General features: G+C 38.2%; 12 protein-coding genes across 15 annotated transcripts; 9 read left to right on the top strand and 3 right to left on the bottom strand.

The window, feature by feature from the left end:
* The first annotated feature begins 27,168 nt into the window (after positions 1–27,168).
* Rsph3 (Radial spoke head protein 3) lies at positions 27,169–50,490 on the top strand. Of its 3 annotated transcripts, XM_065485206.1 has the most exons (11): positions 27,169–27,768; positions 33,322–33,412; positions 35,977–36,039; positions 37,644–37,790; positions 37,853–37,981; positions 38,965–39,168; positions 39,232–39,394; positions 41,132–41,224; positions 42,200–42,328; positions 48,551–48,566; positions 48,614–50,490. In XM_065485206.1, the coding sequence occupies exons 1-9, from the start codon at positions 27,182–27,184 to the stop codon at positions 42,322–42,324; spliced, it is 1,602 nt and encodes a 533-aa protein (XP_065341278.1). In that variant the 5' UTR covers positions 27,169–27,181; the 3' UTR covers positions 42,325–42,328; positions 48,551–48,566; positions 48,614–50,490. The 3 variants fall into 3 exon arrangements, with proteins under 3 accessions (XP_065341278.1, XP_065341277.1, XP_065341279.1); XM_065485205.1 differs by having other exon boundaries at positions 48,551–50,490; XM_065485207.1 differs by lacking the exon at positions 35,977–36,039 and having other exon boundaries at positions 48,551–50,490.
* A 1,421-nt stretch (positions 50,491–51,911) lies between these two features.
* On the top strand, positions 51,912–61,556 carry Prdm13 (PR/SET domain 13). Its single transcript, XM_065484471.1, has 4 exons — positions 51,912–52,443; positions 59,952–60,201; positions 60,685–61,048; positions 61,322–61,556. Exons 1-4 carry the CDS (start codon positions 52,312–52,314, stop codon positions 61,554–61,556), a joined length of 981 nt encoding a protein of 326 aa, XP_065340543.1. The 5' UTR covers positions 51,912–52,311.
* A 540-nt stretch (positions 61,557–62,096) lies between these two features.
* LOC135940727 (phenoloxidase-activating factor 3-like) lies at positions 62,097–65,153 on the top strand. Its single transcript, XM_065485749.1, has 6 exons — positions 62,097–62,205; positions 62,885–63,361; positions 63,550–63,652; positions 63,899–64,236; positions 64,538–64,704; positions 64,761–65,153. Exons 1-6 carry the CDS (start codon positions 62,124–62,126, stop codon positions 64,896–64,898), a joined length of 1,305 nt encoding a protein of 434 aa, XP_065341821.1. The 5' UTR covers positions 62,097–62,123; the 3' UTR covers positions 64,899–65,153.
* Positions 65,154–73,850: 8,697 nt separating this feature from the next.
* On the top strand, positions 73,851–79,855 carry LOC135941049 (serine protease easter-like). The gene is made up of 4 exons (XM_065486272.1): positions 73,851–73,941; positions 78,846–79,178; positions 79,488–79,627; positions 79,718–79,855. Exons 1-4 carry the CDS (start codon positions 73,851–73,853, stop codon positions 79,853–79,855), a joined length of 702 nt encoding a protein of 233 aa, XP_065342344.1.
* Positions 79,856–83,967: 4,112 nt separating this feature from the next.
* Positions 83,968–89,285, top strand: LOC135941048 (CLIP domain-containing serine protease B4-like). The gene is made up of 5 exons (XM_065486271.1): positions 83,968–84,058; positions 88,296–88,486; positions 88,537–88,633; positions 88,932–89,098; positions 89,172–89,285. Exons 1-5 carry the CDS (start codon positions 83,968–83,970, stop codon positions 89,283–89,285), a joined length of 660 nt encoding a protein of 219 aa, XP_065342343.1.
* Positions 89,286–90,883: 1,598 nt separating this feature from the next.
* Positions 90,884–94,360, bottom strand: LOC135938994 (poly(ADP-ribose) glycohydrolase-like). Of its 2 annotated transcripts, none has more exons than XM_065483102.1 (9): positions 93,974–94,360; positions 93,611–93,806; positions 93,393–93,551; positions 92,487–92,719; positions 92,332–92,435; positions 92,116–92,272; positions 91,786–92,065; positions 91,377–91,520; positions 90,884–91,323 (listed from the first exon to the last, which is right to left on the bottom strand). In XM_065483102.1, the coding sequence occupies exons 2-9, from the start codon at positions 93,803–93,805 to the stop codon at positions 91,117–91,119; spliced, it is 1,479 nt and encodes a 492-aa protein (XP_065339174.1). In that variant the 5' UTR covers position 93,806; positions 93,974–94,360; the 3' UTR covers positions 90,884–91,116. The 2 variants fall into 2 exon arrangements, with proteins under 2 accessions (XP_065339174.1, XP_065339173.1); XM_065483101.1 differs by having other exon boundaries at positions 90,885–91,323; positions 91,777–92,065; positions 93,974–94,355.
* A 254-nt stretch (positions 94,361–94,614) lies between these two features.
* On the bottom strand, positions 94,615–99,858 carry LOC135938993 (poly(ADP-ribose) glycohydrolase-like). Its single transcript, XM_065483100.1, has 10 exons — positions 99,703–99,858; positions 97,893–97,993; positions 97,633–97,837; positions 97,413–97,571; positions 97,124–97,356; positions 96,966–97,063; positions 96,753–96,909; positions 96,417–96,699; positions 95,446–95,595; positions 94,615–95,389 (listed from the first exon to the last, which is right to left on the bottom strand). The coding sequence occupies exons 3-10, from the start codon at positions 97,834–97,836 to the stop codon at positions 95,180–95,182; spliced, it is 1,494 nt and encodes a 497-aa protein (XP_065339172.1). The 5' UTR covers position 97,837; positions 97,893–97,993; positions 99,703–99,858; the 3' UTR covers positions 94,615–95,179.
* Positions 99,859–99,942: 84 nt separating this feature from the next.
* LOC135938996 (hydroxyacyl-coenzyme A dehydrogenase, mitochondrial-like) lies at positions 99,943–101,932 on the top strand. The gene is made up of 3 exons (XM_065483105.1): positions 99,943–100,522; positions 101,015–101,351; positions 101,675–101,932. Exons 1-3 carry the CDS (start codon positions 100,043–100,045, stop codon positions 101,794–101,796), a joined length of 939 nt encoding a protein of 312 aa, XP_065339177.1. The 5' UTR covers positions 99,943–100,042; the 3' UTR covers positions 101,797–101,932.
* A 67-nt stretch (positions 101,933–101,999) lies between these two features.
* Positions 102,000–103,491, top strand: LOC135938995 (hydroxyacyl-coenzyme A dehydrogenase, mitochondrial-like). Its single transcript, XM_065483103.1, has 3 exons — positions 102,000–102,555; positions 102,790–103,126; positions 103,184–103,491. The coding sequence occupies exons 1-3, from the start codon at positions 102,076–102,078 to the stop codon at positions 103,306–103,308; spliced, it is 942 nt and encodes a 313-aa protein (XP_065339175.1). The 5' UTR covers positions 102,000–102,075; the 3' UTR covers positions 103,309–103,491.
* A 73-nt stretch (positions 103,492–103,564) lies between these two features.
* On the top strand, positions 103,565–106,012 carry LOC135938997 (uncharacterized). The gene is made up of 3 exons (XM_065483106.1): positions 103,565–103,869; positions 104,046–104,501; positions 104,828–106,012. Exons 1-3 carry the CDS (start codon positions 103,837–103,839, stop codon positions 105,041–105,043), a joined length of 705 nt encoding a protein of 234 aa, XP_065339178.1. The 5' UTR covers positions 103,565–103,836; the 3' UTR covers positions 105,044–106,012.
* LOC135938998 (uncharacterized) lies at positions 105,608–108,344 on the bottom strand. The gene is made up of 3 exons (XM_065483107.1): positions 108,107–108,344; positions 106,997–107,381; positions 105,608–105,785 (listed from the first exon to the last, which is right to left on the bottom strand). The coding sequence occupies exons 1-3, from the start codon at positions 108,260–108,262 to the stop codon at positions 105,760–105,762; spliced, it is 567 nt and encodes a 188-aa protein (XP_065339179.1). The 5' UTR covers positions 108,263–108,344; the 3' UTR covers positions 105,608–105,759.
* Positions 108,345–109,362: 1,018 nt separating this feature from the next.
* LOC135940568 (uncharacterized) lies at positions 109,363–116,659 on the top strand. Its single transcript, XM_065485501.1, has 12 exons — positions 109,363–109,485; positions 109,571–109,860; positions 110,603–110,889; positions 111,911–112,128; positions 112,215–112,425; positions 112,636–112,922; positions 113,950–114,079; positions 114,129–114,352; positions 114,410–114,569; positions 115,515–115,733; positions 115,795–116,013; positions 116,068–116,659. The coding sequence occupies exons 1-12, from the start codon at positions 109,420–109,422 to the stop codon at positions 116,196–116,198; spliced, it is 2,442 nt and encodes an 813-aa protein (XP_065341573.1). The 5' UTR covers positions 109,363–109,419; the 3' UTR covers positions 116,199–116,659.
* The last annotated feature ends 13,291 nt before the right edge of the window (positions 116,660–129,950 follow it).

Genomic DNA, 129,950 nt, shown 5'->3' with positions numbered 1-129,950 from the left:
AAAACATCACTAGAATTTTTAATAATATGCAGTTCAAGTTTATCACAGTTTAAAAGTTTTTTTCACTCGAGAGAAATTTTACTTCCAGCATGACTGTTGCAAAACTCGCTGCAAAATTTACAATTACAGCAATTATTGTGTGTTTCAGTGGGGGCCAGATTCGTGTGACGCGCAGATATGGCGTCCGGTGGAGTATGGTGCGAATAAACACTTACTTGAAAATCCACGAAAAGAAGCAAGTTTTGGTCAATATTGTGACATGATTTGCATTACTTGAACTAATTGTGCCTTTTGGATCGTAAAAACAAACTCTTTACACTCTTACGGCAATCCAAAGAGAGCTTTTTGTTTCACACATTCAGACGCCATCTTGGATCTGCGCAGTGCAAACCAATTTTACCACAAATCTGGACCCTGATGTTTTTTGTAAATTGAATTTGAGCTTGGCTTGAAACTTAAGGCTCTTTTGCCAATTTAAATTAAGACATTCTCAAATAATAAAATTTTATGCGGTGCTGTTTTTTTGTGCAATTTCGGCCATTTTTTCTAAGCAGCCTTTAACTGTCACGTAAATTTGTGAAATTACGCAATTTTTGGAAAATAAAAAACGCCGCGTATAATATCTGTCTTAAATTAATTTCCGAGGCTAATGAAAGTTTTCTAAAATCTATTTAATCTGCAGAAAATATTTTACATTTCTTTGGAACTTGCTAACAAATAATATTTTTTTTCTGCCCACAAAAAAGCTAAACTGTTTCCATAGTATAAACCATAATTTCATTAGAAGGACTTTTAAATTAAAATTAAACCTTAAATTTCAATACAAACTACAGAAGAGTTTTTAATCGAGATGGGCGACCTCCTGATGGCTAACAACTCGCGAAAACTCTGGCCTGACTGGCAAACGAATTACATTGGTGCACGGGGCAAATTGGAGAAAAAGACCAGCTCGTGTTACTGCCCCTGCACCGATGCCTAATATTGAAACGCTTTAGACATTCGTCCTGTGAAACTAATTCGCACATACTGGAAAGTGCACATACCAGCAAGCGGTGAGCTAGCGAGTTAGAAAAATTTCGCAGTCCTCCCAAATCCAAATCAAATTGATAATGCTAAAAACAAAATTTTCTTTTATAAAATCTAAAAAAATTTTAATTAAACTAATCGGAAAGTTAAATTAAAAATTTAACATTTTATAAAAATATATTATTATTTAATTATTTATTTTAATTAGTATGCATTAAACTGCGGTTATTAATTAATTTAGCATTTTTTCATGTGGCTGAATTTTGGGTCTTTTTATTTTCTTAATGCGATTTAAATAAATCTGCTCTAGTAATTAAATTTACTATTTCGAAATACTTTATTTAATGAGTTGTAATAAGTGGTTAGGTGTAAAATGTTGATCAATTCTAAATTAATTTCACTAATCGCGAGTTGTGTGCTGCTTAACAAATTCACAAATAAGACCATCAAAGGGATGAATTATTACAACCCCTCCTGATATTCCCACGAAATAATATTCAAAAATGCGTGTACTTCTTCTTGTGATTGCCCATTTGAAACAAATTCAGCGTGTCTGACGATGCGATATTGCTGTTCACGGGAGCTAGCGGAGCAGCGAGTGTGATAAAGCCGAGATAAGTGCATAGCGGCGAATACGCGGCCGCAGGATAAGAATCACGATTCTGTCTCCGAGGTCACGGCTATTTATTTATTTTTTCGAAAGGGCTGCTGCTTTTGTGGCTCGCCGCGCGCGCGATTCTCAGTGGAAAGCCGCCGCCGCCGCCGCCATGCTATATCGCTCGGTAAAGAGTGTGTGTGTGTGTGTGTATGAGGCATGATCATCTTATTTTTCCAAAGCAGCAGCAGCAGCAGCAGCGCCCATTGTTTCCAGCACGACAGGCGGAAATATTATCCTGTGGCACACACACGAACACACTCAGCTCCTTTATATTTATTTGTATGAATTGAATATGTTTTATTCCGCGTCCGCAAAAGCAAGAGTTGCTGTGAAGTCGCCGCCGCCACCGCCGCACAGATCGAGAAACAGAGGCAACATGAAAACGGCACAGATGCACCATCTCCAAGGGTTGTCGATTTTAGATTCTCTAATCGCTTCTGTGATTTGAATAAGCTTTAAAATTAAACAATTTGCACCATTCAGCCCTATTCGAATCTCTTTCTAGCCCAAATTTTGACTCAAAGTATTTAACTTGTTGCCGAAAAAAGTGATGATTTTGAGATCTTATGTATTGAATTTAACTAAGTATTGTTTTTTGATAATTTAAGACATTTAAATACCCCATAGAAAATACATAGGAATATTCTTAGAATTGAATTGCACTGCACGAGTGGGATTCTTCTTTTAAATATATATAAAATTTTGGTAATCTCTGTAATTTGAATCATAATTAATAAATTTGTTTAAAAAATAAATAAAATAGATACAATTTTATTTAAATTTTAAATAGAAAAATCAAAAACATTTTAAATTTAAAATAAATATATGATATATTGTTGCAATTTTTTTAAAATGAACTATAAAATTAAGTGAAGTAAGTTATTTTGTTTTTTTACAAGTTTAAAACATTATTAAAGCAATTAGGGTTTAGAAAAATCTAAAATAAATCGGATCTGAAACCAAATTTCCGCACTGAACCAATAAAATTATTTAAAATCTGTATGAAATTAAACAGGAGAAGACCGACTCGAAATCCGCGACCCGAGGATCTCCCTCGCTGAGAGCTAGCCAGGAGAGACTGTTCTCACGCTGTTCCATGCGGCCTTTCGCTATATATATACACACAGTACACACACACATTTGCATCCACCTTGCTCTCTGTGACAAAGTGCTCACTGTGCTACTCTGCTTGTGTGTGTCTTTTATTTTCTTGTTCCGTGTTCGCCTCTCTGCGAACACCTGCTGCAGCCGCGATACTTTCAGTTTTGCTTCAGTAAGAAAGCGAAGAAGAAAATTTAATAGTGGAAAATGGGGTAGGCTGCTGCAAAAAAATAAGTAATTATTAATGGTATGAGGATAATAACCGACCATCGATTTGATTTCATGAGGCAGTTTTGCTGGATTATTTTTAATCAATTATTCCCTGTTTCCATGCCGAGTTGTTTTATATAGAGCTTTTTATTTTTGTGATGCAAATAAAAAAAAAACAGAAATTCATTCAACGGTATGTAATTTAAAATAATCCTCAGCTTATATTTTATTTTGTTTATAAAAATGAGATAAGTGAAGGGAGAGAGTTGTTTTGCAAGATAAGATTTGTTACAGTTGCAACCCTGCCTCTCCACAAATGATTATTATTATTTAACCCCGGGGGCCGGATTCACTTGACGCGCAGATAGAGTGCGGTGGGAAAGTCACAAACGTTAAATAAAATTGGCTTGGAAGATTTATCATGAAAATACCGTCAGCAAAATTAATATTTTTGTTGTTTTTTCCTTAATATCAGCTAATTAGCCCGGTAATTGGTGAATCAACCGTTAGATGGCACATCAGGCCAATGGAAATGTAACAAAATACGCGGGAATGAAATTATTAGGTTGGTACGCCTCTTTTTTGACGCTTCTAATTGGCCGCTGGGCTGTCTCCTGATTGGCCTCCATTATTTCGACGCCATATTGAATTCTGACCCGCGGGAACCAACACAGATCGCAACCTAGCCCCCGCGGTTATTTAATAATAAGGTCAGGAAAATTGTGCTCAAGAAATTTTAGAAATTTTCCGATTAAAAATTGTTACACTTTTAGTTTTGATACAGTGATGCATTTTTTTTTAGCAAAATTGGCGAACTCTTCCTTGATCGATGACCGCAAATTTAGTTTTAATTCGAATTGCCTTCACGAGAGAAATTAAATTGATTTACTCCATGAATTTCTTGCGGACAAACTGATTTTTCCTCTTCAAAAAATCCACTTAAACAAAAAGCAGGTACTTGTAGACGTGCCTGCCGCATTTCGAGCTGAAAAGCGGTGCGGCGGCGGTCACTCGGCGGATAAAGGTAAAGCACAATCACGGAGGCAAGCAAGAAAGCCGCGCGCGGGCAAACAGTAGCTTATTGTTTTTGTGGTCTACAAGGAGAGAGTATCAAATAACAATACACGCTTGTTCCTATCTCATTGTTCGGTGGACGAAAGAGGAAGAAAAGGAGCTGCAGCATCTGGCCGAGTGTATTTGTTGTAACCCTTTTCGAGCCCATCTATCTGTCTTCTAGCCCTCGCCGCCGCGTAGCCGCAGAGCAGAATAAAAAATTAACGTGAATAAATATTTTCGGCGTGGCGTGCAGTCATTTTTCAGGGTGCCCGCAGCCAGAGCCAGAGAAGAAGAAGAAGAAGAAGAAAGGAGAAGGCATTGTTTGTTTGTCTGCGTTTGGCGGCGCATTGTGTTGCGCGAAGGGCATACATCACCGGACAGACCTCGAATTCATCACCCATCCGCCGCCACCGCCGCCGTCACCTGCGACCAGCTCGCCGAATTTGGATAAACGCACAATGCCTGCCTCCGCGCGCGCGTTTCATTCACTTTTATTTACGGATGCTGAAAAAGGACTGCGCGGCCATACGCTGAACCGTCCACCGCGATGAATAATTGCTGCATTGAAAAGGAAACCTTGCAAAAAACGGTTCGTTGCGGAAGTTGACAGATGGCATTCCACTGCAAATTTGGAATTAAATGAAAGAAGAAAAACTTTAATTGAAAATTTGACGGTCTGATCTTCTAATTGAGATCTTTCCAGTGATGTGTGATTAATTTTTAGTGAATCTTTAAACGAATGAGTAAGAATATCTTATATTTTCAATGCATGAAAATCTTTTTGAGTCCTGTATAGGCTTCATTGTGGCGAGTGGTTGAATTTGTAGCAAAAATTTGGTGCTGTTTTGCATCATTACTTTCAGGGAGTTGATCGCTAATGCTACTAAATTTATCCCTAATCTGAATATGACATTTATTATTCTGATTTTAATTTAAAATTAATTAAAAAATACATAAAGTAAGCTTCATTTCGTTCCAAATACCATTTTCATAATTATTTTATTAATACAAGGTTGTAATGCCTAGAAATATTTATAATCTGTCTATATTAACAATTGGAAGAGATAACGAGAAATCAAAACAATGTTGCATCCTCTTGAATGACTGTCTGCAAATTTCACAGCCCTGAGCGTTCATTACACACATCTTCCATTTAAATTGACTTGAATGACCATGCTTGAATGGCTTTCCTCTCGAGTTACTGTTGCTCATTGTCAGTTGGGAATTTTCTTAATTGATTCAAGAAAGTCCTGAAGTACCATTTTTTCCATCATATATTTTATGCTCTACAGTCTACATCGAGTGCTCGACCGCTTAATAGTAGGTAAACTTTGGAGCCGATTTTCTCAGAAATTCAAACAGAAATTTACCTTGGCATAGTTTAGCACTTTCACCTTTTCAGAACATATCGAAAGTAAAGTTTAAAATTATTTCTTTCCGAATTTCTTGTACTGATTCACTTTTAATAAAACTGTACTTCTTAAACTCTCAAAGATCTCATCAATGTTATTTGAAACGACAAAAAATATTTATCAGTGGCGTATTCGACAGTATATTGAAAAACAAGCGCTTTGCACTTCTTGAGGTTTGGTTAAAAGAGATTAAAAGTTGGCCGATGTGGGAAAAGGGACGGCGGCGTTGGAAAAATTGCAAAAAGTGGCTGCGGGACCGATCTCAGGGTGGAGTACCCTGAAAAAGGTCATCCGGGTAAGTCAGGGGGAAGGGCTAACCGAGACGATTCGTTTCAGATCTTTTGACTTGAAATCCATCAACCTGTCGAATTATTAGAAAATTAAAACCGTGTCGCACCCTCTGAGCATAAATCGCAGAATGCGCCTTGGGCGTGTCAAAATGTAGTTGCAATTGAAAAATTGCGATGAGTTGCCAAAAAGAAGCGACGGCACCGGCAAAACCACGTAAAAGGAGCCCTGAGGAAGGTCATTAATAGGCAAGAGTGAAAAATCGTTGTGGCGCCTTCTCGCCACTAATAACTGCCTTTCATTTAACCTGTATCGCCAGGTGGCAGTACAAAGGTGTGCGACAAGCAGTGCACCCTTACTGCACCTTATCCCCCACTGCACAATCAGACTCGCACCAAAGCAGTCGCAACACAATAATTTCTCTCTCCGGCTAGGATGAGATTTGGTGCGAGCAAAGTCCATAAAAACTATTTCCTATTAGACCCGAACTACGGGGTAAGTGTCATAATTGTAATGTTGTGTTTTTATTGTTATAATTGTTTGTTGCATTTGTGATTTTTGATTATTAATGTAATTTCACAGTCTTGATCTTGGTCCTGATCTCGGTCCTGATCTTGATCTTAATTACCAAACCACGAGACATGAATAAAGACGTTCACTACCAAAAGACGCATTTCTGTCACGGCTTCCACGTACCCCACATCGTCGAAGATAAGTACCGTCAAATGTGACCGAAAATTCTAAAAAAGCGTTTTTTTTTAAACATTCGTGGACAGGATCTCAGATTGGGGTACCCTGAAAAAAGGTCATTTGCGTATGTCAGGTAAAAGTCGGAAAAACACCATTCCGATGAGGGTTCAAATTTTAACTCAGAATAAAAACCATTTTAACGTGTGCAATTTAAGTGTGGCAAAATTGGAAAATTTGTAAAAATTCAAATTTAATTTTTTTTAAGGAGCGAAGAAAGTCAAAATTGGTTTCTAGACCAAAAATGGACCTACGCATTTTGAACGTAACAGGTAAAAACGCATTTTGTGTCCATTTGCGGAAAAAATGACGATTTATCAGTGGCGTATTCGACAGTGTTTAAAAAATGTATGTATTTAAAAAATCAAGGAAATAAAAATCTTGTCTTTTTGGAGCACATTTCTTCTCCTGCCGATTTGTGATATTTTTAGATTTCACGCTGCGGTTGCGGCTGGAAGGCTGGCTGGCTGGCGGGCCGGGCCGGCTGGTGGACGCGGACGTTTGGGCGGGTGGAGCGACATTAGTGGTGTCCCCACGTAGTTTATGTGCGTCCAGCAACCCTAATATACACCCCCGAGCACGGCTAATGGAATTGAATTACCCTCCAGAGTGGGGCGAAAGACAAATAGCCGACTGCGGCGCGCACGTTGTATTTATAAATAAATAGGCTGCGCGTACGGCGTGGAACGCCGACCGCAAATACACTCGCTAAACTGAGTGCGCGCTCGCTTGCTCGCTCGGTGCTGCCTGCGTGCGTCTGATACACGGCCGCAAAAAGTCATGCCTCACTGAAATAGCCAATAAAGCGGCCGCGCACCGAAACCGCAAAACCACTGCCTCCGCGCTCTCTCTACATAGCAAACAACGAAAGCGCAAAACAACACCCAACAACTACCCCCAATAAATGTTAATGCTTTTTGACGCTCCCTTGATATACTAGCCAAAATGTTTTTGATGATATTTTACTTAGTTAAAGTGGAATGATACAGGGCAACAATTGATAATTATTTGAATTGTTGGATGCCATACACAGTTGATCGATAAACAATTTGTTCAACAATTTGCAACAATTTGCAACAATAAAAATTCAAATTTTGCCAATTTTCTCCAAAATTTAGAGTGCTTGAACATATTTTCTTGGCATATTCCGATTCCTCTCGTCGAGATCTGTCCAATTGTGTTTGCCACTTATTGGGGAAACTCTTGCTTTTGAAATTAAATCTGATTTCAAGTAAGGAGACAGTCCTCACCATTTGAAAAGTACGCTAACTTTCCAGCCAATTTTCTCAAAAAATTACAGTGCTTCTTAGGTCAATTTAGGCTTTAACTGAATCCTAAGGGATGAGTTTTTGCATTGGCAACAAGCATTTTCCAGGCTTTTCTAGTATCATTCCTCTTTAAAAATTGAAATTGGAATTTATTTCAATTCAAGTGAGTTGATATTGATACAGGGCGACGATTGAAAATTATTGTAATTGTTTGATGCAATAAGCAGTTCATTGATAAACAATTTGAAAAAATAAAAAAGGACAAAATTCAATTTTTTGACCACATTTTCTTGGCAGATTCCGATTTTCCTCTCGTCGAGATCTGTCCAACAGCGTATTAAACCTTTTAGGGAAACTCTTTGTTGTGAAATTAAATAGGATTTCAAGTAAGTTAAACAGAGACAGTCCTCACCATTTATAAAGCTTTGCAGCCACTTTTCTCAATAATCTACGCTGCTACTTTTAGCTACTTTTTGCTCATTTTAGCTTCAAATGAATCCTGAGGGATGAGTTCATGCATTAGTGACAAGGATTTTCCGGGCTTTTGCCTCTTTAATTTAATAACATGCCTTTCAAATGGTTCTTCAAACGAATCACAAAGCCTTTGAATTCCTGATAAATTAGATAAATCACGCTTTTTTGGCAGACAATATTTATGTGAATAAATGGGACAGGGAACCCACATTTAATTTTTAGAACTGATCACACCTACATATCTTTGAATATCTACTACACACTTGTATTCAAGACACACTCTTTTTCTCAGAGATTAATCAACTACGTATTACGGGGTCGCATAATATATTTATAAATTATTTAAAAATTACTACTACTTTTATATATAAAAATATCAGCTTTTTCATATTTTTTTCTAGGTTTGATAAAAACATAAAGCTAAATTATAGTTTGATACAAAAATTATACATAAATTTAAATAGTATATTTATGCACCGTAATATAATTTAAATTAAAATATTTATCAAATCTTTGCATTTTTATAAAATTAAACTAATAACATTCAAAAAAATAATCAACAAAGCCAACATGCCAAGTTTCTCCAAACACTAGCGCTTGACCATATTTGCTTGGCAGATTTTAATTAGAAAGACATAGTCTTGAAGAATTTCAGCTACTTTCCTACAAAATTTACCCTGCTGCCAAGCTTAATTTTATTTTTAACTAATTCCTTGAGAGGGATTAGTTTTTTTTTTCATTGACAACAAGGATTTTCCAGGGGTTTTTGCAGTATCAATCTGTAATTTAGTTACTCTAAAAAACAGGATTTTATTGTAGCAATAGCAACCACGATTCACGGTCAAGTTGGCCATGATTTTCCAGAAATTATGAGCGTAGTATTAAAAAAAAAAGAAAATATCTATGTCAACGGACCGGCGCAAGTAAAGGTTTGACGACAGATTTAAATAAATAAAAAATCTTAAATGATCTTGAGATTAGGTTTGCCCCACTCTTTGAATTCTTAACGTGCATAGTTTTAATAAATTGAGAAGAAATGAAAGAAATCTTCAACTATAATTTTCCCTTTAAAAAAATTAATAAAAAAGTTGGGAGAAATTATAATCATTAGGTGAACATGAAGGAGTTATTAATTTATTTAAATTATCTGTTTAATTAACGACTAAACTTCGTCTTATTGTCAGGAACTATCAACTGAAGCAATTTTAGAGCTCTTATGAAATTAAACCTAATTTCAAGATCAAATCAGGCTTGCATTAAAATTTATTTAAAAATTCAATCTATATCATTTACTATGATTTTTGGGAATATTTCACTCAATGATAAATTCGTATCTGAAAAAAATGCGGACCCTGCAAGCCGATTTGTTTTTTTTTTATGTTCAAGCAAAAACGCTTGGGAGGCGATTCGAAATACATAGTGCTCCAGTTTGAAACCGGACTGGGCAAAAGCGAAGGCACTTTGCAGAGTCATAAATCTGCGCGAGCGGCGAAAACAAGTCGACAGAGTGCAGAGAAAATTTTCCGCTTCCGGCCCGCTTCGGGGGCTGCAGGGGGACGGGGATGGAGTGTGTTTGCCAAATGAGCCAGCAGAAATAATACACGCACATATCTTCGGGGAGGAAGAGTTTTTTGCCATCGCGAGCGCTTTCCTGTTACTAAATCATCGCCCGGCTATTTAGACATCAAAAAACGGCGGGCGCGCACGCTTTATTTTCACTTTTCGCATGCTCGATGACCCCATTGTTGGGCCCGCGTAATGTATCACTCGCTCTGGCTTTTTACGACGCTGCCGGCGGATCAAAACTTTTTGTCGGCAGGAAGACGCACACACACGCACACGCACACCAAAAAATAATAATAATAACGCACGTGCTGACGCTCGCCGAGAGGGTGAATCGAGATGTGCGCGGTTTAATGACCCTTGATGCGATGTGTTCCTCTCTTCAAAACTTTCTAACCATTCCTCCGTTTGCTGAATTTGTTTTGTTTGTCCTGTTGTTCGCCCTCTTTACAGAAAGGGATATTAGAAGCTGTTTTGATAAAAATCGTTGGCATGTAACGGAAAAATGTTTTGAGAAATTATCGCAATTTGTTGAGTAGATTATTTATTCGATCATTTGTAGCCCGTTTTATATCAATCTAGAGCACAATTTTGATCAGAAAGTAATGTGAAGAATTTTTATATGTAAAAAATGATACCGTTAGATTTGTCCACTTAAAATGTGCAAAAATGTTTTACCAAAATGTTCATTTTTATTTAAAACAATTATAATCATGAGAATAATATTTTAACTTAAATGAAAATAACTTAACATACATATATTCAAAATGTATGTGTTAATTTTTATATTAATAAAATTCTGTTCATTATTTTTATTAAGCTTGAAAAAAAAATAAAAAGAGATAATATTTTCTATATATATGCAATTATTAGTTTTAATTATTTATTAATATATTTTCTGACCCCGTCTTGAGAAAGTAACCTCTATAAAAATAGATTCCAGAATTGGTTGCCAGACTAGATATTCAAAGATACGTTTGAGATTAAAACCTAAAACCATTCAATAAACTGTTCTTCTAGTGGATCAAAATTTTCTTTGATAATATAATGGCTGATTAACACTATCAACAGGTTTGATTCCAAACTCAAAATTAATTCAAGACAACTTCCAGCTTACTGAAACGGAACATTTTGGCCATCATCAAGAACCGAGTTAATCACTAAAATGCATATAATTCAATTTGCTTTTGAAAAAAGTATATCAATAATAGGAATTTAAACCGTAAACTGGAAGATCCGGATTTTTCTTGATAATACAAAATGATTGTAAAATACTACTGGCACAGGACAGGAGTTTTTTAAGAGCTTGAAATTTTTTTTTTGAGGATTTCAATTGATATATTCAAGATAAACTGCAATTGGTGGTGACCAGAATTATTTTTACCAGTTGCAAAATCAGCACATTTTAAAGTAAATATTCAAATTAATAAGAGACTAGAACATTTTCAACGAAATCGGACAAAAAGAAATCCCGAATTTCAAATTTCATGCTTTTCTGGAAAATATTCCAGAATCAAACAGGCCAGCAATACGGCCTATGCTTATCAAGCTTCAAAATTTTACACTTTCGAAAATTATGACCGTTTTAACATGTTTTTCCGGCCCCCTTTTTATTTTGTTAACCTCCGAAATCGCACAAAAAACTTACTTAAATTTTTGCAGAAAATTTGTAAGCACGTAAGCTCAATTTTATGTTTCAAGGAATATAAAATGGACCAAAAATCATAGAAATCACCCATTTTAATCTTTGAATGCAATAACTCTTAACTGACAAAAATCGACTAGCCAAAAATTAAATAAAAACTTATTTTTTCCTGGTTTTGTGAGTTTTTGCGAGTAATGTATAAATTTTTATTTTAAGATTTTATTAGAATATTTATGGCATTGAGCATGGGCGGATATTCAAGCATGGAAACTTCTTGTATGTATTTATTAAAAAAAAGGAACATGCACAGTTTAAAGATAACTTTGAAACCATAAACACTTTTGTTTTTACAATTTAAACCAATTCAAACGCTTAACGAGACAAAAAAATGCTTCAAATATGTCTATTAATTTTGAAGATTCGTTTATTTTGCATGTTTTTCAATATTTATAAACATTTTTTGACTACATATCTATTATTTATAGAAAAAATAAAGTAAGATGTTTGGACCTTCAAAGTCAACCTTGTGAGATTTAAATAAATTCAATTACCAATTTATATCCCGCCCTGAATAATTTTGACAAGTGTTTGGATTGTTGTAATTTTTAAAACACCTGAAACCAGTGCAAAATCTGTCTGTTGATGGCTTTGCCCGCAGCCGGCTCGACTCGACAGTCGAGCAGGTTGCATACGCCGAGTTGTTCGAACAATTCCTCGTGAAATTTGTCTTTCCAAAGACAACAAAAAACAGGCATCAATGTCGAATGGAAGATAACTGTTTGTGTTGGATTGTTTGTTGACGGCGGCAATTCACGAATGGACACGAAATTAATGAGGTGACATTCGCGTCCGAGTGCGCGCGCGAGAGAGCTGATGCTGGCTGAATTTGAATTTGATATGGGCACGAGGCAATATCAATTTCAAATTTGTTGTCAACAACCAACCAACCAGCGAACGCGTGCATTACAAATTCTGATCAGGTGGCTGCTTATGCGGCAGACGCTCGAATTACGCCGGTCAATTTTTGAATATGAAATTAATAGCAAAAGTGAAAATAATAATGCGATGCCCAGCGTCCACGTTCACGTCCCCTCGGCCGCAGATTGATTATTGAAATTGGAGAAATTTGTATTTGGTCACGTTTTCACCTCGAATGTGCTTCCCCGTGACGTCTGACACAAGACATTTAATTCATTAACATAATATAGATGCTTCGGCAGGAAGTTGCTCTAGAATTAAATTATCATGCAGGCAAGATTTGAAGGACATAAGTCCGCTATTGTAATTTTGCTAATATTTGTTTCTTTTGGAAGTCGTAAACAGAGTGGATTCATTTAAAATCATGGCTCCTATTTTGCAACGAATTAAAAATTAATATAGTGGTTATTTTAAGGATTTTTCTGGTATTTTCAAATTTGTTTTTTTAATTAAAAAGGGACTGTTTTTTTAAGTAGGAAATATGAGAGTGAATTCAAACGAAATAATACCTTTAATATCGGTAGTTAATTTTCTTACCATATTTTTTGACCTTGCAATAAAATAATAATTTTATTTTAATATTTGATCTCTCTATATAATAAAATAGTTGGATAATTATTACATAAAGTATTTTTTCAATTCCTTTCTTTATCATATACTGTCATCTTTTGCCTGACTAAAGATTTAAATTGTAAAAAAATAATTTTACTTAGAGATCTTAAAGCGTTGGTCATACATTTTTTAAAGATCATCTTTGACGAAGTTTCTGAGCACACCAATCGATTCTTGAGGGTCGAATTAGGTATAATATATTTTTCCGATTAAAAAGTGCAGCGCGACGTGCGTAGCACAAGTAGAACTTTTTTCCCCGCCAAAACAATATGATTGCGATAATTGCGCATGCGTCAGAGCTGGCACACGCCAACCGAACCGCCAGCTGCTAGTGGTTGACGTGACGCCTCTCCTCACTCAGCCACACCAGCTCTGACGCATGCGCAGTTCTCGCATTCTTATTTTTTGGCGGGAAAAAGTTTTACTTGAACTACGCACGTCGCGCTGGACTTTTTGGTCGGAAAAAATATCCACTTTACATAATTCGACCCTCAAGAGTCTACTTGTGTGCTCAGAAACTTCGTCAAAGACGGTCTTTACGGAAAGATAATGGGATATTGTGCTAAGACAAAATTATTTAATTTGCAAAATAATTAATTTTTACTAAAAATCATAATATTCCCCTAGAGTGCACAGTAATGAACTATGATTTATGTTATTTAATTGTACACGTTTCTTCATAACAATCATTTCATAAATAACAGGGCATTATGTTTGACCAAAAAATGATATTTAAATTCTTCATTCCTATTTAATTTACCGCATCAGTTATTTAAATAATCATAAATCTTTACATGAAATTTCTTCCTCAGTTAAAATATATTTTACCAGTAAAAATACATATAAAGAGGCTTAAAATTCAATTGAAAATAATACAAAAAAATTATTTAATTAATTTTATTAATAAAAACATTTAACAACAGATTAAATAAAAATTAATACTTTTTGGTTGGCAAATAAATATCCACTTTATTTAATTCTGCTCTCAAGAATCGGTTGGTGTGCTCAGAAACTTCGTCTAAACGGTCTTTAAATGGAATGAAATTCAAAAGAACTCTATCACTTTTATAATAAACAAAACAAAACGAGGGTTAAATTAGCTTCAATTTTTTGCTGGTCTGAATGATTAGTTGATATGGATCTCGGAAAAGGATTAATTTTCATTGTATACATTGTCCGGGAGCAAGCAGACGGCAATTACGGTCCACGCCTCCTTCATATTCAGGAGCCGGAGATAATGTTTTTTCTCTTTCATTTTCGATCAGCAGCAAAAGCAATTATCAGATTCCATCGGCGAGGAGGAAGAATCACGGAGCGGTCAGTGCATGGCTACTGGTTATCAATAACTCATTTTCGAGAAGCGCGGCCGCCGCTTATTTATTTACGGCGCCCGGATTTTAATCTCCAGGGACGCACCCCCGACTGCGAGGATTATTGGAATGCCACTCTCCTTACTAATTGCTCGTTAGGCAAACGCGAAAATTTGGCCACGGGCGCGCATTTGATAAGCGAAAAAAACAAACGCCCGCTGTTGCGCCCCGTGTTCGACCATTCGTTACAAGAAGCGGATAAGATAGCAGACCTTTGCTTGACGTGTTCATCAAATTATTATTTTGTGTCAAATCATTTCCGCGCTCCTGGCCGGCTCCCTCGCGGCGTTTTCGTTCACCTTCATTAATCATTTTCTCATTAACCTGCTGCGCTTGCCTCCGACGCAGGAAAGAGAGAGATGAGAAAAAATATACTACTAAACAAGCGCTGAGCAAACAAAGCATCGTTAAGCAAAGCACACGCTTTGATTGACGCGTGTAACAAAAGGATTGAATATATAAATTGTATTTATTTTAGCTGCAATACATTATCAAGAAGACTTGTACTGTTTACAGAATAAAAATTAACCAAGGTATAATAGTTTTTAATAATTTGGTTAATTTTTTATTTGAAAATTAATATTAATATGAGATATTTTTATTAAATTTTTAAAATTTACTTACTTTTATCAAGGTTACAACTGAAACAGACCATAAAAAATAAATTACTCACTGAATTATCATATTTTTATTTGGTTCTGAAGAATACTACAGTCGCACTTGCTAAGTATTGTGTTGTAACCTGAAATTAATTAAATCAATAAATTTATCTATTTAAAATTACTCAATGTAAATCTTTGCTCCCTGTGTTTGATCCAAAGAATTATCATACCAAAGGCCATTCAGGATTAAACTGAAAATGAAAATTTGTGGACGTCTCTTTTTGATTTTTATTGAAAACATATTTCGCTAAACTTAAAATATATCAGTCGCTCTTTACCGCTATCTTGGGCTACCGTGCAAATTCAAATCGTAAAATCATTTTTACAGGTAAAATAATGTTGTTGATCACGCCTTAAAGACCAAAACAGTTGAGGTCTGTGCAAAAAAACAGTGAGAATTATTAAGCTCTCGGTGAGACGTCCAACCTGGTATCAAACTAACGCAAATTCAAGCCATTTAATTTTTAAAGTGGAATGATACTGGGCAACAATTGAAAATTATTTAAATTGTTGGATGCCTTAAACAATTGACCGATAAACAATTTGTTCAACAATTTGCAATAATAAAAAGAATCTTCCTACAGTAAAAATTCAAATTTTGCCAATTTTCTCCAAAATGTACAGTGCTCGAACATATTTTCTTTGCATATTCCAATTCCTCTGGTCGAGATCTGTCCAACGGTGTATGCCACTTATTGGGGAAACTCTTGGTTTTGAAATTAAATCGGATTTTAAGTAAGGAGACGGCCATTACCATTTGAAAAGCACGCTAACTTTCCAGCCAATTTTCTCAAAAAATTACAGTGCTTCTCAGGTCAATTTAGGCTTTAACAGAATCCTAAGGGATGAGTTTTTGCATTGGCAACAAGCATTTTCCAGGCTTTTCCAGTATCATTCCTCTTTAAGTTTAATTTAATCTTATTAATTGTATTTATAAATATTGTTTGATTAAACAATTATTCTCTAGCGAAAGATTTTTAATTATTTTATCCAATAGTAGGAGTGTCGAAAGTTATTTATATTGTTTTAATCTTAAATTTTATTTTCTAGCAATGTGGAGCGTACCAACAATCAGAATAATTTTAACTAACGTAGAGTTCGGACGATTAATTAATTTCAAACAACAATTTTCTTGATATGATTATTATCATTTCTCTCTTTTTTAAATAATTGGTTACAAAAAATGTTCGTTTTAATAAAAATCCAATTCAATTTACATAAACAATTTAATTATTTAAATCCAAAAGAAGAATTATTGGATTTTCTGAATTTGCGAAATTTGAAATTTGTAAGTGTGAAAGTTATTCCAGTTCCAAATAAGTCAAGGAAAAGCAATCCTTAAAATTGAATGTCTCACTAAGCGATACATTTTTTTTAGACGGGTTAATTGCGTAGTTTTCGTCTTAAGAGTTGATAAAAAATATATTACTTAAATTCGTCAGAAGATTTAACCGTCTTCTTGAAAACAGCACATAATTAATTTTGTCTTTATGCAAAAAATGTATTTTTTATCCTCCTGAATTTGTCTTTCGCATTTCAATAATCAATTTAAAAAAAACTATCCCCCGTTTTGTGGTAGAGCGAGTGCCGTAGCACCCCTACGGGTGGCAGCACACACCCCGTCGGCACCCCTGCGGCCACCCCTGTCCACCCCCTCTGGCGGCCACCCCTGCAAGCAAGCGCGAAAAGGCGGTAACCATAGCTGCCAGGCCCATTGTTTGCGTTTAATCTTGGGGCAAAAATCTGAATTGTTGTGGACGCGGGCAGGATGATTCGGCCCCTCGCATTGTTTTTCGTTTCTGGTGTCGATTGTTGGCCGGCGATGAGCATTGTTTGATGGAAGAGCGGCATTGTTGTGCGGCGGCGAGTGTTGGTGAGCGGACGAGCGGTGAAATTCGCGGCACTGGAGCGAAACAAAATCATGCAGATCGGCGTGGGCCTGGGCCCGAAGCCAGGGCCCCCTTACCACCTCGATGGACTCTACTCCTTCTCCAGCCAGCCCAAGGCCTTCCTCGCGCACCGCAGAAAGAACCAGTACCTGAACAGGCCCTCCCTCATCCCAGTTAGCAGGTACGTGATGTGATATATTCTTTCAAATATCGTGGTTTTGACCTTTTCAAATATATTCGAGTTTCTCTTCACCTTTTTTAGCTTGATTAAACTGTTAAAAATTTATTTTTTTTAATTCTAAATGTTCCGTTAGAGAATGTGGGAACCAGTTTATCTAGTTGAAATCAAACAGTTATATTGTTTAAAGAGGAATGATACTGGAAAAGCCAGGAAAATGCTTGTTGCCAATGCATAAAATCGTCCCTTAGGATTCAGTTAAAGCCTAAATTGACCTAAGAAGCGCTGTAATTTTTTGAGAAAATTGGCTGGAAAGTTAGCGTGCTTTTCAAATGGTAATGGTTGTCTCCTTACTTTAAATCCGATTTAATTTCAAAACCAAGAGTTTCCCCAAAAAGTGGCACACACCGTTGGACAGATCTCGACGAGAGCAATCGGAATATGCCACGAAAATATGTTCAAGCACTGTACATTTTGGAGAAAATTGGCACAATTTGAATTTTTACTATAGGAAGGTCCTTTTTATTATTGAAAATTGTTGAACAAATTGTTTATCGATCAATTGCTTACGGAATTTAACAATTTAAATCATTTTCAATTGTTGTCCAGTATCATTCCACTTTAATAATTGAAATACATTACATATACCGATTTATATTCACTTTTTTAACTGGTGACCATCAATTTAACCGAAAAATAGCTAAATCTGGAAGAAATTACTACACATATACTCCCGCAATATTTTAATTAGTGAAAAATGTCACGTTGGTCATTTAATTTCTTTCAATGTGTTTGAGGGTCTACTAGCATAAACGCATGAATCGAATATTAATTTGGACTTCATTGCCTAATAATTCAATTAACATCAAAATGCTTTTGATTGACTTTATTAATGAAATATAGTAATAACAGTTTTTTAACTAAAACATTTTTAATAAATTTCACACTTTTATTTGTATACATAGAAATAATTTTAATTTAAAAGGATTTTTTTGTTTTTATATATATATTTATATTAAATTTTAAATATTATTCTTGGTTAATTTTAGTTTTAACTTGTTGGTTTCATTTATCATTTAGACTTATTTTATTTATATATAACACTAAATAATATAAATTTTTACGTCTCCCGCTAATATATTATTATTCTTCGCTAAAGAAATATGTTTTGCTTATCTATTGAATGTCAAAGTATTATAACTATGAAGGAAACCACAACATATCGAAATGAAAAGCGCAATAAACGGAATTGAGGTGACATTCAAATCACGAAAATGCTCAATAATACAATTCATCAGTAAATTCTGATGTATTCATTCAAAACAGAATATGAAAAAAAAACAATAAAAATAATTGCTGCGAGCCAATAAATTATTACTTTTTTACAGATGATACCAACATTTAGATAATATGTAAATATTAGAACGTACGCTAAATCCAAGTTCGCAGTTTTCCTCTTAAACTCAAATCAATTTTTTCCTGAAAGTGATGAAATGTTAATAATATTTTATAACGTGGCAACGAATATTATTTAAAGACTTGGAAAGTAAAGTATACACATGCATTGTTTGCAATATTTTTCTTTTTAAAATAATAAAATAACAAAAAAAACATCTAAAACATTTTTAAGAACGGTTAAAAATACGAAAAACTGATAAGAGGTTAAAAAATAGAGATTTAAACAGTCTATAAATAATATAAATATTGTTTACAAAGCGAGACTACTGGCTCGAGAGTGATAATACTATCTCAGCGGGGGCCAGATGTGCGATAAAATTGGTTTGCACTGCGCAGATCCAAGATGGCGTCTGAATGGGTGAAACAAAAAGCTCTCTTTGGATTCCCATACGAGTGTCAAGAGTTTGTGTTTACGATCCAAAAGACACAATTAGTTAAGAGTAATGCAAATTATACGTCAAAATATTAACGAAAACTTGCTTCTTTTCGCGCATTTTCACGTGACCGTTTTTTCGCGCCATACACCACGCCATATCATCCCCCGCTCATAACATCTTTTATATTTGTCTGCATTTTTGTGATTTAATTTATTTTTGTTTTTGGCAAAAAAAAGCATTTCTAAAATTTAATTTAATTTCACACATTCAGTGTTTGTTAAAACAAAAACGTTTAAATAAACATGTTCCCGAATCTACCTGATATTGAAATAATCAAAATATTTCATTTTTTATTCTTCAATCCACTCTGAAAAATCAATCCAACAAGTTTTGGTGAGGAATCAATGGTCAGATCCAAGTGCGAATGGAAATTTCTTTCTGTTTCATATAAGGGACAAACCAATGTTAATTTATTGAAATAAAATCAGCGGCGAGCGCATCACGACGTCCGTCATAAATATTGTGATTTGTGGCTCCGATTAAGGAGGCAGATGGCCCCTCATTTCCAGTCACCCGGCAGCAGCTAAAAAAAAGAGAAACAATAAAACACGCAGTGTATCACGTCTGGCAGCACGCGTCGACCCTTTTCTCATTGGCGCATTTTTTATTCAAATCGACCGCTATTTGTGTTTCACGCGGCTGGACAAACTGCTCCCCGTCTTGAATCGTATATATAATCATTCAATTATTAAACAATATTTCGAAAATTACTTACGCAGACAAACAAACAATCGGGTTTCAGCTGGGGAAATTTGTATTTCTGCCCCGGTGACATTTAATATAATTTATTTCCACACTGCCGAGCCTGGCACAAAAATACGCACACATTTCGCAGAGGTTATCTATCCTATTTTCGTGCCAACTTGCTATCGGAATTGCGTGCACGGTAAAATATATTCACGAATTTAGGCCTATTTCTGAAGGTCCGTGAGAAATTTGAAAATCAATGATTTTTTCATCCTGCTTAAAGGTTGTTTCTTCAGACTTGATCGAAATATATTTTAATTTTTTCGGGGCGTTTTGAAAGTCAAAGCGTCAGACAATAAATGTGCCCGTCGTGTCAACAGATTCATAATTGAGCGTCATGCAAATCGATCGCTTCGATATCAGGTCACTCACACACACCCTGTGACGTCACTAAAAAAGGCCACGTACTTGCCAATTAGCATGTCTTTCAGATCGGAAAATTTCAGTGTAAATTTAAATCTTTTGACTGTGAAAATTTGAGCAAAAAGAGGCAGCAATAGAAGCTGAAAACATCTTTAGGATTGTTAAAAAAAAATATCTCACATTAAAATGACAAGTCGGGAGAAAAACTGGTGGATTAATATCTTATATATGTTGAGCTGAAATGCCTTCGACTTTTATTTTAAACTAAATTAATAAATTAAATTAAATAAATTAAAATTATACACCCTGCTATGATTGTAAGCTCTTTTGATAACATTTTTAAATCCAGTCACCTTTTTTAACCTGGGGAATTTTATTAAAAATAAGCTTTTTTTAAACACACATGCCTTACGAATTTAAAATACTGCAAACTGCACGCATGCAATTTAATTTTTGGACTGTCTATCTTTGATGTAATTTCATTATTTAGCAATAAAATCGTGTTCAGAAAAGATTGTTTAACCATTTTAATTTATATTTTAATTTGCAACAATAATTATTATTACTTTTAATTAGTTTATGAAATTAGAGCTGAGAGTTTAGGTTTTTAATGCGGTAAATGTGGATATATTTTTTTAAATAATAGAATGTAGTGAGTTTAAACTATATAATATGTAATTGGTATAACTTCAGTGAAACTAAACAGCCTTATAGTAGTTAAAAATTAGTAATAAGCACATACGATACTTCAATATATAATTAATATCAACATTATTATCTGTTAATTGCTGACTTGTGGGAATTTTTCATGAGTGGTGTGTGTGTGCCATCTACCCCGAGAACGGCGGCACTAAGCACCCTCCGTCCACCGACAGGGGTTGGATCGTGACGCCCCCTGGGCCGCCACGAAACTACAATATTCTCGCGCCAGTCGATTAATTCATAATAACCCCTTGGCTCACGTTTTACGAATTCAGTCGTGCGCCAATTGATTCTAGCCGATTCGTGCAGCAGCAATGAAGGCATTAGCGGCCACTTTTTTATTACTTTGCGTGCGGACTAAAGTTTTTGCCCTCGCCACAACACCACCGCCAACATCGGTCAGCCGCGCAATTTGCACAGCGTTAAGCTCAGTCAGAGAACTGTGCGGTGTGCCATAATTTTTCAATTTAAAATTGGATCAAAATTTTGAAAATTTATTCTCAGGACGTTGATTTTACCGATATCATTTAGAACTCTGAGCTAATTATTAACAATAAGGAAAAAATGAATTTAAAATAAGCTGTTCAAATTGCTACATTTTTTTCTTGAAACAAAAATCATCTAAGATTTATCAATCTGCAATATTAATAAAAAAAATACCTGCGAATATTGCAGCTTTCAAGATGATTTAAACCTTTAACTAAAATAAAATAAAGATTCTATCGATTAACCTCACTGGTTGGAAAACCAACCTGAATAAGAGTTAATTTTAATTATATTTGTTAATGTATGAGAAAAATTGATTTTAAGTGTTAGTATGAGAATTTAAATCTAAATTAAAATCGCCTTATTGAATTAACCAATATTTATTACGAAATCTTCCCGATTAAAGCCTGATGGGGTGGAGGAAGAAATTGCATGTCGTGGAGTAAGGAATAATTCAAGTGTCCAGCACATGTCTTATTGATTTGCGATGGAAAACTAGTCGTGGCGCCAGTACTTATTCCAATAAAACGACGTCTGCTTTCCTAAAAACCTCATTTGAGATTCAATCGATTTTCTTTCTCGTCGAATAATATCATATATTCTAATCAGGAAAGTAGCACGTCGCCCAATTTCTGGCCGCCTACGAAATCGATAGTAAATGAATATAAATCTTCAAGTGGTCGTCTACATCTAGAATTTGGAAGACGGAGAAAGATGACACTCTAACCTCGTTACACACTTGCATACACTCCCCGCGCGTGTGGGTACAAATTGGCCGACATCACGCATCCAGTCCAATTATTGCTTTGTTAGATGAGTTAGAGGAGATAATTTCATCCTGTCGTTAGCAGTGAAAATAGAGGGTTTGCTACTTAAGGAACTAGATTATTCTTTTGTAAGATTTTTTATGAAATAAATTAAATTTTACGAATAATAATTTATTAAACTTGAGAATGAAATTTTATTTTTTAACGTCATGTTTTTTAAATTTTATTTTTACAATTTACTTTATATTTATTTTTTAACTGGGTTTAGAAATTTCCCTCAAAATAATGGAATAAAAAAGAAGATAAAATAACAACAGTTAATTATTTAAAAAAGGACACCGTGCAACAGATAGAGGAAATTTCTTGGTTAAATAAACCAATTGCAATAATTGCGTTGAGGTTTTGTAGCAATTTCGAGACTATAATATCTAATTATCAATAACCAAATCTAAATTAAGAAAGAATTTGAAGTACCATTTGATGCGCTTGTAAATCCTTCATGAACATAAAGTATTGGTTTAAATTATAATTGGTCCTCCATAACCATATTTTTATTTTATTTATATTTCCTCAAAAAAGGAAAACACGTTGGCAACTGATTTCAGCTTTCCTCTGAAGCTCTAATTAATTAAATATAAAAACAAGACAAAAATTATACGCTCAATTTACAGTTTCCCAACAACGATTTTATAATTTGGGGAGGATTTTGCTAACGAAAAATATATATTTCAAATTTGAAAATTTATCTAAATCAGGGCACTAACTAGCTTGTTGGCAGTTATGAAGTTTTAAAATTGAAACTCATATCTGTAGGAAGAAAATCGGACAACGTGGATCCATCTTGACTTCTTAATTGTTTAAAAATTCTAAATTATTTGTTGACAATTTTACATTTATTTTTTTCTTTTTCATTAGAAACGGTCAAGCAGAGTGGTTTCGTTATTTAAAATTGCAACGAGCTAATATAAATATACAATATTATTTGTGTTGCTTTCTTTAAAATATCCTCTCATGCATTTATTTGCATATTTTCTAGATTTTATCTAAAATATCCAACTAGAAAAGCTAACCGCATGCCTCAATTTAAATCTGCTGCTAATTTAATCAAATTAACAGCATTAAAAATTAAAGAAAAAATAGAGAGTTATGCAACCGGCGTAGCAGCAGCGTAAAACACTTTGCAAACACTTCAGGTCATTTCGTGCGTCCGCTCGACACGCTCGTTAAAAGTTCGTCCCGCTTGTGCAAATAATTCCACTCGAGGAAGAAAATTCCTCACAACTCGAGCGTGTGTGCCAGAGGAAAATTATATTGTTTTCTTCCGAAGCTGATTACGTCACTTGGAGCCAAGTTTGTGGTAGATAATATGGAAAAGCGGCCGTTGGAAATTATGGGAAAAGGAACATGGAAGGTCAAGAAGCAAGTTCAGAGATGATAAACCACGTATTAGAATAATGACCGTCTTGCCACTCATGAATACAGCTCGATCATTTTTATGCCCCTCACGAATGCAACCAACCAACCAGCCAACCGGCCAACCGGCCACGCTCAGGCTAATCTCAAAATCCCTTTGAAGATTGAGACGCTTATTAACTTGTGAGATTGAGAATAATATATGATGTTGCTCGAAATTGACTTTACAGGGGAATAAAATCATTTTTAAATTATTTAAAAACACGCAGAAAAAACTATTTTTAGCAAGAATGTCACGTTTATCTTGGAGGGTTTCCTGCCTAACGTTTACGTTGTGGTCAAACGAGGGTTGGTGGCTTTCAGACAATTTCTGGGGGGAAATAGTCACTTTAATTATGTTCCTTAGTTGATTTCGACGATTTTACAATCTTAAAGTGGATCGTTAGAGGGGTGACAATTAAAAATTATTAGAATTTTGGATGCAATAAGAAACTCTACAGTTTGCAATAATCAAAAAATGACCTTTTGCTACAGTAAAAACTCAAATTTTCTCCAAAATTTTCAACGCTTAACCAATTTTTCTTGGCAGATTTCAATTTCTCTCGTCGAGATCTGTCCAACAGCGTATGAAACCTCTTTATTGTGAAATTAAATTAGATTTCAAGTAAGGAGACAGTCCTGACCATTTGAAAAGCTTTTGCTAACTTTGCAGCTACTTTTCTCAAAAAATGACACTGCTACTTAGTTCAATTTTGGCTTCAAATTAATCCTAAAAGGGACGAGTTCAGGTATTAGCAACAGGGGTTTCCCAGGATTTTTCAGTATCAATCCTCTTTTGATGAGTTCGAAGATTTTACAATATTTAAGTGCAAGATATGTACAAAATTGAAACATTACTATCGTACATTGTTTCTCGCATTTTTGGAACAGCTTTCATTTTCAACTATGAATAAATTCCGTTTCAGTTTGTATCGTTTTTATAAGGGAAAATGTAAATTCATCAATACAGATGTTAATTTAAAAATATTCTATTTAATAATGTTTTTAAAAAAATCACAAATTTCGCAAATTTGCAGTTATATTTTATTTTAAATTAAAAAAGGTGAAATAATAATTCCTCAATTGAATGTGATCATCATAGCAAATTGGATTTAAAAAAGAAATGGATTAAAATGTAGTCTCAAGAAGCATTTTTTCGATCACAAATAAAAGACGCACAAAATATAAAAAAAAAATTATAGCAAAAATTAAAGCACTTTAACCATCAAATCAGACGAAGTTTCAGTAATTCCTTTATAGCACATAAATTAATTAGTATAGGTCCACAAATTTGCAAACATTTGAAATTCACGTGCCTGTAAATTTATCAGTAATATTTAATTTTCAATAACCACTGCACGTGCTAAAATTCAAGAGCACTTCTATGTTCAGCTTCTAAAATAGTCCTATTTTAATTCATGAGGCTCAAGAGTAAGTTTCAAGGAATAAAATATTTTGCCCTTGTCGTAGATTAAGCAGTTTTTGCATGCACGAAAAATTTTAATTAGGCTTATCAGTCTGCTGTAGTCTTAAAGCACTCGTTGCTCACTCTCTTATTCGACGCGATAGCATCTCTGCGGGCGGTCATTTCATTTCATTTTTTCTTTTCCACCCGTCAGCCCAGAGCTGCATTGTACGCCGTGTCGAGCGAGGCGAGGGTGCCGGGTTCGTGCCTGGCCGGCGAGAAAACGCTCGCGACCGGGGGTCACCTTCAGCCATTTGAAATATGCATACACGCTCAATAATTTCGCTGACCGGCACTTTGGGTGACGTCACGATGTCTTCTCCAGACGCAAATACACAAAATAAATTTCCATCGATCACACTACCACCGACGGCGCCGGCTAAATTATTCCTAGACTCGATTTTTCGCACCTGTCGCCACGAACTCTATACGCCCTTGCGCGAATGTTGCTTCCGGTCACTCGTCACTCGTGACTTTCACTTTTGTATATAATTCTCTTTGTTGCTATTTTATTTTATCAAAGGTATCGGTCGTTTGAAATGAATTTGGGACTCGAGTGAGCGTGCTCTGGTGATTATATTTAATTGACGGAGAAAAAATTTATGCCAAATCAATTTTAATTTTTTTCTCGAGTGGAAAATTGCAAACTTTAATAATTTTCTTTTGTTAAATTGATTTGATTCTGTTTTAAAACTTGTAAAACAGGTTTATTATTCCTCAAAATCGATTTTTTCTAATACGATGATAAAGTTCTAAATTTAAACGATGGGGAATTTATGGTACAAATACTATACCAGTAACTTTAAGTGGAATGATAGTGAATTTCCCAGAAAAATCCATTAACATACATACAGGTTAAGTCCTAAGGATCATTTAAAGTTAAAAAATACCTAGGCAGCGCTGTAAATTTGTCGAGAAAATCGGCCTCAAATTTAGCATTGCTTTAAAAATGGAAAATTCTCAAAGGAATTTTGCAATTGCGATTTTCACCTAATTTCCGCATTTACCCAAAGAGAGGCTCACACTGTCACATAGATCTCGATGAGAGGAATCTAAATCATGGGAGAAAGCGCTGAAAATTTCGGAGAAAACTGTCAAAAACCATTTGATTGGTCAGCGTCCAGCGCTGCTTGCCAACAGAGGGAGGCGTTTCACGAATTTTAATGTTACAGAAGGTGGCCTAATTTCACACAATTATAAATTTAATTATCTTTTCACTATCAGAAAAATTTGAACTTCAAGCACGTGTGGTAAGCAATGAATCTATCATTGGAAAGCAATAAAAAATTCATTTGTGATGTGTAGAGTCTCTTATAGTTGTTCCTGATTTAACAAAATGTAATGAGTGAACAGTGAAGCAATGGAATATAATTGATTTTAATTTGTATTTTGATCATTACAATCCACAGCATGGTTTAATAAAAATAATTAAATAAATTTTATGCGTTAATTTTAAATATAGAGTATAAAATTATACCACATGCAAAATTGTATTTAATGCATAAAAATTAAAATAATAAAAATAAAATTATAATTGTTAATATTTATTTAATAATTATAATACAAATAACAAACTAAATTAAACATGTTTTAAATTATATTTAAACAATTTTTTTGCAGAATTTGATATTTTAAAACAAAGTTCTAAGTTTCCCTCTGAAAATAAAAAATATTTAAAATGAAAAGTCAATTGAAAGAGTCAAATTTAAAAGAACCGCATTTATAGACTTAGAAGGAATATTTATTCCAGCCCTTTACAAACTGCAGTTATTTTTTAGTTCTAATAAGGCAGTTACCCCTTTCATAATTTCAAAAGTACCGATCTATATATATTCCCTGATAAAAAGCGAATATTGTGGAATTTCCCGATAAAAATGCGTATGTGGCGATCTAATTTTTCCGAAATGCACATTCCAAAGTGGCCGTCGGCACGCGAATCGTTATACAAGCATTGTGCAAACCAAAAAATCCCGACAGGATTATTAATGGTGCAAGGTCAACAGTCGGCTAAATGCAAATGCCGTTCGTTTTGCTCGTTTTATCTGCGGGCATGAGGCAGCCGATCGGCACCCTGAGATAAAAAGGGCGCACGCGTGGGCCGCGGTGAACGGGCGTCGTGGTCTCGGGTCGCCGCTGCAGCGGTCAGTCTGCGGCGGCGGACGGCGCCATGTACGTGACGGAGCAGCACGGTCAGCAGGAGCAGCTGACCGTGCAGATCGACATCAGCATGCCGCACCTGGCGCACAACGACCTCTACTCGGGCCACAAGCGTTTCAGCAAGCGCAGCAACCTGCACACGGAGCAGCAGCAGAACACCAACAACAACAACAATTTGAACTCGAAGAAGCAGAGCGTCTACCACAAGCGCTGCACCCTGGAGGAGCTGCTCGAGCCTGCCCTGTCGCCAGCCAACAGCCAGGGCTCAGGGTCGGCGTCGGGCCAGGGTCAGGGTAAGAAGCCGTTCATCACGGTGGTGAAGAGCGGCAAGTTCCTCGACCCGCCACCCGACAACAAGGTGAGCTGCTACCTGAGGAACAACCAGTCGCTCCACGGCTCGCAGCTGCTCGTCTACTCGTACTGCAGCAGGCCCAGGGTGATGCAGCCGGCGCCCAAGGTCCGGCCCAAGGAGAACAACAACAACAACACCCTCAACAATTTTAACTACTACCAGCAGGCCAACAAACAGGCCCTGCTGCACGCCAGTGAGAACACCCTCCGCGCCAAGCGGGCCGTCAACAACAACGAACCAAACCAGTGAGTGTCTGTACCCTGTAGAATATGCTAATTTTTATTTTCACTTAAAGCATCGACATTTTTCTTGAATCCAAATTACATACAAAAATTGCAAGAACTATTTTTTTATAATTTTGTTAGTGTTTTTGAAGGAAATTTAAATTGGATTAATTTATTTCAGAGATTTCCAAATGTGGTGTTCTATATTTGCTGTGTCACTTTGAGGTTTATGACGGTTTATATCCCTTCTTAAAAGGTTCCTTAAATGATCTGCACTGTGGACATGCCCAAATAAGGACTCGTCAATTTTTAAATAAGCAAACATTCACCAATTTTCGTTTTTTCACATTTTTTTGCGTTTTTATGATTTGTTCTCCAAATAGGTTATATTTTGCACCAAGCCAGGCAGAGAGTATGCGAAATTATATTCTCTAAAAATCCTGCAAGCCTATTTAATTATTATCTATTTTAGATAAGTAACAGCAGTTTAAGAAAATTGTAGGTTACCAACCGCTTTTTTTGTCCGAGTGTTGATTTTCAAAACTAAGATATGGAAATTTCAATAGTTTTTCCAGCTCTTCCTTAGTGTATAATAATGCATCCTCCAAATTTAGGACGTGTGTTTATATGCGACATATTTCTGTCACTACAAATTGGCTTAATCATCTAATTAAATTTAGTTTCTTTAGTGAAAGAAAAATTATTTTAAAACTTTAAAACAAATAATGTACTTTTGGACTCAGTATTTATCTTTTTCTGGCGGGTAAAGAACAATCACCCAAAAAATGGATTTACTGTAAAATATTCCAAATAAAATGTCACTCAGTTAAAATTAAAACAAAAAAATAAATAAAAAATAGAAACAGTTAATTAAAAAAAAATAGGTGAGGTGATGAGAGACAATTTGCAGAAACATCAGATAGTTTTTAAAATGTTGCTGTGAAAAATAATAAATAAATTAAGAGACAACCATAATTTCCAAAATAATCTTACTGGTTAAGATTAAATTGTATGTCATTGTCGTACATAAACAAAAATTTAAGTAAAATTCACTAGTTTTTTCGAAAGCCCTTTACTTATTATTAGAAATCGATGCTGCCAACGCGCCTTCCAGTGTGATTTTTGACCCAATTCCGCTGCTGTGCATTCTACTCTTATAATAATTTATGTTGGTTTCCAACTTCCAACACTTAAAAAAATAAACATTTAAATGGCTTAATGCACAGCAGAAGGAGTGAGTCTAAAGTCTGAACGGAAGCGTCTTCAGGTGGAATATATTAGTTTGTTCTATTTATTGGTAAATTGATGAATTACAATCTCTTTAATATTAAAATTAAACATTTTAAATTAAATTATTTATTAAATTTAAAACTGTGTACATATTAGTCATTTAATACAAAAATATATTTAATCTTTGTGGTTTAAAATTTTAAATTTATGTAGATTAACAACTTTTACTTTACATTAATTAAAACAATGTTTGATTATTCTCTCATTTTTAAGTTTATTTTTAAATTCTGAGGAAGTAATATTTAGAAAGTTTATTAATTCAAACAAATTTCAAAAGAGGCTTCACAAATTGAAACAGTCAATCTTCACATATCTTTTACCGACTTTAATAACTAACAGCATCACAATCCTAAAGCTTCCAATTTTCATCTTCATGCGGTGTTGAATTTTCTTTCAAAATATGTTTTTTATTGTAGATGGATTTCATGCAAATTCTAATTTTTAAACATTCAACAGCCGTATAAATTTGTAGAAATTGTAAAATAACAAAAAAAAATAACAATAATATAACGCAGATAATTGTATCGTTCAATCTTGTAAACGTAATCAATAAAAAGTTAATCGTTTTTAATGAACTTCGGGTTCAAGGTGAATGATGAGTTAGCCTGATCTTAATAAATAATAGGACTTTTTGCCGCGAAATCTTGACCCAGTTGGTCTAATGTTGAGAAAGAAAGCGCTAGAAAGAGATGCGGAGCGGTGGACGAGTGGTCAGTATCGTGCCGCAAGGCCTCGCCGCCCCAGTTGCATAAAATTTCCCCCGCATCGCCGCGTAGAAGCAAACGGCGCCTCGCAAGTCTAATTGCGCCAGGGGACGTGTGTGTTTTCCGTGTCACGACTTTGGTCGTATCGCTTGTTTCGCTTCCAAGAGGAAGCTATGAGAATTTTATGCGCATTCTCAAATCGGCTTTTTTGGCGACGCAGAGCCAAGGGCTAACTTTAATGATGTTTGTTTCCGCCGTTTCCGCATTTCATGCGCAGCATGTGCCTCGTATAATTTTAATATATATGTATTCTCGCGATAAGAATAGTTAAAGTTGATAATTTATGGCGAAAGGACACGTGTGTGGCAGCAGGAAGTAATAATGTTTGTGGCGAATAACATATAATTTTTTTCACAGTATAAATTATACAAAAAACTGGCTAATTGAGTAAATTGGGGGAGTAAAAATATACGCACTTTTGCGAATTGGGAAATTTACCAATTTTCCAATCTTTTGATGAGCTGAAAACCATAGTCAGTTCAGCCATTCGTATAGTAGAAAGGACAGCAAATATTTTTCATCTTGAAATTTTTAAATGGTTCGATATCACAATAGAATAAACTACAATGTTAGTTTTCAGCAAATTACAAGCACATATCAAATTTAAAAATTCGTTGAAAGCCTTATCCCTGCAGTTTTTAGTTTCAAAATAAACTTTTTATGATTCAGCAGTTGAAATTATTTTCCTTTTTTTAAATATATTTTCTATGAGAATTTTAGAAAGAATTGTAATTTAATAAGTATGTAGCCCTTGAATATTTTATATTTAATCCGCGGGGGCCAGATTCGTACGACGCGCAGATGTGGCGTCCGGTGAAGTATGGCGCGAAAAAACGGTCACGTGAAACTGCGCGAAAAGAACCAAGTTTTCGTCAAAATTTTGACTTAATTTGCATTACTCTTAACTAATTGTTGTGTCTTTTGGATCGTAAAAAATAACTGTTGACACTCGTACGGCAATCCAAAGAGAGCTTTTTGTTTCCCACATTCAGACGCCATCTTGGATCTGCGCAATGCGAACCAATTTTATCGCACATCTGGCTCCCGCTGTATTTAATCTAGTTATAAATCAAAATTTCCTTCAATAGAAACACTATTTGATATTCTTTTCATTCAAGCTACATTAATTCCTCTACTCAATTCCCGTAGAGACCTTTGAATATTAGATTCGACCGCTGCGATGTATCGATTTTAGATTATTGGTTTTCTCAGAATAGACTTGTCCAGCTCTTTGTCGGCGCGTTCAATTTGCTAAAACAAACAGCAGCTCGCCGCTCTCAATATACGAGCTGGAATATTGACCAGTGTAGAGGTGAACGTCCCAAATACATAAATAAATTTATTCCGGCTTCTTTTTTCCCGTCTTAACACGCGCCGCTCGACAACAACAGACTAATTTTTAAGCACTTCACGTGGACCTAGATTATTACAAGCGAAAAATTAGAGCTTTGGCGCCTGACGAATTCTGTTTAGGCAACCTGCGTGACACCTCTGTGAAGACAATTGCCTGAATTTTATAAATATGGAAATTAAAAGTTTTTTTTATTAAAACACAGCAAATGATAGTAAGGTTTTTTAAGACATTTAAAAATTTCAAATTGTTTCTCAAATCGTAAACTTGGAATGAATACTTTCTTTTGGTTTTAAACTATGAAAATTAAAAGAGCAACGATTAAAGCAGCTTAAAATTGTAAATAAAAATTATTGGCAGTTGTTTGTCTACCAAATTTAATTAAATTCACATTCAAAAAAATAAATAAATTTACTCCATACAGATATTTGATTTGATATATGAAGACGTCTCAATAGTGGATCAATATTGTGAATCAATCAAAAATTGAGTTGTACTTTTAACTGGTACACGGTGTGATAATGTAACGTTCAATTGTTTTGAGTATTCATTTGTCGAAAACTCTGATTCCTTGTTTTCAACATATAAATAATAGTTTTGTTAAATACAATGACTAAAGGGAAGAATGTGTATCATACGTAATTTAATTTTTTAGTTATTTTTAAGGCTCACCATGTAACCGTAGTATAATTTAAAAGATTATTTAATAGATTTTGTGCTTCAAGTTTAAATCTAATTTGAAATTACCAGAATGCTAAATTTTATTTTATGCAACAATGTTTTTAATTTTATAAAAAAAGGAAATGTTAATTTCTAATTGCAATTATTTATTACATAATTCTGTTTAATTATTAGCATATAAAATATATTTTTAAATTTAATTGATGATTTCTAATGTTTATCTCGTTTTATACTAAAAACTAACAACTAGGAATTTCATAAGTCCAATATGTAGCGCTTTAATTTAATTTATTCAAAAAATTTATTATCACATTGTATGGAATTTACCTTGCTATGAGGTAACTGCTTGATAAAAAATCCCTTTTAATTTTATTATTATTGTTGTTTATTATCACAGTGTGTCAATACATTCATGTTAAGGCATTTCGATTTTTAAATTATTTTAAATTGTTACAAATAATGCAAAGTTTTTGTTCTGCGCGTCTATATAGCTCCTGCTCATCATTGATGGCCAATGACTGCAAAAAGTGGATTTGCATGCGTACTGAAAAATTGAGAAAGATATCTCTTTCCTAAAATATTCTATAAACCTGGAAGGAACTGTAAAATTCTTAGTTATAGCCGTATGAAAAAACTTTTAGAATTCCAATTTCATTTTTTCATTTTAATCTCTTTTTTCCTTGTCAAATTATTAATTAATTTCGCTAGAAAATAAATTTAACTCATTATTCACACGCCGTTAAATAGATCAAGACGAGAAAAATCGAATTAAAGAGAAAATATATGTATAAAATTTGTTACATATTTCAAGAAATTAGTCAAAATCTAAAATTTAGCAGTTGCTCTGAAACCTCTTTGGTTATTTCATATTAAAGAGATGAATTGTTGCTGTATTCCCCAAAGATTAAATTTTATGGACCACTTGTCAGAGTTAAAAAATGCAAAATATTGATCATTGTTGCTAGGTAAATACGAAATAAGCATTCCACCACCAAAATCTCTCATTTCGATCAAGACCATTTTATCTGACTCCTCAAGTCACAGTTCCTCAAGGATGAGCTTTTAATATATTCCCTATTCACCTCTATGTATGTTTGTTGAAAGTGTCTGATTTATTTATTCATCTTTCGGCCGAGTGTCACGTCAGCAAGTCCGTGCGCGGCGGCTGGCTAGCTGCTACTCGTGCTGCGGCGAACGGCCCAGAAATAGGCGCAGACAATTGACCGCGGCACGACTTTGATCATTAGCGTGTGTTTTTGGGCGGGTGGCACGCGATTTGAATTATTGCCGGCCTGGGCGGCTCGAAAATTTCCCTGCTCCTGCTTATCTCGGCTCTTTGAATCGTAAAATAGCGGCTGGAGCACACTCGCGCGGAGGAAGAGCGTGCGGACCTTGGAATTATGAAAATCGCTCGCTCCTCCCACTCTCTTTTCCAACTATCGCAATTAAACAGACCTGCGCGAGTGACCTGTGACCTTGGTGTTGCAGGCAGGACGGCGGGCCCAACCCCTACGGCAACATCATGTACGACAAGAGGGTCGTCAGAGGCTCCAACTTCACGCAGCACCCCGCACAGACGGTGAGTTTTCTCATTCTCGTTTCACTCTCACTTTCATCAAGTTCACTTGATTTTGGAAATTGATCATCAGAGCTTTCTTGCATGTTGATCTTAAAGTTTACTAGAATTGGGTGGAAATATTGGCTTTTGCGGTGTGTGATTCGAATCAATAACGGTGGCACATTGGATTCTCTGGCACAAGATGGATTTTTGTTTGACGAATGCCAAATTGATGTTGGTTCTTGAAGATTAAAATTGATTGATACAGAGCAACAATCATTGAATATAATTGAAATTATTGGCTACATGAAGGAATCGATTTAGTCAGTTAATTGAATAATTGAAATCTGCATAAGAAATAGGACTTTACAAAATACACAATTCACACGTTGCCAATTTTCTCCAAAAATTACAGCGCTTATGACCATATTTTATCAGCAGATTTCTACTCCTTTCCTCAAAATCTGTTCAACGGTGTGAGATACTTTTGGGGGAACTCTTTTTTGTGAAATAAAATGGGATTTCAAGTAGAAAAACAGCCAATATTCTCAAAAGTGCTACCTAGGCCAATTTAGGCTGAATCCGATAGGGATAAAGTTTATGTATTGCCAACGAGAATATTGCAAAGTTTTCTCTTTACCAACATCAAAATGATTTGAACTTTTAAACCTAATCATTTTAAAAAAGTCCCATTCTTTTCTGTTTGCAAAGCTTGGCAAATTATAGGTTTGGTAATCACAAACAGATATTACAAAATCTCTTAGATGGGTTTCGATTTTTTTTAGATTTAGATTTCATATTTGAAATGAAATTAATTTTTATCATATAGATCATGATTTCCATAGGCACACAATATGCCCTCAACATGTGGAGAAATCAACAAAAATCAATATTCAGCCATTAATTTATCGATTCAGATAACATTAATTCCTGCAGGAAAAAATTGACGGGGTCATTTTGTTGCTATAATCGCTTACTTTAAGCTGTGGCATACTTAAATTTTATTCCCGTTTTTTTAGTTGTTAACTCTTTGTATAATTTCGTGCAATTGCACAAGTGGCAAATTTTCTGCTTTAAAAACAATTTTTTGGGGCGATCAAAGATCTATTTTTTGTCGCTGCAGCAGCTCTCAACCCCGCCTTACGATTGCTAAAAACCAACTAAATTTCCTGTTTTTTATTGTTAATAATTAGATTTAATCAGAATTATTTATTCAATCTGGTTTCATTAAAACGAGACAATATGAATAGAAATTTGCATGGTGCCTTTTATTGGCTGAGAAGCAGAGTTTTTTTAAAATTTCTTTTGGCATGGAGTGTTTCACCTACAATGGAACAAAAAGCCCATTCTTGATCCTACTCAATCCTACTTGCCGTGACATTAATGAAAGACAACAAAATTTTCTTTGCTCCTGATTGGCTCTCGGTCATTTTATGTTATCAGATTATTATTATCCTACGAAAGACACTACTTGCAAACAGTTGAACAAAAACTTCACGTGATGAAACTGCCTTTAGATATCTTAAGATTCAATCTAATAAACCAGCTGTATAGCACCTTAGTGTTCGAAGCGGCCAACAGATGGCGCCACCGTATTCTTTCGTAATAAATTTAATTTTAAGGACAGCTGCGATTTCAGATTCAATCCTGCCAATGGGCATTCTTCACTTATTATGCGTTCTTTTGACATACTGAAAACCAAAATCAGTTCAGCCATTCGCAGTAGAAACGTTGGAGAAAATTTTATATTTAAAAACAAAGCTTTTCACGATTCTATCATGGTGATTGGCATAACCAATTTTGGGTTTCAGAACGTTAAAAGAGAGCATATTAAGTGGAGAATGCACAGTGACAGGATTGAGTCTGAAATCGCAGCGGAAAGGCCTTAAAATTAAATTTATTACGAAATTACACGGTGGCGCCACCTGTTGGTAGCTTCAAACACTAAAAACTGAAACAATCTTGCAGGCTATTTCTTAGTGTGGGACATGATTTGCCAGAGAATCCAATATTTAGTGTTATATGGGAAATAAAATACAATAGAAAGATTCTATTGAATTTTTTCCTTATTCTAACCAGATAAATTTTACGCTTAATATTTTTAAAATTATTTTTTTTTTCTTTTCAAGTCTGTCGTGACGTTATTTGAAGCGAATTACATACAGTCACTGAATCCACCCTTGCGGTCGGGCCGTGCATACATAAAGACGGCCGATCATGCAAATAAGCTATTAAAATAAAAAGTAAATAAGCGAGTAAAGAGTAGTTGTAGCATAGACGCCCGGCCGGTCGGTCGGTCAGTTCGTCGACCTTTTCCGCGGCCAGACTGACCAGCCGGCCTGTAGATTTGTAGATAGGCAATTACTATCATGTCCGTCCATGTCCATGACGGCGGAGGATCAATATTCTCGTCGCTGTTGTAATTGTGTGACTGCGTCGATTTTGTTCGCCAGATAAGTTAGATATTTGGTTGTAATTCTCGCGCTTTAATGGGCGAGGATAATGATCCTCCCCGGAATGTGCGTGGATTTAAATAAGGGAAAGAACGATGGTCAAAAGCAAACCCGGTCATTTCTTTCATGCAGCAGCAGCAAGAGCGCAAATGGAACCCGTATTTCGGGTACGCCAAATTGTTGTCGCAGCCGCAGGTAAAATAAAAAGCATTAAAAATTGCATGAGCCTCACTTTTCCTGCACCCGCTGGTTTTCTTCTTCTTCATTTGCACTTGCATTTTTTCTATATATGACTAGAGAGGGGGCTTCAGAATCGAAATTTTTAGTGTCGTGAATGGAACAAACTGATTTTTACATTTTATTGTAAAAATTTGTAAAGTTATAAATAAATGTTAATATAGCAAGAAAACCTTGGTTTTGTTTTGCTCTGAAATGCAATTTTTAGCTTACACATTTCAAGCATTTTTTATTGTCACGCAAAAACAAAATATTCAAAAATTATTTTAAAATCCGTTTTTTTTTTCAACAAAAGAAATATTTTAATATTAATTTTTTAACATTTAATTTTTATAATTAATTTAAGTTATTACTTCTATATTTATAAATTTATATAGTATACATATTATGTTTTATGTTATACATAATTCAAAATAAATAAATACGCAATTTGAGGTCTTCAGTAATATAAGTTCAATTATGTGAAATTCAAATCAACTTTTCAAATATTGTATAATATTAAAACAGAAGGGTGAAACGTATTAATCTAAATTATTTATCCACCCCACATAGAGCAAAAATCGGAAAATATCATGATGTAGAAAATACAAAGCACCGATCGATCCCTCGCACCAAGGAGAGCTGAGAGTTTGTCTAGGTGACACACTTCATCATGCATAATCCGATAAAGTTACCCCATTTTTCGTGGTAATTGATTTAAGATATGCCACAATTTCTTTCTAATGACACGTCTGATATGAAAATTTTCATTTTAGATCGCCAGATTCCAAGGATTTCTTATTTTGAGCAAATGTTTTGCAAAATCCATTCGATCTTTCTTTAAAAATAGAGTAAATTTGCTTTTGCGAAAGGTAGAATTGATTTTTGACGTATAGGGTTTATTTTTTAAAGAGAATAACAAATTTAAAATTCAATCAATTGACCAGTTGCATAAGCCCTTAGTTATTGAAGCCGCCAACAGATGGCGCAACCACAGACTTTCTTAAAAAATTTTGTTTTAATCGGTTTTAAGGCATTTTCGCTGCGATTTCAGACTCAATCTAGCTGTTTTGCTTTTTTTAATTAATTTGCTATTTTTTGACGTGCTGAAAACCAAAATCGGTTCAGCCATTCGCCGTAGAAACGTTGGAAAAGATTTTTTTATTTCAAAAAATAGTTTTTCACGATTCTACGGCGATTGGCTGAACCGATTTTGGTTTTCAGCACGTCAAAAATTAGCAAATTAATTGAAGAATGCACAGTAGCTAGATTGAGTCTGAAATCGCAGCGGAAGTGCCTTAAAATCGAAAGTCTACGGTGGCGCCATCTGTTTGCGGCTTCAATAACTAAGAGTTTATGCAACTGGTCAATTCACAACATATATTGTGCAACTCTTCAATAGGAATTTTTTTGGTAAATCTCGATGAAATTCGATGAATTCCCCATCTCTAGCTAAAATCCTCCATTTATAAACAAAAATTAGAAATTTACTAAAGAATAGATTTTATATATACATAAATTCCGCTTTGCTTGGATAAGTGGAGTAATGCCAGCATCTGCAATTGTGTGTTTAATTTCCGCAGCCTGCTGAGCGGCTGGAGGAGTCCCGACGGCGCGCGGCGGCCCGGAGAAGGGTGCGGCCCTCGAAGGCCTTCCGCAAGTTGGGCACGCCGCCCCCCGTTGACGGCAGACACCACACCAACGTACAGACTGACATTAACTTAGAAGAGGTGACTTTATCCCCTTCATTTTAATAAACTGGTTAAAAAAAACTGGATTGAATATGCTGCAGATTACCGAGAGGCCGAGGGAGCTCGAGGCTTCTTGCCAAACGGACGCGGGCTGGGAGAGACCCCGGTCGCCGCCCTGCGTGCCAATCAAGCACGGCACCGACCAGCACACGCAAGTTTGGCCCGGCGAGGTGAGTTGAAAGTGATATAACAGCGAAAATGGCTTCGAAAATCATCAAAATTAAGGATCCATTAATCTATTATAATTTTTTAATTGATACACGCAGTTGAAATTTTTTTAAAAAGTTGATTGGTCGCATGATTAGTGCCTTAGTGAGTCACCGAATTAAAGCGTCTTACAAATTAATGAAAGAGTGCAGGCCTTTTCACTAATACGTCACGCTCAGGTGACTCGAGCACATTCCAGACCAAACAACAGTCCAAATTTGTATTAGACTGGTATGCAACTAGGATAGATTAACGCACCTTCCACGCAGTGCTCGTATTTGGGACGGAATCTCCTTTTAAAAATATTAACAGCCTGGAATTACGGATTTTATCCAATCTTGATTTTTTGACATGTTTCAATTTTTTTCCTGGTTGTGAAATTATAAAAATTATTCAGTAGACCGAATTTAATTTAATTTAAGGATAAACAAAATTCCAATGCGATATTAAAGGAACCCGTGTCTGAAAAATAAAAAAATATATTTTAGTGTAATTTAAGCTTTTAACATCACCTGCATCCATTGATGCACCAACATTGTAATTGCAGCAGTTAAAATGGCTCAAGTGTGTGTTTTTAGAGTCTAAAAAGTAATTTAAACATTTTTATAGGTCTTGAAGAAGAAATAATATTAAAAGACACATATTTTATTTAATTTTCAAACAACTTTTATTCCATTTGTTTCATGTGTACATGTATCTAATTCCAAATAAGCAAAAGAGTTGGTCCGCTTATGCCATTAAGACCGTCTAAAATATATTGAAACGTCGCATCTTCCAGTGAGGGGTAGTGGGCCAACAGTGGTCAATTTCTCAGATAAATTTTTGTATATGAATTTTAAAATAAACCAATTTTTCTTTAAAAAAAACACATTTCAGCCCAATTAAAACATATATTGCTTCAAGATTATTTTTAAATATTTATTTTCAAAATTTCGATTTCTACCAGCTGTTTGACTTCGAGAACGACAGCCAGCCCGTGGTGGGCGGCGTGGTGGGTCGGGCGCTGGAGCAGGCGCTGTCCGAGGTGCTGCAGGAGGAGGAGGTGGCGGCGCTCAGGGCGCAGCAGCGCCGCCTCCACGAACTGCGGCTGGCCGAGTGGGCCGAGGCGCGCCGCGTGCAGGAGCGCGAGTTCCGCCTGCAGAAAGAAAAGGTACGTGACGCTGCAATTTTAAAATTCGGAACGGTGAATTAATTGGCGGTCGGGACGGGGCAGGAGGTGCGGACGCGCGAGCAGGAGGCCGCCTACCAGGAGCAGAAGAGGGCCGAGGAGCGCGCCGCCGCCCTCGCCCTCAGCCAGGCCATGCTCGAGGAGCTGCTGCCCTCCGTGCTCGAGGGACTCGCCAAGGCTGGACAAATCCCTGCACCCGTGCAGAAAGGTGACGAAAATTCTGTTTATTTATGCATTTTAAAAGGATGAATCGTTGTTTACAAATTTGATATGGATTTCAATCGGGGTTGCATTTTCATAATATGGAAAAATTAAATTTTCCAAGATCATCTACCCCAGCGGGGACCAGATTCGTGCGACGCGCAGATATGGCGTCCGGTGGAGTATGGTGCGAAGAAACGGTCACGTGAAAATGCGCGAAAAGAACCAAGTTTTGGTCAATATTGTGACATTATTTGCTTTACTCTTATCTAATTGTGTCTTTTGGATCGTAAAAACAAACTCTTGACTCTCGTAAGGAATACAAAGAGCTTTTCGTTTCCCACATTCAGACGCCATCTTGGATATGCGCAGTGCGAACCAATATTATCGCACACCTGGACCCCGTTGATCTTTGAAAAATATAAATGGACGCTAGAATCCTAAAATTTTATTAAAGCAGTCAGGAAATTGATTTCTATGAAATTTTTAATTTGACTCGAAACGCTTTGGTTTGTAATGGAGTGGTAAAATTTAAAAAAGTCTCTGTAAAATATTCTAATTAAATTTCGCGTTTCTATGAACGGGTGTGTATGTAGAAGTACATGCCAATACTTAGTATGATTTATACGAAACTGTATTAATTTATTTTTTTAAATTTATTTTAATATATCACGTTTTTTCAAGTAATTTTTTTATATTATAACTTTCTACCCAGAATCATGTTTCAAAAATATTTTACATAATTTTGAAAGCCTACCTTCAATGCGTTAGTTTGATGTTAAACATTTGAGATAAATAATCAAGGATCGTTGCAAACAAGAGTTTTCTAAATTTAATATATCAAAATTAATAATAACAGCCCAATCATGGTTTCTTTTTACCAAAGAATATTGATTTTGACACGTAGTTTCACACAAAAAAATTTCATTGATAAAAGGGAAATTAAATTTGGACGATCACTCAATCAGCCTTATTTTCTTATCATCCAATCGTCTTGGATTGGATCATAAAAAGCACTAATCGTGCGATTGTAATTAACTTTGACCCAATTTAAACCGTTTGAGAGCAATCGAATTTATTTGGGCTGTGAACGTTGAGTAAAAACCATAATTCGCCATATAGTTTTGCAATACGTAAAAATGCTCCACTGGAGTTTAGGTTTTCAATATTTTCCTTTGTTTTTCAAAATTAAAAAGTTCCAAAAGATTTAATTTTTGCACCAAATAATACAGAAAGTCTGTTAAATTCCATTGAATGCTAAAATATCCAATAATTTGTTTCAATTAATTATTATTTTTAAATATAATTTATATCATCCAAATTTAATTATTTTATAATATTATTGGGTTAAATTCACGGTTTTTCAATATTAGGATATTTGAGATATCCAATTCTTCAAGATTTTGTTGGAAAAAAACGGGTTTTGCGATCCCTTAACTAAACTTCATTTAGAAGTTATATTAAGAAAGCCTCTGGAAATTTTGAACAGATCATTTTTCATTTAATTAGAAAAGTGATTGGCAATAAATTTTACTTCATCATCGCTTTAAATCCTTCCTTAGCCAACAATTTCTCAAAGAAAGTGAAAATGTTAAAAAAAAAACTTCGTCTTTCGGGAGAGAATTGGGGAATTTCTATTTTATTTTTACTCTTTCTCATATTTATGAAATTTAAAAAATATTGTCTGGTATAATTATTACTCTGTTTTTAAAAAATTTAAAACAAATAACTAAATTTTTTGCAGAAGTTGAGACTGGAACCGGTGTGATGCCGTGGCTGATCGAGGAGGTGGCTCAGGAAATGAAGACGATGATCACCAGCCGGCACGTGATTTCAGGTGAGTCTCGTCTGCAATGAATAAGTAAACCACATATAGGCTTCCTGCATTTTTCAAAACCATGCGTCGTCATTCGGAAATCAATGAAGCGTGAGCGCGCAGTGATTTGTTTTGGAACGGGGCGCGCGTGGCTGCGGCACGCGTCCGCCCTCGACCAAAGTCAAGCGCACGGACACGTGCGTGCAGCACACACGCACACGACCCCCATCCCCATACATATTCGGCCTGTTTGCGGCTTATCAGCTGATCACTATCATAAAAAGGGCACGTGTTTTTAAGAACAAACATGTAATCTTAAAAAAATAACTGTAAAATTGGTGCAAACGGGGGCAAGTTCAAAAAATGTTTTCTATTGGTTAAACAGCCAGATAGGGAGATAATTTCTAAAATTTCAAATTTTAGATTTTAGGGGAATATTCTCAATTAAAACCAACAGTTTTTTCCTTAAACATTTTTAGTTTTTTAGAGAGTTTTGCAATAAATTTCTTATTTTTTATATTTATTAATTTATATTCAGCAGTTTAATCTGCCGATCGTGTAAAATCCTATATTCATATCATTTTTATGCTGTTTTCCTTTAAACAAGATCTCACGGTAAACTTTGTTAAACTTAAAGAATAATTAAAGTATAAGAGCTAGAAATTTTTAACTTTATGTGCATATTCTTTGAACAATTTACTGTTGGGTTTTTTAATTAAATAATTTAAGTTCTATACAAAGAAACGCCTATCAACATTTTCAGTTTTTGCGTAGCTTTAATTTTAATGGATTAATTATTTTTGAATTTCTTAATAAATTCAATTAAAAATTTCTTTAGTTCATTAAATAACTAAATTTACCCTGCTCACCCCATGGTAACAACGATTGTTAACCTTGTGTAAACAAAATTAATACTCTTGTTCTTTGTTAGCACAAAATAAGTAAAATACGTGTAAAATACGTGTAAAATAAAGTGTTTAATTAAAATCCTTGCAGACATCGTGCGGGAGGTGCTAGAAACGAGAGCAGAGCTGCGCCAGGCTTGCGGCGAAGATGAAATTGAAGAGGAGAACGAAGATCAGCAAAAGTCCGCAGAGGACGAGCCAGAGCAAAACAGCTAGAAAAGTAAGCAAGAATAAAAATTGAAGCAATGAAAAATGATGAAAATCCCTTTGTGACAAATTTACGAATTTTACAAGCTGGAAATTTTTAAAATATTTTAATTTAAGAATTTATACTAAAAATATATTCAGGATAAAATTTTTAAACACGATATTATATTAAGAAAGAGATTGAGAGTCAAAGATTTGTCCAAAACAAATATAAATTGCAATTTTTTTCAATAAATCTTTTTGTTAAAAAAATCCTCTGACTGATCTTCTTAATAAACTGTGGCAAATTCTGAAAAGTAAAATCAATTGCGACGAGCGTATTCGTTTTCAATTATGCACGCACATTGGTGAGGGGCGCGACACAATGCGGTGGAGCGCTGGCTTTGCTTGCGGCTCAGATTTAATTTTCAACAGCTGCCAATTCACCAATTCAGGGGGTGGCAGCAAATATGTAAGCAAAGGAGGATGAGCCGCAGCAGGCTCGCAAACAGGTGCTGCCCGGATGAAATAATGAGAAAAGGCGCACCCGCCCCCTGAGAATCGTAGCACGTGATGCTAATGGACCGAAAACCGGCGCGCAGCCAGTGCAAATGCGTGACACGCTTCTTGCCCGCCACTCCATTGAACGAATATAATAACACCACAGAAGAACAAATTTATTGATATTTTCAGGATAGGCAATTTAAAAAAAAAAATCACATCGCAAACGCTTTCATTTGAATTTTTAATGTTTTGGTAGACCATTTCTGTCAAATTAGCTTCAAATCCCGATTTCCGCGTTCTTTGAGAGCTTTTTTAACTTTAATTGCTATCAGAGTAGAGCCAGAAATCGTCTAACCCTATTGTAAAAAGTTCGATGAATTATAAACTTTTATTAGTAAGAATAAAGGAAGCGTGGTTTGAAAAATATATGATAAAAATGACTCTCCAGAATTAAGAATCGCACGTTTCTTCAATCAAAAATATTAGATCATAATTTCTTAGGACCTCATTTATATTCAATGCGGAAAATAATCTTAATTCAAAATTCAAGTTTATTCTTACTTATCAACAATTGGTTAGTTATTTTATCAAAATGATTCGTATTTAAAACATAATTTAATTCTAAATATATTTAAAAATTTTAAGTTAAATTAAATATTCACAACTTGCTTTCATCTCACCAAATGTATGGGGAAGTATTATAATTAATTGTTAATTGTAGATTTAAAAAAGATAATAATATCGTTCTTTGAAATTTAATTTTATTTATGCTGATAAAATAATTTTAATGACAAAACTCACAAATACGGTTGTACAAGCGAAAAGCCGCTGAAAGTCAACAAATCGAAAGATAGTTGGATCGCTGTCAAAAAGATTTAAGGTTTATAAATTGCTCCAGATAGAGGATGAAAACAGAGTCAATCGGTAGGGGGTGTGAAATGAGCCACGTTGGCTGGAATCTTCATGCCCAGTTTCTTAATTTCTCTCTCTTACTGTCAGTGTTCGCCAATTTTGCAATATACTAAAATGCTGTTAAAAAAATAGAAAAAACAGCTGGAAAACCCCACCAGTTTTGGAATTTTTTTATTTACCCCAAAAAGGCCATAAAAGGTCATAGTCCTAAATTTTGGAAAATTACGATTGCTGTTAGAATTTTTGGTCTTTTGGGGAAACCCGTAGCATTTTTCTTGATCCCTATTTTTGTTCATCCATCATGAGATTTTTTTGTCATGCATGCGTTTCTAAAAAAAATGCGCAAATTAGCGGAAAATACAGTTTTTTGCAATGCAGTGAGTTTCTTCCGGAAAAATGCTGGTTTTTGCGAACCCTGCTCACTGTACAAGCAAACAGAAAATTTCGTCTTCCAAATTATAAAATTTTCCAATTTTTAATAAACTTTTCATTCAAATTTCTATTTCAATTTTGTTTGGTAATAAAACCATATTCGAATCATAGAATTTTAATTAAAGGCATCAACAGGCAGATGTTGTAATTCATGCCGAATGATGCGCGCGCTTGGTCCTCGTGGGTGAAGTGAGGCGTGATCTGCAATGACAAAGCTATCACTCTCTCGATTGCCTCATCTCGACGGACGGACTGCTCTCGTATCGCATCCAGCATTGAAATCTCGCGGCGGCGGCGGCGGCTGCAACAAAGGCCGAATTACGCACTCGAGTGTCCTTTCATCTCGGGCCGTTTGATTATAATTTGCGTGTTGTGTTGTGTGGATAGCTCAAACACCTGATTATGCGATCATCGCGGCCCGCAAAACCACCGGTCTGGGGGTGCGCGGCGTTCGCGGAGGGGAGGGCGTGCCGCGTGTGTTTTGCTTTGCAATGAGCGATTAAAAGAGCCATTCAAGGGTTATTTGAGCCACGAGGGTGCAGGCTCGTCCCCCTGGAGTGGAGTGAGTGGGGACCACTTTTTCGGCAAGCTCGACCATGCACTCGCTGTCATTCGGACGGAAAAATCCTTTGTTCATTCATTCAATGAATTGAAAAGAGCATATTGAAGTTGCTTCGATTTCAAAATAATTTAAATTTAATATTCAGTATGTATATATTCAAACTCGTGCTTTTAATTTTTAAATCGCGTTGGAAATTATCGTGGAGTCTCTTAATTAAAACAAATTTTTTTAACTCCTTCCAAGACCATTCTATGTGTGGATCATTTCAATAAAATGATATATAGAGTCTGTAGAAAATATATCAAGATAAACGACTAATATGACGATTTTTTGGCTTTTTTTCGCAAAAAAGGCAGGATTCGCTTAACTGTAAACCTCTATTGGATTGATACAGGGCAACAATTGAAAATTATTTGAATTGTTTGATGCAATAAGCAGTTCATCGATGATCAATTTGCAACAATCAAAAAGGGAACTTGCTACTGTAAAAATTTAAAATGTTCAAATTTTCTCCAAAATTTCCGCGCTTGACCACATTTTCCTGGCAGATTTCAATCCCTCTCGTCGAGATCTGTCCAACAGCGTTTAAAACCTGAAATAAAATCAGATTTCTAGTAAGGATGGAGACAGTCCTTTCCATTTGAAAAGCATACTAACTTTTCAGCCACTTAATTGCTACCTAGGTTAATTTTGGCTTCAACTGAATCCTTAAGAATGAATTGATGCATTGGCAACATGGATTTTCCAGGATTATGCAGTATTCACGAAATTGAGGCTAAAAAGCTTCTAAATCGCTTCTGAAAACGACTTCATAAATGGTCTACATTGTCAGAAGTTCATTTAATAATAAACTAAAAAATGCTTTTCAGAAAAGATTTGGTTTGGTCGTATCTGGATATTTACAAATAGCGATTTCCTCGTTTTTTGGTCGCGCATAAGTTGTATGTTGATTTCATCTAATAAATTATTGCAATCATTTACAATTGCGATATATTTTCTTAAATTTAAAATTAATCAATTAAATTTAAATATTAAATTATTGATAATCACCGTTATAGCCATTTAATTTGAACCCAAACGCTCTTTTAACTAGAAGAGACCATGGGAAAAAATTAAAACTTTTTAAACTATGACTCAATTGGCCAAAAAAAAACGGTTAAAAGCATTTAACATTTTCATAAAGTCATTTAAAAATTGTCTATTTTTAATATTACCCAAACCCTTCTAGAATTTTAAACAATTTATCAAACGAACTTTAAATTTGAAAACATGAGCTATGCTTAAAGTGCAGGCGTTCATTAAAAAAATAAAGAAACAAAAATTAAACAACTAACCTCGAAGTTTTGACCCTGCAAACATTCAAGATGCTCCAAAATTCTAGTTTGTTATTTAAAGAAATTTTGAAGACTGAAAATCTGATTCATTTTTTAACGAAAATACACTTAGGAAACTGAAGGCCGTAAATGCCGCCCAGTGAAAAAATAATATCATCATTTTTTTCAGTAAACAATAAGCACAATTTAAAACAAAAACAAGCCGTGGAACGATTATTTCTTTTGAAATGTAAAATGAATTCAAATTACTCTAATTAATTCTAATTTACCCTTCTGCGCTGAGCTGGCAATTTATCATCATGTTGGCTGTCATAGCCTCGCATCAAGATTGTCGACGAGAGGGATAATTTCAGAGAACAATTTATTTAATCATTTTCATTGACCTTTCTAACAATATTTTTTAAATCTGAGGAAAAGAAAAAAAATCGTGTGCGGGAGCACTAGCTACAAATATTGTAGAAACAAATTTAAAAAATAAAATATGTAAATTGCAATGAAAAGGTTTGGGTGGTCGTATGTATGAAGTGAGCCAGGAGCGAGTGCGCGCGAGATTAAAATTTGTCGGATGATTGACACGAGGAGGGCCGCTCGCTGTTGCGTCCGTGCACTTTTGAAAACCAAATCTAATCGAGTCTGATGGTAAGCCGGCGTCGAATTATGATTATGATAATTCGCCGTGCTCTCTCTCTCTCTGTCTGTGCCGTTCGCGCGGAGAAACAAAAAGCAAACGCAGCTGCGGCGCATTGCGTACCAAAAGCGAGCGAACGACCCCTGCATGCCTGCCGAACAGTGGGTATGCAACACGACCGACTTTTAATCCCCTGCTTTCGCCGCCAGTGCGCTGATTTCACCTCGAGATTCGTCGCGGTGTGGTGCGGCTCGCGCGCTGACTCACTTTCCTTTCATTGTTATCCTATTGCGGATGAATTGCATTTCGCGCGCGCAAGTGTTGCGGCGCATTGATTTAATGGCTTCGCCACACAGCAGACCCTCGCTCTTTTACGCAGACACTTTGTTGCACTTTTTCCGGTCCCAGAAAATGGTGAAGGAGATTAAAATAAATTCGTGGAAATGTGAGGAAAAACCCGGAAGAATTCAAAAGATTAAGGTGATGGTTCATTTTTATTTTCAATTTTATTATTTCAATTTCTAAAATCATATATGCATATCATGATTTAGGCAATATTAAACATAGTTCAAAAATTATAGACTCATAAGCTAATGGTGTATTAATTTAATGACAATATATTGTTGCCTACATATATTTATACAATAAATAATTTAAAATATTAAACAAGTTAAATTTTAAATTAATATAAAAGATAAGAATTTATTTTTGAAAAATTTGTATAAAAAATTACACATATATTTAAAAACAATTTTTAATTTCAAACACGTTTAAAAAATGGCAATAAATTAAAATATAAATTTAAAAACTTGCATAGTTACTCTGCTGATCCGCAATAAGATCCCTTGGAATATAGGTAATTGTCTCTTATTGAATTTAATTTTTAAATGAAATGAAAGCATTCTTAAATATTTTGACAAAGCATATTAGTTTTAAATACACATTGAATAATTTACGCTGTACATTTTGACAAAACTCTGCTAGGCAACATCAACACAATCTTTTGTTCCGCGCGTCTATGCAGAATTTTGTCATTTTTAATTGATGATATAATTTGACGGTAGTATTTGTAATCGTGATCAATTATATTCATTTACATAAAATTCGATTAATTTTTAACCTCATTTGTTTTAAAATTAAAAGCAATTCCAACATGACCAAATCTGCCCAAATTTGTGCGTTACTTTAAATGTTGTAATATCTCACTGAATTAATTTTTTTATAAAAATATGAGCTTTAATTACCAGAAAGTACTAGAAAAAGGATTGGATGGAAATAGCAGAGCCAAAAAAGGTGGTATCTTCCTCAGATTTCAAAATATATAAATAAATCTGTTAATTTATTCGATACAAATTCTATAAGATCAGGTCGGCTTTGCTGCACTTGATATGAAGGAAACATTTTAAATTTACCAAATCTCACCCCAAAATAGGATAACTTCGTTTAAATTGCTGATAGAGGGCAAAAAAGTCAAATTTTTTAGTAATTCTATATTTTCATTTTATATTAAGATTTTTCAGCTATTTCTATGGAGTAATTTCTTTTAAACTAGTTTTCCTAAAATTAATTTTGTCGAGAATTTATTTTGTGTTTTAAAAATTTAGAACCTGATGATTTGAGCCATCAGACGGAATATATTATGTATGTCAGCCAGTCGTACACTTGAATCAATTTGCGGTGTATATGGGAACGCGTCAGCTGACGACGGGGGGCGGCTCGGCAGTGGCAGTGGTAGGGGTGGCCCACCGGCTGCACTTTCCCTCGGCGCTCCCGTTCATTGATATCCCTGCCTTTTGCTATGAGGGTCACTCGGTCTCAGTTTACCAAACAATGAGTCCCTAATGAGTGCCGATGACTTACTTCTTTTCAATCATTCTGTTTCAGGTGTTCCTTTCATCCGGTGACATCTCTATTAAACTCTCTCTCTCTTTCTCACTTACTGTTTAGACGGACAGCTCAGAGTACAACTTCTCGGACCAAATCTCTTATTCAGAAGCACCATATCTATCTGCAGAATTTTAATTAGCTCCGCAAGTTCAAATAAATCTTACTCTCTCATTCTTCTCTCGATTATTAGATGGAAAAACTGTCTCGATCGTTCTCATTAATATAATACACCGTGTATTTTTATAGATTTTGCAGTGTTTAAATATTTTTTGGCCAATCATATTGTTTAGAAATTAATGGGGTGTCTTTCCTGATTCATTTAAAACAATAAGTAATAGCTGAAATTAATACCAAATTTTAGGGTGAATTTATTTAAGAGTTTAATGATATGTTCATTTTTTGTAATTTAAATAAATTTTTAGGAACACAAGATTGAACTTAGGTTGGTCTGTTTAGCCTATTACAAACCTGCAAAAAAAACAGTTCGTCTATGTCTGGAAATTTTTTAGCATGGGGAATTTGTTTTAAACAGGAATGATACTGCAAAAGCCTGGAAAGCAATGCATAAACTCGTCCCTTAGGATTCAGTTAAAGCCTAAATTTTCCTAAGGAGCGCTGTATTTTTTTGAGAAAATTGGCTGGAAAGTTGCCGTGCTGTTCAAATAGTAATGGCTGTCTCCTTACTTGGAATCCGATTTTATTTCAAAAGCAAGAGTTTCCCCAATAAGTGGCAAACACAATTGGACAGATCTCGACGAGAGGAATCGGAATATGCCAAGAAAATAAGTTCAGGCACCGTAAATTTTGGAGAAAATTGGCAAAATTTGAATTTTTACTGTAGGGAGGTCATTTTTTATTATTGCAAATTGCTGAACAAATTGTTTATCGATCAATTGTTTGTGGCATCCAACAATTCAAATAATGTTCAATTGATGCCCTGTATCATTCCACTTAAAATTGTTGAGAGCCAATCACAAATGGAGATTGCTGCTTAATTGTTTTGTTTATATTATCTACATACAATGATACAGACAAGAATGTAAATTTGTAACACATGTGTTGTGAAATTTCCTATTGTTAATGATATAAGATTTTTGAACTGTCACATTTTTACTTTTGGAATGGATTGATTATTTTGTTAATATCAATTTCACTGTCAATATATTTCCCTTTTTTTTTCTTCAGATTAGATTCAATTATATTCAAATTATTTCCCACAATTTGGTTACTGGGCTACGTTTGACGCAAAGCTTTTAAGATGCCAAAATTAAAATTTGAAGTAGTATTTTTGTAATTGAACTTTAGTTCAATTCCCAAATTGGGCATTGTTTTAATTGATATTAATTGTTATTCTTCAATGAAATCGTTACAATTTGAGGTTTTGAAATGAAAATCGTGCCATATAGTGCGATTAATTTGAGATAATTTAATTAAATATATGAAATTAATTTTATGTTGCAATCAAACCTAAAAATCATTTTCTATTTTGAATATTTTATCGCATTATTTTCTCTGAGGACAAAATTAAACTGAACCCAATTTCACTTGTACAAAAATCAATGCCTAATTTGAAAAACTACAGCTTGAATGAAATTTGACCGACCTAATTACGAATCAGGAAAACCACTCTGTTTAGACTGTTTAGAATCTTCCTGCCTGAAATTTCGTCTCATTCAAACACTGCTTGGAAACATTTGTAACCTTCTAAGTAATTTTGAGCATGAGCACCAACATGTTTAAAAATTATTTTTACTTTCAAATAAATCGAAAATCGTAATCCTACCTAACCTTGCACGGAAAGGAAGCAACCAAAGTGATGTCAACTTGCGAAAGAAAGAAAGAACCATTATTGGCTTTGTACATAAATAAAATATCCTGCGTTTCCGAAATAAATCCGACCATGACGTGATAAGCATATTAAATCTGCGCTGTATTCATCCCGCTTGTTTCATTCATTTCCATTTTGGTACATTAAGCAGGTGACATTCGATACGACTGGGCCGCGGCGTGTCGAATAAATGCGTCTGTGTGACCAATCAGCGCCGAGTCAGCTGCCCTCGACCACGACAACATGGTCTTATGATAATTTTCCTCCGCCGACGAGAGGGGTGCAACGCACTGTTATCGCGATAATAGCTAATGAATCGATCCATCATACTCGCAAAAGACGTGTGTTTGCGGTTTTTATTTATTATTTGTTTCGATCCGATCTCTGCGGCTCGCGCAAATGCAGTAAATAATGCACCTCGCAGCAGGGATAAAAACGCAGTGCACTCACAATCAGCCCGGCGCTCTAATCTGCTCATCAGATTGTTGCAGACGCCCCCCGTGACCTAATCGAATAATGCTATTTAGTTTTTCTTGATTGCAAATTGATTATTGCGTAGAGCACTCCAGTGAAAGCTTACAACAATTATTAATCGAATGAAGGAAATTTTTAGTAATTTTTTAAAATTTAAAACTTAAAGAGGAAAACATCAGAGAGCTTATTATTCGTCAGGCACATCACCCGGAATATTTTAGGTTTTATTCTTATATATTATGTTTTATATACAATAAGCCATTAGTGTTTGAAGCGACCAACAGATGGCGCCACAGTATAATTTCGTAATAAATTTCATTTTAAGACATTTCCGTTGCGATTTCACGCTCAATCCTGCTACGCTGTGCATTCTTCACTTAATATGCTTTCTTTTGACGTGCTGAAAACCAAAATCAGTCCAGTTATTCGCCGTAGAAGCGCTGTAAAAGATTTTATGTTTCAAAAAATAGTGTTTCACGAATCTACGGCGATTGGCTTAGCCGATTTTAGTTTTCAGTGTCTCAAAAGAAAGCATATTAAATGAAGAATGCACAGTGGCTGGATTGAGTCGTAAATTGCAGTGGAAGTGTCATAAAATTAAATTTATTACAAAAATTATACGGTGGCGCCATCTGTTGGAGGCTTCGAACACTAACAAAGGGCTAATACGACTGGTGTAATCGACCTTTTGAAATAGTTTTTAATTTAGAATTTATTTTTCATAGCGATTTTTCACAATAGCAATTTTTATTTTTGCTTTTAACTCCACAACGAACGTAAGAAGAAAATATGTATAGAATAATACGAAGCTATTTTTTCACTCATTTTATCGTACACTCACTGATAAAGTGCCGAAAATGCTGAAGATTGTATTGTTTTAGACGTTTAAATATTTTAGTCAGGTTTAAATGTTGCATTTCATGAAATTAAAAAAAAATCAAATTATTCCCATCCATTCAAATATAATATTCAAGTTATATGATTCAGAGAAACAATTAAAAATTAATTAACAATTAAGAAATACAAGACGCAACCCTCTTGAAACTGCTTGCAAAATTAATAAAGAGAAGATCAGACATGGCATGCAGCTGTAATCAAAAAGGCAGAGTCCCCCCGCTAATAGGAAATTAAGTGCCGCTCGCTCGCCCTCGCATCCCCCTCTCCGCAGTAAAAAACCACCCCCCGAGGACACCTTTCAGTGCGGCTAATAGCGATTCGGCTGCACTTGTCATCCGCACAACACACAATAATAATAATACAAAATAATAAATCGCGCGCGGCGGCCGCGCACTTGCCCCTGCTGCCTCTGCGCCACGTGTGTTTTGGCCACCACCCCCTCGCTGGGTGCAGCCACCCCCTGGGCTGGGTGGAGCCGGGCCGCCGTTTAAAGGGCCGGACAGGGTGGCCGGACGTCGACTTGTCGCTCGCTCATCCAGCCGCCGAGAGCGAAAGAGAGATGAGCGCGTGGAACAGCATCCGCGACATGCAGCAGCACCACGGCCGCCTGCTCGCCCACTCCGCCATCCCCATGGACATCTTCTCCACCGACGTCGACGTCCACGAACTCAAGACACCCCTCGACAAAACCGTGAGTTTATTTTTAGATTTTTTATTTATCGATCGCAGAAAATTAATTTTGAATTGAGGTAGGCACTTTTTTTAATAAAATTTGCAACAAAAAAAAATACTTTTTGTTAGCCTGAATTATATTTATAAAAATTGGGATGTGCATTTTCCTAGGGTGTCGTTTTCTAATTAAGAGAAAATTTCCACCCAAGATTGCAAGATAATCAAACGGTGAAAATTAGGATAATCTGGCTAATAGGGAAATTAAACTCGTTATTTGAACGCCGTTGAATAGATCACGACGAGGGAATCGGAATAAAGTAAAAAATAATCATTTTCCAGAAATTAAGAAAAATCTGAAATTCAACCTTTCATTGCTCTTGATCAGCAAAGATTTATATTCAAACTTTCAAACTAACAACCGTAGAAAATGAATAATAATTGCTTCTCATCCATGAATTGAATTAATATTTGTGATAAGAATTAATAGTACTGTCCACTAGTTCAGTTTTATGTATAACAATTATTTTATCTTTGTGTTCAATAAAAGAGCGAGCAAAAAAAAGTAAAATCACCATAGAAAATACAGATTCTAATAATTTTTTATAAATGGAGTCACATAGATACTTTGCAAATAGTTTAAAATTTTAAACTAGAATTAAATGATAAAAAATTGTTGATTTTGTTAGGTAATCCCATTTTTCCTCTCACACAAACAAATTCTATTGCTTAAGCAAAGAAACATTTTTGTCAATGGAATATTAAACTTGAAATAGTTCGTTTCATGAGTTCAGTGTACACAGAATAATTAAAATTGTGTGAAAATGAATACTAAAAATATTTAAGTAGTTTTTGAATTCTAAATCGCATATAATTCTGTTAAAGACAAAAAATTAGCACTGCTAATTATTATAAAATCAGGTGCTAATAAAATTTAGAAGTGAGAAACGAACCCTGAGCAGGTAAAAATAAACGAGAACTTCAAGTCGGGTGTTCACTGTTGGAGGTTTTCTCAGAGGAAGGCTTAGATTCATTTCTGGCACCTAAATCTCGGATTAATTTTAGTTCAACTGGGACTATCAACAAATATCATACTGTGACATTTAAGTAAAAATTTAGCAGCGTCAAAAAGCCGAGCTTTGTTCCTGTGAAAACAGCGAATTTTTAATAACCACGTGCCATCATTGAAATTAATATGTCATCTATAGAATTATGAACGCTTATTGCAAGTTTTAATTTCCATTTTATTTGTTTCATCAGGGAAAAATTTGCACCGAATTTTGCAAAAACCTTCTCCGCTGTCGATAAGCACAAAAGAGAAACACGAGTGAATGAAAATGTGGCCACACCGGCGCTGGAATTTATCACTTTGATGTATGCAGCAAAAGTGAGGAAAAACAATGCTTCTTGGAATTGCTCAGCATATTACAGATTTTTTAAATTTTCACGCGTAGTGAATTCCAGTTTTCAATTTCTTCGTCTGAGTATTCAACGATTAATTAATAAACGGCGTGGATTTTATTATTTCGTTATAGATAAATAAATAAAATTATGTTACAAGACCTACAGTACAAAGCACCATTTCAATTTTTTAAAGCTGCTGGTGTTCAGAAGGATACGCAAATCCTGAATGTTTTTCTTTGTTGTTTTTTTCGATTTGGCGCAGCAAGGAAAATTTCTATGGTTATACTCAATATCTTGTCCAGCGATTGATAGTTTTCAGACATTCAAAGAACATTCTAGATTTTTATAATTTCATTAATACTAATTTTTTTTAAATCAATTGTGCATGTTAAGCAATACAAGATTTAAGAGGTCTCAATTAATAAATAAAATCACAAATTTTCTATTTTAGCTGTTTTATTCCTACGATTGTAGTCACATCTAAAATTTTACAGCAAGCGACTAATTTCTGTGCGTGTAGTTTTTAGTTGCTACTACGTATAGAAATATTAAAAACTAAAATATCAGCAAAATTTAGATTCGTGCCGGTTAAGAGATTTCATTATGCAGTTTGGTATTACAAAAATATTATGAACCTGAAAGAAAAACCTTTCAGTGGCCGGAATAAAAGTTTTTAGATTATGTAAATCCTTGAATTATACAATAAAATTGCTATCAAGGCTCTCTTCTTGCACACAAACATTCTAGCCGGTTTGTAAACGTGAAAACCTGGCAAAACGGGCAGCAAAACTGCAATGCCAGAGTTATGTTGATGTTTCCTGGTAGGAGGGTGTAAATCCCTCTAATTAAGACTATCATGTACGTGTTATTATGAAAGTGTTTATGTTCCCAATGTGTTTCTAGTCCTTCAAATGTTTCAAACCGATCCTGGCACATCAAACAATAAAATTTACCATGTCCAAACTGTTTGCGTGCTAATTCTGTATTACAGTTATTGTGGGAAAGAAGTCGCCCATTGTAAACATAAAATTTGCATCTCAGACATTCCCTAAATTCACGTACAAGTGAACCTGCAGGTACGAGAGTTTTTTTGATACCTGATCTAATGAATTTAGTCTTGTTTATGTGCAGCTCGGTCTCTCTGTGTTCCTCGATGTTAGGGTATTGTTTCTCACACATCACGCAAAAGCCGGCGAGTTCAGATGCAGATGACCGAATGGATGACCGAAGAGATGACCGAAGAGATGGCTGAAGAGATGACCGAAGAGATGACCGACGAGACTGAATAATTGACAGAACAGATGACAGAATAGATGACCGATCACTCTTCGGAACGTAACCAACGGCACCAATAATTAATAGTTGTGGGATGTGGATCGAGCCTGGTCCTAGGAAGCTTTTAGGAGCGACTGAAAAATAGTTTTCGATTTTGTTTCAAACCGTTCCAAACTTTTTGAAAGGGAATCACATACTTGTGGGAACCTCGTCCGCATGTTTTGCTTCACCTTCTTCTTTCAACTCCACATTTCGTTGTTTCTCTGACCGAATTTCGCTCTGTCCTTCACAACCTGATTCTTGTGATTCAATTGATAGGCTTTCTATCTCCTCAATGGGATTCGCTGACAACTCAACAGTAGAACTGTGAACAGCAAATAATGATTATGACTCTTTTTGTTTCGAAATTTTTTCAGTATAAATTATTTACCTGGGACAATCTATGTTGGAGCACAAAAGACTTCTAGGGCCCATAAAGGAACAACCACATGTATCACACCGTCGCATCGTGGAATTTTTTCGTTGACTGAAAATTGAAAGGTATTAGAAGAATAATGGATTTTAAAATACCTTAAACTCAAGTATAATATTGTACAGTGAATTTTAGAACACGAAAATTACCTGCTACTGCTATTGAAGTTTTCTCAGGAGAGTGATGAGCTATACCCTTCTTTTGCTCTGTCTGGAGTTTATCTGGCAGCTTGGCTGTAGAAAAGCTCGGCTGTTAAATTTTTTGGGGAATTCCTTGTATTAAAGCCACTCGCAACTTCTTAAATATCTCTTGAATGTTGGATACAATCCGACAAATTCGTGCATGTGCGGATAAAGAAAAATATAGAGCAAAATGCAGACGTGTTTCTCGAGTAATCAGCATTTTTTAAATAATAGAGTACTGCAAAGGAACGTTTTCCAAGGCGCATTTTAGATGCTATAAAGAAAGCAGTTTAGGCGATTTATAAATGCGTGGTTCGTACTCATTAGATGTTGCTGCAACGATATTGGCAATTAAGAAAGAAAAAATTTGACCATCTAATAATATTTTGAGTCTTGAATAAAAAAAAATATATTTTGTGTATGATTTGGATTTTTGTGGGACTATTCAAAACACGATCGACAATGAATCTTAAATTTTGATTCAAATTAATCAATCGTTTTCACCCCGAGACAGATGACTAAAACGCAAAAGCCAATGTGTTTGAAGTCTAATTTTAGAGCATTTTTAAAAATTTCCTGCGTAGTGAGAATTCCACTTCTTAACTTTTACGTCTGAGTATTCAATGATTACCGTGGATATTATGCAAAGAGTGTACTTCTCAGCTGACAGAAATTTCACTGTAGATAAATAAATATTATTCCGTTACAAAACCTACATTACAAAGCACCATTTAAATTTTTTGAAGCTGCTTCCTCGATAACCGTTTAATATTAGACAAAAGAGTGTCATCAGTCATCAGTTTTAAAGCTGCTGGTGTTCAGAAGGATATTTTTTTCATTGTTGTTTTTTTCGATTTTTGGAGCAGCAAGGAAAATGTTTATGGTCATACTCAATACATAACTTGTCCAACGATTAACAGTTTCCAGATATTCCAAGAACATTCTAGATTTGTATATTTTCATTAATACTAAAATTTTTTAAATCAATTGTGCATGTTAAGCAATACAAGATTTAAGAGGTCTCAATCAATAAATCAAATCACAACTTTTCTATTTTTAGTTATTTTATTCCTACGATTTTAGTCACATCTAAAATTTTACAGCTAGCGACTAATTTCTGCACGTGTAGTAAATCCATTAATTATGCAATAAAACTTCATTCAAGGCTCTCTTCTTGAACACAAACATTCTAGCCGGTTTGTAAACGTGAAAACCTGGCAAAACGGGCAGCAAAACTGCAATGCCAGAGTTATGTCGATGTTTCCAGGTATGAGGGTGTAAAGCCCTCTAATTAACACTATGCTGTATGAGTTATTATGAAAGTGGTCATATTTCCAATGTTTTTCTAGCCCTTCAAATGTTTCAAACCGATCCTGGCACATCAAACAATAAAATTCACCATTTCCAAACTGTTTGCATGCTAATTCTGTGTTACAGTTATTGTGGGAAAGAAGTCGCGAAGTGTAAACATAAAATTCGCAGCTACGACATTTCCTAAATTCACATTCAAGTGAACTTGCAGGTACGAGAGTTTTATTGATGCCTGATCTGATGATTTTAGTCTTGTTTATGTGCAGCTCGGTCTCTCTGTGTGTCTCAATGTCAGGGTATAGTTTCTCACACATGACGCAAAAGCCGCTTTTGCTGTCGATTTTAGATGCAGACGGATTAGCCTCTTGAGCATTAGCAACTGGTCTTGGGATTTCTGATCTTTGGAATCTTCCAGGGGCGTCTGAAAAATAGTTTTCGAAATTTTTTCAAGCCGTATTTCAAACTTTTCGAAACTTTTATACCTGAGAATCTCGGAACATCTCCTCCGACCACATGCCTCATTGCTGCACCTCTTTCTTTCAATTCCATATTTCGTTGTTGCTCTGACCCCTCTGACCGAATTTCGCACAGTTCTTCATCACCTGATTCTTGTGATTCAAGCACTAGGTTTCCTGATATCTCCTCAAGAGGATTCGATAGCCACACAGAACTGTGAATAGCAAATGATTATGATTATATTTGTTTCAAAATTTTCAACATGAATCATTTATACTTGATGCAATTTATGTTGGAGCACAAAAAACTTGTTGGGCTAATAAAGGAAGAACCACATACACACCGTCGCATCGTGGAATCTTTTCGTTGACTGAAAATTGAAAGGTATTAAAAGAATAATGGATTTTAAAATAGCTTGAACTTTTGCTCTGTCTGGAGTTTATCTGGCAGCTTGGCTCGCCTGGTAATTTTTTGGGGATTTTTGGTGTTCCAGCCAGTCGGAACTTCTTAAATATCCCAGCAAGAAATTTAGGATATCCAAAAGGTATCAAGAAGATATTAAAAAGGTCAAGATCGCGTAGTTTCTTTAATTACTAGGGTAAAACCATGAAAGAGACTGGTAGACAAGTTACATTATTATTTAAGCTGGTACTTTTGACGATACAGCAAAATTTAAATCGGGTTAATTAATTATTGATTATATTTCCCCTTGATATTGACTCAATTAAGAACACTATTGAAATAACCGAATCACAATCAGGAACTGAATATTAAATGAATTAAACTTTACAAAATTGAAATTGAAAAGAGGAATTAATAAGCCCAGTTAACTATTAGTTTCTCGTCACTCACTCTGCCAATTAAAGAAGAATATCTGCGGACGTCTCCCACACTAGCTCGTTGTAACGCGTGGAAAATTAACTGTTAAGTAACGCGAGTGTCATTTGGTCCACGGTTATATAGCTGGGGTTTCGCCCATTGGGAAACATGGCTGAGTGTTATCGAACAAAAATATCCTCTATTGAAAATATTATTGATTCAAAGGACGTTAAGGACTTACGAGAATAAATTATATGTTTTGTTCCTCAATGAGATAACTTTGTATTTAAAATAATATAATTCTAGAGTGTTTGACAATTTAATTGTAATCACTTGTGGTTCAATTAGGAATCAGTTATTGTTAAGCGAAAAATATAATTGAAAATAAAGTCGTTTTAAATTTCTACTGTTGTTGGTACCATAAGGGATCCACAGAAATCAGTGTGTTAGGTGATTTATAAATGCGTGGTTTTATATACTTAAAATTGCATTATTTGTGCTCATTCGATGTTCCTGCAACGATATTGGCAATTAAGAAAGAAAAAACTAGACCATCTAATAATGTTTTGAGTATTAAATATTTAAAAAAATATATTTTGTATGAATTGGATTTTTATGGGATTATTCAAAACACGATCGATAAAAAATCAGTCTTAAATTTTGATTCAAATTAAGCAATCGTTTTCACCCCGAGAGAGATGACTAAAACGCAGAAGCCAAGAAGGAAAATCTCTTTCGTTCTGCTCGCGTTAGAACCTCTCATTCAATTTTTCGCTTTCAATGGGAGAAATTTCAATCTTCAAACACTTATATCTCGGCTGTTTAAATTTAATATTATGAAAAGTATTAAGTCAATAATTATTATTAATTATCCGCCCTCTAAAACTAAAAACAGTTTGTGTGTTCATTTGACAGTACAGTCTCTAATTTGAAATTATATTTTACTTAAAAACAAGGAGCTTCATTAAAAAGTGACACAATCATACCGTTGATTATATCTCGATAAGAGGAATTTAAATTGAATATCAAAGCGTGGTCAGGCACTGAAAACTACAAAATATTATCATCAAAAACCAAATTTTTCCGCTAGAAAAGGTCCTCAATTGAATTTAGCGCTGCTTATAAATGCATTCGGTTAGTTTTATTGTGGTTAAAATCTCATTAAACTCGGATAGTAGATTTTAATTCCTTGAAGAAAGAGAAAATAATAATATTTATATTAAATTAAGTAAAAAAGATTTGGTTTAAAAAAAAACTCATTTTACTTAGTTTCTCTGTAAAGTGATTTTTTACCTTTAAACCGTTTTTTAATTCATTCAAGTTAATTTCTGATAATTTTTTTCTATTAAAAATTTAGAAATAATAATTACCATTTATACAAAAAACTTCCAAATATAAGAAATCAAATTAAATAGATATAATGTTAATTTTTTCATAGCGAAATATCAGAAGTTATAATGACGGTCTTTTGTTAATAATTATCTTATTTTAGATACAACTCTGTATTATTTTTAATTTGAAGGGAATATATTTAGATAAATTGTAATTTGTAATCTACAGACAACTGAAATAAAATACAAAAATTAACATTCCATAAAATTTGTGTTGCAGATTTTCGTGAAGTTGAGCGGCTCAGGTCGATTCGAGCCTGCGGACGCGACGAAGGGGTGGATCCGAGCGGCGCGGCTCGCCCCCGACTGCCACATGGGAAACGTGCGCATCCAACGGGGCCGGCGCAAGGGCTGCGTCGCGCTCAGGGCCGTGCGGCCCATCTCCGCCGGCGACGAACTGCAGCTCTGGTTTTCAGAGGAGCTGCTCGCCGCCCTCCGCATCCCCTACCTCAATCCGGCAAACATTCAAGGTAACAATACGATAATTATTTTTTTTAAAAATGTTTTTAAACGTATATTTGCGCCATGGAGCAAAAAATAGGATTTATTTAATTAATTTAAATTAGTACATATTATGGAAAAATTATGATATTTTAACATTTTTCTGGGTGTTTCTTTTCAGGGGGAGGTTTTTTCATATTTCTTCACTACACCGAATTTAAGCACATTAAAATTCCATACGCGCATCAGAAAAGTTTGGCTTGAAATTCGAGTGAAAAATATTCTAATTAATTTCATTCCTAAAAAAATAAAAAATAATTAGATTGGCTTTAATTAAAAATAAATTTATACAAATTAATCTTTTCAATTATGTTTTGAAGACCTTTTGACTACTTTGATAGAGCTTCCTGACATTAAAAAAATTTATTTCGATGATAAAAAATTATTTTTGCAAATAATATTTTGCATATTTCCTTTTTAAATCTACAAAAACTTTGAAATCCTCATTTTAGGTGAGTGTCGTTACGTGTGTCACCGGTGTAGCAGTCAATTCGAGGCGCCGAACCCGCTGAAGGTGCACCTGGCGCTGAACTGCGGCGCCGACGGGCGCGAGGAGGCGCTTTGGTCACGATTAGTGGCGTCGCTCTCGTGTCCGGCAGTGGCGACGGACGCGTTTCCGTCGGCCTTCACTCCCTGGCCGCGGCCAGCGGCGCCGCCACCGCCCTCCACCCTGCGACTCGTGCCGGCCGACCTGTCCGCGCACCACGCACGCATGGAGACGCTCGTGTCCAGCCTCGGCAAATCCAAGAAGGGACACGTCTGCCTCTACTGCGGAAAAATCTACTCGAGGAAGTACGGACTCAAAATTCACATTAGGTAAATAAATTTGATAATTTAAAATTATTTATTATTTAGCCTAAAATAAGGAAAAATAATTTTTTATGGATGCCAAAACTTAAAATTAAGGTATCCAATAAAAATACTATTTTCCGTTACACTTTTAAGCATTCAAATAATTTTTCCACTGTCTTTAATTTATAAAATTTCATTTTAAAAAGAAGTTTCGGCCTCGTTTTGACAGAAAAAGTATTCATAAAAATGCTAATTGAACATTTTTTCGTAATGTAAATTATCTTTGATATTTTTTAGGACGCACACGGGGTATAAGCCTTTGAGCTGCAAGTTCTGCCTGCGTCCCTTTGGTGACCCTAGCAACCTGAACAAGCACGTGCGGCTGCACGCGGAGGGCGAGACGCCATACAAATGCGACGAGTGCGGGAAGGTGCTGGTGCGGCGGCGTGACCTGGAGCGCCACCTCAAGGCCAGGCACACTGGCAGCCCCCAGCAGACGCTCTGTGGCGCCGACACAGACGAGTCCTTGTAAAAAAGTCATAACATAGTTCTTAAAAATAGGGAATTTTGTACATACAAGAGTGATCAATAGAAATTAATAAAACTAATATATTCATTTTAAATATTTTGTTTTAATTCATAGGGATGTTAGCCCCATTTTAATATGTTAATAAAAAGAAAACTCGAATTCCTTGTACTCGAACTATTAAAACAGGCATATAAAGGTATGCAACGTGTTTGTCATGTTGGCTGCGCTAGTTGCATACCTATTTATTCTACAAGCTATATTTATTGAATAAAAATAAATATAATTTTTTAGTCACTGTCTACATTTCTTCAAACGGAATTATAAAGAAAATGTGAAACTCAAATTAATATATTATGCGAGTGGGGAAGTCTAGACCCGGTAATCTCACGCATTTAAAAACAAGTTCAATGCTAAGTTGGTTTGCGGTTTCCGCTAGAAAACAAACGATCGAGGCTTTATAACTTAATTTGACTATCTAGCACTTCAGCAGTTTTCCTCAAGCAAGTAGAGTCACACATCATCTGTTTCTTAGTTAGGCTAAAATATTTGAATTCAGTGAAAGGGAAAAACATGAAAGTTGCCGAGATTGCATTTTTGTTTACTGTTTTTGCCGTTCAGCAAGCGTTCACGCAAAAAGTCATTTTGGAATGGAGTAAGTAATATTTAAATATACCTTCTGCTTGAAATTCTTTTGTGACAAAATTAAATTATTTGTTATGAGCTAATTAATTTATTTGGCTCGATTTTTCCAAAGGAGAAATATACAGAAAGCTGTAGTTAAATAACTCTATTAAATTATTTTTTAAGGCAAGACGAAAGACTGTCTAAACTGTCTAAAGGTTTGCAATATTTGCAATTACGAGCCAAAATTCGAGAACAAAGTGCTTTTATTTTGGATTTTGCGGGAGATGTATGTTTCATCTTTATATATCTTTCCAAACATGTACTCAATTTATCTTTTATCCCTCTTTTCTGCCCTAAACAGTATAAATTTTCCTAATTTTAAGGGACGAGACAGTGCACTTCCTCTCATCAACTATTTTTTTTAACAATATTTGGGAAAAACAAAATTTGCTCGTTTGGTTCTTAAAATAATTAGAAATTTAAAAAAACGGTTAGTCATTGCTTAAAAACTGGCTTCTTTCCTCTTCTGATAAGTAACAGTATCGCTCTATTTCATCATGAAAATCGTAATACACATAAATATAAAAACAATAATCCTACAGAATATTATAACCTCACTAAAACACAAATTCCCCATTCCTACTTCAAGAAAATCTGTATCTGACATCAGAATAAATTTTTTATCATAAAAATATTTATTTAAACAGATCAATATGAACCCAAAAGTGTCGAGTGCTCTTCAGGGCTGAGGTGCATGGGTTTCCAGAACTGCCTGCGTTACATCGGCTACGCCGTCCACGGGCAGGCCCAGTCGAAAACGAGCTCGGCGCTGCGCCGGAAGTACAGCATCGGCAATCATTTCTCCCCAGCCACGACGTCCAAGCACCTCCTCCGCCATCCGTGTCGTGGACACAAAAGAGTCTGCTGTCCGGCCTTTTACAAAATTGTAACTTCCTACGTGTGGAAGAATAATAGCACCCACGCCGCCATTACTGACGGCAAAGGAACGGAGAACCGGGTCGGCAATGAAAACGACACGCAGGTCGCAGATGAGAAATCGCGGAGGCAGGCCGTGCGGAAGATGCTCCAGGAAAACTGTGCCCAGCCGCTGACAGTCAGGGCCTCGTTCGGAGAAATCGTCAAGGCTGGAGAACTGCCCTGGCTGGCCATGCTCAGATTTGCTGGTGAGTCTGGATCGAATGTTATTTCAATGAAAATTCCCTAAAAATTAGACAAAGGTTTAAATTATTTTTTTAGATTAATTCTAGAATAAGAATTTCAGACAGTTTTTCTGTTCTAATTTCTAATAAAAAATGGAATTTCCTTACCCCAGACACATTTTTCCTTGGATTAATTTATTTGTATGAGACAGATAATGGAGCTCTGAGGTTCAGCTGCGGCGGCACATTGATATCAGACAGATACGTGCTAACCGCGGCTCATTGTGCCAAACCAAGGAAGAAGAGTATGACACTGTGAGTAATTTACAGAAAACACAACGCTGTAGTCTAAATTTAATATAAATTTTTTTTTTGCTCACGAAATTAAACTTATTTTATATTGAAAATTATAGCCACATTTATTTGTATATATAACTTAAGTTTTTGTGCTAAAAACGCACCTCATAAAAAATTATAAAACAAGCAGATCACGCATTTCAACTAATTTTAATGAAAATAATTTTTATTACCTTAATTATTTATTTTTTTCTTAAATTTCAGGGTGAGTGCGCGTCTAGGCGAGTTGAACCTGTCGAGCAACTGCGACGAGGTGGCTGCGCCAGATGACCTAATAAACATAATTTATGGCCCCCTGAGACCGAAATGCGCCGCCGAACCATTGGATGTGGACGTGGAAGAGGTGATCGTGCACCCTGAGTACAAGTACGACTTCGTGGAAGGGTTTCCCAACGACGTGGCCCTGATCCGGCTGAAGGAGAAGGTGAAATCCTCCATGTTCGTCAGGCCCATCTGCCTGCGCGGACTGCAGAGTCTCGGCGCCGAGCAGGAACAGCAGGGCACCGTCAAGGTGGCCGGATGGGGCATGACAGAAATGGAGCGTAAGGATTTGAAAAAATCTTTTGAATTTAACAGGCGACTTAAAATGTGTTCTATGACTTGATTCAATTATTCAGTTTTGAAGTGAGATTTTTCTCATTCAAATATTCAATAATTTTATTGCATAGATTTAATTTCCAAAAGGAATATTATTTCATTTTAAATTTTTAGTAAATTTGGTTGACGTACCTGTTCAGATAATTTCTTAAAAATCAAAAAATAAAAATTTATTTAAAATAAAATTGAGAAAATGTCACTTTTCAATTGTTAAATTGGTGTAAAATGAAAAAAATGTGATTTCAGAGGGTCCAAAGAGCAACGAGCTGAGGCAGGTGCCAGTAAAACGGGTGCCTCGGCATATTTGCAGAGATGAGCACAGAGTGATGGTGCGGGACACCTGCCAGAAATGCGCCGGATCGAGGAACGGAAGCGCTTGCATGGGTGACAGCGGTGGACCACTTCTCCTGCAGGTCAGATTTAATAAAAACAAAAGAAGATTTTTAACCTTTTGATTTCTAACTGGCAGACGCAATTGAACATGACGTCGCTGGTCGGAGTGGTCAGTTTCGGAGCGGTTGACTGCGGCACCTCGGACGTTCCCAGCGTCTTTTCCGACTTGTCTTGCTACCTCGACTGGATCATCGACACAATTAGACTGGAGTGATTTTGTTCATAAATGAAAATTCGTATGTAATAGCTAAATTATTTTATTAGAATTTTATTTATTCATTCATTCCCAACACCAAAATTATTGTCTAGCTTATTGTTACTATAATAGATTATTTTTATTTATAGTTTGTTACCATTCGCAAAATTTAAATAATTTGGTAATAAAACAAATACAACTGTCGCAATTTTTTAGTTACTACAAAATGTTGTGACTTTGTGGTCTCAAAAACTTGCCTATGCACAAAGCTCAAAGCTGCATTGATAATTGGTGTACTGGCAGGTTAATCAAATTAATTATGCAAAATGTGAATTACAGTAATTATTATATAATCATTTTAAAAAAAATCCGACATCAATTATTGTGAAAATTTTAAATTACGTATGACTAAGCCATGTTTTAAGTACAATAAAATTAATACTAAATCTGCAATATAATCATAAACAATTACGTTATCTTCGTTAAAGCTATGATATAACTAAAATTTATAAGAGTAAAATTTGAAAAGTTAAAATGGCCAAAATTGTATTAGCTGTTGATAATCTTCATGGTCGTCATATCCATGTTCGGCGGAAAAGGCAGCAAAATCTCGCTTGATATCTTCAGATGCAAGAAGCTGGTCCATGAACTTCAATCGTTTTTCTGAATTTCCATGGGCGGGATGTCCGTCTGATCCATCGCAGGATTTTAATAGCTCACAGCTGCATTTTCCTGACTCCCCGGGGTTTAATATTTCTACTTTCCATGAAATATTCTTATTGTTAGAACCAGACACAGATGAGGTGATCCAAGAAATTACTGGTGCTGCTATAGCCCCAGCTGCAATTGCTGCCACTTTGTACATCGGTACAGTGGCCACGATGGCGGTCCCGGCCGATGCTACTTGAGATATGCCATTGATTACTTGATTAAGTGTTCCTGGATTCACTTCCTCTTCCTGCTGTCTCTGGTAAGGGAGGACTGCGCATTTGTAAGTTTGGTACATTCCTCTGGCTTCTCCGCCTACACCTCCCTTCCCAGCATTTCCAGTTTTTCCGTCTCCGTGGAATACAGCAACTTGATTTTTGGCAGATGTGTTTTTAACACACACCTCCACTTCTCCAGCCGCGGCTGACGGTCCAGCATCACCACCCCTCCCGCCATCTGAAGGCTCCACTTCATCAAGTTCGGGGTGATTTTCGAAGCGTATGTCAAAAACTGGAAGATCTTCGCCTACTTTGTACGTCGACTTTGTATTAGAACCTTCAATTTTAACGTCGTGGAAATTCTCCCGGATGTTCCTGAAATATTAATGTAATAAAATTGTGGCAATCGTATGATATCAAAAATATCACAAACTCATAGTTAAGATTGCAAGAGATGGCCATGCCTCAAAAACATTGTGTCATTATTTAATTTATGGAAATACCAACCAGATAAGAATGAATTTAAACACAATATTAAACCGAATAAGATGCATAATGATGAAATTTTAAATCAGTTTTGAACGATTTGAACGTATTATATCAAATTAAATACAAAATGATCAGAACAATTTTAACTATCTATCTTTGATTGCACCACTTAGCGTATTATATCAAATTAAATACAAAATGATCAGAACAATTTTAACTATCTATCTTTGATTGCACCACTTAGCGTATTATATCAAATTAAAAAATTATGTACTTAAAAAATAGGAAAAAAACATGTTTATAATTTTTTATTTATTTATTTAATAATACCTTTGTTTTCAGTGTAAGAATTAAATCGTCCTTTATTCAACACTCAATGTGAACTTCATGTGTTAAAAAAATCGAATCATGAGGAATACTTTCGTAAATTAAAGATTTCAAATTTAGACCGTTTTTAACAATATCACGTCAGGATTAATGGCTACCAAAATTATTTCAAGGACCGGTTTCAGGATTGTCATTCGGCACTTTTGCCGCTATATTAGAGCTTTAAACTGGAGAGAAACCCTGTGAAATACACCAAGTTCAATAAAATCGGAAATTTACGTAATAATTATCTCAGGGTCCCATCTGGAACAGAACCTGAAGGTCAATTATGACCTTCCTAGGTTTTTTTAGTCTTAATATATATGAATTGACTGCATCAACTTGAGCTTGTGTTCCCCTCCTTAAATAAATAAACAGTTTTTTACCCTAAATTGTGCATTTTATTAATCTTACAATTCATACTGTCGATCAAATACTAGTTTGCATTGTATCCGTTAGCTCTGGAATATTTTATATTTTGCTTTGGAATGGATCAACATAACTTTTAATTAGCTATGTATTAATCTTGACATAATATTAGTAATATAACAATGTCACTTGCTTTAAATTTTAAAGAATTTTAATCAGTGCTTCATTCGGAAATTTTTCTCCTTAGTTAGCATTAGCATACCTGAGAAGCTCTCGATATGCTTATCAAACTGTGCTTTTGCCCTTGGTGGTCATCGCACTGCTCTCCAGCGTGTATTCTTGAGGGATTAGTCGTGGTAAGCGAAGTAATAGAGCTCGCGCTCAGCTTCTGAAGCGACCACATGCTGAATATTGGCCCTCAAAAGGGGATCACCCTGCAAGACTAATTTACTAAAAAAATGTTTTTTTTCTCCCCAGTTTGCAGTAGCAATGTGGTGTGACTTTAGCTCAACTCCTGGCATATGCTTGCGAGAAAGAGGGAAAAAATTCTCTAAATTTATGGTTTTGAATCCTCAGGCCGATAGTCCTTATAATTAAACCAAAGCCTTTCTTCTCGCTGTGGGTTCTACGACAGCCAGCTGCAGCAATTCCAGAAATTCCTTAAGCAAACTATTCTTAATAATCTCGATTCCCAAAAAAGTATATAGAAAAATTGAAAGCCGCGTCTTATCAAGACATTTTATTTTATCATCATATTATCGTTCACTAAACAGCACACAAAATGGAAGTATACGCGGATCCCCCGGAATTCCGCCTTCGACGCCTCCAAACCACTTATCACCATCACTCGCTCTTTTCTTTGACGATGAATGGTTTCGAGTACTGCCGGCTGATATATTGTCCTCAGACTGCTGCCAGTATGAAACACAATATATATGATACCAATGTCATTAAAAAAATAAAAAAATAAATTAAAGAGAAGGGTTCATATTTCCGCTATTTTATTTGTATAAATCGATTTTGTGCTGCCCTGAAACGTCTACCGAAGGACTTATGCTATGACTGCCATTCATGCTTTCATTGTTACTTGTTGAAAATTCCTGGATAGGATTCCCGGCTCTTCTGTCCCACCGAGCAGAAGCAGCAGGGCTATGGTAGACTTTGGAAGTCGCAATTGAACATGACGTCGTTGGTCGGAGTGGTTAGTTTTGGAGCGTCCAAATGCGGCACCTCGGACTTCATAAATCCCAGCGTATTTTCCGACTTGTCTTGCTACCTCAACTGGATCATCGACAAGATTAGACTAGTGTGATGTATAGTTGAAAAATGAAAATTTTTATATGCATCAGCTAACAATGAATTATTTTAGTTTAGAATTTCATTTATTCATTTTCAACACAAGAAGTATCAAAAGTTTTTTTTACCATATTTTAGATTAAAATATTAGTATTAATAACTTTGCGGCCTCAAAAACTTTCTCCTTAAGCTGCCTGGACAATTTTGGCAGGTTAATCATATTAATTTTACTAAACATGATTGTACTGTGTATTAATGTAGTATACATATATTAAAGAGCACTAAACAACATTATTTGTGTGTATATCTTTGGTACAACGATGCAGTATCGCCTATCCTACCCAAACACTGGTACAAATACATATATTAAATGGAAGGATCCATATTAAATGAACCACTGTTTGGCAAGTGGTCTTTAGATCTTGATGAAATTCGGTGGAGATGTTGCCCTAAAATATTAGGTTAAAATTCCAAAAATTGCCCATTTTACAGGGGTTCAAAATTTGAGATTTTTGAAAAAGGTGATGTTTTCGGCAATTTGTAACTTGGTTTTTGTTTGTGGTAAACACAAAAATTTGGTATCCAAAATATTCTACGTTTGATGCCAAACAACTTTTCCACGATGACCAACTTCGTAGGTCAAAGGTCAAGGTCACTAAATTGGGGTCAAACTTTAAAAAAAAAATCCCACATACCCAAGTACATAAAATTTGGGAAATTCAAAATAGTCAAAATGTGCCTCATACCCATGGTAACAACATATAAAAAATTGGCGACACGTTTTTTTTCGTTTTCGAGATATTTTGAATTAAGTGTTTGAAATCGATGTTTTCCGGGTCTTCTGATCATAAATAAAAACACGTTTTCCGCTTAATCTCAGCTTCTATGGGTCTGATTTACAAAAGCCGCACACCGACCGTTTGATACGTAATGACCTCCCCTAGGTAATGCAAGTGATCATAAGGGTGCCCACCCCCTTCGAACCCTTAACCACCCCCTTGGAAATCCGTAAAAAATTATTTTTTCATATTTTTAATCTCTATCTCGATAAATTAAGCGTGACACCAATCAAGTATGACCCAAAATAGTTGCAATAATAAATATTATTATTTTCTTTGTAGAGGAAACCTTCAAAAAATAAAATTGCTAATATGAAGATATTAAATAAATAATGTAGGTTTATTTTAAAATAGCATTATATCTGGTTTTAGTTTATTTAAAATAACTTGAATAATATTCATTTATTAATATTTTAAAAATAAATTTAATGTTTTACACTGTTCTTTTATTATTATAAATAAATGCAACAAATTCTAATATTTGAAATTGCACACAATATGCACCATACTGTATAATGATGGTTACACATAAAGTGTAAATATTTTAGGGTTCAACTTAGGTCTCTAGGGCAACATCTCCGCCGAATTTCATCAAGATCTGAAGTCCACTTGCCAAACAGTGGTTCATTTAATATGGATCCTTCCAAATCTAATGTGTAAAACATATATTTCCACATTTATTATTATCTGTAAATGTGGTACCTAGTACCTAGTTATAAAATTTGTTTGAATATACACAAATGATTTAAGCTTTCTTTGAAACTCCACAGAAAAGTAATCATCCTGATATTCATTAATTTTATCATCTAGATAAAAAATACGGTTTACGAAGAGAAACACGTGAGACAAATTATAAAAAATTAAAATTTCCAGAAGTGTATTAGCTGCTGACAATCTTCCTCGTCGTCATGTCCATGTACGGCGGAAAAAACAGCAAAATCTTGCTTAATATCTTCAGAGGTGAGGAGATGGTCCATAAACTTAAGCCGTTGTTCTGAATTTCCAGCGGCGGGATGACCATCTGCCCCATCGTAGGATTTCAATAGCTCACAGCTGTAGTGTCCTGATTCCCCTTTGAATAATATTTTTACTTTCCATGAGATAATCTTAGAACTAGGCACAGATGAGGGAGTCAATGATGATAGAGCCCTTGCTGTAAGTGCTGCCACACCAATAAACGGGTTAATAGCTGATATTGCGACGATGGTCCCCGTCGACGCTATTTCAGATAATAACTTATTTCGCGCTGCTGCTGGATTCACTTCCTCTTCCTGCTGTCTCTGGTTATTGGAGACTGAACATTTGTATATTTGATACGTTCCTCTGGCTTCTCCGCCTACACCTCCCTTCCCAGCATTTCCATTTTTTCCGTCTTGGCGAAATATAGCCACTTGATTTTTGGCTGATCTGTTTTTAACACACACCTCCACATCTCCAGCCGCGGCTGACTGTCCGGCATCACCACCTCTTCCACCTTCTGAGGGCTCCACTTCATCAAGATCAGGGTGATTTTCGAAGCGTATGTCAAAAATTGGAGGTTCTTCACTTGCCTTGTACGTTGACTTTGAAACACCTTCAATTTCAACGTTGTCAAAATTCTCCCGATTATTCCTGTAAGAATGAAAATTTTCTAAAAGAAATACATTTCATTTAAAGTTAAGTGCTATGTAAGATGGCTCTTTATTTATTATTAGTCCATATATGTATGCCATATGTTATGTTTTCTAATATAGCTTACATTTAGAGAATGCAACAATCTCAATGTCTTATAATGATTAGAAAATTTTATCCTTCAATTTAATTTTATAGAAAAACGTAACCCTCATCAAACTGCACTAAATTTGAAATTGTGCTGAGGAGGAAATTTTCAACCTTTAATTTATATTTCTTAATGCACTCAATGCACTCAAAAAATGTACTCAAAATTAAGTAGACCCACCTTAGAAATTCATCCGTCTCAAAGATCTTAGATTTGACTTGGTATCCTTGGAAAACAGGAATAGCGCATGAAATGCTGTTGCCATCACCTCCGTCCTGGCCGTCGCTGCCGTTTCCTCCTTCCGAGTGAATTTCCAGGAGTTGAGGATTGATTATATTCAGAGCAATTATTTTGCAATTTCCAGAACTGAATCCTGGATTTCCATGGAGACCATTTTCTCCTGAAGTGTCGTTTTTGGACGATTTAGCTTTCGTCTCTGCATGCTGAGCACCATTTTCTCCCAAGAGCTTGATCGCCTTTTTTTCGTTGACGATTTCAATCAGTGGTGCTACCAAAACCAGATGAGTACTCTCCAAAGTTAAGTCACAGTCAATGAAGACAACTTGAGTGGCTTCCAACACGATTTGGCGTCTCCGTGAACGATTCTTCTGCAGGAATTCCTGCTGCTGGCTTAGAATGATATATTTACCACGGATGGTGCAGCTGCTGTTTTCTAGGGAGATAGACAAGTTATCATTGAAACTATTTCTCAAATACCATTTCAAATTTTCCAAATGAGCGGAGCTGATCTTCTTCATGTTTAGCACTCGGTTTGCAGTTTTCTCGTTAACGTTAATGGCCCCAGAAATAGTCAAAAGTTCCGTTTGGAAATTGGTTTCACTCATGGAATTGATGCGATCCAGGATTTCGTCTTTTTTCAAAAGAACGTCATACCGACTAGTTTCTTTGACAAAGTCAGTCATCATCTCATAGAATTCCACGATGTTAGCGGTTTCCTCAATCAAGATTTTGCGGTGGTCTATTAATCCCACAATGAATTCTTTTATCTCATTTTCTTCCTTGCCAACCACTCCGTAGGTGAATTTCAGTTTCCTCAAACAAAAATTGAGCTCTTCGGCTTCCTCTGGTTGAGAGTAAGTGCGGCTCAAAGAAATGACGTCTTCTTCAGACTTGATGTTTTCAAGCGTTGCGATGATCTCTCGTCCGTCTAAGATAATGTTTGATATTTTCTCCTTCAGTTTTCCTTGTGCGTTGTGCAGTTTTTCTTTAACCCGTTTCTTCAAACCTTCTATAATGGCATTCATTGACGATTTTAACGCGATATATGATTCATCAATCAGCGACCCGTTTATCCAAAGGCGTGTCGTTGGAGCCACGGTGATATTGAATTTGTCACAAGCATTGTCAGCATACTGTAATTTTTCAAAAATGAGTTTCCTCAGGTCGATGTGGTTTTGTTTCAAATCGTCCAATTCCAACGGGTCATCTGTGACTTCTGATGGCCTCCGAAGGATACCAATGCAACCGTCCTGCAAGTAACTGAGGATTTGCAAAGCTCTCTGGCAGTTGTCGTCCTCAAAGTCGGCATCTTTGCCACACTTTTTGGTGATGAAATTCTTCAGTTCCTCCAAGAATTTTTGAATAAATTCTATTTGTTTTTCATCCGAAAACTTGGAATTCACCTTATTTGCAATGATGCAAATTGAAGATTTTAAGAGTGAGAAATTGAATTTGAGAAGCAGAGAAATTTGCATCAGGTTTTTCACGAACGCGTCCCTGTTCAAGTTCAGGTCGAAATTCACGCCATTCTCGACGATGACGATTTTGATCCTCTTGGCCATCTGCAGATACTCGTTATTCATGAAGGAGGCAATAAAGTCCATTTCGCTGCTCCTAGTATCATTGAAGCCGGCGCAGTCGACGATCGTGCATCCACTTTCTTCATCTTTAACAACGTTGGGCAGAAGAGTTTTCGATTCAAAGCTCTCAGACCCGACGCCACCGATGGTTTTTTGTGAGTCTACATAGATGCATTGTTCTTGAGCGTTTTTTATGATTTTCAGTGATTTATCCTTGGTTAAAAACTTGAGCAGGGTACTTTTTCCGCATCCTGTGTTTCCAATTAGTGCGATTATCTCATTTGCTTCTCTTGAAGCAGCAGGTATCAATTTGTGGCTTTTCTGGAAGGTTAATTTTTATTGTGAATTTGATAAACAATACTTTTTCATCTTACTTTTAAAACCTTATCCAGATCGAGTTTATCGTCTTGCATCTTTGATAGGGCTAATTTTCCATAAAGTATTGCTCAGCTAAAATTTTCCTAGTCAAAAATCTGCAACAAAAACAAAGCATTTTTGGACACTTTTAATGAATTTTGGACGAATTCATGTATGTTTATATTTAAAATTAAATATTTCTTGTACATATTTTTTTAATCTCGAAATTAGATTTACTTAAGCGTCTCATGGAAAAAATCACGTGCACACGTGTGTTGCTTGACACGCGCAAGATTTAGTTGTATGCGAGGAACACCAAATCTTCGAAAATTACTCCACTATTTCAATTATAATAATATTTCTTCCAATAACCATAAAACTTATTTATTATACTGCGTAAGATAATCGCTGAAATTTAAATTTAATTATTACAAATTTCGTGACTGCGTGCATGCGTTGCAAAATTAAATGGCATTTTCATGCCAATATATCAGTCACGAACATACAAAGTACTGAATGCAATTTACCTCGACCAAAGTTAAATTAATCAGTGTCTTCTACTGCGTGTCATTTCGATGAATATTAGGCACGTCTTTTAATCGAACTTAAATGATAAATTCTAAATTTTCTCACATCTCCCCCACTCAAAAAAGGTGGAGAGAAAGAGACCACCCGATTTTTTTTGCATCTACGCAGCGAATATTGATGCCAAAATTATTATCGATAGTATACGTACTATAGCCAACACAATGGCGGTCCAAAATCAGATGCAGCCTCGCAAGAGCGTCCGCTTGTGTGGACTACTCCCGCTGCCTGCGAATCTGAGAACAAACCCAGACCGTGCGTTACAATCAATCACCTCTACAATCTCTACATCGCTTCGACTATTAACGCACCACATGCAAGACCACTTTTCATTTCCTCTCATGCCTTAGTGATAGTGAACAGAGAAATGCCACAGGGATAATTATTATTTCTGTGAACTTACTTCAGCTCTAAATCGAATCAGCTCTAATATCTCATTAAATAAAACTCCGCGGTTTAATTTGGGGAATAATTAGTTAAAAGAATAAACGAAAAAGTTGTTTTTAAAATTTCAAACAAAAATATTTTCAACAGAGCTGGTAACTAGTTTTTCATTAAGATAAAATTTAAAAAATCTCTTTATTTATTTAATATGAACTAGTATATTTTTTCAAGGTTGTTTTTTATTAAAACGTTTGACAATAAAAATAAATCTGTCTGTATTTTGTTGCTAACAATCAGAAAAAAGTCATCCATGATATAGTTGCATCATAAGAGCTCACTCTAATAAGAAAGAGGAAATTTTCATTACGTAATATCGAAACAACCAAGAACACTTAGACTTTTTCGGCTATCAGGGGAAATTAATGTACTTATTATGGCTCCAATTGGAGATTACAGTTTTGCTATTTAAATGATCGGACTATGCATTATTTTAAAAGCTAAATTAAAATGCCTGAGATGCCCCAAGAAATTTCTGAGCCATTGCAAAAGTCATATTTTTTCAGATTTTTAACGAATTTTGGCAAACTATCAAAGATCAAATATCGTTACGAACAATTCGTGTAAATCTGGACTAAAATCTTTTGTTTAAGGTTTCTAAAATAGTACTGATGCAATTCAAACTGGGGCTAGACTTTTGCTCAAGTCTCACGCCTATGTATATTTCAAGATTTTGCTTTCATAATTTTAATCTAACAAAATTTTACAGTGCAGCGCTAGAAAATATTAAGTTAATCAAATATATTGATGATGAGAATCATTTTAATTCATTTCAATTATTATTCTGCCACAGGAAATCACTCGAGAAAATTCTAACATTAGGAAATATTAATGTATACATAATATACAGAGTGAATAAATAATTGAAAAACTGTAATTTGCTTACTCGGATCAAAGTTCAGGTTTTCTTCTCTCCCGTCAGGATTGAAATCAAAATAATATGACCCGCAAGGTGTTCGCGTTGCCTCCGTCTGTTCGTCTCGATCGCGAGTGCTTCCCTCTCCCGCAGGTGTTGAAGTGATACCCACTAATCAGTCCACCGCTTTTTTATAGTACAGCATGACCTTTAGACTTTCTTTCAGAGAAAAAGATTAAAAGTAAAGAGATTCAAATTAGACTTTTTATCACACGCCATTTCTCATTGCATGAAATCGCCCTCTTTTTTCCGCATTGCTCTCTGCTGGCATGGGGCCCGAAAACGAGGTTTATATCTAGGGCTGTGAATTTTAGACGATTGACCATTTTTTCTAAGCTTCGGATCATCGCTAAATGAGCACGAATCATGCAATTTCAAGCTCTTATAACCACACTTTAAACCGTCTGAAACCGTCTAAATATGAAAAGAACGTCTAAAACCGACAAAAACCATCTAAATCGTTATGTTTGGCATGCAAAATTTCCAAAAACAAAATTTGCTTAAGCAATGAGAAATATTCATAGCAAAATTTGAACTCTGGTGGCTCAAAACTCAGTTTAAAAACGACACCAAACTTGAAAAATTTGGATATTTTTCGCAATCTGACCCTCAGGGCCATTTCTAGCCTGTTCTGCTTTGGGCTGCGGGAACTCTCTCGTGGGAGTTCCCGCGATTAAACTGAATTCGGACTCTTTCGGCCGGTCATCGGCACCCAGAGCCGGGCAATCGCCTTGGTCGATCTCGTGGTCGTGATGAGGAACAAGGGCGCGGGCGCTGGAAGGAGAGGCTTGTCAGAGAGAGAGGAGCCGGTATTTTAGAAGGAGGCCTGCGAGAGCGTCGATACTGGGGGGCGAGGGTATAAGGGGGGGCTAACTCTGTATTGCTATAGGGGTGAGAGGAGCTACCCTTATGACCAAGGCGAGTGCCGGAAGGGGTGAAGTACGTGAGATGAGGAGGAGCCAATCTTAGCCGGAAGGGGCCACGGTATAAAAGCCGCGAACAAGGACGGAACGAGGAGAAGCGCAGTCCACGAGTCAGATAAGTAAGATCTCTGGTGCCACGTTAATTCCCTGAACTGATTCTGTGTTTGTGAGGGCAGGCCGGATTCGGACAGCGAGAATAAGACAAGGTAGGAGTCTACTTTTGGAGGGCTCGTGGGCACGCCGAGGACATTCCGTCGCAGGGCCACGCTAGGAGTCTCTAGGTATTTGGTTTGGCAGTTGTCAAAGGGCCAGTCATTTAGGATTTCCTTTCAGGGGATTCCGCGAATTGGTGGTCAGGCTGCTGCCAGTACGTGCCGGAGTTGGGGCGTTGGCGGAGCGGCGCGGTTCCGTGGTATTTTGGCAAGACGTGTAAATTGGTGTGATTTGATTCTTGTGTAATTTTCCCTTGAAGGCGCTTGTTAAGTGTAATAAATTGTTCTTTGGTTAATTGTGGGGTTTGATTTATTTGCCCAGCATTTGATCGAGATCGTCTAAGGAATTTAAGCTCGGACGTTGTTAGGATTTTTCCCTTTGGCAATTCGGAGAACCCACTAGCGAGAGAGGAAGCGGAGCAGGAGCGCCGAGATTTTGGGATTGTTTTCAGATTTCTAGCAGTCCGTAAATTTTTGCTCTTTCCTTTTTCTTGCAACAGTCGACAGGCGGTGTCCTCGAACTCCGTCACTGTCAGACGGACAGTGCTCAAATGCGGATGATTACGTAATAAATGAATTGCTTTAAGCCAAACTTACTATTATTCAGGACGGTCTCAAACAATTATACGACTCCCTTATAATTTGAACACTTGAGCATTCTTTATTATCAGATACGACGACCGCCGCTTGCGACGGCCTAGTTTACAATGACCTCCTCCCCGCTCGCTAGCGCACAGAGGGGTTGCCTTATACAGGTGCTAGTGGGGGGGTAAGGTAGTCGCTACAATTTTGTGATGAAACTGTTTAATTTAACTAAAAACTACCAGTGATTATCTTTTTCAATTAACCATCAATCTACATTTAACTTACAACTTAATCAACCTTTTCAATTTATTCAACTCTTTCATTGACAGCTGAAATAAATGAATTTAAAATTCCATGAATCGTAATTTTTACCCGTTCGATATATGAAGATATGCATTAACAAATTTATTTGTTAAATCTTTTAGTGACTTAGTAATTGTTATTCTTTCAGTTATGATCTTTGATCGAACCAATTTGACGACAGACGAAACCTTATCTCCGACTTATCAAGAAAAAGTCTAACTCGATCTAGCTTTGATTGCAACACTTTGCGTATTACATTATATTTATCAAACATTCTTTTTCTCAACAAATATGAAAAACCTTTATATTGTTAATTTACTAGCACCTTTGTGTCCAATGTAAGAATAAAATCGTTCTTTATTACACTCTCAATCTAAATTTCATGTGCTGAAAAAATCAAAACATAAGGATATTTTCTTAAATTAAAGATTTCAAATTTTGACCGTTTTTTAATATCATGTCATGATTAATGGTCACCAAAATTATTTCAAGACCAACGTGGTTTGTCATTCGGCATTTTTGCCGTTACATTTGAGCTTTGCATTGGCGAGAATCCCTGTGAAAGACACCAAGTTCGATGAAATCGGAAATTTACAAAAATTTTATCTCAGGGTCACGTCAGTGGCAGAACCTGAAGGTCAATTATGACCTTCCTAGATCAACCCTAGGCCCTCTTTTTGTATCTAAGCAAATGCGAAAAAATACATATTGACGAACGGATCGAGTGGCGAACTCGCTGCACAAAGGGAATGCGCGGTCGAGTGGCCACGAGCCGGTTTTTAAATTTCAATTTGAAGGTACGTGATACCTAAACTCGGTCAAGAGTTGCTGTCCACATTTCATTCATAGAATTCGAGGTATTCGGGGATTTTCTGGTTAACGGAAAAATTGGGAACGACAATTATTAATTAGGTTTTTCTAGTGGCTTCAAACCCGAAATTTCACCATCTAATAACGAGTACTTTAAGCAACTATATGAAACATAACCGTCACCTAAAAATTTAAACGCCAAAAAATCCCATCCAAACGACCTGTTAAAATTCGCGTATATCTGCTCACACATTAATACATTTATTATTTATTTAATGTTTGCCACTTTTATACTTTCTCTACGGATTTCCTGTGAATGTGTAACATATCGCGCTCCCAAATTTTATCTCAAAGACAGGAAAAGTGATAATTAAAGTTTTACTGATAATATTGCACCTACACGTGACATTTTCAATCCGCGCGGGCCTTGGAACAAAAGCGTTTTTTGCACACACGTGACGATCAAGCCTGGAAATTCCGTATTTTTACCTTTTTTCATATTTAAGCATCACTGAAATTATTTCAGCCACAATTAGGAAAACTGTTAAGTTGGGAATGTTGTTTATTTCGCATTACGGACTGCCTGGCGCTCATAGAGGTTGCGAAAACCTTCTGAGAAGCAGCCCAAATGTAGCCTCCTCCCGGGCGTCTGGTCATGGCGCCTCTAGGATCAGTAGCGGGCCAAAGATAATATTCTCTTCAATACTTTAAGTAATTACTTTAAAAACTACGAAGTGCTAATTCATTATCTTTATCTTTTAAAAATGTATGCTTATAAAGAATCACATCAGAAATTATGATTAGTTTGCATCCCCCTTTAAAAATTGTTTTGGTTTTACATTATGACACGCGACTGCATAAACTTGATCTTCTTTTTCCCTCATTCAATAAATAAACAGATTTTTAACCAAAATTGCGGATTTTCTTTTTAACACTTTGGATTAAATTTAAGGGTGAGTGCGCGTCTAGGTGAGTTGAACCTGTCGAGCAACTGCGACGAAGTGGCCGCACCAGACGACGAAGATCAGGACATAATAAACTCAATTTATGGCCCCCTGAGACCGAAATGCGCCGCCGAACCATTGGATGTGGACGTGGAAGAGGTGATCGTGCACCCGGAGTACAAGTACGACTTCGTGGAAGGGTTTCCCAACGACGTGGCCCTGATCAGGCTGAAGGAAAAGGTGAAATCCTCCATGTTCGTGAGACCCATCTGCTTGCGCGGACTGCAGAGTCTCGGCACCGAGCAGGAGCAGCAGGGCACCGTCAAGGTGGCCGGATGCGGCATGACAGAAATGGAGCGTAAGGATTTGAAAAAACTTTTGAATTTAACAGGCGACGTAGAATGTGTTACATGACTTGCTTCAATTATTCAGTTTTGAAGTGAGATCATTCAAATATTCAATAATGTTATTGCATAGATTTAATTGCCAAAAGGAATATCATTTCATTGTAAAATTTTTAGTAAATTTGGTTGACGTACCTGTTCAGATAATTTCTCAAAAATCACAAAATAAAAATAATTAGAAATTTAATTTCAAATAAAATCGAGAAAATGTCACTTTTCAATTGTTAAATTGGTGTAAATTGAAAAAAAAATTGTGGTTTCAGAGGGTCCAAAGAGCAACGAGCTGAGGCAGGTGCCAGTGAAACGGGTGCCTCGGCATATTTGCAGAGATGAGCACAGAGTGATGGTGCGGGACACCTGCCAGAAATGCGCCGGATCGAGGAACGGAAGCGCTTGCATGGGGGTGACAGCGGCGGACCACTTCTCCTGCAGGTCTGATTTAATTTAATAATAATAAAATAAGTTTTTTTAATTTTTGATTTCTAACTGGCAGACGCAATTGAACATGACGTCGCTCGTCGGAGTGGTCAGTTTCGGAGCGGTTGAGTGCGGCACCTCGGACGTTCCCAGCGTCTTTTCCGACTTGTCTTGCTACCTCGACTGGATCATCGACACAATTAGACTGGAGTGATTTAGTTTATAAATGAAAATTCGTATGTATCAGCTAAATTATTTTATTAGAATTCCATTTATTCATTCATTCCCATCACCAAAATACTGTCCAGTTTTTTCTATAATAGATTGTTTTTATTCGAAAATTTTAAATACTCTTGTAATAAATCTAATTAAACAGCCGCAAAGTTCAGTTACTGCAAAATGTTGTAACTTTGTGGCCTCAAAAACTTGCCTATGCACAAAGCTCAAAGCTGCATTGATAATAATTGGTATACTGGCAGGTTAATCAAATTAATTTTGCAAAGTAAGAATTACTATTATTATATAGTCGTTTTAAAATATTCAACATTAATTATTGTGAAAATTATAAATTACAACTAAGCCATGTTTAAAGTGCAGTAAAATTAATACTAAATCTACAATATAATCATAAACAATTACGTTATCTTCGTTATAGCTCTGATATAGTTGATATTTAATAAGGGTAAAATTTGAAAATTTAAGAATTCCAGGATTGTATTAGCTGCTGACAATCTTCCTCGTTGTCATTACCATTTTCTGTGGAAAAGGCAGCAAAATCTCGCTTGATATCTTCAGCGTCGAGGAGTCGGTCCATGAACTTGAATCGTTGTTCTGAATTACCAGGGGCGGGATGCCCTTCTGTCCCATCGTAGGAATTGGGTAGCACACAGCTGCATTTTCCTGATTCCCCTTCGTTTAATATTAGTACTTTCCATAAGAAAGTCTTAGACTTAGATAAGGTAAAAAATGAAGAAACTAGAGTCCCTGCTGCAATTGCTGCCAATTTGTACGTCGGTAGAGTTACTGCGAGGGCGGTCCCGGCTACTTGAGATATGGTGTTCAATGCATTATTTACAGCTTCTGGATCCGCTTCCTCTTCCTGCTTTGTCGTCGAGCAAGGGACGATTGTGCATTTAAATAATCGAAACATTCCTCTTGCTTCTCCGCCTACACCTCCCTTCCCAGCATTTCCATTTTTTCCGTCTTGGCGAAATATAGCCACTTGATTTTTGGCTGATGTGTTTTTTACCCACACCTCCACATCTCCAGCCGCGGCTGAAGGTCCAGCATCACCACCTCGTCCGCCATCTGAGGGCTCCTTTTCAAGTTCGGGGTGATTTTCGAGGCGTATGTCAAAAACTGGAAGCTCTTTGCCTGCCTTATACGTTGACTTTGTAGCACCTTCAATTTCAACGTCGTGGTAATCCGCCCGGATTTTCCTGAAATATTAAAGTTAAAAAATTTTTTTGACAATCTGTGTTTAAATTTGCCGCTACGTGGAATTTTTCTTTAAGCTTCCGCCGCTCCTGCCAAAGTTTTTATTAAGGCTTATTTATATATACATTTTCTAAATGAATTATGCATTTAAAATATTGTGCTATATATTAATTGCTGCTTATTTATTTTTAGAATGTAAGTATAGTTTTCAGAAATAAATGGCTCATATTAAAGGGCGTCTATATGTTGAATTCATTCTCACCGTCTGATGATCATTAAATTTTAAACTCCGTTTGAATTTTACAGAATAACTCTATATTTTCAAACTGCACTAGTTTTGAATTTGTGCAATGGAAATTTTTATTTCTTTTTCTAGGGCAATCAAAAATATAGATTTACTTAGTATTAAGTAGACCCACCTAAGATATTCATCCATCTTAAAGGTTTTCGCCTCTACTTGGTATCTTTTCAAAACGGGAATAGCGCTTGAAATGCTATAGCCATCTCCTCCATCCTGGCCGTCACTGCCGTCGCCTCCTTGCGAGAGAATTTCCAGGAGTTCGGGATTGCGTACATCCAGAGCAATCAATTTGAAATTTCCAGAACTGAATCCTGGATTTCCATGGAGACCATTAGCTCCTGGGGTGTCATTTTTTGATGGTCTAGCTTTCATTTCTTCATGCTGAGCGCCGCTTTCTCCTAAGAACTTGATCACCCTTTTCTCTTTGACGATTTCAATCAGTGGTGCTACCAAAATCAGATGTGTATTTTCCAAAGTTAGGTCACAGTCAATAAAGAAAACTTGAGTGGCTTCCATCACGATTTGGCGTGTCTGTTGACGATTCTTCTGCAGGTATTCCTGCTGCTGGCTTAGAATGATATATTTACCACGGATGATGCAACAGCTGTTTTGTAGGGAGATGGAAAAATTATCAATTAAACTGTTTCTCAAATAGCATTTGAAACTATCCAAATGAGCGCGACTGATCTTCTTCATGTTTAGCACTCGGTTTGCAGTTTTCTCGTTTAGGTTAATGGCCCCAGCAGAAAGAGACAAAAGTTCCGTTTGGAAATTGGTTTCACTCATGGAATTGATGCGATCCAGGATTTCGTCTTTTTTCAAAAGAACGTCATACCGACTAGTTTCTTTAACAAAGTCAGTCATCATCTCATAGAATTCCACGATGTTAGCGGTTTCCTCAATCAAGATTTTGCGGTGGTCTATTAATCCCACAATGAATTCTTTTATCTCATTTTCTTCATTGCCAACCACTCCGTAGATGAATTTCAATTTCCTCAAACAAAAATTGAGCTCTTCGGCTTCCTCCGGTTGAGAGTAAGTGCGGCTCAAAGAAATGACGTCTTCTTCAGACTTGATATTTTCAAGCTTTTCGAGGATCTCTCTTCCGACTGATATCACGCTTGATATTTTCTCCTTCAGTTCTCCACTTACGTTGTGCAGTTTTTCATTAACGGTGTTTTTCAAACCTTCGACAATAGGTTTCAGTGACGATTTTAACGCGACATATGAATCATCAATCAGCGACCTGTTTATCCAAATACGCGTCGTTGGAGCCACGGTGATATTGAATTTGTCACAAGCATTGTCAGCATACTGCAATTTTTCAAAAATGAGTTTCCTCAGGTCGATGTGGTTTTGTTTCAAATCGTCCAATTCCAACGGGTCATCTGTGACTTCTGATGGCCTCCGAAGGATACCAATGCAACCGTCCTGCAAGTAACTGAGGATTTGCAAAGCTCTCTGGCAGTTGTCGTCCTCAAAGTCGGCATCTTTGCCACACTTTTTGGTGATGAAATTCTTCAGTTCCTCCAAGAATTTTTGAATAAATTCTATTTGTTTTTCATCCGAAAACTTGGAATCCACCTTATTTGCAATGATGCAAATGGAAGATTTTAAGAGTGAGAAATTGAATTTGAGAAGCAGAGAAATTTGCATCAGGTTTTTCACGAACGCGTCCCTGTTCAAGTTCAGGTCGAAATTCACGCCATTCTCGACGATGACGATTTTGATCCTCTTGGCCATCTTTAGATACTCGTTATTCATGAAGGAGGCAATAAAGTCCATTTCGCTGCTCCTAGTATCATTGAAGCCGGCGCAGTCGACGATCGTGCATCCACTTTCTTCATCTTTAACAACGTTGGGCAGAAGAGTTTTCGATTCAAAGCTCTCAGACCCGACGCCACCGATGGTTTTTTGTGAGTCTACATAGATGCATTGTTCTTGAGCGTTTTTTATGATTTTCAGTGATTTATCCTTGGTTAAAAACTTGAGCAGGGTACTTTTTCCGCATCCTGTGTTTCCAATTAGTGCGATTATCTCATTTGCTTCTCTTGAAGCAGCAGGTATCAATTTGTGGCTTTTCTGGAAGGTTAATTTTTATTGTGAATTTGATAAACAATACTTTTTCATCTTACTTTTAAAACCTTATCCAGATCGAGTTTATCGTCTTGCATGTTTGATAGGGCTAATTTTCCATAAAGTATTGCTCAGCTAAAATTTTCCTAGTCAAAAATCTGCAACAAAAACAAAGCATTTTTGGACACTTTTAATGAATATTGGACGAATTCATGTATGTTCATATTTAAAATTAAATATTTCTTGTATAATATTTTTTTAATCTCGAAATTAGATTTACTTAAGCGTCTCATGGAAAAAATCACGTGCACACGTGTGTTGCTTGCCACGCGCAAGATTTGGTTTTATGCGAGGAGCACCAAATCTTCGCTCATTACTCCACTATTTCAAATATAACAGTATTTCTTCCAATAACCATAAAACTTATTTAATTTTGTTTTTATTTTTTGCATCTACGCAGTGAATATTGATGCAAAAATATTATCGATAGTATACGTACTATAGCCAACACAATGGCGGTCCAAAATCAGATGCAGCCTTGCAAGTGCGTCCGCTTGTGTGGACCTCTCCCGCTGCCTTCGAATCTGAGAACAAACCCAGACCGTGCGTTATAATCAATCACCTCTACAATCTCTACATCTACATCGCAAAAACTATTAACGCACCAGCACATGCAAGGAGACATTTCATTTCCTCTCATGCCTTAGTGATAGTGATAGTGAACAGAGAAATGCCACAGGGATATTTATTATTACTGTGAAGTTACTTATTTTATAAGCGAAATCAGCTCTAATATCTCATTAAATAAAACTCCGCACTTTAATTTGGGGAATAATTAGTTAAAAGAATAAACAAAAAAGTTGTTTTGAAATTTTCAAACAAAAAATATTTTGAACAGAGCTGAAAACTAGTTTTCATTAAGACAAAATAAAAAAAATCCCTTTATTAATTTAATATGATCCAGTATATTTTTTCAACGTTGTTTTTCTTTGACAATAAAAATAAATCTGTCTGTATTTTGTTGCTAACAATCAGAAAAAAGTCATCCAGATATGTTTGCATCATAAGAGCTCACTCTGATAAGAAAGAGGAAATTTTCATTACGTATGTATATATCGAAACAACCAAGAACACTTAAACTTTATCGGCTATCAGGGGAAATGAATGTACTTATTAAGGCTCCAATTCGAGATTACAGTTTCTCTAGTTAAATGATCGGACTATGCATTATTTTAAAAGCTAAATTAAAATGCCTGAGATGCCCCAAGAAATTTCTAAGCCATTGCAAAAGAAATAGTTTTTCAGATTTTTCAAGAATTTTGGCAAACTATCAAAGTTTGTTACGAACAATTCGTGTAAATCTAGACTAAAATCTTTTGTTTAACGTTTCTAAAATAGTACTGATGCAATTCAAACTGGGGCTAGACTTTTGCTCAAGTCTCACGCCTGTATATTTCAAGATTTTGCTTTCATAATTTTAATCTAACAAAATTAGCAATGCTATAAAATATTAAGTCAATCAAATATATTGATAATGAGAATGATTTTAATTCATTTCAATTATTATTCTGTCACAGGAAATCACTCGAGAAAATTCTAACATTAGGAAATATAATAATACATATAAACAGAGTGAATAAATAATTGAAAAACTGTAATTTACTTACACGGATCAAAGTTCAGGTTTTTTCTCTCCCGTCAGGATTGAAATCAAAATAATATGACCCGCAAGGTGTTCGCGTTGCCTCCGTCTGTTCGTCTCGATCGCGAGTGCTTCCCTCTCCCGCAGGTGTTGAAGTGATACCCACTAATCAGTCCACCGCTTTTTTATAGTACAGCATGACCTTTAGACTTTCTTTCAGAGAAAACGATTAAAAAAGGAATGAGATTCAAATTAGACTTTTTATCACATGCCATTACTCATTCCATGAAATCGCCCTCTTTTTTCCGCATTGCTCTCTGCTGACATGGGGCCCGAAAACGAGGTTATTTCTAGGGCTGTGAATTTTAGACGATTGACCATTTTTTCTAAGCTGCAGATCATCGCAGGACTACTAAATGAGCACGAATCATGCAAATTTAAGCTATAACCACACTTTAAATCGTCTAAAACCATATAAATCGTTATGGTTGGCATGCAAAATTTCCAAAAACATATTTTTCCTAAGCCGTGAGAAATATTCAGAGCAAAATTTGAACTCTGGTGGTTCAAAACTCAGTTTAAAAACGACACCAAACTTGAAAATTTTGGACATTTTTCGCAATCTGACCCTCAGGGCCATTTCAGGGTAAGAACCTGAAGGTTGGTTTAGTGGTTCTATTTTGATCGTCACAGTGCGTTGAAGTAAACAGGACACAGAAAACTAGATTTTTTTAAATGACGGGCACATTTTCTAATTAAAGGTCATGCTCGGGAAAACGAATCGAGTATTTTTCTATATTTTTGGAATTATGAACAATATCGTACGCATCCTCTCCTGGGCCTCAAAATCTGGAATTTCATTTCCTAACCAGTACCTAAATAAAATTTATTAAATAAAATCACCTGAAATTTTCAATGCTTAAAATTTCGTCCAAATCGACCATTATTTTGTAATGAAACTGTTCAATTTAACTAAAAACTACCAGTGATTATCTTTTGCAATCAATCAATCATCAATCTACATTTAACTTACAACTTAATCAACCTTTTTAATTTATTCAACTCTTTCATTGACAGCTGAAATAAATTAATTTAAAATCCATGAATCGTGATTTTTACCCGTTCGATATATGAAGATATGCATTAACAAATTTATTTGTTAAATCTTTTAGTGACTTAGTAATTGTTATTCTTTCAGTTATGATCTTTGATCGAACCAATTTGACGACAGACGAAACCTTATCTCCGACTTATCAAGAAAAAGTCTAACTCGATCTAGCTTTGATTGCAACACTTTGCGTATTACATTTATTTATTTAAAATTCTAATACTTAACAAATTTGAAAAACCTTTATATTGTTAATTTAATAGCACCTTTGTGTTCAATGTAAGAATAAAATCGTTCTTTATTACACTCTCAATCTGAATTTCATGTGCTGAAAAAATCAAAACATAAGGATATTTTCTTAAATTAAAGATTTCAAATTTTGACCGTTTTTAATATCATGTCATGATTAATGGTTACCAAAATTATTTCAAGACCAACGTGGTTTGTCATTCGGCAGTTTTGCCGTTACATTTGAGCTTTGCATTGGCGAGAATCCCTGTGAAAGACACCAAGTTCGATGAAATCGGAAATTTAGGAAATTTTATCTCAGGGTCACGTCAGTGGCAGAAACTGAAGGTCAATTATGACCTTCCTAGATCAACCCTAGGCCCTCTTTTTGTATCTAAGCAAATGCGAAAAAATACATATTGACGAACGGATCGAGTGGAGAACTCGCTGCACAAAGGGAATGCGCGGTCGAGTGGCCACGAGCCGGTTTTTAAATTTCAATTTGAAGGTACGTGATACCTAAACTCGGTCAAGAGTTGCTGTCCACATTTCATTCATAGAATTCGAGGTATTCGGGGATTTTCTGGTTAACGGAAAAATTGGGAACGACAATTATTAATTAGGTTTTTCTAGTGGCTTCAAACCCGAAATTTCACTTCTAATAACGAGTACTTTAAGCAACTATATAAAACATAACCGTCACCTAAAAATTTAAACGCCAAAAAATCCCGTCCAAAAGACCTGTTAAAATTCGCGTATATCTGCTCACACATTAATACATTTATTATTTATTTAATGTTTGCCACTTTTATACTTTCTCTACGGTTTCCTGTGAATGTGTAACATCTCGCGCTCCCAAATTTTATCTCAAAGACAGGAAAAGTGATTATTAAAGTCTCACTGATAACATTGCACCTACACGTGACATTTTCAATCCGCGCGGGCCTTGGAAGAAAAGCGTTTTTTGCACACACGTGACGATCAAGCCTGGAAATTCCGTATTTTTACCTTTTTTCATATTTAAGCAGCGTTGAATTTATTTCAGCCACAATTAGGAAAACTATTAAGTTGGGAATGTTGTTGGTTTCGTATTACGGACTGGCTGGCGCGCATAGGGGTTGCTGCTCGACAGAGGTCGGAAAACCTTCTGAGAAGCAGCCCAAATGTAGCCTCCTTCGGGCGTCTGGTCATGGCGCCTGGTTAAGTAATTACTTTGAAAACTACGAAGTGCTAATTCATTATCTTCATCTTTTAAAAACAATACAAAATTTATGCTAACAAATAATCACATCAGAAATTATGATTAGCTTGCATCCCCCTTTAAAAATTGTTTTGGTTTTACATTTATGACACGCGACTGCATAAACGTGATCTTCTTTTTCCCTCATTCAATAAATAAACAGATTTTTAACCAAAATTGCGGATTTTATTAGCCATCTTACAATTAATAATATGGTTGATTAAAGACAAGTTTGAATTAATTAAACGTTAACCTTAGATTATACCATTAGTAGTAATAGGACAATGTCACAATTGCATTAAAGCTATGTCTAGTACTTTTTAGTTTAAAATCAGTGCTTTGATCGGAAATTTTTATAAAAACTAACTAGGAAACTGTGTGCTCAAAACGTCTGTTAGGAAAGAGTCTCATATAGTTAAAATTGCATAAAAAATTTAAAAATGACAAAAAAACTAGCAAAAGATCAGCACAAAAAATGATAAACCAAGCGTATCGCGTACATCAACTGATTTTAATGAGAATGTTGGAATTCTGTTTTGAATAAATTTGTTTGCCAGCCTTCTTTTTTCATCCGCATGTATATACTATTCCTTTCTTTTTAACATTTTGGATTTATTTTAAGGGAGGTTGCGTCTAGGCGAGTTGAACCTGTCGAGCAACTGCGACGAGGTGGCTGCGCCAGATGACCTAATAAACATAATTTATGGCCCCCTGAGACCGAAATGCGCCGCCGAACCATTGGATGTGGACGTGGAAGAGGTGATTGTGCACCCTGAGTACAAGTACGACTTCGTGGAAGGGTTTCCCAACGACGTAGCCCTAATCAGGCTGAAGGAGAAGGTGAAATCCTCCATGTTCGTCAGGCCCATCTGCTTGCGTGGACTGCAGGCAGTCACGGCACCGAGCAGGAACAGCAGGGCACCGTCAAGGTGGCTGGATTGGGCATGACAGAAATGGAGCGTAAGGATTGGAAATAAAAATATTTTGAATTCGTTATAATGCGTCTGATGTGCTAATACAGACTTGATTGAATTATTTAGTTTCGAATTCATAATTTTCTTATTAAAATATTCAATAATATTCCTAAATACTATTTTACAATTGAAAATTTTAAATGAATTTGGAACACCTGGTGTTTACATAATTTCTTAAAAAACGAAATAAATAATTTATTCTATTTATTTAGAATAAAATAGAGAAAATGTTACTAATCAATTGTTATATATTGATTTGAATGATAAATTTGTTGGGATTTCAGAGGGTCCAAAGAGCAACGAGCTGAGGCAGATGCCAGTGAAACGGGTGCCTCGGCATATTTGCAGAGATGAGCACAGAGTGATGGTGCGGGACACCTGCCAGAAATGCGCCGGATCGAGGAACGGAAGCGCTTGCATGGGTGACAGCGGTGGACCACTTCTCCTGCAGGTCTGATTTAATTTAATTTAATAATAATAAAAGACTTTAAATTTTTTTCTAACTGGCAAACGCAATTGAACAGACGTCGCTGGTCGGTGTGGTAGGTTTTGGAGTGTCCAAATGCGGACCCTCAGACGTTCCCAGCGTCTTTTCCCATTTGTCTTGCTATATCTTCATTGGATCACAATCAGACTAGAGTTAAGATATTAAAATTTGAAAAATGCATCTGCCAAAATATTTTAATCGAACTTTATTCATTTTCATTCCCAACACCAGAAGTATTATATAATTTATTTATGACTATATAATGTATTAAATTTTTGTTAATTGACTTTATCATATGTAATGTTTTTACAGTTTGATTAAACTCGTAAAATAAAGATATTTTAATAACAAATCTCATTAAACTGTGGCGAATTTGCTGTTACCAATGTTTACAAAATGTTGTAACATTGCAGTCTCAAAAACTTGCACAATGCTGCATTGATACATGGTATGGACAGGTTAATCAAATTGAGTTTACTAAATGTGAATTACTATAAGTCATCTTAAATTAACGGTAATTATTATTAAAATTAGAAAAAAACGACTAAGTGAGTCCTGTTAAAAGTACGATGAAATAAAAATTACCACAAAAAATCATCAAATAACAATTTAACATCCAGATTAAAATTCAATTCATAGAAAGAAACACGAGATTAAAATTTAAAAATTATAATTTCCAGAATCGCATTAGCTCTTGATAATCTTCCTCATCGTCATATCCATATTCGGCGGAAAAAGCAGTATAATCTTGCTTAATATCTTTATAGGCGAGGAGTTGGTCAGTAAACTTCATTCGTTGATCTGAATTGCCAGGGGCGGGTTGCCCATCATCCCCATCGTAGGATTTGAATAGCTCACAGCTGCATTTCCCTGACTCCCCAATGTTTAATATATCTACTAACCATGGAATTTTCTTAGAACTAAACAGATATGAGGTAGTCAATGAAATTGCTGGTCCTACTACAGCCCCAGCTGCAATTGCTGCCACTTTGAACAACGGTGAAGTGGCTGCGGCGGCAGTCCCGGCCGTTGCTACTTGAGACACGCCATTGATTACTTGATTTACCAGTCCTGGAGTATCTCCCTCCTGTATCTTTTTTTGGCAGATAGCAAATTTGAAAATTTTAATGCCCTCTTTTCGATTATTTTTCGAGCAATATCGCTCGCAGTAAAGTCCAACATTGGAAATATAATGTTCATAGTTATTATTCAACTACCATGCAAATTGAAAAAGTAATTGAAAAACTTATCAACTTACTTTAGAGCAGTTTTATTTTTTTCTCTCTCCTCAGGGTCGAAATCACAATAATGCGACCCATAAGGTGTGCGTGCTTCCTCTCTGACTGTCTCGGTCGTCAGTGCTTCTGATTCTCCCGCAGCTGTCCAAGTGAGACCCACTATTCAGTATAAATATGCTAGTGCCACCAGGCGTGAAAGAGCTAATAGAGCTAGACTTTTGTCAGCCGGGAAACGAAGTCATCTTTGAGTCATGATGGTGGATTATTTGAATTTCTGTATGGTCTGCGTTTACAACGCAGTCAACTTATTCTAAATTAACCGTTATTTCTTTAGTTGATAGCTGCCATAAATTAATTAAATTTACTTACAAAATTTTAACTCCTTTCAAAAATATATTTAGAGTGATAACTAATTTTCAAAATCTTTTTTAACAAAATTAAAAACTTTTAGATCATTTTCTCAGGTATATAAGGTCTGGCCTACTCAGTAGAAACTTGGATAATTTCTGAATCATTTTTATTCCTTAAATAAATAGTTTATTAACCAAAATTGCGAATTTCATTAATCACTTTACAATAAATTAATACAGTCGATGAAAGACTAGTTTGGATTGTATTTGTTAGCTCTGGAACTTTTTGTGTTTTGCTTGTGAATGTATTAACAGAGCTTTATATAAAACTATAACCTTAACCATTAGTAGTATTAGGACAAAGTCACTTGCACTAAAATTTAAATACTTTTAATCAGTGCTTGGATCGGAAACTTTTCTCCTTGGCATAGCTGAGAAGCTCTCGGTATGCTTCTCCAACTGTGCTTTTGCCCCTGGTGGCCAACACACTGCTCTCCAGCATTTTCTTGAGAGAGTAGTCGTGGTAGGGGAAGTAATAGAGATCCCGCTCAGCTTCCGAAGCGGCCACATGCTGAATCATTGCCTTCAAAAGAGGATCACCCTGCAAGAATAATTTATTTAAAAAAAATTAATGATTTTATGATTTTCTGATACCTTGAAACTGCCTCCTCCCCAGTTTCCAGTGGCAATGTGGAAGTTTGGGCTCAACTCCTGACACAAGAAGCCAGCGTATGCTTTGTTCAGCTCCCTGTCGATGGCTGGTTTCGAGTACTGCCGGCTGGTGTTGTCCTCCGACTGCTGCATTAATTAAAGAAATAACAGAGAAGAGATTATTTACAGTATTTTTAATGCAAATTGATTTCTTAACTTAATAATAAAACAAAATGTCGTATTTAAGGTTATAAAATTTAGTTTTCAAATTATTGTCTCTGCTAAGGATGAAAAAATGGGAAATATTTCTGCAAAAAGACCAGACAGAAAATTTAATAACATTTTCTTGATATTCTATTTTTAAAATAACTTTTCTTCGTTAATAACAGCTGTAATCAATTACCATTCTCACCCATCCTCCTGTTTTGGAACCACTCGAGTTGGAAAAGTCAGTCGCGTCGATTGCGACCAGCGTTCTTTTCACGTTGTTCGACCCTGAGAAAGGCCTCAAACATTTGAAGTCATCCTGGTAGCCTGAGTGATCAGCGTATTGCCAAAAGTTGGTGATGACCAGGGCCTCGTTGTCCTTGAGCTGCTCCGTGAAGAGTCGAGCGACGATCAGCTCCGGACACGTGATGAACCGGATTTCTTCCTGCAGGCAGCCACGGCCAATCACTCCTCCACCAATCAACCTATCAAAGTTTAAAAATTGCAGATTGATTTAGGCATTATATTTAATTACTTGTTGGCAAAGTCTACTTGGATTCCTATAGAATCCTCGATTTTCTTGTCCAACGCTTCAACAAAGAAGTTCTTCATCGTTTTCCGCGAATTCTTCCAGTCAGGCCTTACATCCGAAGCCACTTTGGTGAACGACACTATTTCCTCACCTTCCGGACCTGCGAGAATAGTAAAATTTAAAATTAAAATCAACGAGTCAAGTTTGCAGATCAATTACTTTTCTCAAATTCCTTGGCCTTGTGAAAATAGGCGAACAGGCACTTTAGTTTCTCCACTTTGGCACTCTCACGCTTGTCCCTGCCCAGCTGACCACTGAACAACCTGAAATGAACTGTTTAAATCTCATATCGGAATTAAAAATTAGTCATTTACGTGATGAAATTGACAGTTGGCAACTTGGACGCCCTCGAGTCCCGGTTTGGAAAGGTGCAGAGGTAAGCGTTGGCCAACAGACACGCGATTTCCTTTCTCTTCAGCTCAAGACAACGACCAGCTGTGAGGAATACAAGAGGGCGATTGCCGAATTTGTCTGGCAGTTTCTTGGCCATCGATACAATCCCAGGAAAGATGCTGTTGAAGTATTCAGTCCGATAATCACTTTGGAGCTAGAAAAGGATCAAATTTTTTTTTTAGAATGATTTGGTTTGAGATTTTTGATGATTTCCCGACGACGAAAAAGGTTTTCCCTATGAATTTTAATATTTTAACAGTGAGATAAGATTAAGGAAACTTTACATCTCATTAGCAATTTTTCTCTGGCTCTGTTCAATTCTAAAACTCGCTAAAAAAAAGAATGAAATTTTAGTTAAAACACTGCATTTCAAAACAATAGTTGAGATTAAATTAAAAATATTTCAAGCCCGAAAAAATGCCTTTTCCAGTTAAATTACCGATGTGTTTATGGAAATGCACGACCGAAAATAAATTAGAATAAAATTAAATTAGCCTTTAGACAAAATATTTATCCAAAATTTTTGTGTTTAAAATTTACTGGTGCGAATAGACACTAAAAAACTAGTTTAAATACCTAAAAACTCATGAAAATTACTTAGGTGCGATTTTTTTTTCTTCCAAAAAATCATGCTAGAAAATAGAGCAACTTTTGGAACATTTTTGGATTTGAATTGACTTTCATGTCAACTGAGCTGGTTTCAGGAAACTACAAGCCATGTCTCATTGCACAAAATAAAATTGCTTGTAAAAATTTCTCTATAGATTTTTTCCAAAAAATTTTCAAATTTTTCCGATGTAGAATTTTTGTATGATTTAAAAAATTACCTGTCCAAGAGCCACTCGCAGAACGTCGAAATTGAATTTATCATATTCAGGAGTGTGCTTCTTGACAATCAGTTCCAGTTGGGCTGTGTGTTCCTTTCCACTGAACGAATTAAGCTGGTCGAATTTCGCTTTCACCTCAGCAGAGCACTTTGCTTCACGCTGAAAACCAATTAAAATAAACTCATTGTCAAAGACTCGTTTGAATGTTGGAAAATTACATTGTAAGAGCCATCGTGGTTCGTTGGATAGGGCATGGCGACAAATCTTTTGTGCTGCCCTGATTGTGAGGCACCGACCGAAGGACTGCTTGAGCTGTGACTGCTACTGGCGGCTTCATTGTTATTAAAAATTCCTGAAAGGGATTCTTGGTACTGTCCCATTCGTTTTCTGACATGTTTTACCGTCAAGTCCATCCTGTAAAACAATCACTAATAACTTATTATCCTTCATGGTTCGAAAAATTTACAACGTAAAAGTGAGGTAAGTGCAAGTATGTATAATATATCTAAAAATCATGCAGTATGATCTATTTTAAAACAGAAATCTAATTTTACAAATTGAAAGAAAATCTTTGGACCTACACAAACTTTCTATGATGGCACAGGTTGAATTCAGTCTGTTTGTTGACCAACTATTGCGAAGTGTCGTGACACCGTCTTGAAAAGAAGCAGTCGGCAATGTTATGTCTTAGACTTTACACCTGGCAGACTTTGTTGTGACGCACTGGCGGAATAAAAGCGGCACGTGCATGTGGGCGACGCTAACGTCATCTAGCCCTGCACCAATCAACCGTATTTCAGTCCTTTTTCGTCTGACCAATTAGAGTCGACCTTCAATCACAACACACTCAACGATCAGAAAAATTCGGCGCCAAGAAGTTCGGGAAGTTTATTTATGAAAAAGTTGGCATTCAACTCTCCTAAAAATGGATGGATACATATGGCTACAATAATTGAAAATATTTTGAATTGTTGGGTGCAATTATAGCAGTGAAGTTGATCAATAAATAAAATTTCCCCAAAATTTACATTGCTTTTATTGACCACATTTTCTTGGCAGATTTCGACTCCTCTCGTCAAGATCTGCCCAAAAGCGTATGAAACCTTTGGCGACTAATAAAGAGGCTGGAAAGAGAATTTCGGTTTGATAAATGGCAGAGGCTGCCACACGAAGTTAAAATTACGAAAATTACAGGGTGCGACTGAAAATTACAAACGGATACTGCGGTTGCGAGCATGGAGATACATGCTAAATTTATTGTGCGAAGAATTTGAGACCCAATGAAATAAGCGCTAACTACATTTCATCAACCTTTTTGCTTTACAGATATCTAATAATTGCCAAGAGATAAAAAAATAATAACAATAGAACAGATAATTAAAAAATAATATAGTTGAATGGAATTATTTTCTGAGGACATTTTTAGGGGTCGATAAAATAAGGGTTTACAGGCGACTGGTGGTTATTTCAATTTTCTGACGAGGCTTAGGATTAGCCAATATTGCAATATAAACCAGTCTTCCATTTCATTCTTATCGATCTCCTGGCACAATCTTAAAATTCACTTCCAGGCCCTAAAAGCAGATGGACAATTCGCAATTATCGAAAATTGCTGGGTGCTGTTCTATTATTAAAGCAGGCCACAAACTAGTTTTGATTACATTATTTGTAAGCTTTGGAATGGATTAGAAGCACATTTTAATAACATAACCTTACCGTTAGCAGAGTATTAGGACAGAGTCACTCTTGCATTACAAACATTTTAATTCTTTGAGACAATTAATTTTTTAAAAAGCGCTAGGATAGGGATTTTTCTCCTTGGCATAGTTGAGAAGCTCATGATATGCTTCTCCAACTGTTCCTTTGCCCCTGGTGGCCAATGCACTGCCCTCCAGCATTTCCTTGAGGGAAAGGTCGTGGTAGGGGAAGTAATGGAGCTCCCGCTCAGCCTCCGAAGCGGCCACGTGCTGAATCATTGCCTTCAAAAGGGGATCACCCTGCAAAGGAAAATTTATTAATAAAATAAATTAATGATTTTATGATTATTTGGTACATTGAAGTTGCCTCCTCCCCAGTTTCCAGTGGCAATGTGGTGACTTTTGTCCAACTCTTGGCACAGGAAGCCAGTGTAGGCTTTGTTCAGATCCCTGTCGATGACTTGTTTCAAATACTGCCTACTGGTGTGGTCCTCGGAACTCAGCCACTGAAATAATTGATAGGAATTAGGCACTTGAAATAGAGACTTGAAACCGGAATCCGGTCCTTTTTCGGTTTTTCACACGGAACCAGAACAAAGGACAGATTTTCAATATACCAAAAGATTTTTTTCAGGTTGTTCCTTTTTAAAATAATAATATAAAAAGCCCCTCAGATAAAAATAAGGCTGAATATTACTTAAATTTTGTATTTTTTAGATTTTCCACTCCTTAACAGTTGGTCATGGTAGGTCAATGTCGATACGAATCAAACGGTGGGCATTTTTTTTTAAATTCTGATGGTTGCAACCCAAGATTTGGAGGTATAAAAATAACAAATTTTAAAAATTTTCGCTTTTTCCAGTTTTGAAAATAAAAAATATCTTGAAACTACACGAAGTTAATTTCCACAAATTTAAATTGACAATTTTTTAAATCGCTAAATTTTTTGAGCAATTACGATTTTCTAGAAGCATATAAAGCTTCAATAAAAATGGGATTTATTTTCCTGAACTGAAAAAGACAACAAAACGTGATAAAGCTACGTAAATTTTTGAAGAATTAAGCATAATCTAGATTTTCGTTGTTGCATCAATTGCTGTTATTATATTTCCCAAAAATAGTTTCATCGAAAAACCATTTATATCAGCTGGAAATGCTCAAATGACGAAAATTTAATTTCCTTTAACAATTACTACAGTAATTATCACCACATCCTGTTCAAAAATATAAACACTCTAATTTTCAGACAAACAGGACAATTTATGTATTTAAAATAATAATGAATTTCTTCCTCAAATAATTCAACTGCAGCAAAAATCAGTCTTACCAATCCTTCAAGTTTAGAGTCATTCGTGAAGTCGGAAAAGTCGGACGCGTCAATTGCGACCAGCGTTCTTTTCACTTCATTTGACCCTGTGAAAGGCCCCTCGTATTTGAATTCGTCCTGGTAGCCTGAGTGATCAGCGTATTGCCAAAAGTTAGTGATGACCAGGGCCTCGTCATTTCCTAGCTGTTCCGTGAAGAGTCGAGCAGTGATCAGTTCCGGACATGTAATGAACCGGATTTCTTCCTGCAGGCAGCCACGACCAATCACTCCTCCACCGATCAACCTAGCATAAAGATTTATAAATAACGTAATAAATTGAAATTGGTAGGCTATTACTTGTTAGCAAAGTCAACTTGAATTCCCTCAAAATCCTCAATTTTCCCATGCAACTCTTCAACGTTGAAGTTTTTCATTGGCTTGTGTGAATTCTCCCAGTCAGGCTTTACACTCAAAGCCACTTTGGAGAAAGACACCTTTTCTTCACCCTCAGGACCTGCCAGAATAATAAGATGTAAGTTTTTAGATCATCATAAACAAAATTTCTTCTACCAAACTCCATCGCCTTGCTAAAATAGGCAAACAGGCACTTCAGTTTCTCCACTTTAGCACTCTCACGCTTGTCCTTGCCAGGCTGGCCACTGAACAACCTGAAATAAACAATTAATTGCTTGATTTTAATGTTTAAAAAAGCAAAATTAATTCATTACGTGATGAAATTGACAGTCGGCAACGTCGACGTGAACAAATCCCTGTATGGAAAGGTGCAGAGGTACGCGTTGGCCAACAGACACGCGATTTCGTCTCTCCTCAGCTCGAGGGTAACGCCAGGTGTGAGGAATACGAGAGGACGATGGCTTAATTTTCCAGGCAGATCCTTGGCCAAGGACACGATCCCAGGAAAGATTCTGTCGAAGTATTGACTCCGAGAAGCATCTGGGAGCTAAAAATTTTAAATTGCACCAAATATTTTGTGAACAAGTTTTTAAAAAAATTTACATGTCCGAGAGCATTACGCAGAACGTTGAAATTGAATTTTTCGTATACAGGGGTGTGCTGCTTGACAATCCGCTCCAGTTGGGTTGTGTGTTCCTTTCCACTAAACGAATTGAGTTGATCAAATTTCGCTTTCACCTCAGCAGGGCACCTTGCTTCAAACTGAAAACAAATAATAAAAGATAAGTCTTGGGGACTCATCTGGGAAATTTGTTGAAGTTACATCGTATATGCCGTTCTGGTAGGTCGGAAAAGGCATGGTGACAATTCTTTTGTGCCGCTCCGAGGCGCCAACCAAAGGGCGTGACGGATTTTTGCTCCATCTGTCGCCTGCATCATCATTGCTTTCGTCGAACATGCCTTCCAGGGAGGGTTTCTGCGTTGGTCCTCTTCTTCGGCCTTTATTGCCATTGTAAGGCGATGACATCCTGCAAAAGCAATGCTCAAGGTTGAAGTGAGAATCGAAAGAGTTTGTATATTTACTTGAATCTGAAGAATCTAGTAGCGCGGTTTCCAGCAAGTCTTAACTGCTAGTCGTTACAAATCGTTTTGGTACAGCCTTTAGTAATTAGTCTTCTTGTCAGCTGGAAAAACGATTGTTTGAATAATGGTTTGTGTTTGAGCTAACAATGAGCAAGAAAAGAGGACCAAAGGCTGGAAAACTGGATTTTTTTATGCAAAGAAGAGAGAATATAATAATAAATAGTTCTAAACCTGGGAATATGTACAGAAAAAATATCCAGACGAAATATCACGGGCAAAAAACACATGGTTTGTGTCATAAATATTTTTGAAAATAAAAACGTTCATTTTCTACGGTTTTCACGAAAGAATTTTGGAAAAACTCAGTATTTCATCTATCCGTGGCGCTTTTAAATTAAGGTGTGTTTCTTGGATTCCTCTCGCCAAGCCCAACCGAACTAAGGTGAAGGCCAAAAGTCACTTCCGCTTTTGGTTTCTGTGTGCGATCCAGTGGCCAGCACAAATTTTAATTAATTTTTTTTTGTACGCCACCATTTATATTGATAAAAATGCGTTTATAGAAATGTCTCCAAACCCTTCGGTACTTAAAATGATTAAAATAAATATTTCAAAGGGAATAATAACAGACGAAAAAACTACCAAATTCGGAGATTTGGTATCGAGCGCATCAATTTCAGGACTTCCTCTCCGAACATCGCACCGATTTTCTTGAAATCGAAAAATAACTTCTTTCGAAAATCTTGAACTGAATTCTTTGAATGAATGTAACAAAAAGTTAATATCTCCGGAAATACACCACATTTTGGTTTGCAATTTTGGCAACAAAAAACTCATCTAACGCTCTTCAACATGTATGTATGAAATTCAAAATTGGGGGTCCTCGGGGGTCCTATACAATTGTTTCTGAAGTACCAAATTACCCTAAGTTTAAACGTACCATGCCCAGGCAAAAATCTAGTTTGTATCATTCTCGCTCCAATTTTTGCTATTTTTAGCAGTGTTACTGTGTAAAGCGATTTTAGCAAATTTTATTGCTAGTAGTTGCTAACACTCCACCTACTGACCTTCTTCATCTTGGAACGCGATCGATCATGTCGCATAATATTCGCTCCCCGCCTAACGAGAGAATAAAGTAAAATCTAGAAGATGTATTCCAACGATATGAAATTATAATACCAGGACTACACACGGAAAAGCTACTTATTCAGATATTTTTTTAATCGATTCTCTCGCTGATAATTTGCGAATTTAATTTTTAATTGATGAAAAATCTGTTTTTTTGTGTGTCTATACATAAATATGAACAGCAACTATTATGCCACGCTCCAATCACGAGAAACTACCAATCAAAAGGAATTAGAATTATAGATCGAATAGATGGTTGAATGTGTCCATCCAATTTCATGGCTTCTCGGAAGCACGATATTATCTGTTGGCCATCCAGATTTCATTGGATAAAAAAAATTGTCTCTGGAAAAACAACTGGATCGATGCAATGCCATATAAGGTATCGAGTATCATTTAGCACAATAATTATCTCTCATAAAAGGAATAAAATCGTCAACAACAACACCCTGGTGTGGGAAAACGGACAAATTAATTCACGTTTTACCCAAATTGGTTAATCTAATCAACGAAATCATTGCAGTGCCTTTATGCAACAAGGATAAAATTGAGTTTGTTATGCTAATGCTATTGAGTGCAATTTTACCGTTGCCAAGAAACATGGTATCTAAATGTGCATGGATTAAATTAACTTCCTCTAATTAATTGACATAGAAAACAGGTTAAAATGTGGAATAACACAAACCTGGACAATCTTGCAACATATTATTTTCCAGCAAGCGAATTCCGTGACAAAGCCTCCGAAGAAATTATCTACAACCCACTTAACACAACACACAACCTAATAAAGGCAGTGCAGTATCCAGGCAGAGTCTCAAGCGATGAAGCGTCAAGCGACAGCAGCTGTTCATACAAACGCCGCACTCCTGGCGCAAGGTGGGGGAGTGGTCGTTTAAAAAATGGGGCGTGCCTCCTTACTTAGTGCCTCCGATCAGCCGTGAACGTCTTGTTTACATCCGGTGCGTCGAGCCGTCGAGAACTTTGGCCTTTGCCTTTTTTCATTCTCATCCTCGCGACTCGAAACCATGGCCACGTCCTTGCTGAAGGTCTGCGTTCGCGGCTTTTCGTCGTCGGCGGCCGCCTCGGCGGCCATCAAGAACGTGACGGTGATCGGCGGCGGCCTGATGGGCTCCGGAGTGGCCCAGGTGGCGGCGCAGGCCGGCCAGAAGGTGACCCTGGTGGACGTGAACGAGAAGGTGCTGGGCAAAGCCAAGGACAGCATCGCCGCCAACCTGGGCCGCGTGGCCAAGAAGAAGTTCAAGGACGCGCCCGCCGACGGCGAGAAGTTCGTGGCCGGCGCCCTGGCCAACCTGAGCACCAACACGGACGCGTGCGAGGCGGCCAAGTCTGCTGACCTGGTGCTCGAGGCCATCGTCGAGGACCTCAAGGTCAAGCACAAGCTGTTCAGCAGCCTGGACGCCGTCGCCCCCGCTCATGCCATTTTCGCTTCCAACACCTCGTCCCTGTCCATCGAGGAGATTTCTAAGGCTGCCCCCAAGAGAAAGGTTTAAAAAATCGTTTTCTATTTTTGGACATAAATGGAAAACATGTTCTAATGGTTTTCAGACGGAATTGATTGGAAACAGTCATTCTAAAAAGCCCTCTAAAATTTCCACAATTTTTTGTAATGAAAATTATGAAATTATTTGTTTCTAAAATTGTTTTCAATTTAATTTTCAAGATAAAAATTTGTTTAAATTAAAGGATGAATTTAAAATGAATTTTTTGTTGACAGAGAGATAAATTTTCCTCCTATTTGGTAGAAAAATCCAAAAAGTTCTAAAAATATTCATCGTTTTCGACCTAATTTTTTTCTAAAAAAATATTCCAGTGTTTAAAATGAACCTAATAGGCTGAAAATTATCATCTAATTGAAAATAAGATCATAAAATATCCAATATTTTCATTAAATCTGCGTTTTCCTACCTTCAATTTAAAAATCCAACAAAATCCCTAAAAATTACAGTTTTAACCAAAATTTTGTATATTTTTCTCAGGAAAATTTCGGTGGCCTCCACTTCTTCAACCCCGTGCCTGTGATGAAGCTTCTGGAGGTGATCAGGACGCCATTCACCTCGGACGAGACCTACAAGGCGATGATGGAATGGGGCAAGGCCCTGGGAAAGGTGCCCATCACCTGCCGGGACACTCCCGGATTCGTGGTCAACCGCCTTTTGGTTCCCTATTTGGCCGAGGCCGTGCGGCTGGTCGAGCGAGGAGACGCCTCCGCCAGGGACGTGGACATTGCCATGAAACTGGGCGCCGGTTATCCGATGGGACCCTTTGAACTTGCGGACTATGTCGGACTTGACACTACCAAGTTCATTCTCGATGGTTAGTAAATAGTTAAAAATAATTATTGGTTTTTGGTTAATTTTTAAAATGAACTTGAATAGAAAAATTTGGCTTTAACTCTCTTTGCACAATTTTTTAAATATTAAAATGATTTAGAAATTTCAATTTTATCCTGGAATGAGTTCCAGTATTTTAAAATTTCATTTTGCTATTTTAAATCTCAGTAAGGACGTTTTAAATTTATAATCTCTTTTCTAATCTTTATCTTAAAAGTTCCCTTATAGATCAACCTTATTGGACTTTCATTTTTAATTTGCTTTGAGAGTGAGAGGAATTCATTAACAAAAATAAAAATATTCCAGGTTGGGCAAAGAAATTCCCTGACCAGCCGCTTTTCAAGCCGATCAAGATGCTGAACGAGAAGGTCGCTCAGGGCAAGTTTGGAGTTAAGACTGGCGAAGGTTTTTACAACTACAAGAAGTAAACAAATAATATATATCGCAATCTCTAATCGAATCTGAAAATATACAGTTATTTTCATATGATATTAATTTACCTTGCCTCTGTTGTTAATTATTTTGTTGATCTGTCGGAAATAAATTTTTAAAGACTGCTGAAAATTGTTTGAATGCGAGGGAAAAGTTCAAGAAGGGCCAAAGTCGATTTCTAATCCAAATATTGATTCAAAGATAGCTAACATTTTATCAGATAAGCGGCGTCATTTGAAGTTCAAGCTCCAAAGGTGTAGAATTACTCAATCGAAATGCTGCCTCTCGCGAACACCTTGGCCAGGAGAAGTTTCTCCACTTCCTTGGCGTCTTCCGCCGTCATAAAAAATGTCACGGTCATCGGCGGCGGCCTGATGGGCTCCGGCATCGCTCAGGTGGCCGCGCAGACCGGACACAAAGTGATCCTGGTTGACCTGGACGAGACGGTTCTGTCCAAGGCTAAGAACAGCATCACCGCCAACCTGGGCCGTGTGGCCAAGAAGAAGTTCAAGGACGCACCTGCCGAGGGTGAGAAGTTCGTGGCCGGCGCCCTGGCCAACCTGAGCACCAACACGGACGCGTGCGAGGCGGCTAAATCGGCCGACCTGGTGCTCGAGGCCATCGTCGAAGACCTGAAGGTCAAGCACAAGCTCTTCAGCAGCCTCGACCCTGTCGCCCCTGCCCACACGATTTTTGCTTCTAATACTTCTTCCCTTTCGGTTGAGGATATTTCCCAGGCAGCCCCAAGCAGAAAGGTATTTTTTTAAAAATTTTAGCTTGATTTTTAATACGAATTTTATAATTGCAAATATTTAATTTTCTTTCAATACAGAAAAATTCCCATTTTCAGAAAAGTATCAAAACTTTCCAATAAAGATCAGCTCAACAATTTTTTTTTAATTATAAAAGCATGCATTTTATTCTGCTCGGTTTCAGAAAAGACCGAATTTATCTGCGAATGTTTAATTTTCAATGAAATATTTTATCAGGAAAAATTCGGTGGTCTCCATTTTTTCAACCCTGTGCCTGTGATGAAGCTTCTGGAGGTGATCAGGACACCGTACACCTCGGACGAGACCTACCAAGCGATGATGGAGTGGGGCAAGGCCCTGGGAAAGGTGGCCATCACCTGCCGGGACACTCCCGGATTCGTGGTCAACCGCCTTTTGGTTCCCTATTTGGCCGAGGCCGCCCGACTGGTCGAGCGAGGGGACGCTACCACCAGGGACGTGGATATTGCCATGAAACTGGGCGCAGGTTATCCGATGGGACCTTTCGAACTTCTGGATTATGTTGGGCTCGACACTAATAAATTTGTTCTAGATGGTAGGTTGTTACGAATTTAAAAATTTGAAATAATTTCATTTTTACTGATTATTTTAGGCTGGGCAAAGAAGTTCCCAGATGAACCTCTTTTTAAGCCAGTCCCGTTGGTCAATGAGAAGGTCGCTCAAGGAAAATTAGGAATTAAGTCTGGTGAAGGATTTTACAATTATAAGAAGCAATAAAAATTGAATTTTAAAATTGAGAAAAATTAGGTTAATTTATGGGAAAAAATTCACGTCTTTTAGCGCAAATCTGGCGAGATATTCTTTTATGGGTTTAATCGTGTCATTATTTTTTTAAATTATTTTCATAATGGTGTCCCGGTTACGGAAAAGTCTGAAAATAAATTAAACTGCTTTTATTGATTTACATCACTTTTATTTTAATATAAGTTTATCGCCTTAAAAATCCAATGAACACTGCGAGTCAGTGTAAAAATAAATGAATACAAACAAAGAGGAAATCAACTTGCGATCAGTTGTTGCAACAAAAGTGAAAAGAAAATAAATCGTATTTCCTGTCCTGTAAAAGCGATCCTGTGTTCCTGATTACCATCACAATTGGTGCGCCACTTTTTTTACTACTACACGCTAGTGTGTCTCCCAAGTAGCCGTGCAGTACACACTCTTCGGTTTTCCATTTCACTGTCGCCCGCATCGGACAAAAAGTGTTAAAAGGCTCCGTTCTGCCCGCTCTCTCCAACATTCGCGATGAGAGGCTCGTCGTGCTTACTTCTCCTCCTGGTAAGCTCTAGGATTGTTTTTGTTTTGGCAATATCTTTCAATTCAATCGGACAATAACGAAGTCCAAGGTTCAACATTTTTAGATAAAGAAAATTCTGTCTTTTAATTACATTACATTTTGTCGAATTTAATTTTTCTTGTGAAGGAATTTTCAAATAAATTATCCAAATTTTAAGGCGTCATTCGGGACGGTGGTGATGGCTGTGCCGCCGAACCACTCACCCTACTACCGCTCCTCAAACCGCAACTTCCGCCCGTCGCCGCAGTACGACCCTGAGACGCAGGGCAGCACCTTCCTGCCGCCTCCAACCCCTAGTGCACACTCCACTCCTCGAGTGACCCTTCCGCAGCAACCCTTCGTGGTCTCTGCCCCTCAGATCCCTAAGTTGGCTCGACCACCCCCAGCCAACGTCGACCTGACGCCCACGGACGCGAAGCCCACCCCTCTAAAGAAAAGCGGAAACGCGGCAGTGGACCAGTTGCGGAAGCTGCTGGACGTCGACCGGATGGCGCAGGGCTCGCAGGTGCACGAGGACAAGGTGGAGGCGGCCGCCGCGGGTCACATCCCCCTTGTGCACGCCCTGCCCCAGCTGACTTTGCTCCTGCAGCTCCTGTTACACCTTCTACAACAGGTTAGAAATATTTTTTGGGGGAACAATTTTATAAAAAATATTGCCTTCTTTTTAAAAGGGACAATTAAATGATATAAAAATTTGTTTCTAGATATTTTTGTCTGAGGTATTTACAGGGTATGGAAAAATTAGGGGAAGAACCTTGGCGAGGCATGTTAATAATCTCAAAATTTATTTCTTAAATTAATTAGGCGCGTAGATTATTTAAAAACTCAAAGTCTAAAGAAAAAATATGAAATTTAACGTCCGAAAAATCACTTTTAACAATAAACGCAATAAATCAATAATTAAAAAAATTAATATCCAACAAAATCAATTATTTTCAGGTGGTGCCCGGGGCGCACCATTACCACCACTCAGGGGCGTTGCTGCACCCCCACATAGGCCACGGGGGCCATCTCGGCCACAGCGGTCACCTCAACCACGGTGGTCACCACAAGGGCCCCTTCCACGGGCCCGGCCTCTACGGCGTCAGCGCCTCGAACGTGCTTGGACGAGGACCCTTCCCCGCTTACAAGTACGAGGACAATGCCAAAAAGTGAAAAAAATTAATCAAGCCAGTGAGACTTCAGACAGCTGCGCCATTCTTAATAATTTGGAGATTGAAATGGGATTTTTTTATAATTTTTTTTCTTCGCCAAGTAAATCCATATTTCGTTGCCAAATTGGATTAATGTCAGTGGGCCAGCAATTTTTATTTTAATAATGCGGGAGGAAGAAAGCAGAAATGAGTGAAATTCACGCACCCGCATTTCGAAAAATCAGCACAATTCTGAACCGAGTGCAAAGAAAGTGACTGGGAATGCAGGCGAAAAGTGGAAGAACGGATAAGCGCCTGCACTCTCTCGCCTGACACCATTCGTCAACATCAAGAGAGCAAATAATACGGGTGATGAATGGAACGTCCTTGTTTAAATTTGACACACAAACGGATTCCTCCTGGAATTTTTCTTTCCTCTCAGTTACGAGGCTTGAATAAATTAAAAAATGAGACTCTGATATAATTTTAATTTTAAAACGTTCCCTCTTTTGAATTCAAGCTGTTTCAAATGTAAAGACGGAGTTTCCAGTGTGCCAATGACTTTAAAATATTATACTCACTGCTGTTTAATTTGTAACTTATAATTAGGTCTTTATTTGTATCCACGTCTCCACGTCCAAATCCGTTATTTTAGACTTTAGACAATTAAAATCGGTACATACATTATAACATATTGTGTGGAAATGCGGAATTTGCAAGCGTACTTTTGCTTTGGAACTAGTCCTCCTCGTTCACGTCAACAGCTGAAACAAATTAAATAAATTAATTAGCATTTTTATTTGTACGAAAAGGACGGACAGTTGGAAATTAACAACCACGTCTTATTTTCTTTAAACACAAACCACGCAATTTTAAAGATTTTTATGGAAATCTGGATGAAATAAAAATTTTCTTGATGTTTGTTGTGTTTGTTTTTCATCAAAAACAGAGGGTTAGGCTCAGATTCATAAAATAAAATGATTTTACATCCTACTGAGCTTTTGATTTACATCAAATGAGATTAAAAAAGGTTTAGAGTTCAATAAAAATCCAAATTGCGTTCATTTTTGTTAAAAATATCTTCGCAAAACTTCTTAATTTATTTATTAGAAGTGAACAAATGGGTTAAAACTGTCTAAATTGGCTTCAAAAATCCATCTAATTTTTTTGGTCAAAAATTTCAAACCCTTTTCATTGCATAATGATACTTAAAGCGGAATGATTTTTAAATTTAAAAAATTATATTACATGAAATGTTGACCCTTAACCAATTTTGTTCATATGCTTCTGACCAATAAAGTGCCCCAAATTTTCAAATTTTACCGGTTAAGCTCTCCATTTTGAGCAAAGAAAATTAATTGCTTCCCGGGTTAGAAAAATTATGAAAATTAAATAGAGAGAAGATAAAAAAAATAGTACCTTTGAGTCTGGAAAGGGTTTTTCTTATATTTTCAGAAATTGCAGATTTTCGATAGGGGTCGGTGTTTGGCCTCATTAAAATTCACCAATTGATAGTAGCGTCAAAAAAGCCAATATTCGGAAAGCTGATTAAATTCCCAGTTTTTTTCCTATTGAGCAAAATTTTATCACACGTTTATTATTTATGCACAAAATTCGTCTGCAAAATTTCAACTAGCCGTTTGAGAACCTTTAAATATTTCTGAGAAAAATCAATATACCCAAAATTAAGTTAATTTATTCCAGAATCATCTAAAAAAATAATGTTTTGCATTTAAATAAATTCTATTATTGCTATAAGATCACAGGCAGCAAGAGAAACCTTCTTAATTTATTAATTAGAAGTGAAACCCAAAGGCTGAATGCAATCTGGCAAGAAACTTTGTGTAAAAAATGGGTGAAAACTATCGAAGTTGGTTTTAAGGTAAAAATTCCAACCTTTTTCATTGCTTAAAAAAATCCAATCCAAAACACATGTCAATGACAACAATTTCAAAATAAAAAATTGCAAACTCACGTTCAGCCTTGATGAATATGGTCGAGACCTCTTCCGTTGGCACGTCGTCTCTGTCAATGGAAAAGACCTGGGCGACCCTGGGGTTTCCGCTGCCGGCACCCCCGCCAATGGGGTCCTTGCGCTGCAGCACGTGCGGCAGGTCCTCGAGATCGATTTCGTCCTCTTCGGACATAGGTTCGGCTTTGATCAGCACCTCTTCGACAGCTACCGTCTCATCATTCCCGAAAAAGACTGGACCGGACACCCGCCGCCTCGGATCGTTGGTCAGCACGTTGATGAACTGGTGGTGCGAGCGCATGCACGACTCGACGAACACAGCCACCATGTCTAGCCGGTTGATGCAGTCAATGCACACCATCCGAGGCATCCCGTCGTCTTCTTGCACCTGAACAGGACACAAAATGTTATTTTTAAATATATATTTACTTTTTTGTGAAAGGGAAGGTTTGAATTTATCAGAGTGCCGTTGGATAAGCGCCTTTTTACATAAATTATGCCGAAAAAACTGCTCAGGGTAGCAAAAATTATGAAAGGTCAATTTTTAAGGTTCCTTCTTACTTTTCCAAGCTATTCTTAGTTAAAAATTAGGCAAGGAACAAAAATTCGAGCAACGAAAGAGGCGTGTCCTGATATTTACAGAAATTATAAAACAAAATTTTGCATTAATAGGTCGGAAAATGTCCGGGGGAAATTTCTGTTTGTGGAATTTTCCAATAATTAAATTCTAAAATGAGTGAAAATCTGATCAGGACCAAAAGTAGCAGTTTAATTTGAGATTTTGCCCAATTTCTAGAATTTTTTCAGTGATTTCTCCCTTGATTTCAACTCCTCTTGTCACAATCTTTCCAACGCTGAGGTAAATTAATTTCCAGTCTGGAAAATTAATCGTGAATTTCAATTAGAAGACAAAATGCAGCCAATTCCAAATTCCTGAACATTCTCCAATGAATTGGTGTGGCATTAGAAGGGTAAAATTACAGTTCTCGACCACGATTTACACTTTACACTACTCGGCACAGGGGAGCGTACCAGCTGGCAATATTTGAAAAAGGTTTCCGGGCATGAAATCTCAGAGACATGACGAAAATTCCTCAGGAAATGTGCACTTACGACGATAGGCAAGCACTTTCTGATTTTTAAGTCCAGGTTGTGTTTCGTTCCTTCGCGTCCAAAAATGTCAATGAGGTATTTGGTGCGTTCGTACTCGGCACACAGCCGGCACTGGATCTTCTCGTTGCCATCCGCTGCCTCCGATGCGCCCGACATTCTGCAGGATTTGATTAAAACTTTCCCTTCGTCCTGTGATTCTGCGACTGTTTGTAAACAAAGTCCGAAACAGTCGACGAAAGATGCCGGGAAAGCGTCTGGCGGCCGGCAACGCCCCTTGCGACTGCCCGCTGAAACACTGTCACGACGCAGAATCGTGGAATTGGAATTGGCGCGTTGACCCGCCAAACGTGAGCAACAGATGGGCGCCAGCAAAAAAATGCATTATTAATGAGAAATATTATTAGTTTTTAATTAAAAGGAGGGTTGAAGTCGTTTAGAAGTGAATGCTTTTAACTACAATATGCTTGCTATTATGTAATCATTGAAAATATGCAAGGCCATCTCGCTGCAATAAAAATTGTCAGACTGCATTATCGCCAAGAAATACGAATTAACGGAATTAACCCGTTAATTACTGACGCAGAGACAGCAAGCGCACGTAGCACACAACATAATGCGAGATGCAGCCTAATAAAAGCCGTCAAAGATAAAGCATAATTCGATTTGGAACAACCCAAGATTAACTTGGTTCAAAAAAGTGCTGACTGAGGTACTTGTTAACCCTGTTAAACCAAGGGCAAAGAATTTAGCGGTTGAAAATTACGTAATGTCAACAAACGATCAAACTCAATAATTTGCTAAAATTCTGTCTTACATTTTTTTATAAACAAATTGAGTTATTATTTATTATTTAGCAAAATAAATTAATTGATTAACGAGATAACTTTTGTTTTCAAGCGTTTTTGCATTTTTCTGCTAGCATTTGTTTGCGCATTCTTACCATGTCTTAATTTGATGAATTTAAATTTTGTAACTATGACAGAAGGAATAAACAAATAATAAAAAAATTAATTTTTACTCCTTATTTTAGATAATATCATGGTCTAGACAGTAGCTTTTTCAGCTGTTTCTTTATTAAATAATAAATATAATCATTTTGTGTGCATAACAATCCGAAATGAACAGCTTGAAATTGCAGTGTCATTCGCTAATATCGCGAGCATGTTGAACACGTGCGGCGCGGGCAATAAAATTACCGATAATTATGGGAATTATCTCTGCTCTGTCGCATTATATAATGAGATCGAGGGGATATATAAGCATCAAAGGGATGACAAAACAAGACACGAAATTCAACACGTTCGGCAGTAACGATGAAGCTTAAAACGTCGGCGGGTCTTCTGCTCTTCTGCTGCTTCGCCTTTTTCTCCGCAAAATCGGTATAATTTTTGGATTTATATTTGAAAAAGCTGATTTTAATTCTGTTATTTTCTTATAAAAATCAAAATTTGAATAATTTAAAAGGAATTAATCGGTGCTGAGGAATTGGAGTCAGTGTTGTACGAAGAACTGGGCGATGGCACCGTGGCCGTCGACAGGTTCAAGTCGACAATCGACTGGCGGTCCCTGGACCCGATTTTCGGCGACTTCAACCCAAGCCCTCGTCTCGACTCGTGCTCAAATCTCGGTGTCGGCCGCTTCCCTGTCTTGGGGGACTGCGGCAAGTTCCTCGAGTGCCACGCCGAGACCAACAACACAGTAGAAGTGACGTACACCAGAAGGATCGTCCAGTGCCTCCATGACTTTTGGTTTAGGTAAAATTTGAAATTAAAAAACAACTGATTTTTTACTTATTTTTATTTGAATTTAAGTTAATTTTCACAAGCTAGTCTTCCAGCCTGGTTTTTAATCGATATTTCTGTTTTTATTAATTTGAGCTGTGCGTGGGTGTAGATTTTTCCACTATTTTATTAGCACAATTTACGATCGTGGGCAGGAATTTCACGCAATTTAAATCCCAAATGCGCATGTTCATCGGATATTCTTACATTTGTGGGGTTAATTTTATGGAAATTCTAAATGATATTAATTCCTTGTTATAAAGGGTTTGAAATAAATATATCAAAAATTAATTTCGATCAGTAGAGGTAAAACAGGCTCTGCGCAATAAATATGAGTTTAATTAAGAGAGTATTTAATGAAAAAACGAGAATAGTCCCTCTGTTTTACCAATGATCAATGACATTTAATTTAATCCTGTCAAACTAAAATAAATTAAAGTAAATTTCTAAAATATTCTAAAATGAAGAGAAATTATTTTCAAGGAAAGTGTTTCTTAAGAGCTTCGGGAGTTTGGGAAAAGTCTTTAATTCATCAACCTTGAAAAATAATATTAAATAAAGGTATACCATGCAAAACTTATTAATTTTTAACTCAATCATTTTCTTATTGAACACAAAAAATCGTAAAATAAATTTTTACAGCTAATAATTCATTTTTATCTGCTGCAAAAGTCATTCAGAAAAACCCACTTCAATATTAATTCATTGTTTCTAGCGAGAAGAGTGGTGAATGCGGTGTCAAAGGTGATGTTTGTCCTTACGGACGCCTCGTTCCCGCTTCTCCGGCGATACGGCTGGCGCAACGCACCCTGAAACCGACCTCCTTGAGCTGCACGCGCGAGGGTTGGTTCCCACAGCCGGGCTGCACAGGCTTTCACGTTTGCCGTAGCACCAAGTACGGCCTCAAGAGGGATGAGTACACGTGCGGCGCAGGCAACCTTTACGACGAGACTACCCAAAAATGCGTCTCAGCCGCGCTAAAATTTAAATGCTCCGTTCCTCGTGAGTTTTAATTTATTTTTGCTGTTTTTAAAGAGGTTAAAGCTTGGAAAACGCTTGTTGCCAATGCATAAACTCGTCCCTTAGGATTCATGCAGTTAAAGCCTAAATTGACCTAAAGGAGCGCTGTAATTTTTTTAGAAAATTGGCTGGAAAGTTATCGTGCTTTTCAAATGGTAATGGCTGTCTCCTTACTTGAAATCCGATTTAATTTCAAAACCAAGAGTTTCCCCAATAGGTGGCATACACCGTTGGACAGATCTCGACGAGAGGAATCGGAATATGCGAAGAAAATATGTTCGAGCATTGCAAATTTTGGAGAAAATTGGCAGAATTTGAATTTTTACTGTGGGATGGTCCTTTTTTATTATTGCAAATTGTTTATCGATCAATTACTTATGGCATCCAACAATTCAAACAATTTTCAATTGTTGCCCTGTATCATTCCACTTTAATAGAGGATATTAAGAAGTAAAATAATAAAATCAACAACTGATTATTTATTTGAATTTTTTTAAGTGGAATGATGCAGAGCCACAATTAAAAATTAGTTGAATTGTTAGATGCCATAAACAATTGATCGATAAACAATTTGTTTAACAATTTGCAATAATAAAAAGGACCTTCCTACAGTAAAAATTCAAAATTTGCCAATTTTCTCCAAAATTTATAGTGCTTGAACATATTTTCTTGGCATATTCCGATTGCTTTCGTCGAGATCTGTCCAATTGTGTATGCCAATTATTGGGGAAACTCTTGCTTTTGAAATTAAATCGGATTTCAAGTAAGGAGACAGCCATTACCATTTTAAAAGCACGCTAACTTTCCAGCCAATTTTCTTGAATAAATATAGTGCTTCCTAGGTCAGCTTTAACTGAATCCTGAGGGACGAGTTTATGCATTGGCAACAAGCATTTTGCAGGCTTTTTCCAGTATCATTCCTCTTTAATACGATATTGAGAAGTAAAATAATAAAATCAACAACTGTTAATTTATTTGAATTTTTTAATAATTTTCATTTCAGTTGCTGAGGAGGTGTGTCTGCGTCCATGCATTGAAGGTGACACCAGAGTATGTAGCTACCAATTCATCGTGCAAGAACACGTGAGCATGAGCACCGTCCACTGCGGCGACTGTCCCTACAATTTGGACGACTGCAACCTGCCCGGCTGCATCAGTGCCGGTGGCCTCCAGCGACCCTTGATCTCCATCAACCAACAAATGCCAGGACCAGCCATACAGGTAACAAAATAAAATAAGTCATTTATAAAAAAAACATGCCGATCGATCAGCAAACAAATTGATTGAAATTTTAAATCGATTGTTAGGTGTGCTTCGGTGACACGATTGAAGTGGACGTGGTGAACCTGCTTACGACCTCTGCCGTGACCATTCACTGGCACGGCCTCCTTCAGCGAGCGACGCCCTTCATGGACGGAGTGCCCTATTTGACGCAGTGTCCCATTCCACCTGGCAACTCGTTCCTATACAGAATGATCGCAGACGAGGCAGGAACTCACATTTATCACTCTCACATTGGTAAGAAAATTGCTATTTTTAATACAACTAAATTATTATTAATATTTAGATTATACATTGAATTTCAGTAATTTATGCTCCTAATTTATTTATAAATTTAATCTTACAAACCCTTAAATTAAATAATGAATATGAAATTACTCATACTAAAAAAATTAATTTTTTTCTTCCAAATATAACTAAAATTCAAACAATTAAATCAAAATTCAGGTCACCTTGACGCAGACGGCATTCACGGCGCATTAATTGTGCGCGAGCCGCAAGCAAGTGAGGAAGGCCTGATCGGCAGGTACGACCAGGACCTCCCTGAACACACCATCCTCGTGTGGCACTGGTACCAGAATATGGGTGAGGTGCAGAGTTTGGACTTGAAGCTGCTTAGCCAGCGCAGGGAAGGATTCGGCTTCTTGATCAACGGCAAAGGGGTCGTCGGCCAGCGATTCGCAGCCAACGGCAAACGCAGACAGGAGCCCATCACAAACTACTACGTCAACTCGGTAATTTTATTTAAATATTATATTATTTTTTAATTAGTCTTCATTGGTAAAACTACTATTATTATATGGGCAATCAAATATTTACTATATATTTATTCATAAAATAACCCGTGCTGACTGATGACTGGTGTCAATAATTTATGTTTTTATATAACGTTCATGATATTAATTAGAACACATTCCAATATTGCTTTGAAAAATTTACCTAAATTCTGCTTTAAAAGCATTAAATAAAAAAAACGTTAAAGCATTTTCTACAATTTTTAAAAATTAAATTACAAGAAAAATAAACCCTAAACCGACTTATTAATTGATTCCGGGGTGAAAAAATATGTAAATTTAATAGTGAGAAGATAAAAATAGTACTTTTGAGTCTTGAAAGTAATTTTTTATTTTTTTAAAAAATGCAGATTTTCAAAATTTGACTGTCAAAAACTGCCCTAGATTCAGAAAGCTGAGGAAATATTCAGTATTTTTTCTATTGAGTAAATATTTCTTAAATTTACTTTTTCGCACCATATTCGTCAGAAAATATCAACTGGCTGTTAAAGAACCTTTAAAATTTTTAGTTGAAAAATAAAAATACCCAAAATGGCAAGTGGCCCTTGAGTGGGCTGGGTCCCTGTGCGGCCTGGTGCGCCCATTCAATCCGTTCGCGGTGTTATTGGAACCGCAGGGTTTCAGCATTCATGCTAGTGCAGTGCGCGCCCTTCCCGGTCATTGGACAGAGATAAAAAAAGAGCAAAAAAATTATGTTAATTTTTTCGAGAATCATCTCAGAAATATTTTTTCTTTTTGGTCCCTCTCCGGCACTATTTATTTTTTAACTGTACGTATGATCCTTCTGACCTAATCTGTATTGTGTTTTAATGGATTTTGTGTGAAATTCACTATCATTCCACTTTAAAAAATTGTTATATTTTTCTTCCATGATAATAACTGACGATTTCGTAACGAGTATTTTTTAATTAGATCAGCTAAATTAATAATTTTTACGAATTTTCTTTTTTACAAACCTTGTTGACAGGGAACAAGATACCGTTTCCGCATCATTTTCAACGGTCCTCTGATGTGTCCCATTCAAATTTCGATCGATGGCCACCAACTGGAAATCTTGGCCGTCGACGGAAATGCCGTGCAAAGCAGTGACGGGCTTGGTAATTTCTTCAATTTTTAAGATTCAAATTATTTAAAACGCTATTTTAGTCGAATCTGTCTTTCTAACGGCGGGTGAACGATTGGACGTTGTTCCTTTCGCAACTGTATCAACCTGGGATTCTGCCTTCTACGTCAGGGTGCGTGGATTGGACGACTGCAATGAACTGAAGAATGGTGTTCACCAGTATGCGATTCTGCGCTACGACAATTATGCGGGAGCGGTGCTCAATTACCCTGAGCCGTCGTACAACAGCGCTATCAGGCCAGGAAGGGTAGGAAAACACATGCAAAATTTTAGTAAAATAATTTAATTACATTTTTGTTCAAAGGCTTTCAACCTGGACAGAGATATTTTCAACTCAGTAACGCAAAATAGAATATCAGCGGATTCACTGGTCAACTACAACACTGCCCTGAATCGACCTGATAATCTGGAAGGAACGCCTGACAAACGTTTTTATGTTGACGCCAGCTTTAATGTGTACAGCGGTATGTGCTTAAAAAGTTTTCCTCAATATTTAATTGCGCAAAAATGCACTTCTAAATTTTTTCGCAGGTAAGAGCACAAGATTCAAGTTTTTTTCTGCATTTTTACGAATTTATTCCCTGAAACGATATTTTTTTTATTAAATTCACTCTTTAGGTCACGCAGCAACAATTATCTTTGCTTATGTGATCCGTACTACAAAAGCGGCTAAAGGTTGTTTGCTAAAATAAATAGGAAAAACCCTATTTCCAACGTGAAAAGAAAAATATTAAATATTGCATTTTAAAATATTCGCTACTAGAATTATTATTATTTTTGGCAATCTTCTGCACTTTGATTTTTTTTTGTTGATTTGAATGGTTGAACGGTTGATTGAGGGAACAATTGGAATATCTTTTGACTTGCATCCCTCCCAGTAAAGGATAAATAATACTCCATAATTCAGCTCAATAAGGTCGATGTCAAATCTCGAGTTTTCTTCGTGGTTTTTGAGCATCCCTGTTCGTCAAGAAAATGGCATTTATAAAAACGTTTAAGAACATCGAAAAACGCGAAATTGTAGACGAAAAACGTGCTAATTATGGTAAAATTATGTCTCAAAAACCCTCCAAATCGGATCAGGAACCGTCTATTTTGCACCAAAAAACAGTCTAAAAAAGCTTACTATTTCCAAAAACAAACTGTTTTTATTTTCACACAGTCAGAATAACACAAGATTCGAAATTTTTCTGCATTGTTACGAATTTATCCGCTGAAACAATAATTATTTTTTTATTAAATTCACTGGTCACTCAGCAACAATTATTTTTGCTTGTGATTATCCGTAAAAAAAGCGGATAAAGGTTTGTTACTAAAATAAATAGGTTTTTATTCTGGAAAAAACACGGGTTTCTGGCCTAAATTTTATTTAAAAAAATATTTAGTAAATTTATTTATATTATTTGCAGAGTCTTCTGGTGTTCAATTTGTCTACCCTCAGATGAACAACGTGACGTGGGCGTTTCCTTCGTTCCCTGTCCTCACGCAGTGGCAGCAGATCACCAGCACGACCTTGTGCACGGACCAGTACAACACGCCAACAGGCTGCGAAGGATCGCACTGTGTTTGCCCGAATACACTTCTGGTCCAAACAGGAGATCTCGTCGAAATCGTTCTCTATGATCCACGTAATTATAATAACACTTTAAATAAAAATATAATATGAATTTGTTGATTCATTGAACGCAGGAGGGCCATTCGAAATCGGACATCCGTTCCATCTGCACGGATACGATTTCAAGGTGGTTGGCCATTATTATTTTAGTAGCCAAACGTACTACGAAGAAGTGAAAAATTTGGTAGAAAACACGAATGATATTGTAAAAAATCCGAGTGGGCCGTGGAAAGATACAGTGCTCCTCCCTGGAAAAGCGCTCGTCCTCCTCAGGTTCCGCGCTAACAATCCAGGTTAATAGCTCCCTATTATATTACTTTGGTATCTAAATAATTTTTGATTTCCAGGATATTGGATGTTCCACTGCCACATTGGAGAGCACGCAGCTCTAGGAATGGCACTCACTTTTAAAGTGGGCGAACATTACGAGATGGTCGAGCCGCCGGTGAACTTCCCAACTTGCGGCAATTTTGCCTAATTAATTAATTCAGCGATGGAAGATTCTGAATGAAGAAAAAATTAGAATTCAAATTACTCTATTTGTTAGATATCCCCTTTTTTGAGGTTATTTTTTTAAAAAATTAATTTTTGGTAGTTTCACGATCCCGACTAAAGTTGTGATCACAAATTGTAGAGCTCTCAAAAAACCTGTATTCATACCCATGAAGATTATTTGCGTGTTGATTAATTTATGCTTTCTCCTCGGTGTAGCAATTTTTTAAATTTAGTAGACAGCATCGACAACTGAATATTCAAAACCCTTTGAGCTTATAAATGTTTGAAAAAGGCTTAGTTGTTCAACGATTGTTTTAAACGATCTGAATGCCGTAATAAATTAATAAATCATGATGTCGTTGATTGGGTTTATTTAATTTAAGTTTTTGCAAAGCATTTGGTTTGGAATGAAACAATAAATTACATGAATATAAAACATTTAAATTTTCAGTTTTTCACTTTTCTTTTGAAGTACATTTTATTTATCAAAAGATAAATAAACTAATTACAGATAATTTTTTCCATAATATTAACACGAATAATAAATAATATAATTGCTTACAGCCGTGGAATTGAAGTCGATGAAATGGTTAAACTGCACTTATAATAAAATTATCTCATTATATATGTTTACATAGAAAAGGAGTTATAAATTTTTCTCAATTTTACGATATGAGCACTCCTTATTACCATCAAATGAGTTCTGGAACGTTTTAAAATGGTCACATTAATAAACCTTTTTAATCACGATTTTCCTGATCGTTATTTCGACGCAATTTTGTTAGCCCCTTTTATTTCATGAGAAATTAATGTATTAATTATATTGATGTAACGAAGTTTCCAAACGCAATTTTATTGATTTCGTGCTGAATAAACCTCATACCTTGATGTAGGCACGATTAATTTTTCAAAGAGGGACAAATACAGAAGAGCACAATCAATATCCAAAACGAGCCAATAAAATATGCTCAACTTGAATCGCAGGTTGTTACAAGGTGTAAAAGCAACATGCTGCACTCTCGTAAAATCATTTTGCTGTTCCTCAAACTCTTTAAATTTACTGGTACCGCATTTATAAACTTTGACGAGAAAACCAACCAGTTTTCCGAGTGCTCCGCAAAATTTAAAATCAGTGTCGTCACATTTTACTTTATTTGCTCTTATTTTTATCTGGATCGGGCCTATTCAGAATTCACGGAAGCTGTAAGTGGAGAAGAAGTGATTAGATCGTGTGCACATCTCTCTTATTGCTTCCTCCTTTTGATTTCAACCAATTTTGTTTTGACAAAACAAAGAGCATTGATGAACATTCTGGAACGAATTCACAAGTTGAATTTCGAGAATTATCTGCTGAATTACAAACACTTCATTTATGCTAATTTCCATGTCATATTTGTAATTTTTTTGAACACAGGATACACATTTGATGATTTCTGTAAATCTGTTCCGAGCGCGTTTTCGGATGTGTACCTTAATTCCATCTTCATTCAATGTGTGTTTGTTTTAATTTTAATTAAAAATTGTATTTATGCTTTGAACAAATCCTTGGAAAAACGTAACGAAAATTTGCTCTCCTTGTGTTGCAAGCATGGAGAAATTATGGAAATACACGAAATAATTCAAAGCATTTATGGACCCGTATATTTAGTTTTGCTAGTAGAGCACGCACTTTACGGAATATTGGATTTTTATTATAATTTGAGATACCATTTGGACCGCTTTTACTTTTTAAATGACCGTGAAAACAAATCATTGCTCACACATACCTTTTGGAACGTACTTGATGCCATTATCATTTCTGGGACTTGTGCCTTTTGCGCTGGAGTGGAAATTGAGGTATAATTTTATTGGCGAAAAAATTGAGTTGCTTGAAAATTTGAATCTGCCAGGCTAAGAAAACTGGACCAATTCTAAGCAAAATTGCTAATTCCCTTCCAGATTCGCCCACTAGACAGGAGGTAAATCGAAATTAGAGCACTGTGCGGTTGCGGTTTTGGTACTAAAAAACCGCAAACCGCCCACCACAACCGCAGATGCGGTTATAATTTTGCGGTTGCGGTGCGGTTGCGGTTTCATTTTTGCGGTTGCGGTGGAACCACCAAAAACCGCAAATCTTGAGAATCAAAATTTACCATTTTTATTATGCGACTGTTTAGCACGGGTAGGGCGTCGCGCGGGACGGGTAGGGCGTCCCGCGGGACGGGTATGGCGTCCCGCAGTCACGCGGGATGAGTAGGGCGTCCCGCGGGACGGGTAGGCCATCCCGCGGGACGGGTAGGGCGTCTCGCAGTCACGCGGGACGGGTAGGGCGTCCCGCGGGACGGGTATGGCGTCTCGCAGTCACGCGGGACGGGTAGGGCGTCCCGCGGGACGGGTATGGCGTCTCGCAGTCACGCGGGACGGGTAGGGCGTCCCGCGGGACGGGTAGGCCATCACGCGGGACGGGTAGGGCGTCCCGCAGACACGCGGGACGGGTAGGGCGTCCCGCAGACACGCGGGACGGGTAGGGCGTCCCGCGGGACGGGTAGGGCGTCTCGCAGTCACGCGGGACGGGTAGGGCGTCCCGCGGGACGGGTAGGGCGTCCCGCGGGACGGGTAGGTCATCACGCGGGACGGTTATGGCATCCTGCAGTCACGCGGTACGGGTAGGGCGTCCCGCAGTCACGCGGGACGAGTAGGGCGTCCCGCGGGACGGGTAGGCCATCACGCGGGACGGGTAGGACGTCCCGCGGCACGGTTATGGCGTCCCGCAGTCACGCGGGACGGGTAGGGCGTCCCGCGGGACGGGTAGGGCGTCCCGCAGACACGCGGGACGGGTAGGGCGTCCCGCAGTCACGCGGGACGGGTAGGGCGTCCCGCAGTCACGCGGGACGGGTAGGGCGTCCCGCGGGACGGGTAGGGCGTCTCGCAGTCACGCGGGACGGGTAGGGCGTCCCGCGGGACGGGTAGGGCGTCACGCAGTCACGCGGGACGGGTAGGGCGTCCCGCGGGACGGGTATGGCGTCTCGCAGTCACGCGGGACGGGTAGGGCGTCCCGCGGGACGGGTATGGCGTCTCGCAGTCACGCGGGACGGGTAGGGCGTCCCGCGGGACGGGTAGGCCATCACGCGGGACGGGTAGGGCGTCCCGCAGACACGCGGGACGGGTAGGGCGTCCCGCGGGACGGGTAGGGCGTCTCGCAGTCACGCGGGACGGGTAGGGCGTCCCGCGGGACGGGTAGGTCATCACGCGGGACGGTTATGGCATCCTGCAGTCACGCGGTACGGGTAGGGCGTCCCGCAGTCACGCGGGACGGGTAGGGCGTCCCGCGGGACGGGTAGGGCGTCCCGCAGACACGCGGGACGGGTAGGGCGTCCCGCAGTCACGCGGGACGGGTAGGGCGTCCCGCAGTCACGCGGGACGGGTAGGGCGTCCCGCGGGACGGGTAGGGCGTCTCGCAGTCACGCGGGACGGGTAGGGCGTCCCGCGGGACGGGTAGGGCGTCACGCAGTCACGCGGGACGGGTAGGGCGTCCCGCGGGACGGGTAGGGCGTCTCGCAGTCACGCGGGACGGGTAGGGCGTCCCGCAGTCACGCGGGACGGGTAGGGCGTCCCGCAGTCACGCGGGACGGGTAGGGCGTCCCGCGGGACGGGTAGGGCGTCTCGCAGTCACGCGGGACGGGTAGGGCGTCCCGCGGGACGGGTAGGGCGTCACGCAGTCACGCGGGACGGGTAGGGCGTCCCGCGGGACGGGTATGGCGTCCCGCAGTCACGCGGGACGGGTAGGGCGTCCCGCGGGACGGGTATGGCGTCTCGCAGTCACGCGGGACGGGTAGGGCGTCCCGCGGGACGGGTAGGCCATCACGCGGGACGGGTAGGGCGTCCCGCAGACACGCGGGACGGGTAGGGCGTCCCGCGGGACGGGTAGGGCGTCTCGCAGTCACGCGGGACGGGTAGGGCGTCCCGCGGGACGGGTAGGTCATCACGCGGGACGGTTATGGCATCCTGCAGTCACGCGGTACGGGTAGGGCGTCCCGCAGTCACGCGGGACGAGTAGGGCGTCCCGCGGGACGGGTAGGCCATCACGCGGGACGGGTAGGACGTCCCGCGGCACGGTTATGGCGTCCCGCAGTCACGCGGGACGGGTAGGGCGTCCCGCGGGACGGGTAGGGCGTCCCGCAGACACGCGGGACGGGTAGGGCGTCCCGCGGGACGGGTAGGGCGTCCCGCAGTCACGCGGGACGGGTAGGGCGTCCCGCGGGACGGGTAGGGCGTCTCGCAGTCACGCGGGACGGGTAGGGCGTCCCGCGGGACGGGTAGGGCGTCACGCAGTCACGCGGGACGGGTAGGGCGTCCCGCAGTCACGCGGGACGGGTAGGGCGTCTCGCAGTCACGCGGGACGGGTAGGGCGTCCCGCGGGACGGGTAGGGCGTCCCGCGGGACGGGTAGAGCGTCTCGCAGTCACGCGGGACGGGTAGGGCGTCCCGCGGGACGGGTAGAGCGTCTCGCAGTCACGCGGGACGGGTAGGGCGTCCCGCAGACACGCGGGACGGGTAGGGCGTCCCGCGGGACGGGTAGGGCGTCCCGCGGGACGGGTAGGGCGTCTCGCAGTCACGCGGGACGGGTAGGGCGTCCCGCGGGACGGGTAGGGCGTCTCGCAGTCACGCGGGACGGGTAGGGCGTCCCGCGGGACGGGTATGGCGTCCCGCAGTCCCGCGGGACGGGTAGGGCGTCCCGCGGGACGGGTAGGGCGTCCCGCAGTCACGCGGGACGGGTAGGGCGTCCCGCGGGACGGGTATGGCGTCCCGCAGTCACGCGGGACGGGTAGGGCGTCCCGCGGGCCGGGTATGGCGCCCCGCAGTCACGCGGGACGGGTAGGGCGTCCCGCGGGACGGGTAGGGCGTCCCGCAGTCACGCGGGACGGGTAGGGCGTCTCGCAGTCACGCGGGACGGGTAGGGCGTCCCGCAGTCACGCGGGACGGGTAGGGCGTCCCGCAGTCACGCGGGACGGGTAGGGCGTCCCGCAGTCACGCGGGACGGGTAGGGCGTCCCGCGGGACGGGTAGGGCGTCCCGCGGGACGGGTAGGGCTTCCCGCGGGACGGGTAGGGCGTCTCGCAGTCACGCGGGACGGGTAGGGCGTCCCGCGGGACGGGTAGGCCATCACGCGGGACGGGTAGGGCGTCGCGCGAGACGGGTATGGCGTCCTGCAGTCACGCGGGACGGGTAGGGCGTCCCGCGGGACGGGTAGGGCGTCCCGCGGGACGGTTATGGCGTCCCGCAGTCACGCGGGACGGGTATGGCGTCCTGCAGTCACGCGGGACGGGTAGGGCGTCCCGCGGGACGGGTAGGGCGTCACGCAGTCACGCGGGACGGGTAGGGCGTCCCGCGGGACGGGTATGGCGTCTCGCAGTCACGCGGGGCGGGTAGGGCGTCCCGCGGGACGGGTATGGCGTCTCGCAGTCACGCGGGACGGGTAGGGCGTCCCGCGGGACGGGTAGGCCATCACGCGGGACGGGTAGGGCGTCCCGCAGACACGCGGGACGGGTAGGGCGTCCCGCGGGACGGGTAGGGCGTCTCGCAGTCACGCGGGACGGGTAGGGCGTCCCGCGGGACGGGTAGGTCATCACGCGGGACGGTTATGGCATCCTGCAGTCACGCGGTACGGGTAGGGCGTCCCGCAGTCACGCGGGACGGGTAGGGCGTCCCGCGGGACGGGTAGGGCGTCCCGCAGGCACGCGGGACGGGTAGGGCGTCCCGCAGTCACGCGGGACGGGTAGGGCGTCCCGCAGTCACGCGGGACGGGTAGGGCGTCCCGCGGGACGGGTAGGGCGTCTCGCAGTCACGCGGGACGGGTAGGGCGTCCCGCGGGACGGGTAGGGCGTCACGCAGTCACGCGGGACGGGTAGGGCGTCCCGCGGGACGGGTAGGGCGTCTCGCAGTCACGCGGGACGGGTAGGGCGTCCCGCAGTCACGCGGGACGGGTAGGGCGTCCCGCAGTCACGCGGGACGGGTAGGGCGTCCCGCGGGACGGGTAGGGCGTCTCGCAGTCACGCGGGACGGGGAGGGCGTCCCGCGGGACGGGTAGGGCGTCACGCAGTCACGCGGGACGGGTAGGGCGTCCCGCGGGACGGGTATGGCGTCTCGCAGTCACGCGGGACGGGTAGGGCGTCCCGCGGGACGGGTATGGCGTCTCGCAGTCACGCGGGACGGGTAGGGCGTCCCGCGGGACGGGTAGGCCATCACGCGGGACGGGTAGGGCGTCCCGCAGACAGGCGGGACGGGTAGGGCGTCCCGCGGGACGGGTAGGGCGTCTCGCAGTCACGCGGGACGGGTAGGGCGTCCCGCGGGACGGGTAGGTCATCACGCGGGACGGTTATGGCATCCTGCAGTCACGCGGTACGGGTAGGGCGTCCCGCAGTCACGCGGGACGAGTAGGGCGTCCCGCGGGACGGGTAGGCCATCACGCGGGACGGGTAGGACGTCCCGCGGCACGGTTATGGCGTCCCGCAGTCACGCGGGACGGGTAGGGCGTCCCGCGGGACGGGTAGGGCGTCCCGCAGACACGCGGGACGGGTAGGGCGTCCCGCGGGACGGGTAGGGCGTCCCGCAGTCACGCGGGACGGGTAGGGCGTCCCGCGGGACGGGTAGGGCGTCTCGCAGTCACGCGGGACGGGTAGGGCGTCCCGCGGGACGGGTAGGGCGTCACGCAGTCACGCGGGACGGGTAGGGCGTCCCGCAGTCACGCGGGACGGGTAGGGCGTCCCGCAGTCACGCGGGACGGGTAGGGCGTCCCGCGGGACGGGTAGGGCGTCCCGCGGGACGGGTAGAGCGTCTCGCAGTCACGCGGGACGGGTAGGGCGTCCCGCGGGACGGGTAGAGCGTCTCGCAGTCACGCGGGACGGGTAGGGCGTCCCGCAGACACGCGGGACGGGTAGGGCGTCCCGCAGACACGCGGGACGGGTAGGGCGTCCCGCGGGACGGGTAGGGCGTCTCGCAGTCACGCGGGACGGGTAGGGCGTCCCGCGGGACGGGTAGGGCGTCTCGCAGTCACGCGGGACGGGTAGGGCGTCCCGCGGGACGGGTATGGCGTCCCGCAGTCACGCGGGACGGGTAGGGCGTCCCGCGGGACGGGTAGGGCGTCCCGCAGTCACGCGGGACGGGTAGGGCGTCCCGCGGGACGGGTATGGCGTCCCGCAGTCACGCGGGACGGGTAGGGCGTCCCGCGGGACGGGTATGGCGTCCCGCAGTCACGCGGGACGGGTAGGGCGTCCCGCGGGACGGGTAGGGCGTCCCGCAGTCACGCGGGACGGGTAGGGCGTCTCGCAGTCACGCGGGACGGGTAGGGCGTCCCGCAGTCACGCGGGACGGGTAGGGCGTCCCGCAGTCACGCGGGACGGGTAGGGCGTCCCGCAGTCACGCGGGACGGGTAGGGCGTCCCGCGGGACGGGTAGGGCGTCCCGCGGGACGGGTAGGGCTTCCCGCGGGACGGGTAGGGCGTCTCGCAGTCACGCGGGACGGGTAGGGCGTCCCGCGGGACGGGTAGGCCATCACGCGGGACGGGTAGGGCGTCGCGCGAGACGGGTATGGCGTCCTGCAGTCACGCGGGACGGGTAGGGCGTCCCGCGGGACGGGTAGGGCGTCCCGCGGGACGGTTATGGCGTCCCGCAGTCACGCGGGACGGGTATGGCGTCCTGCAGTCACGCGGGACGGGTATGGCGTCCCGCAGTCACGCGGGACGGGTATGGCGTCCCGCAGTCACGCGGGACGGGTATGGCGTCCCGCAGTCACGCGGGACGGGTAGGGCGTCCCGCGGGACGGTTATGGCGTCCCGCAGTCACGCGGGACGGGTAGGGCGTCCCGCGGGACGGGTAGGGCGTCTCGCAGTCACGCGGGACGGGTAGGGCGTCCCGCGGGACGGGTAGGGCGTCTCGCAGTCACGCAGGACGGGTAGGGCGTCCCGCGGGACGGGTAGGCCATCACGCGGGACGGGTAGGGCGTCGCGCGAGACGGGTATGGCGTCCTGCAGTCACGCGGGACGGGTATGGCGTCCCGCAGTCACGCGGGACGGGTATGGCGTCCCGCGGGACGGGTAGGCCATCACGCGGGACGGGTAGGGCGTCGCGCGAGACGGGTATGGCGTCCTGCAGTCACGCGGGACGGGTAGGGCGTCTCGCAGTCACGCGGGACGGGTAGGGCGTCCCGCGGGACGGGTAGGCCATCACGCGGGACGGGTAGGGCGTCGCGCGAGACGGGTATGGCGTCCTGCAGTCACGCGGGACGGGTATGGCGTCCCGCAGTCACGCGGGACGGGTATGGCGTCCTGCAGTCACGCGGGACGGGTATGGCGTCCCGCAGTCACGCGGGACGGGTATGGCGTCCCGCAGTCACGCGGGACGGGTAGGGCGTCCCGCGGGACGGTTATGGCGTCCCGCAGTCACGCGGGACGGGTAGGGCGTCCCGCGGGACGGGTAGGGCGTCTCGCAGTCACGCGGGACGGGTAGGGCGTCCCGCGGGACGGGTAGGGCGTCTCGCAGTCACGCGGGACGGGTAGGGCGTCCCGCGGGACGGGTAGGCCATCACGCGGGACGGGTAGGGCGTTCGCGCGAGACGGGTATGGCGTCCTGCAGTCACGCGGGACGGGTATGGCGTCCCGCAGTCACGCGGGACGGGTATGGCGTCCCGCAGTCACGCGGGACGGGTATGGCGTCCCGCAGTCACGCGGGACGGGTAGGGCGTCCCGCGGGACGGTTATGGCGTCCCGCAGTCACGCGGGACGGGTAGGGCGTCCCGCGGGACGGGTAGGGCGTCTCGCAGTCACGCGGGACGGGTAGGGCGTCCCGCAGTCACGCGGGACGGGTAGGGCGTCCCGCGGGACGGGTAGGGCGTCTCGCAGTCACGCGGGACGGGTAGGGCGTCCCGCGAGACGGGTATATGTATAACGTTGTTGTAATTTCTGGGAATTTGCACGGCACTTTTTATGATATACCATAAATTTAAAAAAATCTCCTTTCTTTGAATAAATTAAGTGTTAAATCTAATATCAAGCCAATCAACTACTACAACGTTATTGATGCATCATAAATAGAATATTTGGGCTTCTTTTAGTGGACAAGTTGATCGGATCAAGAGCCACTTAAATGTGTGCCCGCAATTAAAAACCGGGCCAAATTTTTCAGAATGGCGTAATTTTTAGGATATCTTGATAGTTATTTCATAACTTAATATAAATTACATTTTTCCACTTTTTGGGTTCTTTGAACCTCCAAATCTCAGGTTCCAACAATCAGAATTGCAAAAATTTACTACCGTTAGACTCGCCTTGACCTCCACTAACAGCCCAAGTGTTTATGGGAAGCTTACCCTCATCCCCTTTCAACCCCATTGCTTCAATTTTAATAAAAAAATTAATCTGCTTCCATTTGCATCGACTTGGCTTCAAAACATTTAAAATCATCCTAAATTCCTACTGAATTACCAATCAAGACCGATGCGGTTGTGGTGCGGTTGTGGTTTTTGATTTAAAAAAAAAATGCGGTTACCATGGTAATGAAAATTGACACCGCACAGTGCTCTAATCGAAATCAAATTTTGACAAAATAATATTTTGAAGCATTTTTTATTCACAGCTTTTGTGGTATGCGTCAGAAATTTCTTTGAGGAATGCGAAATTAACTGCTTGCGGGCTTTTTACAATTAATTATGAACTCCTCTTTGCGGCAAGTATTTTAATGAAAAAGTTGTTGTGCTTAAAATTATATTATTTATTTACAGACAGCTGGTTCGTGTGCAACCAACATGGCAATTTTGCTGCAAGCACATATTTCTTCATCGAGGCCGAACAACCAATGAGAAGTTTTATTATTGTCAGTTCTTCTGGAATAAAAACCCAATGTCAGAGATGGCAAAAAGTTGTTAGTTTAGTGATTCGAAATGCTCAAATTGCTCAACGGGCTGGGAGGCGACTCGCTACTTGCTGCTTTGCACCTTTCCAGCATGCTTGATTTGGCATCACGGGACAAATGTCTAGCGTTTCAATGCAGTCCTCGGTGCGGAGGCAAGTGGCCCTTGAGTGGGCTGGGTCCCTGTGCGGCCTGGTGCGCCCATGTTATCCGTTCGCGGTAATATTGGCACTCGGAATTCAGCATTCGGGCTAGTGCAGTTGCAGTGCGCGCCCTTCCCGGTCCTCGGACAGGGATAAAAAGAGCAAAAAAAAAATAAATAAAAATCTAAACACGCACATTAATGATAATTTAAATCATTTATACAACTTTGTATTCGGTCTGAATATTTATTTTATATTTGATGGGTTTTGGAGTAAGACGACTCTATGCGCTTTTTCGGATATTTATGTAAATTCAATGTTCGTCCAATGCGTTTTAGTTTTATATTTATTAGACAACTGCTTTTTTAATTTGAACAAATCACTCGAGAAGCGTGATAACGATGATAATGAAAATTTACTCACCCTGTGCGATAAACATTTAGCAATCATGGAAATACACGAAATTATTCATAATATTTATGGTCCGGTTTATCTTGCACTGCTATTAGAGCATGCGCTGTATGGACTAATTGATTTTTATGATAACCTCAAAGATTTGTTCGACTGCTTTTATTATTTGAACGACAACCACGATATATTTTGTGGATTATTTGGAAGTCAAGGACTCGTCAGATTATCGCTTTGGAATCTGGTGGATATAATTACAATTACTGGAATTTGCGCATTTTGTGCTAGAGTGGAAAATAAGGTATAGTTTAATTAAATTTATAAATTAAAATTAAATAATAATTTTGCTAAATGCATTTATATATAGGCTAAGTTAACGGGGCCGCTGCTAAGTAAGATTGCTAATACCCTTCCAGAATTATCCACTAGAAAGGAGGTATAAGAGCACGAAGTCAAATTTTGGAAAAAAGATTCAAATAATCTCTTTGGATCCGCAGCTACTGAGGTACGCGTCTGAAATTTCACTAAGAAACGTACAATTAACGGCTTGTGGACTTTTCACAATCAATTACGCGCTCCTCTTTGCTGTAAATATTTCACTGAATTTTTATGGCAAAATCAATGATAGATTTCTTTTGCAGACTGCTGGATCGTGTGCGACTAACATGGCAATTTTGATGCAAGCTTACAGCTTACATTTCTTCAGTGAGAAAAAACGAGTAACGCAGCAACTTATCGGATCTGTGCGGTTGCTCTGACTTTCTCCCACCCCCCCCCCCCCACTTAGTGCTCATGTGTGCCATGTGCTCGTGTGTTGTGACTTTTCACCCCCACTAAAGATAGTGCTGAAAACCTCCAGAAGATGCTTCCCCCAAATCTCCTCTCTAACAATGCACTTACATTGACAATATTAATTAGCTGACTAATTGTGTCCTTAATTCTTTGATATTACAATTTACAATAAACTCGGACAATAAAGGCAAACCCAATTTCACCTTTATTAGTAATGCACAGCAATGAATATGATTCAAATAAAATCTACTTCGCGACGCAGTTTACGGCCAGCCGTTTAGTCTGGTCTCTGTTCACTCAGTCCAATAAACCTTCTTAACCTGTGGTTGAGCAGTGTGTTGCTTTATCCGACTACCGCTCCTACATTGGTGACCCTGACGCTCCGACTGCACGGACATCTTACCTGGAGTTCTACCTGGACGCACCTGGATTAAACCGACTCCGATCCGAGATCCGAGCAGACGAGAGTCGCGGCAGAGTCAGCGCTCGCCATTGATTTTGGTAATTTTGGTTGCCAAAAAAGGATCCGACGGGAAAAAAGTATTTGTGTATATTTTCTTTATTTGTAGAACAATTTAAACTGGTACGCGAAATTTTTTCTTTCCAAAAGCACAATGTAAACAAAGTAAAATACCCGCCACGAGAGAGGAGACAGAAAATTTTCAGCTTCTTCGGAACTCGACCCCCTAGGATTTGAAACAAACCGGTTTTTGTTATGTTTACTATTTTCCTCTCAAAAATCCTTTTTAATTAGGAAATAAAAATCGGCCAGCAGAAAAGGTGAATTTTTTCCGATTGTTATTTTCACAACTTTTCATTTCCTTAACAAAATCGTGTATGAAAATTTAATGTTTAAAGAGGAATGATACTGAATTTCCCAGCAAAATCCATTAACATGCATACAGGTTATGTCCTAAGGATCATTTACAGTTAAAAATACATAGGCAGCACTGTAAATTTTCGAGAAAATCGACCTCAAACTTAGCATTGTTTTAAATGGAGAATTTTCAACGGAATTGTGTAATCACGATTTTCTCTGAAATTCCGCATTTCCCCAAATTAGACTCTGGCTGTCCGATAGATCTCGATGAGAGGATTCCAAATCATGTGAGAAAATGTAAATTTCGGAGAAAATTGGCAAAAACAATCTGATTGGTCAGCGCCCAGCGCTGCTGGCCAAGAGAAGGGGGCGTTTCACGCCGTCGCTTCTGGTTGCATTACAGAAGGTGGCCGGCGCGCAACTCAATTATCATTTTAATTACGTTCTCATTATCAGAAAAATTTGAAATTTTCGCACATGGTAGCCAATGAATCTGTCCTTGAAAATCAATAAAAAATTTATTTATATTATACGCAGTCTCTGATAGCCATAAGGGTCCGAGTTTGCCTCTGAAAATCATTAAAATTATTAAAATGAAAGAAACATTTTTTCTGAGATGATTCTTGAATAAATTAACTTAATTTTGGGTATTTTGATTTTTCCCAAAAAAAATTTAAACGTTCTTTAACGGACATCTGAAATTTTCAGACGAATATTTTTCGAAAATTTTAAATTTTAGAAAATTTTGCTGAGTGAGGGAAAACTGGAAATTTAATCAGCTCTCTGAATTTAGGCAGTATTTAATGCTACTTTGAAATAGTGAATTTTAATGAATCCAAACACAGACCCCTATTGAAAATCTGTAATTTTTGAAATAAATAAAAAATTTCTTTGAAGATTTAAAAGCACTATTTTTTATCTCCTCACTATTAAATTTTCATAATTTTTCTCGCCCCGGAAGCAATTAATTTCCTATGCTAAAAAAAGAGGGCGTAACCGGTAAAATTCGAAAAATTGGATTTTGGGGCACTTTTGGTCAGATGTACATGGAAAAAATAGGTCGGTTAGGGTTAACTTTACATGAAATTTCATATTTTAAAATAAAAAAATTACTATCATTCCACTTTAAATCGCAGCTTGCGTATAAACAAAAAAATGACACGTGTGCTTGTTGAAAAGCAGACGTCTGCCGAATTCTAGGCTAGAGGAAGCAAGCAAGCGCAATATATGGCAAAATAACAAAGAAAAAGTCGTTAGAGATCGCGGCGGCACATGCTGCACGTCGACCCCAGTAAGAAAATAACAAAGAACGCAGCTGGAGCGAGTGTATACCCCTGCGTCTTTCCTCCTAGCATAGGCACACCCTTCTCGGGTTTAAAGAGACAACAATGAACAAGAGGCAAGGTGATTTAAATGCCGGCAATATGCGTTTGCAATTTTCTTCGCTACGTTTACCAAAATCTGAAGCACAAGATTTTCTCTGACGGGAGAATTTAATTTATCCTTCCAGTATAAATATTATTTTTGCGTTAAAATTGTGATTTTCAATTAAAAATAATTTAATTAAACTATTAAAGTCACTTTGAAATGCATACATTATTTTTTTATTGACCATAAATGTCAACAATAACATATTTTGACAAAAATAATTCTTTGTTTATGTTTTATTTCCCGAGATCCACCGTGAAAAAAA

The sequence above is a fragment of the Cloeon dipterum genome, chromosome 3 (assembly GCF_949628265.1).
Source record: "Cloeon dipterum chromosome 3, ieCloDipt1.1, whole genome shotgun sequence".
Taxonomy (NCBI): Eukaryota; Metazoa; Arthropoda; class Insecta; order Ephemeroptera; family Baetidae; genus Cloeon; species Cloeon dipterum.
Note: the sequence above shows the minus strand (reverse complement) of the source record. Positions and strands in the feature narration are given on the sequence as shown.

Coding starts and splice junctions, on each gene's coding strand:
- Rsph3 (XM_065485206.1), top strand. CDS start 27,182: ATGTACGTGACGGAGCAGCACGGTCAGCAGGAGCAGCTGACCGTGCAG. Junction 39,395..41,131: donor CCCTGCACCCGTGCAGAAAG/GTGACGAAAATT, acceptor AATTTTTTGCAG/AAGTTGAGACTGGAACCGGT. Junction 41,225..42,199: donor CAGCCGGCACGTGATTTCAG/GTGAGTCTCGTC, acceptor AAATCCTTGCAG/ACATCGTGCGGGAGGTGCTA.
- Prdm13 (XM_065484471.1), top strand. CDS start 52,312: ATGAGCGCGTGGAACAGCATCCGCGACATGCAGCAGCACCACGGCCGC. Junction 60,202..60,684: donor CAATCCGGCAAACATTCAAG/GTAACAATACGA, acceptor TCCTCATTTTAG/GTGAGTGTCGTTACGTGTGT. Junction 61,049..61,321: donor GGACTCAAAATTCACATTAG/GTAAATAAATTT, acceptor GATATTTTTTAG/GACGCACACGGGGTATAAGC.
- LOC135940727 (XM_065485749.1), top strand. CDS start 62,124: ATGAAAGTTGCCGAGATTGCATTTTTGTTTACTGTTTTTGCCGTTCAG. Junction 63,362..63,549: donor GGCCATGCTCAGATTTGCTG/GTGAGTCTGGAT, acceptor TGTATGAGACAG/ATAATGGAGCTCTGAGGTTC. Junction 63,653..63,898: donor AGGAAGAAGAGTATGACACT/GTGAGTAATTTA, acceptor CTTAAATTTCAG/GGTGAGTGCGCGTCTAGGCG.
- LOC135941049 (XM_065486272.1), top strand. CDS start 73,851: ATGGCGGTCCAAAATCAGATGCAGCCTCGCAAGAGCGTCCGCTTGTGT. Junction 73,942..78,845: donor TCTGAGAACAAACCCAGACC/GTGCGTTACAAT, acceptor GTGCGCGTCTAG/GTGAGTTGAACCTGTCGAGC. Junction 79,628..79,717: donor ACGGAAGCGCTTGCATGGGG/GTGACAGCGGCG, acceptor TCTAACTGGCAG/ACGCAATTGAACATGACGTC.
- LOC135941048 (XM_065486271.1), top strand. CDS start 83,968: ATGGCGGTCCAAAATCAGATGCAGCCTTGCAAGTGCGTCCGCTTGTGT. Junction 88,487..88,536: donor TGGAAGGGTTTCCCAACGAC/GTAGCCCTAATC, acceptor CATGTTCGTCAG/GCCCATCTGCTTGCGTGGAC. Junction 89,099..89,171: donor GTGGACCACTTCTCCTGCAG/GTCTGATTTAAT, acceptor GCAATTGAACAG/ACGTCGCTGGTCGGTGTGGT.
- LOC135938994 (XM_065483101.1), bottom strand. CDS start 93,805: ATGGACTTGACGGTAAAACATGTCAGAAAACGAATGGGACAGTACCAA. Junction 93,552..93,610: donor ACCACGATGGCTCTTACAAT/GTAATTTTCCAA, acceptor ATTGGTTTTCAG/CGTGAAGCAAAGTGCTCTGC. Junction 92,436..92,486: donor CCAACTGTCAATTTCATCAC/GTAAATGACTAA, acceptor AGTTCATTTCAG/GTTGTTCAGTGGTCAGCTGG.
- LOC135938993 (XM_065483100.1), bottom strand. CDS start 97,836: ATGTCATCGCCTTACAATGGCAATAAAGGCCGAAGAAGAGGACCAACG. Junction 97,064..97,123: donor CCGACTGTCAATTTCATCAC/GTAATGAATTAA, acceptor TGTTTATTTCAG/GTTGTTCAGTGGCCAGCCTG. Junction 96,910..96,965: donor TAGCAAGGCGATGGAGTTTG/GTAGAAGAAATT, acceptor TTATTCTGGCAG/GTCCTGAGGGTGAAGAAAAG.
- LOC135938996 (XM_065483105.1), top strand. CDS start 100,043: ATGGCCACGTCCTTGCTGAAGGTCTGCGTTCGCGGCTTTTCGTCGTCG. Junction 100,523..101,014: donor AGGCTGCCCCCAAGAGAAAG/GTTTAAAAAATC, acceptor TATTTTTCTCAG/GAAAATTTCGGTGGCCTCCA. Junction 101,352..101,674: donor TACCAAGTTCATTCTCGATG/GTTAGTAAATAG, acceptor AAAATATTCCAG/GTTGGGCAAAGAAATTCCCT.
- LOC135938995 (XM_065483103.1), top strand. CDS start 102,076: ATGCTGCCTCTCGCGAACACCTTGGCCAGGAGAAGTTTCTCCACTTCC. Junction 102,556..102,789: donor AGGCAGCCCCAAGCAGAAAG/GTATTTTTTTAA, acceptor ATATTTTATCAG/GAAAAATTCGGTGGTCTCCA. Junction 103,127..103,183: donor TAATAAATTTGTTCTAGATG/GTAGGTTGTTAC, acceptor TGATTATTTTAG/GCTGGGCAAAGAAGTTCCCA.
- LOC135938997 (XM_065483106.1), top strand. CDS start 103,837: ATGAGAGGCTCGTCGTGCTTACTTCTCCTCCTG. Junction 103,870..104,045: donor CGTGCTTACTTCTCCTCCTG/GTAAGCTCTAGG, acceptor CCAAATTTTAAG/GCGTCATTCGGGACGGTGGT. Junction 104,502..104,827: donor TGTTACACCTTCTACAACAG/GTTAGAAATATT, acceptor AATTATTTTCAG/GTGGTGCCCGGGGCGCACCA.
- LOC135938998 (XM_065483107.1), bottom strand. CDS start 108,262: ATGTCGGGCGCATCGGAGGCAGCGGATGGCAACGAGAAGATCCAGTGC. Junction 107,382..108,106: donor GAAAGTGCTTGCCTATCGTC/GTAAGTGCACAT, acceptor TGTCCTGTTCAG/GTGCAAGAAGACGACGGGAT. Junction 105,786..106,996: donor CATATTCATCAAGGCTGAAC/GTGAGTTTGCAA, acceptor AATTTGTTTCAG/CTGTTGACGTGAACGAGGAG.
- LOC135940568 (XM_065485501.1), top strand. CDS start 109,420: ATGAAGCTTAAAACGTCGGCGGGTCTTCTGCTCTTCTGCTGCTTCGCC. Junction 109,861..110,602: donor CTCCATGACTTTTGGTTTAG/GTAAAATTTGAA, acceptor CATTGTTTCTAG/CGAGAAGAGTGGTGAATGCG. Junction 115,734..115,794: donor AATCGTTCTCTATGATCCAC/GTAATTATAATA, acceptor CATTGAACGCAG/GAGGGCCATTCGAAATCGGA.